We start from the raw sequence: 144,179 nt of genomic DNA, 5'->3' as shown, positions 1-144,179 counted from the left end.
ATTTTTATCTAAAATGTATCTGGTCGGACCTAATCTCTGTGAGTAACACCGCTGCTTATTTTGTGTGGGGTTTTTTTGTTGTTTTTTTAAGTCTGCCTATGACCCATCATGAGCAGTTGAGCACGCCCATGTTCCAGTGTATGGTGACACCCATGTGGACATGTCCTTATTGGAGACTGTCCTCAGAAGTGCTCACAATCTATTCCCTAGCATAATCATGCAAAATTTCCAGAGTACATGTGTATGTGAGCCCAAAATGGGAGGGGGGGGGGAATTGGGATTGGGGGGGGACTGAAACTTTCTTGATGGGCCCTTGGTGTCCCAGTCCGACCCTGCATAGGCATCCCTTACTTTAGGCAAGTATTTACTTTTTCTCATATTTGACGTCTCAGGTTCTCTTTGAGTATACACGTCCTCTGCACGTTCTCTCGCAGGCTATCCAGGAATCTGCATTCTTTATAATGGAAGTCGGAGTCACACAGGCCACAGTGCAGCCACCGGGGACATTTTACGTCAACAGTTGGTGTCCATTATTATTGCAGGTGGTCCTTCATCGCTGTCCCTATTGCCAGGGTGCCGGAAATCCGCAGCTGTTGTCACGGCTCCTGCTAAACGGACGTCTATTTTTAGCGTTTTAAAGAGTTTTCGGTTCCCCCACAATTCATGTGGCTGGGCTCCCATTGGTCAGGACATGAACCAGCAGCCCCCCTGAGGCCGGCGCTGAGCGAGAGATCAGCAGAGAGCGTGGGGGATTGTTGATGGAGATATTGTTCCCACCTGCCTCGGATATGTCACTGGGAAGGATCTCCGGGGTCACCACCAGCTCACATGGGAATTACTGCTGCATCTCTCACAGTGTATGCAGTAATAGTCACATCACACAGAGGAGCCTCTCTTCTTATTCCAATCTTCACTCCAGGATTAAACGCATTCTTAAAGAGGAACTGTAACCCAGGACTGAACTTCATCCCAATCAGTAGCTGATACCCCCTTTCCCATGAGAAAGCTTTACCTTGCCTCAAATAGATCATCAAGGGGGTCTGTATGGCTGATATTGTGGTGAACCCCCCCCCCCCCCCCCCCACAGTGTGATGTCATGACCATGGTCCTGACAGTTTGCTGTCTGTGAACCTCGTTGCATTGTGGGAAATAACAGATTTTTCCAAAGGCCAAGCAACCAGTACCTCCCTCTGTGCATAGAACTCTCAGTAACGAACATTCCGTACAGGTCACCTGGCAGAACTAAAGATGTCACCACCAGTTCTAAATACCAGAATGTAAAACAGGCAGAGGAAGGATTTTTACAATTGGCAAACACTAAATAAGTTATACATGAATATTGTAAACAATAAGCAATTTTCTTCATTATGTTATTTTCCCTATGACCTATCAGATGTCACTGCTACTGATGGAGAGCAGTGATTGGCCCAATGAAAGTGCTGTGGTCCCGCCCACAAGACCATTGGCACTAGTTGGCAAAAGGAGCAGTGGGTGGCTGTAATTGGCTGGTCTGGTGCCAGCATCCCCACCTGATTGGTTGCGGCAGGTACCACCGTTTGAATGAGGATGGGGATGTGTGGATGAGGAGGGTAGAGTGTGTGACTGAACGATCGATTTCCAACCGAAATCAATCGATCCTGTCGATTCCTGTCCGTGCGGAAGTTTTCGCTTGGTCACCGGCGAGCTGGGAGTGCATCGATAGCGGCGTTCGAATGCCCGAAGCCCGCCGCAATACAGCGGCAATACATTACCTGTTCCGCCAGCGTGAGTCCCCCTGGTCTCCGCTGTCTTCTTCTCCGTGGGCTCAGAGTCCGGCAGGCTTCACTGTACTTCCTGTCCCGGCAGGAAGTTTAAACAGTAAAGCGCCCTCTACTGTTTAAACTTCCCTGGACATGAAGTGAAGCCAGCCGGTCCGGAACCCAGCATGGAGAAGAAGACAGCGGAGACCAGGGGGACCCGCACCGGCCGGAGCAGGTAATGTATGCAGGGGGGCAGGCGGGCGGTGGCAGCGGCAGCTTCAAAGATTGTGATCGGTTTCATGCTGAAATCGATTCACAATCTGTTTGCAGTAAAGGCAGCCATACGGTCCCTCTGTGATCAGATTCGATCAGAGAGGGATCTATCTGTTGGTCAATCTGATGGCAAATCGACCAGTGTATGGCCACCTTAAAACTGTAATGGAAATAACATAATGAATAACTGCTTTTTTTTTGTTGCAATATACAATATTATTTAGTCAGCATTTGCCTATTGTAAAATCTTTCCTCTCCCTGATTTACATTCTGAAATTTATCACAGGTGGTGACATCTTTAGTCCTGTCAGGTGCAGCTCTGTGGAATGTTTGTTTACAAGTTCTAAAGCCAGTACAAAATAAACCTGGTCTCCCAGAATGCTGTGGGAGGAGAATTCTGCAGGCGCAGGCTGTGACATCACTGGGAGGGCGGGATTACATACCAGTATACAGCAATATATAGCTATAGGAAGTGTTTGTGATGCTGAAACCGGAAAACTAACTGTAAAAATGGGAATACTGAATAGTGTACTGCATTCTACTATATATCACTACAGGGCCTCTTTAAGTTTCCGATCATGTGACCAGGCAGGGCAGTGTGCCATCGCTATGAGATGATGAAAGGAAGGTTTGCGTCGCTTCCCAGCATTCGCGGCGCACTTTATAAATCAGCTCCTATATAATGTAAAGACAAGCCGCTGGCAAAGGAGAATGCTGATGGGAACGGCGGAATCCTGGATGACCTCAGACGCGACCTTGGCTCAATAACAAAACTCTTCCCCCGCTGTACCTTCCAGGCAGCAATGTACACACGCTATACCATTATCCTTATTAGGGAAGGTCATGGAAGAAAGTGCACCAGTCCTACGCCAGCCCAGATCATCGTGTGTATATAAAATGCCAGAGAAATCTACTCCTATCCAGGATGTAACTCAGAACTCGCGCTGTACACCCGCAGGACCAGCTTACTGCAGATATCTCTGGAGGAAATACATTTTATGCAAAGTCAGATTTTTCCTAAAGAGGCCCTGTAGTGACATATAGCAGAATAGATCTCTGTTGTTTTCATTTCAGGTGCAGCCAAATTAGGACTGCTGCAAAGTTTTTGCTGTTCTTTAGAAAATGTGTAGACCATTTATGGCTAGCAACCCCAGGTTTACACTATGTTTTAATTGCTAGTTAGTGGTTAGGTCTTTTCCCTGAGGGAACATCAACGTGGTGGAAGGGTCTAGTACTGAACAATCTGCGCACAAACTGTTTTTGGAAGCTAACGCCCTCCATTTGCTGCATCTGTTTTGAATGCAAGCTGTGTAATCTGCTTGTGTTTTGGGCTCTGCACATCTATGCAGCTGGTCAAATTGGATGCAGCCTTCATTTGGAAGCGCTGCCAATATCTCCTGCTGTATAAAAGTGTAACGGCCCGTTTCCACTGGTGCGGTTTCCGCCCCGAATCCACAGAATTTCCCCATAGGCAAATCATGCGGGGAAATTCTGCCATAGGGTACAATGGTGCCGCCGGGCGAATAGCTTGCGCTAGCGATTTGGCTGACATTGCCATCCGAAGTGGTGCGGGAGGCTGGGAATCCCATAGCATGGCATGGCACGGCTGATGGGATTCCTCTGTGTAGCCGCAGACCCGGAAGTGCCGCAGCGCGTCTTGCAGACGTGTGCGGCTCAAGTGAAAATGGGCCTTAAAGAGAATCTCCGACCAAGAATTGAACTTTGTCCCAATCAGTAGCTGATACCCCCTTGTACGTGAAAAATCTATTCCTTTTCACAAACAGACCATCAGGGGGCGCTGTAAGGCGGATATTATGGTGAAACCCCTCCCACAAAGAAATTCTGAGTATGTACTCTTGGCAGTTTCCTGTCTGTGAACCTTGTTGCATTGTGGGAAATAGCAGCAGCTACATCACCTTCCAACAGTAAAAATGTCACCAGTGATAAATGACAGAATGTAAATCAGGGAGAGGAGAGATTTTACATTGGGCAAACACTGACTAAATCATTTATACATAATTATTGTAAAAATGAAGCATTTTTTTATTACATTCTTTTCACTGGAGTTCTTCTTTAAGTCTTCTTGTGGCTAGCTGCATTCATATGTATCAGTTTGCATTCAATTTATCTAGATTAGGGTTTAGTGCAGAGTTTGCATCTGATTTGTATTCAAGGTGTGTATTTCAGCCCCTAGGGGGCGCTGCACACCTCTGTTGGTTTCATTTCAGTAGCAGCCTGATCAGGAGCGCTGCCAGTTTTTTGCTGACATAAAGTAGAAGACAGTAAATTATTCAGGATATGCACTTTTACAGTAACTTTCCTGGTTTCAGTATCAGAAACCCTTCCTACAGCCATGTATTGTAAATTGGTATGTATCCCCGCCCTCCTACTAAGGCCTAAGGTGCGTACACACATGCGACTATAGTCGTTTGTAACGATCGTTCCCCGATCTTTACTAACGACGATCGTTACAAAAAACGAACCACCGACTATTAAGGCAAACGACGAACGAGCCAAATCGCTACAAAAGAAAGTTCTGTCTCGGCGGATTTTAACCAACGACGATCGTTTGCAAAAGTAGTACATCGTTGGAAACGGTGGTTCGTACTAGGCTTGACATGCGCATTTCACTATTTCTCTGTGAAACTTCTCATTTTTATGCGCAGGCGCAATAGTTGCTTTACGTGATGTAACGTTCGTTCTGACGATCAGATCGTTACACACCTTTTAAAACTAACTTTACTTAGGTCGTTTTTTCATCAATTAAAAGTTCGTTCGTCGTTCTCAACGAACGATCGTTGTCGCATGTGTGTACGTAGCACTAGCCTACGCTGATTAGCTATGCGGAATTCTCCGCAGAGCATTATGGGAGACCACCTACGGTTTTGTACTGGCTTTAGAGCTCTCAGTAAACAAACATTCTGCAGAGACCACCTACCAGTACCAAAGAAGATGTCACCACCTGTGATGGATTTCAGAAAGTAAAACAGGGAGAGGAGAGATTTCACAATGGGCAAACACTGACTAAATCATTTATAGCTGAATATTGTACTGCTCTGGGGGTGGGGGGGGGGGGGGGGGATTCCACATAGCTAAACAACCTAGGCCAGTGATGGCTAACTTTGGCACTCCAGCTGTGGTGGAACTACAAGTCCCATGAGGCATTGCAATACTTTGACAGCTCCAAGCATAACTTAGGGAGGCAGAGGCATGATGGGATTTGTAGTTTTGACACAGCTGGAGTGCCAAGGTTAGCCATCACTGGCCTACGCTGTTTAGCTATGTGGAGTTCTCCGCCCCCAAACTAAATCCCCCCGAGCAGTACAGTATTCAGCTATAAATTATTTAGTTACGAGCTGCACTGGGGGAGAGTACCATGACGGGATTCACCGCAGTAAGTGTAAAAGGGGCCTTTAAGGCTCCCTGAGCAGACCCTGAAAAAACAAATGTAAACTTACTTGGGCTTCCTTCAGCCCCCCGTCCCCCTCCCCCCTAAGTCCACAAGTTTCCTCTGCGTCCTCTGGTCCCGCTGGTGGCCCAGCGACTTCAGGCAAAGTCGTGCGCAACTGTGCATGCGTGGACCAGGCTCAGTTATGTGCCTGTCACTGTAAGTGTCATGCGAAAGAAATGTTCTCAAAAGGCCGCTAACAATGACGGGCACGTGATCGAGTCAGGTGTGCGAACAGGCTGGGCCTGCGCAGTTGTGCACGACTTCGACCGGGGCCACCATCGGGACCTCGGAGGGGACAAAACGGGCGTCAAGGGACCTTGCAGGCTACGGTATGCTGGAGGAAGCCCCAGGTAAGTACAGATTGCTTTTTAAAGTGGTCTGAAAGCCAGCATTTCTACTTTGCTCTAAGACACGTGACGAACTCCAAGCCTGGAGGGCCAGATCCATGCCAGTATTTAGGATGGACTGAGAAAGAAAGGAATGTGTTCTACCTGATGGACCAACCCTTTCCTGATTCAGACCCATCAATTCATTTGAGCTCTATCAAAAATGTGTGAGGATCTCGGCCCTCGTAGGACCGGTGTGACATCCCTGCTCTAAGAGATTCCTCACAGCTTGAAAGCTACTATCCCAGAATTTTTTTTAGCAGAACATCACTGAAATGGTTAAACAAAAGCCTTTTGTCCTGCTAGTCAGCTTGAAATCCGCATCCAAACTGGAGATAACAGTATCTTTGTTTACATTCCAATGTTGATAGTTTTGTCTGTAACAAGTAAAAAACACTCTCTGAGAAGCTGTCTCTGCTTCAGGCACACACAGTTCAGAACAACTCATTAGAAGATTTTAATATATAATAAAAAGCAGCTGGAATAAAATGCAATGGAAGCTTTTAGGGCAAGAAAAACTACACTTTGGAAATGTAGTAATTTGTAGACAGACAATATTACTTGTGCACAAAAGCAAATATGATAACTGTATGAATAATAAAAAATAGAAAAACACATTTTTATTGAATGTTTTGTCAGAGTTTCAGACCACTTTAAGGGTCTGCTCAGGGTCTCTTTAAGGTTACATGCATTGGCAAGTATATCAGAAACAGAAGCTTTGGACCTCAGTGGGGACAAAGTTCATGTAGCCGCCCAGCCATGGAAAGAAGAACCCTCCTCTCCCAGAAACAGATCTAGGAAGCCCTGCACACCTGTGCCACCCCACCAGGGCAGAGAGCGGCAATCTCCTGGCAGGTTCCCATCAGGGCTTCCCGGATCTTTAAGACGAGAATGTGCTCAGCATATTGTCTCTATATATAGCCCCATCCGAAAATACCGGGTGCTGAACGCGGCAAATTCCTGCCTCTCTGCTCTCCTCACTCACGGCTCTCTTCCAGCCGCCACCAGCCCAGGACAGCAGAGAAGCCACCCTCTATTCATCCTCCACCAGCTGCCACTGGCATCAAACCCAATGAGACCATCCCTGCAGTGTTCAACCAGAGCCCAAACCTGCGCCGACCTTCCGACCAATGTGACATTCTGCACCATCGCTGTCCAACTCCACGGGCATCGAGGGCCAAATTTCTTTCAGACTACATGGTGGAGGGCCGACTTACCCTCCCTCCAGACTTCCCCTCCCCCCAACTGGAAACTTTTGGTCCCAGAGCCTTCTGTCATGCTGCTCCTACGTGGCGCTATATAAATCCAATAAATAATAATAATGATGGGTACATGAGTGGCGCTACACTGGGGTACGCTGAGGCACTGCCCCCCTGGGAATCACTGTGCCCCTCTGAGTTCCCCTGAGTTAGGCATAATATATCTAAAGTGCGCCATGCAAACATCAATTTTGATCACCCAGATAAGCCCCATCAGCCACCATTGTGCCCCCCCCCCCCCCCCTAAATAATTCAAGCTGGAGGCTGGAGCTGCCACTTGCAAGGGAGGTTAAAAGGAAATAAATCTGTCGGCTTCCATATCCCTCTCCCTTCAGGTTCCCTTTATTTCTGTGTTCGGAGATGAGCTGGGATGATTTACGTTGTATATTTTCTGTTGGCGTTACTCCTCCAGAGTGGCTGAGTGTGATATTACCCAGAGCGGTGAGATGATCCTTCTCATATGGAAATTAAACAGAATGCAGAGAATGATATTTAGATGAACAGATAGCAGGCAGAACCATCTCTGAGGGAGGGGACGAGGACAGCAGAGAACGGAACTAATACCCTTCAGGCCTGGAATCCACTACAAAGCGCAAATCGCAATCAATAGCGTTTTTAATGAGCATTTTGTAAGCGACTTCATGAGTGTTTTTTGGCGATTTAGGTAGCGATTTTAAAAAATGTAATCTTTTTCCCAGCGATTGCGTAGTGATTTGCGATTAGTGTTTTAAATTCTAAATGGACCTTTCAATTAGTTTTAATTTTTTTTACAGTGTGCAGTAATTTAAAAACGCTAGCGTAATCGCTCTGTATAGCGATTCATGAGCGAATACGCTAGCGTTTTTATATGCTTTACATTGCAGAAAATCTAATGCAAACGCTAAATCTCAAAAAATGCTGCATGTCCTGTGTGCCGCATGCGCAGTACTGTCACGCCGCCCACCGTGATGACACGCAGTGGCCGATGTCATCACAAAGAGCGTCCCAGTTCAGGAAGTGGGAGCCGGACACCCGTCCCGGGTGTCAGCGGAGCGCTATGCGGCGGAGGGACCGGGAGAGGAGCCAGGACCACGCCAGGAGCCTCCCGACCTACGATGGGCTGCAGAAAGCCCCAGGTAAGTACCAATTGCCTTTATTTTTTTAGGTCAGGGTCCCTTTAAATACCATGAATGCATGTATGCATGTTGGATTATTGTGGCTCTGTAAAATGAATAAGTTGACACATCATTGCATTCCAGTGGTTCGGGGTGGTTAGCTATCAGGGATAACAAAGAGATGATTTGCATATTCAGCAGTGATGCTTTGTGGGAAACCTCATATACTCACTCCAACCTGAATCATTGCAAATACCTTCTGGTTTAAGAAGGCAAACCTCTGTTTTTGCATAACAGTTTAGTAAGGAAGCTTTTTGGCCCCTTTAACCCCCTTACTGTACACAGTCCTATGAGTTCTGGTTCACCATAAGCTTGCTGGGCCAAACACAGTGAATCCAGCGCAGGAGACTTGGGGGTAACTTCGGCGCTGTCAGAAGACTTTTAAAACACAATAATGTTTTGTTTTTTTTAAATAATTATTTAAAGGATACCCGAAGTGACATGTGACATGATGAGATAAACATGGGTATGTAGGGTATGTACAGTGCCAAGCACACAAATAACTATGCTGTGTTCCTTTTTTTCTTTCTTTGCCTGAAAGAGTTAAATATCAGGTATGTAGGTGGCTGACTCAGTCCTGACTCAGACAGGAAGTGACTACAGTGTGACCCTCACTGATAAGAAATTGCCCTTTTTATCTCTTTCCTGCTCTCAGAAGCCATTTTCTGCTAGGAAAGTGTTTTATAGTTGGAATTTCTTATCAGTTAGGGTCACACTGTAGTCACTTCCTGTCTGAGTCAGGACTGAGTCAGCCACTTACATACCTAATATTTAACTCTTTCAGAAAGAATAAAAAGAACACAGCCTAGTTATTTGTGTGCTAGGCACTGTACATACACATGTCTATCTCATCATGTCACATGTCACTTCGGGTATCCTTTAAAGGGAAGGTTCAGGGACTATTAAAAAAAAAAAAATCCACATCCACTTACCTGGGGCTTCCTCCAGCTCATGGCAGGCAGGAGGTGCCCTCGGCGCTGCTCCGCAGGCTCCCGGTGGCGCGCCCGACCTGGCCAAGCCGGCGGCCAGGTCGGGCTTCTTCTGCATTCCAAAATGCGCCTCATGGCGGCGCGCTGACGTCATCGGACGTCCTCTGGGCTGTACTGCGCAGGCTCAGTAGTTTTGAGCCTGCGCAGTAAAGCCCGGAGGACGTCCGATGACGTCAGTGCACGCAGTGAGGCACATTTTGGAACGCAGAAGAAGCCCGACCTGGCCGCCGGCCTGGCCAGGTCGGGCGCGCCACCGGAGACCACCGGGAGCCTGCGGAGTGGCGCCGAGGGCACCTCCTGCCTGCCACGGGCTGGATGAAGCCCCGGGTAAGTGAATGCGGATTTTTATTTATTTTTAATAGTCCCTGAACCTTCCCTTTAATTCCCTACTATCCATGGTGGCCTGGAGGGGGAATAGTATTTAACACGGCCGGGAACTTGTGCAGCAGCAGGATAGGCCATATACCGGCTGTATCCTACGCCCAAGTCTCCTGCGTTGATTCCTTTCATACGCTGCTGGGCAATCTGTAACTTCAAAATACCAGTAAGTCTTTCACTACCTGCATTAGGCAAGTTAGCATGTTAAAGTGCCACCACCTAGTGGCCAAAGAGCATAACAGGATTGCCTTGATTTGTTGTACATACGGTATTCAGGCTTCCTGTTAATTATACCATTTCTGCAGGGGCATAGCAATAGGGGTTGCAGAGGTTGCGACCGCATCGGGCCCTTTGGCCAGAGGGGCCCTCCCTGAACTGCAGTATTAGCTCTCCATTGTTCCTGTGCTCATCATAATAATCACTTCTATAGATGCTTTGAATAGTGGTAATCATTAACAAACTGCTCCCCATTCCCTTTTTGCACCTCTGACACTGTAGTTGCCATTGACAGGTTTGCGCCGTATAAATTATGCATATAGTATAGGGTACTGGGAAAAAACACAAAGACAACGGGAGCCCAAATTGTGCAGTATATCACAGGTAGATGGATAAATAAAGTGTTTGAAAAGGGATTACTCACAAAGGTGGGTTGCACACGGGGGGAACTGACCACTTCAAGCAAGTGGAGTGTCTTATACCTGACTCCACTAAGGTAAGCCAGTGATCCTGGAGGTGGTCGCTCTCTTGGTAAAGAACCTCATGCACTCTAAAACCGTGAGTTGGTGTGGATTCCACCTCAAGTTTGGTGCATGGGACTCCCCTCACTGTAACGTGGAGGGGGAGTATGACGCAGAAGGGAGCAGGCATGGTCGGAAGAGCCCATTTCCGTTTCCGGGACAATTCCGCATACCGTCATACCGAAATTCCGCTACCGTTTCATTCCGACGGTATTCCGGAACTTTTCCGCAGAATTCCGACCTATACGGAATTCCGTCTGAAAAATTTTAAAATCAATCTCCTCCCCCCATCCATCCTCTTATATCATCAAGTAGGGAATTGCAGATTTTCAAAACAGCTTATATACCATAGCTGGGATTTGAACCCAGGACACAGTGTGTAGTAGGTATCTGTCTTACCCTCTAGACCATGAACCACACTACATGCTAAAGGTGGCCTAGCATAAACGAGGAGGAGGAGGAGGAGGAGGAGGAGGAGGAGGAGGAGGAGGAGGAGGAGGAGGAGGAGGAGGAGGAGGAGGAGGAGGAGGAGGAGGAGGAGGAGGAGGAGGAGGAGGAGGAGGAGGAGGAGGAGATTTTTTGGGTGTTATTCCGGAAAATTCCGTCGGAATTATACAATTTCCGCGGAATTCCGTTTAAGAGGTATAGGAATTCCGTTCCGACCACCGGAATCGGAATTAGCTAATTCCGGCCGGAATCACGGAATTAATAATTCCGCGGAATTTTCCGACCATCCCTAGAAGGGAGTAAAGAGGCGCCCAATGGAGTATAAAAGAGTTAAAAACACTAAAAACTAAAAGGTTGAGGTGGCTTACCCCATAGAGGACAACTCACTTAGAGTAGAAATGTTTATTAATCAGCACAGGCAACGCGTTTCGTGGGATCTAGCCCACTTCCTCAGGCCAAATAAAGTGCCACTGCAGTCTAATAGCCGCATTTGGGCGCCTCAAATGCGGCTATTAGGCTGCAGTGGCACTTTATTTGGCCTGATGAAGTGGGCTAGATCCCACGAAACGCGTTGCCTGTGCTTATTAATAAACATTTCTACTCTAAGTGAGTTGTCCTCTATGAGGTAAGCCACCTCAACCTTTTAGTTTTTAGTGTTTTTAACTCTTTTATACTCCATTGGGCGCCTCTTTACTCCCCTTTTATGCATAGAGTGTTTAGGGGGCCCCGTTGTAAAACTTGCATCGGGGTCCACAGCTCCTTACCTACGCCACTGCATTTCTGTGTCCTGGGATACAATAGTGCTGCCTAGGCATTCAGGCTTAGAAGCCACTGTAGTACCTAAAAAATATCCCTAGATAGAACTAAATAGATCATGCAATTGCTGAGTAACCATCGATGTTCCAAAACGATCAATTCCTTCTTGAAAAAGAATCGATTCAGAAGGGACCAATTCCTAGCACACACTGCACATCAATATCCAATAGATTACAGTAGGGAATCTATTGAACAAAAATCTACAGAGTTGCACTGTTCCATTCAGTGCAAAGCTGGGCCCTCAATCTGCCAATGCTCTTGCCCCCACCACCAATTATTTTTAATTTTTTGTCCTGTCCGATTGATACTTTTGATTTTTAGTCAAAAGCGATCAAAAATCGATCTGACATTTTGCGGAACTGAGCAAATAAATCAAATTTGCAAGGAATTGAATGAGAAAATTGATGAGTGTATGGCCATCTTAAGCTATGTTTTTTGGTGGTTTTCTTTGTGCTTTTAAAGTATTTTAAGATACTAAAAACAGTTTATACAGAACTGTAGTATAATAAAATGATGTAATAATAATAATAATATATTGTATATTTTGCACATGGAGACAACTTTGTATCTCGGGCAGCACAGTGGCATAGTGGTTAGCACTCTTGCCTTGCAGCACGGTGGTGTAGTGGGTAGCGCTCTCACCTTGCAGTGCTGGGTACCTGGTTTGAATCCCAGGCAAGGCACTATCTGCACAGAGGTAGAGATGGCCCGACGGTTCGCCGGCGAACTTTCTCGGAAGTTCGATATGCACCATGGGGGTGAACTTTGACCCTCTACATCACAGTCAGCAGGCACATTGTAGCCAATCCGGCTACACTCAGCCCTGGAGCCCTACCCCCCTTATATAAGGCAGGCTCGCCGGCCATTACACTCACTCGTGTGCCTGCTAGTAGACAGACTAGGGTGAGCGGCTGCAGATTTTTGCTCCTAGGGAAAGATTAGTTAGGCTCTTGCCTTGTTAGCTTGCTCCTGGCTGAATCTTATTGCTTTAATGGCACCCCTCAACAGCTCTTTTCAGAGCTAATCCTGTTCTTGTGATCATTTTTTTTTTCTGTGTGTCAAACTGACACTTTTGTTGCATGCACAGCCTTGCAATTGATATTGTGTGTGTGCCACTGCCAGCAGCCCAGCACATTCAGTGACTACCTGTGTGTGTGACAGGGAGCTGCACATTGTACTACCCAGTACTGCATATACCCAGTACCTGTTGTGTTTAGTTAACCCACCTCATCACTGCATATACCTAGCTTTGTGTTGAGTGAACCCACCTCACTGCATCTACCTAGCTGTTGTGTTGAGTGAACCCACCTCACTGCATATACCTAGCTGATGTGTTGAGTGAACCCACCTCACTGCATATACCTAGCTGTTGTGTTGTGTGAACCCACCTCACTGCATCTAACTACCTTTGTGTTGAGTGAACTCACCTCACTGCATCTAACTACCTTTTGTGTTCAGTGAACCCACCTCACTGCATCTACCTACCTTTGTGTTCAGTGAACCCAGCTCACTGCATATACCTAGCTGTTGTGTTCAGTGAACCCACCTCACTGCATCTACCTACCTTTGTGTTCAGTGAACCCATCTCACTGAGTATAACTGCCTTTGTGTTGAGTGAACTCACCTCACTGCATATAACTACCTTTGTGTTCAGTGAATCCACCTCACTGCGTATACCTAGCTGTTGTGTTGAGTGAACCCACCTCACTGCATCTACCTACCTGTTGTGTTGAGTGAACCCACCTCACTGCATATAACTACCTTTGTGTTCAGTGAACCCACCTTACTGCATCTAACTACCTTTTGTGTTCAGTGAACCCACCTCACTGCATCTACCTACCTTTGTGTTCAGTGAACCCACCTAACTGCATATACCTAGCTGTTGTGTTGAGTGAACCCACCTCACTGCATCTACCTACCTTTGTATTCAGTGAACCCACCTCACTGCATATACCTAGCATCCCCCCAAGATGGACAAAATGGACAAACCAGGTAGAGGAAGAGGTAAAGGCAGACCCAGAGGAAGGCCACCTGGCACCGGCAGGTCTGTGCGAGGTCGTGTGATTTCGTGCGGACCTGGCCCAAAGTACAGTGCTCAGAAGAAGGCACGTGCCATCACTTCGCAAAATTGTCAGGACGTGGTTGACTATTTAACACAGAACACCTCATCTCCCGCAGCCACCAGCGCTACTACAAGTACCACATCCACCGCATTTGACACTTCGCAGGAGTTATTTGGTGTGGAAATCACTGATTCACAGCCAATACTGCTACAACAAGATGAGGGCGCTAAGCAAGTTACACCACCTCATACATCTGAGTTAGGTGGCGATAGTATGGACGTAACGTGTGAGGAGGGGCAGGGCCGGTTTAAGCAACAATGGGGCCCCAGGGCAAAATAAACCTGGGGGCCCCCCAACATATACCCCGGAACAAAAATCGGCATTAGGGGACCTTTTTTTGCAGCTGGTATAGTCAGGGTGTGAAGTCCCAATCGGTCAGAGCTCCACATTCTGGCTATCCCAGCCTGCATGGGGGACAAGGGGTTAAAAAGTTTCAGGAGGGGGGACCCCACATAATTAAAAAAAAAAAAAAATTCCCACACTCTAAATATAAAAAAAAATTGGGAAGATAGGAAAAAATGCCAGGGATCTTCATGCAACCATATTGCGGCTGTATAGCGATCCCTGGCTGGCCAAAGCGCTGCGGCTGCGTATAGACCCCTCTGGAAACCCCGTCAGGAAATTTATTGCGCTTTCGTTTGATGCATGTAAAATTACACTACCGTTAGGTTTGCTACTAAAAGTGACATTTACCGCATTTAAAACTATACTTTTTTCCTTCTAAACTTTAAAATCGATTTTCTCAAAAACTATAAGGACTTTTTGAAAAATTGTTTTTTTCCTCTTATTCCTAATGATCTCCTTAACATATCCTGAAAATTTAGGGTTTCTAGCATTTAAGGTGGATTTGCTATTAACCATTAAAGTCGACAGGTTTTTAAATGTGTTTTTTTTTTCTTTGAAACTTTAAAATCGATTTTCTCAAAAACTATAAGGCCGATTTGAATTTTTTTTCCTCTTGTAGCCACTGGGGGCCCCTACAAGCTATGGGGCCCTGGGGCAGCTGCCTCCTTTGCCTTAATGGTAGCGCCGACCATGAGGAGGGGGATGATGAAGTACCTGGTGTTGGTGCAGTTGTGGAGGTGTCTGAGGAAAGCGAAGCTGGGCAGGAGGATTATGATGACGATTATACGGATGCGACGTATGTTCCCAATAGAGGAGATGACCAGGGGGACATTTCAGAGGGGGAGTCAGAGAGGAGTAGGAGGAGACGAGTTCATGAAAGAAACAGAGGGAGCTCGTCCTCAGAAACAGCTGGGGGCAGTGTCTGGCGCCATATTTCGCCAGCTATGGACAGCCAGCCAACATGCCCTTCAAGGTCAGCTGCTGATGCCACCATAGCGCCATCACCCCAGGGGGGCTCAGCAGTTTGGAAATTTTTTAACGTGTGTGTCTCAGATCGGAGCAAAGCCATCTGTTGTCTCTGCCAGCAAAAATTGAGCCATGGAAAGGCCAACTGTCACGTAGGGACAAGTGCCTTACGAAGGCACCTGGAGAAAAGGCACAAACAGCTATGGCAAGAACATCTGAGGAAAAGCAGCACCCAAAAGACAAGCCTTCTCCTCTTCCTCCTTCAGGTCCATCATCTTCAGCCGCTTTCTCCCTTGCACCTTCACAGCCACCCTCCTCCACACCGCCTCTGCCCTTGAGCGGTTCCTGCTCCTCTGCCCACAGCAGCCAGGTGTCCATGAAGGAAGTCTTTGAGCGGAAGAAGCCAATTTCTGCCAGTCACCCTCTTGCCCAGCGTCTGACAGCTGGCGTGGCGGAACTATTAGCTTGCTAGCTATTACCATACAAGCTGGTGGAGTCAGAGGCTTTCCGTAAATTTATGGCCATTGGGACACCGCAGTGGAAGATACCAGTGTCACGGAACAGCCGTGAGAAACGCAGGTGAATCTAGAGAATTCACAGTCGATTTCCTGATCGCTCCCTGTCGGATCTGTGCAGTCATGCAAGCCATCAGAAAACAACACTTTTGTGTGTTTTTTTTAATCCAGAGATCTGTTCCCCTGTGAGCAAAGCATTCCCCTCACCCCTCAGGAATGCCTCACCCCTCAGGAATGTCGCACGTGGCCAGATTCCCTGCAGGGACCAGCTCCTTTCCCCCCACAGCCAGATGGCCCCATGAAAAGAACCAGGAAACTGGCTCTCCAGGGGGCCATGACAAAGCAGCCGGAGCGGCACCGACAAGGCAGATATAAAAACCTGTGGGATAGGGTTTCTTACCTATTAAATGGAGACCGTATATCGCACAGCTATAAAATTCATATAGTCTTATTTGTTAAAGTCTGCCCAACGTGCTGATATGAAATTCATCACCATAGCCCGTCCAATTATTGCGGTATGAATCTTCTCAGGAACCTGACCCGCTGCCCTAGCCATGTCTGATGTCATATTAATCGGTATTTTCCGACAAGTATGAATCTGCTATCCACCTAAATATGACATGTATCGTTCATGAGTTACGGCATTTTATAAGTTTAGCCCTAAAATCTCTCAGAGGGAATGAACTGTCATTGGTTGGTAACTCAGAGGGGGCCGGCGTTGCCACACCCCCAAACCAGCTTCATCAAAAGCACATGACCGGCAGGCGGGCCTTCAGTCCTCCACATTCCATCTGTATGAGATCTGTCTGGTGCTAGCCCGAGGACACATGGCTAGCGGCCATCTTGATCGGCCATCTTGTCTGAACTGAAACAAAGGACATTTCCATTTTGCTTGGATTTTAAATTGAGTTGAAACAAAGGACTTTACCAAGGAACTTTGATGCTTCCCACTAAAGGACATCTTTCCAGGAGCGAAGTATTTTTTCTCCCTTTCTTTTATTTTTCATACTGGCTATTAATGTTTCAATAATTGTTGATTTTAATAATTGTCTGTATATATTAATTATTTATATTGCCCGTGAATAAAAGACCTCATCAAAGTCATTCACTGTTCCGCTACCCTGCTTTTCAGCCATACACAGAAACTGATCCCAGGTCTCTGGAGAGACGCTGAATGTGCAGCAGCAGCACATTCAGTGACTACCTGTGTAGGGAGCTGCACATTGTACTACCCAGTACTGCATTTACCTACTACTAGTACCTGTTGTGTTTAGTTAACCCACCTCATCACTGCATACACCTACGTTTGTGTTGAGTGAACCCACCTTGCTGCACATAACTACCTTTTGTGTTGCGTGAACTCGCCTCACTGCATATAACTACCTTTGGGTTGAGTGAACTCACCTCACTGCATATCTACCTTTTGTGTTGAATGAACTCAACCTCACTGCATATAACTACATTTTGGGTTGAGTGAACTCACCTCACTGCATATAACTACATTTTGGGTTGAGTAAACTCACCTCTCTGCATATAACTACCTTTTGGGTTGAGTGAACTCACCTCTCTGCATATAACTACCTTTTGTGTTCAGTTAACTCAACTCACTGCATATCTACCTTTTGTGTAGAGTGAACTCACCTCTCTGCATATAACTACATTTTGTGTTCAGTGAACTCACCTCACTGCATATCTACCTTTTGTGTTGAGTGAACTCACCTCACTGCATATAGCTACCTTTTGGGTTGAGTGAACTCACCTCACTGCATATCTACATTTTATGTGGTGAGTGAACTCACCTCTTTGCATATAACTACCTTTTGTGTTGAGTGAACTCACCTCACTGCATATACCTAGTTTCCCCCCGAGATGGACAAAATGGACAAACCAGGTAGAGGAAGAGGTAGAGGCAGACCCAGAGGAAGGCCACCTGGCACTGGCAGGTCTGTGCGAGGTGGTGTTGCTGTGATTTCGTGCGGACCTGGCCCAAAGTACAGTGCTCAGAAGAAGGCACGTGCCATCACTTCCCAAAATTGTGAGGACGTGCTTGAGTATTTAACACAGAACACCTCATCTCCCGCAGCCACCAGCGCTACAACAAGCACCACATCCGCTGCATTTGACACTTCGCAGCAGTTATTTGGTGGTGGTGGTGGTGAAATCACTGATTCACAGCCACTACTGCAACAACAAGAAGAAGGCACAGGTACCCCACCTCATACGTCTGAGTTAGGTGGCGATAGTATGGACGTAACGTGTGAGGAGGGGGATGATAAACCACCTGAAGTTGGTGCAGTTGAGGAGGTGTCCGAGGAAAGCGAAGCTGGCCAGGAAGATTATGATGACGATTATACGGATGCCACGTATGTTCCCAATAGAGGAGATGACCAGGGGGACAGTTCAGAGGGGGAGCCAGAGAGGAGTAGGAGGAGACGACTCCATGATAGAAGCAGAGGGAGCTCGTCCTCAGAAACAGCTGGGGGCAGTGTCCGGCACCATGTATCGCCAGCTATGGCCATCCAGCCAACATGCCCTTCAAGGTCAGCTGTTGATGCCACCGTAGTGCCATCACCCCAGGGGGGCTCAGCGGTTTGTAAATATTTTAACGTGTGTGCCTCAGATAGGAGCAAAGCCATCTGTTCTCTCTGCCTCCAAAAATTGAGCCGTGGAAAGGCCAACACTCACGTAGGGACAAGTGCCTTACGAAGGCACCTGGAGAAAAGGCACAAACAGCTATGGGAACACCTGAGGAAAAGCAGCACCCCTCAAAAGACAAGCCACCCTCCTTCTCCTCTTCCTCCTTCAGGTGCATCGTCTTCATCCGCTTTCTCCCTTGAACCTTCACAGCCACCCTCCTTTACACCGCCTCTGCCCTTGAGCGGTTCCTGCTCCTCTGCCCACAGCAGTAGCCAGGTGTCCGTGAAGGAAGTCTTTGAGCGGAAGAAGCCAATTTCGGCCAGTCACCCTCTTGCCCGGCGTCTGACAGCTGGTGTGGCGGAATTATTAGCTCGCCAGCTATTACCATACAAGCTGGTGGAGTCAGAGGCTTTCCGTAAATTTGTGGCCATTGGGACACCGCAGTGGAAGATACCAGGCCGCACTTATTTTTCACGAAAGGCCATACCCAAACTGTACCGTGCAGTTCAGAGGCAAGTGGTGTCATCTATTGCGAAGAGCGTTGGGTCAAGGGTCCACCTGACCACGGATGCCTGGTCTGCCAAGCACGGGCAGGGCCGCTACATTACCTACACAGCCCATTGGGTCAACCTGGTAACCGACGACAGCAAGCAGGGAGTACGTGGCTGCTGGTGCGTCGCGCTGAAGGCACCATCAGCGACTTCATCCCCTACGCTTACTTCCTGGAGCATGCCATGCGTAGAGTGGTGGATGAAGCTGTGGAGGAGCGGGAACAGGAACAGATACGGCAGGAGGAGTCGTGGGAGCGATTTCCATCTGAACCACTTGTTTCCTCGACACCTGCGGCACCACAGAGGGGGGAGGAGGAGGAAGAAGAGGAGTCGTGTGGGGAAGGAGAGGAGTCAGACTCGGATGACGATTATGAGGAAGGTGTTTCTGTGGAGGAGGAAGAGGCGGCGGCGGCAGAAGAACAACCACAGCAGACGTCACAGGGGGCTTCTGCTGCTCCACGTTCCTGTGGTATTGTTCGTGGCTGGGGGGAGGAAGAGTAGTTGCGTGATGTCACTGTGGAAGAGCAAGAGGAGATGGAGAGTACGTCTGGATCCGACTTTGTGCAGATGGCCTCTTTCATGTTGTCCAGCCTGTTGAGGGACCCCCGTATCACAAAACTCAAGGGGAATGACCTGTACTGGGTGGCCACGCTACTAGACCCTCGGTACAGGCACAAAGTGGCAGACCTGTTACCAACTCAACACAAGGCGGAAAGGATGCAGCACTTGCAGAACAAGCTGTCAATGATGCTTTACATTGCATTTAAGGGTGATGTGACCGCACAACGCAATAAAGGTACCACTGGCAGTAATCCTCCTCCTCCTCCCTAGTCCACGCAGGCAAGGACAGGACGCTCCAGCGATCTCGGGGTGATGTCGGACATGCAGACATTCTTTAGTCCAACGCCTTGCAGTAGCCCTTCGGGATCCACCCTCCACCAACGCCTGGACCGGCAGGTAGCCGCCTACCTGGCCTTAAGGGCCCTTTTCCACTAGCGCGATTGTGATTGCTGAATCGCAAAATCGCAAATCGCTAGTGATTTTTAAATCGCTAGAGTTGTTACTTTATCATAGAAATCACGAGAAGTATTTTCCACTACAGTGATTCGATTTGGAAATCGCTAATCGCAAATCGCAATCGCTTGCTGGAGCGATTTTTACAATGATAATGCATTGCAAATGAAAATCACAAATCGCAATCGCATAACAGAATTAATGAAAAATCGCAATTGCTGGCGTTTGTGATTGCGATTGCTAGTGGAAAAGGGCCCTTAGTGTGGATGTACACACTGCGACTGCGAGCAGCCAGCGACGAAGAACCCTTGCTCTACTGGTTGCGCATGCTTGACCTGTGGCCAGAGCTGTACCAATTTGCCATCCAACTTCTCTCTTGCCCTGCCACAAGCGTCCTGTCAGAAAGGACCTTCAGTGCAGCTGGAGGCATTGTCACTGAGAAGAGAAGTCGCCTAAGTCATGACAGTGTTCAGTACCTGACCTTTATCAAAATGAATGAGGCATGGATCCCTGAAGGCTACTGCACGACCGAAGACTAAGTCAGTCCCCACACACAGCATCTTTGCCTGCAGGCCACCACCACCAACAGGGTCCATGATTCTAGGCAGATTCCTACATTTTTAAGGCCGCTACTAGCAGCGGCCGCTATACTAATTTTTTTGGGGCGTGCACATGCCTGCCTAATTTTTCTGGCTGCACTGCAGGCGGCTGCAACAAAAAACAAAAGGCATGTACATGTGCCCATCCCCCTTCGTGATCATTACCTTGCCGCGGTGAAGGGGCTTGCGTATCACAATGAAGCAATGACCGCCGGCTATATGAGTGTCTCGGGTGGGGGTGGCACACCAAAGATAATAAGGTCGTTGTTTCATTGTGGTCAGACCAAATTTGATCAGCTGGACAGTCACTGTTCTGTCATTCAGCTACATCAGCTGGGCGACCATATGGGCTGAAAAGCCACAATCACCTGCACTCTCGTCACGGTGCGCACCAGTCCAGCACGGCCGTCACTACACAAACGGCTGTTTGCAGTCACTGCATACCTTTCACTGCATCTGTGACTGCACATTGTATTATACCTGGCTGGCAGTCAGTGCATAACTTGCACTTGAATGGATGGCAGACTTGCCCTCCATAACGGATTCCCGTTAAAGGATTTAAAGTTGATTCATTACAATTAGGGCCTCAAAAAGTCCTCCTGAATCCTGTATTGTTATTTTTGGTCACTACCTCTGGGCGGGCATGCCTGCCTGCTGCCCTCCTTGCCTGGATGTGTGGTGGGAGCCGTTTGTTAGGCTACAACTCCGAACCGGAATCATACCAGGAAGGGTTCCCCTGCCATTAGCCATGGTCAGTGGTCATGATGGCAGACTTGACCTCCATAACAGATTCTCGCCGGAGACCAACCTGGTGAATCGCAGTGAAGGCACCATCAGACTTGCCCTCCATAACGGATTCACGTTAAAGGATTTAAAGTTGATTCATTACAATTAGGGCCTCAAAAGTCCTCCTGAGTCCTGAATTGTTGTTTTTGGTCACTACCTCGGGGCGGCCATGCCTGCCTGCTGCCCTCCTTGGATGTGTAGTGGTAACCGTTTCTCAGGCTCCACACCGGATTCAAACCCTCATTCCCTGGCCATTATCCGGGGTCACAATGGCAAACTTGCCCGCCTCCATAGGATTCTCATTGTAGCGGTACTGAACAAGTACACAGCAAGTAGAAAATGTAATTTAAAAACAAAACGTAAGCTTTTTAACAATGCCATGGAAAGTTGATAAGGCAGTCACACATTACCTGACATCACTGAGTGAGGATGAGCAATCTCGCCATGTTGCGCAGTAGTCCAGCATGGCCGTCACTACACAACCAGCTGGTAACTTGCGGTGCGTTACACAGTGAGTTTGGTGTGTCAGTGTGAAGCAGTACTAGGTAGAGAGATGAAGCCGGCACCATCAATAGTATTAATGCTCTTTTAATGGATGAAAAACATGCTGACAGTCAATATGCGACGTTTCAAGGCCCGCAGCCTCTTTCTCAAGCTAGACTGTGCATGACACAATGTACAATGTACAATCAGCTTTATATACTCACAACATGTATTCAAGGCAGCCAATCTGGTTTGCGCACACAAACAACAACCAATAGGAACAGGTCCTACCTAGTGGACCTGATAGAGAACTCTGTTGCTGCCTACCTGATAGGGACGTTTGAAGTGGTGTCCCTCCCCTCCAACATAACGCCTATCTCCGCAAGAGCAGGATCGCTTCGCATTGCCGGGCTGTTGCGCAGAAGTCCGTTCCCATAGGCCACGCCCCCGGCGGACCACATGGGGAACCTGCCGCACTACGTAGAGGAGAAGGCGGCGGCATGCCGCCCACTCCCCTTCTGCCCGGCAACTTGTGACGCGAGCGGGAAAACCCGCTCATTCGTCACAGGAATGTAAATAAGGAAGCGCGCTGTCTGCTCCTGACAGAGAGCAAAGCGTGGGTCCGTGACCTAGCAACGGACCTCTTGCGTGCTGTGCCATATATTACAATACATATAAATGGTGCTATCTATCCATCGAGGCAAACAACAGACCCATTAGTATATATAGTGACCCACATTAAGGGCAACTTCCTACTTATAGATTATGGTGTCAGTAATTGAATGTCAGGACTATAGAAAGGGGATACGGTAAACGCAGGAGACCAGGAGGAAAAAAGGGAGGAAAAAACGGGAGGAAAAAGGAAGACAAACAGACACTAAAAGTCATCATGAGGAGGAAAGAGAGAGAGAGGAGGACATACGCCGGGCAGGACGCCGGGCAGGATACCCACCGCTTCTATACAACTAAAAATAGATACAATAATAATAATGATAATAATAATTAATAGAGGAGGCTGGACAGCATGGAACGGGGGAACCATCAAATAAAGGGTACAAGATCTAATTCTCTATTTAAACCCCTCGGTTCCATGGTGTCCAGTCTCTTGATCCAATGGGCCTCCCTCCATAGCAGCCTCCTCTCCCTATCTCCCCCCCCTCCTCAACGGCAGAACCTGCTCTATAATTTGGAATTTAAGTTGGCTAACGTGATGATTTGCTGCCACAAAGTGGTAGGGGACAGCCTGATCAACCAGTTTTTCTCTTATAGCATACTTATGTGAAGATAACCTTTTCTTCAATTTTTGCGTGGTCTGCCCAACGTATAATAGTCCACAAGGACACTTCAGAATATAGACCACATATGCGGTATCACAAGTAAAGTAGCCATTGATCCTAAATTGTCTTCCCGTATGTGGGTGGCTAATAAATTCTCCCCTAGTCACCGAGCTACAGTGCACACAGTTGAGGCATGGGAAAGTTCCCTTTCTAATTGAATCAGATCTGCCCCCTTCAGCGTGTCCCATGTCTGCATGGACCAAACGGTCTCTTAAATTTGGTGCTCTTTTGTAAGACACCAATGGAGGACGCTGAAAAAAGGGTATTTCTGGGAAACTATCGGTCAAAAGATACCAATGTCTCCTAATAATTTTGGAGATATCCTCACTCTGTGTACTGTATCTCGTGACAAAGGGGACGCGGTCCCCTGTATTTCTGTTTCGTCTACGTCTCCCCTCCAAACCTTGATATAGTCTGTCATGTGCTGTTTGTAAAACCTCAGTGGGATAACCGCGATTAAGAAATCTACCAGTCATCTGTGATATCCTCTGCTGTCTGGTCATCTCGTCGTCAACTATCATCTGTACCCGTCGTAGTTGTCCAATGGGTATGGCTTTCCTGGTCATATCGGGGTGGAAACTCCCGTAATGTAGGAGTGAGTTAACGTCAGTAGGTTTGATATAAATGTCCGTCACTAGTCTGTCTCCCTGTCGCTGTACTAGTGTGTCCAAAAAATTAATTTCTTGTTCAGAACAATGGATTGTTAGACGTATGTCAATACATCTCACCATTAGCTCAGCTATAAAGGCTTCAAGGGTCGAGTGTGGCCCCGCCCACACGCAAAAAACATCATCGATATAGCGATACCACATTTTAGCATGTGTCTGAAAGAGAATGTTAGTGTATACATACATATCTTCGTATACTCCCATGAAGATGTTAGCGTAGGGCGGGGCCACACTCGACCCCATCGCCGTGCCTTTCCTCTGTAAATAGTACCTGTGTTCAAAACGAAAATAGTTAAAGGTTAAGACAATTTCTAATAGTCTACAAACAAAATCAACTTGCTGTTTAGAAAAATCAGAGGAAGTCTCCAACACATAACGAACAGCCTCTATACCCCCATCGTGTGGGATGGAGGTATAGAGGCTCTCCACATCAAGTGTGACAAGCAGAAATGGACCCTCCAATGGGGGGGTGTTACGTAGAATGTTAAGAAACATCTGAGTGTCTCTCAAATAGGATTTTAAGGCTACTACAAAAGGACTCAGTATTTTCTCCAGATATTTTGCTATAGGTGCAAAGACAGAGTCTATTCCAGCCACTGGAAAAGGTTATCTTCACATAAGTATGCTATAAGAGAAAAACTGGTTGATCAGGCTGTCCCCTACCACTTTGTGGCAGCAAATCATCACGTTAGCCAACTTAAATTCCAAATTATAGAGCAGGTTCTGCCGTTGAGGAGGGGGGGAGATAGGGAGAGGAGGCTGCTATGGAGGGAGGCCCATTGGATCAAGAGACTGGACACCATGGAACCGAGGGGTTTAAATAGAGAATTAGTGTAATGATCGCTGCTGCAGCAGCTATTGCTGGAAGTAGTGCTGCAGCTCAGGCAGTTCTGATCTATTTCCATGCAAGTTGCATAGCTTTGTCTGTCTTTCCCTGCTGTCAGCTTGTGACTGATTATCATTCACCTGTGTGGGAATCTGCATGTCTGCTCCCATTGGATGACCTCAGTATAAAGATCTGCTTCCTGCAGGGTTTCCTTGGGTTTTCATAGCTTCAGCCTAAGCCTGTCTTGCTGTCGCTTTAGCCCCCGATCGTGTTTCTTGTTATAAAGATACTTTGCTGGTCTTTGCATCATATATTGGTTCATTGCCAATATATATGCATACCAGCACGTTTATTATTTTCCTTGTATTTGTGTTACGTGATACATCAGTGTCGCTGATGTATACGTACACGAACTGTTTATATCCTGTGTGCAGTTAGTCAGCTTTCCAGCACGTTTTGGTAGGTTGCGCGTACCGTGACCACCCGTGCTGAGGTAGTTACCCTGCTCCTGGTTCTGTTTGTGGATTGCGTTCATCTCTGCGAAGAGATAACGAATCCTTCTGAATCCTGTCCTGTTACCGTTTGTGGATTGCGTTCATCTCTGCGAAGAGATAACGAATCCTTCTGAATCCTGTTCTGTTACTGTTTGTGGATTGCGTTCATCTCTGCGAAGAGATAGCGAATCCTTCTGAGTCCTGTTCCCTGTGTTACTCCATTCCTAGTCAGCGTTCCTGCTTATGTCATATATCGGTTCATTGCCGATATATACATATGTTAGTCAGACGTAACAAATAGTTTCATTGATAGCTGTAATTGTAATACGCTAGGAAAACATACTTATTGTATATTTATCTGTGTTACGTTCTTCTATCTCAATCCTGCTATTTTCTGACTATCCTGTCCTGTCTTTGTGAGGCACGCCATCGCCGCATCGCATTGGCTGCCTCATTCCAGTCTGTCTGGTTTTGGACGCTTGCTGTCGCTAAGTAGCCGCTAGCTAGCAAGCGTTCATTCTGACTACCTGTCCTGATCTCCTCAGTTCTGGTTTATGCGCTCAGCGCTACTTTGCGCTGAGACGTTATAACGAAAGCATTGTTTGTGGCTGTCAGATCTGCACTGGCTCTGTGCGCCACAATCTCCTATTGGAGTCAGTCCTCCCCTCCACTATACTAGGGATAGCCTGTTTCCTGGTGCTAGTGTGTGTACCTCCTCCACGCCAGCTCATGCGTTGCATGCTGACTGTGGAGAATACACCACCAAGCCTTACATTATGAAAACCCCATTACCAATCCCCATTGTGGGGGGGATTCCCAGAAAGTATGACACTGTTAATTATGGTTCCTGTTCCTTTAAGAAATTTGAAGAACTTAGCTCTGAAACAGAAAATGAGTTTTTCTCTGAATGTGCCAGGTTCCTGACCAATCCTGATCTCCAAGCGACTCCTGTTTCAACCTGGGCACTCCAACTAAGTTATATTTTGTTTAAAGGGGAATTATTCCAGTGGGCATTTGATGTTCTCAATCATTCCGATTTGAAAGATAGACCGCTGGAATTTCTAGCGTTTGTGATCCATAACTGGTTGCGCATAGATCCATTGCCTTTTCCTCTTAATGAACTCCTGGCAGCAGGCCAATCAGCTGCTCCTTCAATTGCTTGCAAGAATGAGCAGCAAGCAGAAAGTGTTACTGATAATTTTCCTGCAGCTTTGAATAAATCACCAAAAACCGCAAGGTCAAAGGCAAAACGCAAACGTTCTAAGAAACGTGTCCAATCTGCATAATCGTTATCCTTAGCGACTGAAGGTGCGTACACACATGCGACTATAGTCGTTTGTAACGATCGTTCCCCGATCTTTACCAACGACGATCGTTACAAAAAACGAACCACCGACTATTAAGTCTAACGACGAACGAGGCAAATCGCTACAAAAGAAAGTTCTGTCTCGGCGGATTTTTCCCAACGACGATCGTTTGCAAAAGTAGTACATCGTTGGAAACGATCGTTCGTACCAGGCTGGACATGCGCATTTCACTTTTTCTCCATGGAATTTTACAATTTTATGCGCAGGCGCATTAAGTGCTTTTACGTGGTGTAACGTTCGTTCTAACGATGTGATCGTTACACACTTTTTAGAACTAACTTTACTTCGGTCGTTCTTTCATCAATTAAAAGATCGTTCGTCGTTAACAACGAACGATCGTTGTCGCATGTGTGTACGTAGCATAAGACCTATAATGAGATTCTGCCATTAACAGATAATGAAATGCAATTGTCTTTCAGGGGAGTTAAATGGACTTATGAAACTACTAATGAACTTTCCTCCCTGGCTAGGGAAAATAAAGATTTGTGTTTAAAAGAATTATCTGAGTATGATTATGAGGAGATATTACAGAGTATTGAACAAATCAACTTATTTGTAAAGCAAGGAAAGTTTGCATACACTACAGTTCAACACTTGCTACAGGTATTGGAGCTTCTTAGGAATAAGGAATCTGCCAATCACCTGCTAATTAACCCTATACATGTGCCTGCCACAATCATATCTGCAGACTGTGATCAGCCGGAATGTTTCGCTGTTAAGTATGCATGGGATCCTCCATTCGAGAGGGGAGAGATGGAAGCCCTGGTCTGTGAATGGAAGAATGATTCAAGTTCATTTTGTCAATTTTACAGTGCAAAAAGTGAAATGGTATTGAACGCATGCATTAAGTCAGCCTATAACCTAATAGAGGCTGGTGTGTGTAGGTATGACTGTGTGGCTCCCTTGATTGATGTGTGGGAACTGATTTTGGATGATTTTTATGTGACTCCGAATTCGCAAATTTGGCGTTCTGACCCGCCTGCTTCAGCACCTTTGGCTGATTCAGCAGGTGATTCGGAGCTCTTTTTGTGTGAAATTGAAGTTCCTGCAATTCCACCCTGTACCATGGATAACTCAGTGTTACTTCCCAGTAAAACAGAAGCCACTGATACATTCTTAACCTTGCCCTGCGCAAATTTCTCAGCAGAGAAGCCAGAGGTCCTGCTGACTTCCGAGTCCAGCCTAGCCAGTACTCATGACTCTTTGTTTAGTGAAACAGACACCAGAAAAATCTTGCCTGTCTCTGCAAACACTTCTGCAGAAATTACCTGTGTTAATAAAGTTCAACTCCTGTCTGATCCAGCAGATGCGCAAACATTGTGTCTTGATCTTCCTGTTTCTACACCTCGCTCTAGTTTCGTGAATAGCTCAGAGCATCTGCTATGTGAACCTGAAATCGCAGAATTATTACCTTGTTCAGAAAATTTTCCAATAAATTTGCCCTGTACCATGAATTGTGCAGTAGATCTCTCCAATGAAACTCAGGTCACAGAATCATTATGCTGTCCAGCAGGTGCTTCCATGGTTTTGCCCTGCAATATGGACTGTTCAGTGATCCTGTCCAGTGAAGCTGTGGTCGCAGAGTCTTATGCTTCACCCAGTACTTTGGATACTTTAAACCCTCTAGCAGAGGAGGCTGAAGCACTGCTTACCTCAGTTGGTGTTGCAGTAATATTCACTTGTCTAGCAGCTGTTTTGGAATTACAGTCTGCTCTAATAAAACTTGATGAATTTCTGCCCAGCAAAGCAGAAGCCATTGAAATATTGTCCTTGTCAGCAAGTGTGTCAGATACCTTGTCCTGTACACAGTCTGATTTAACCAATGTTGTTGAGTCCCTCTCCAGTGTTGTAACAGCCGAGGAACTCCAGCCCTGTCCTCTGAATGTTTCAGAAGTCTTGCCCTGTAACATGGATAATTCTGATTCTCTGGTCAAAATAATGGAAATCTCAGAATTTCAGTCCGGTCTGATGTGTGTTCCTGAAACCCAGCCCTGTATCCTGAAAGATTCTGGTTCTCTGGCCGCTGTGGCAGAGGTTCCAGAGTCCCCTTCCTGTCCAGGGAATTCCTCAGTTTTGCCTAGTCCAGTGGGGGCTGCTGCAATGCTGACTTGTTCTGCAGCGCCTCATGAGCTCCAATCCAGTGTATTAGATGAGTCTCTGTCCAGTCCAGAGGTAGTTGTGGAGTCCCTATCTGGTTCAGTGCATACATCAGAAGATTTGTCCTGTCTTGTTAGTGCCCCTGAATCTGATTTGTTTCTGACTTTGCTGGAATCAGCGACATCTAAGTCTGATCCTGCATTCTCGTGTAAAAATCCAGTAGTTGCGAAGTCTAGTCATGATGATTTTTTTTTGGCCAGTCCTGGTTTTGGTCCTGTCTTGGCTGACCCTGAGGCTCACAGTTCCTTGACATGCCCAGAGGTTTCTCTTGTGCCAGTGTGCCCAGATGTTCTTTGTGTGCCAGAATGCCAAAGTGTGTTTAAGGTGTTAGCGTGCTCTGATGCTTCCTTAGTGGGAACATGTTCTGATGTTGCCAGTCTGCCTGCATGCCCAGAGATGGTTCTGGTCCCTGAAAGCCCTGATATTGATGTTTGTCCTTGTGGCCCTGACTCGGGAATTGCCCTAGGTTCCATAGGGGTTCTTGATAGTTCTCCATGTGAGCCTAAAGGGCATTCTGACCTATGGGGATCTCTTTGGAGCTTCAAGGTGTTCTGGGAGGTCTCTGAGAAAACTTGTCCTGGTGCCTTGGACTGGTTCAACAGTGGGTTTTGTGTTGGTAAAGACAGTACCGGTGGGCATTGCAAAGGCTTTGGCGTTTCTGAACGGTTCCTGGAAGGCGGTGGGTATCGCTCAGGGAGTTTCGGAGGGCTTTCTTCTGGAAATCATGGTTCTGATGGGTGTCACACTGGGGCTTGTAGTACTGATGGGCATGGTTCTGTAGGTTCTGGTTCTGATGGGTCCAGTCTTGTGGGGACTGATTCTGGAATTCGGTCTTGCCGGGCTGTCCCGGTCATCATGAATTATCAGTCAGACTGTTTTGTTGGAAATTTCAGTTTTGAAAAGCGTCTGGAATCCACTTTTAAAGGCGGGGGTACTGTAATGATCGCTGCTGCAGCAGCTATTGCTGGAAGTAGTGCTGCAGCTCAGGCAGTTCTGATCTATTTCCATGCAAGTTGCATAGCTTTGTCTGTCTTTCCCTGCTGTCAGCTTGTGACTGATTATCATTCACCTGTGTGGGAATCTGCATGTCTGCTCCCATTGGATGACCTCAGTATAAAGATCTGCTTCCTGCAGGGTTTCCTTGGGTTTTCATAGCTTCAGCCTAAGCCTGTCTTGCTGTCGCTTTAGCCCCCGATCGTGTTTCTTGTTATAAAGATACTTTGCTGGTCTTTGCATCATATATTGGTTCATTGCCAATATATATGCATACCAGCACGTTTATTATTTTCCTTGTATTTGTGTTACGTGATACATCAGTGTCGCTGATGTATACGTACACGAACTGTTTATATCCTGTGTGCAGTTAGTCAGCTTTCCAGCACGTTTTGGTAGGTTGCGCGTACCGTGACCACCCGTGCTGAGGTAGTTACCCTGCTCCTGGTTCTGTTTGTGGATTGCGTTCATCTCTGCGAAGAGATAACGAATCCTTCTGAATCCTGTCCTGTTACCGTTTGTGGATTGCGTTCATCTCTGCGAAGAGATAGCGAATCCTTCTGAGTCCTGTTCCCTGTGTTACTCCATTCCTAGTCAGCGTTCCTGCTTATGTCATATATCGGTTCATTGCCGATATATACATATGTTAGTCAGACGTAACAAATAGTTTCATTGATAGCTGTAATTGTAATACGCTAGGAAAACATACTTATTGTATATTTATCTGTGTTACGTTCTTCTATCTCAATCCTGCTATTTTCTGACTATCCTGTCCTGTCTTTGTGAGGCACGCCATCGCCGCATCGCATTGGCTGCCTCATTCCAGTCTGTCTGGTTTTGGACGCTTGCTGTCGCTAAGTAGCCGCTAGCTAGCAAGCGTTCATTCTGACTACCTGTCCTGATCTCCTCAGTTCTGGTTTATGCGCTCAGCGCTACTTTGCGCTGAGACGTTATAGCGAAAGCATTGTTTGTGGCTGTCGGATCTGCACCGGCTCTGTGCGCCACAATCTCCTATTGGAGTCAGTCCTCCCCTCCACTATACTAGGGATAGCCTGTTTCCTGGTGCTAGTGTGTGTACCTCCTCCACGCCAGCTCATGCGTTGCATGCTGACTGTGGAGAATACACCACCAAGCCTTACAATTAGATCTTGTACCCTTTATTTGATGGTTCCCCCGTTCCATGCTGTCCAGCCTCCTCTATTAATTATTATTATCATTATTATTATTGTATCTATTTTTAGTTGTATAGAAGCGGTGGGTATCCTGCCCGGCGTATGTCCTCCTCTCTCTCTCTTTCCTCCTCATGATGACTTTTAGTGTCTGTTTGTCTTCCTTTTTCCTCCCGTTTTTTCCTCCCTTTTTTCCTCCTGGTCTCCTGCGTTTACCGTATCCCCTTTCTATAGTCCTGACATTCAATTACTGACACCATAATCTATAAGTAGGAAGTTGCCCTTAATGTGGGTCACTATATATACTAATGGGTCTGTTGTTTGCCTCGAAGGATAGATAGCACCATTTATATGTATTGTAATATATGGCACAGCACGCAAGAGGTCCGTTGCTAGGTCACGGACCCACGCTTTGCTCTCTGTCAGGAGCAGACAGCGCGCTTCCTTATTTACATTCCTGTGACGAATGAGCGGGTTTTCCCGCTCGCGTCACAAGTTGCCGGGCAGAAGGGGAGTGGGCGGCATGCCGCCGCCTTCTCCTCTACGTAGTGCGGCAGGTTCCCCATGTGGTCCGCCGGGGGCGTGGCCTATGGGAACGGACTTCCGCGCAACAGCCCGGCAATGCGAAGCGATCCTGCTCTTGCGGAGATAGGCGTTATGTTGGAGGGGAGGGACACCACTTCAAACGTCCCTATCAGGTAGGCAGCAACAGAGTTCTCTATCAGGTCCACTAGGTAGGACCTGTTCCTATTGGTTGTTGTTTGTGTGCGCAAACCAGATTGGCTGCCTTGAATACATGTTGTGAGTATATAAAGCTGATTATACATTGTACATTGTGTCATGCACAGTCTAGCTTGAGAAAGAGGCTGCGGGCCTTGAAACGTCGCATATTGACTGTCAGCATGTTTTTCATCCATTAAAAGAGCATTAATACTATTGATGGTGCCGGCTTCATCTCTCTACCTACTGCTCAAGATTCTGGAGTGTTGCCAGAAACGCCGTGGCACATCAAGCTTGATCTTCTAGAGGAGTGCTCCACCACCCACAAATACAAGTGTGAAGCAGTACTCTAATTACACTCCCTGATTGATGTATACACATGCAAGATGTTTGAAAGCACGTTAGGCCTGCAATTTAGCATTCAATGTGATTTCTGCCCTTAAAACGCTGTTTTGCTTCACATCCAGATTTTTCCCCGGGACTTTGGGCATGTATCGCACTCCGCCATGCCCCCCTCCAGGTGTTAGACCCCTTGAAACATCTTTTCCATCACTTTTGTGGCCAGCATAATTTTTTCTAGTTTTCAAAGTTCGCCTCCCCATTGAAGTCTATGGCGGTTCGTGAACTTTTTCGCGAACCGAACCTTCTGCGGAAGTTCGCGAACCTAAAATCGGAGGTTCGGCCCATCACTATCATTGCGTTGTATAAAAATGGCTTCACAGGCATGGATATTGTGGCTACTAAGATTGCACCTAAATCAACAATTTATAGGATCATCAAGAACTTCAAGGAAAGAGGTTCAATTCTTGTTAAGAAGGCTTCAGGGCGTCCAAAAAAGCCCAGAAAGCGCCAGGATTATCTCCTAAAGAGGGTTCAGCTGCGGGATCGGAGTGCAACCAGTGCAGAGGTTGCTCAGGAATGGCAGCAGGCAGGTGTGAGCGCATCTGCACACACAGTGAGGCAAAGACTTTTGGAAGATGGCCTGGTGTCAAGAAAGGAAGCCGCGTCTCTCCCAAAAAAACATCAGGGACAGATTGATCTTCTGCAGAAAGTATGGTGAATGGACTGCTGAGGAATGGGGCAAAGTCATATTGTCATGATCGCTGCTGCAACAGGTATTGCTGGAAGTAGTAGTGCTGCAGCTCAGGCAGTTCTGATCTCTTTCCATGCAAGCTGCATAGCTTTGTCTGCCTTTCCCTGCTGTCAGCTTGTGACTGATTATCATTCACCTGTGTGGGAATCTGCATGTCTGCTCCCATTGGATGACCTCAGTATAAAGATCTGCTTCCTGCAGGACTCCTCGGGTTTTCATAGCTTCAGTTTAAGCCTGTCTTGCTGTTGCTTCAGCCCCCGATCGTGTTTCTTGTTCTAAAGATACTTTGCTGGTCTTTGCATCATATATTGGTTCATTGCCAATATATATGCATACCAGCACGTTTATTATTTTCCTTGTATTCGTGTTACGTTGATACATCAGTGTCGCTGATGTATACGTACACGAACTGTTTATATCCTGTGTGCAGTTAGTCAGCTTTCCAGCACGTTTTGGTAGGTTGCGCGTATCGTGATCACCCGTGCTGAGTTAGTTACCCTGCTCCTGGTTCTGTTTGTGGATTGCGTTCATCTCTGCGAAGAGATAACGAATCCTTCTGAATCCTGTTCTGTTACTGTTTGTGGATTGCGTTCATCTCTGCGAAGAGATAACGAATCCTTCTGAATCCTGTTCTGTTACCGTTTGTGGATTGCGTTCATCTCTACGAAGAGATAGCGAATCCTTCTGAGTCCTGTTCCCTGTATTACTCCAGTCCTAGTCAGCATCCCTGCTTATGTCATATATCGGTTCATTGCCGATATATACATATGTTAGTCAGACGTTACAAATAGTAATGTATACATGCAACAGCATGTTTGTTGTTTATGCCTTGAAATGCCCTTGTGGGATGTTCTATGTGGGTAAAACCACCAGAATAGTAAAATCTAGGATTCAGGAGCATAAGGGTGACATTTGTGGTTATAAGCCAGGAGAAAAAAGCTGTGACACCCCAGTAGCCCGACATTTTTTTGAATGCGGACATAGGGTGTCACAGTTAAGATGGCTAGTTTTGGACCACGTACCACCACTGCAGAGAGGTGGGAACAGAGACCGGATTCTCCTACAGAAGGAGGCCCGGTGGATGAGAAAGTTGGAGTCCATCAACCCCAAGGGGATGAATGAAATGTTCAGCTTGAAATGTTTTTTATGATGCTGTATTATGTGTTACTGACTTAATTTCTCTCTCTCTCTCCAATCCCCAGGTATTAATGGGACACACACCATCGTGATTGGTTGTGGGTGTCGGTTGGAGGGTGGTAAGATGGATCTGTGGTCCAAATATTTGCAACAGAAGTTTTTCGCAGTATTGTCTGTATTAGGTTTACCTAAGATGCAGTAATTTGATTTGTTAATCAGGTTTACCGAGGTAGACGGATATAGTAATGCCTCTGATCAGTGCCCTAAGGGGTTAACAAGACTTTGGACTGTGTGATGTCAGTGATCAGCTGACTTGTCAGCTGACAAGATGGAGGTGGTCCAATTTAGGGTGTGGTGGTTAGAAGTATGTATTTATTCACTGTGTGCCATTCAATGTATGTACACCTGATGAAGGGGATATGCCCCAAAACATGTCTTGTATTACTGGGATTTGATAAAACGCAAGTTTGAAGCCAATTGAGTGCCTCCTTCGTATTTACTACATTGAACCGTGTGTGGAGTGGTGACCCACAGAGGGATTGTGCACCGGCAACATAGACCTGACTAGGCCTATTCCACAGGGACTCGCTGCAGTTTGCTTGTTGTAGACGTTACAAATAGTTTCATTGATAGCTGTAATTGTAATACGCTAGGAAAACATACTTATTGTATATTTGTCTGTGTTACATTCATCTATCTTGATCCTGCTATTTCCTGACTATCCTGTCCTGTCTTTGTGAGGCACGCCATCGCTGTAAACGCATTGGCTGCTTCATTCCAGTCTGTCTTGTTGTGGACGCTTGCTGGCACTAAGTAGCGGCTAGCTAGCATGCGTTCATTCTGTCTACCTGTCCTGATCTCCTCAGTTCTGGTTTATGCGCTCAGCGCTACTTTGCGCTGAGACGTTATAGCGAAAGTATTGTTTGTGGCTGTCGGATCTGCACCGGCTCTGTGCGCCACAATCTCCTATTGGAGTCAGTCCTCCCCTCCACTATACTAGGGATAGCCTGTTTCCTTGTGCTAGTGTGTGTACCTCCTCCACGTCAGCTCATGCGTTGCATGCTGACTGTGGAAAATACACCACCAAGCCTTACACATATTCTCCGATGAAGCCCCTTTCTGATTGTTTGGGGCATCTGGAAAAAGGCTGGTCAGGAGAAGAAAAGTTGAGCGCTACCATCAGTCCTGTGTCATACCAACAGTAAAGCATCCTGAGACCATTCTGTCATATTTTGAGTTAAGGCCCCGATCCTCGGGGACTGAGACCCAACGGGTCATTTTCATTAAAACTTTGTTGACTGGAGACTCCCAGTCGTGGGCATACAACCTGCCCACTACCGATACTGCCTTGACCTCAGTGGAAGAATTCTTTAAGGCCATGGCCATAATCTACGACGACCCTGACCTTGCTGCATCCTCAGAGCGGAAGCTCATACTCTTACGGCAAGGCAGAGGGTCGGTCGAGGATTATGCGGCAGAGTTCCGTAGGTGGTCGGTCACCTCGAGATTTGATAATTTTGCCCTCATGGACTACTTCCTGTCTGGGTTGTCGGAAGAGGTTTCCGACCTAATGTTGACCGTGCCCGAGCCCAAGACAGTTGACGAGGCCATATCGTCAGCCATTCGAGTAGATCGCAGGCTACGCCATCAGAGGCAGGCTAGGAGTAGTCACCGGGTCAGGGTGACTTCGTACACAGTACCGGCTGTTGCATCCCCAGTAACAACAACTCCGCCTGTCTCGACCTCTCCGGCCTTGCCTCCACCAGAGCCAATGCAAATTGGTCGATCAAAACTGACCCAGGTGGAGCGGAGGAGGAGAATGACGGAACAACTGTGCCTATACTGTGCAGAGGCAGGGCATAGGGTGCGAAACTGTCCTAACAGGTCAGGAAACGGGTCTGCCTAGGAGTAGTGGGGGGTGACACCCTGGGCACACAATTTTCACCCCTTAAAGAGAAAAAACTGCTTCTCCCCTGTACGATTACATGGGAGAATAAGTCAGTAGCCACTGAAGCATTTATTGATTCCGGCTCAGCGGCTAATTTTATGAATCTTGCATTTGCTCAGAAGTTGGGTATTCCCCTCATTCCAGTGATTCCCCCCATTCAGGTCACGGCAGTGGACGATTCTCCGCTGCAACGGGAGCGCCCTCTGTCACAGACTCCGGAGGTGAAAGTCACCATAGGGGTACTGCATGGGGAACTATTACGTTTTTTTGTGTTACACATGTCCACCTCCACCATTATCCTAGGCATGCCGTGGTTGCAAACCCATTCGCCGCAAATAGACTGGGCCACGGGGCAGTTAACCTCCTGGTCACCGCATTGTTTCCAACAGTGTTTGGGAAAATTGACATTGGGGCAAACCAAAGTTCAGGTGGGAGGTGTGCCAGATCAGTACTCTAAATATGCCGACGTATTTTGTCCCAAGGCAGCTGACAAACTGCCCCCACATCGGCCATTCGACTGTCCCATCGATCTCCGTTCAGGTTGTGTACCTCCCCGGGGCCATCTGTATAATTTGTCGGGACCCGAGAAAGTGGCCATGAGAGAATATATTCGTGAGAACCTAGCCAAGGGCTTCATTCGGCCATCTCGGTCACCCGCCGGGGCAGGGTTCTTTTTTTGTTAAGAAAAAAGATGGGGACTCACGGCCATGTATCGACTACCGGGGGCTTAATAAGATCACAGTGAAGAATCGCTACCCGTTGCCCTTAATAGATGACCTTTTCACACAGGTCACGGAGGCTAGGATATTCTCGAAACTGGATTTAAGGGGGGCATACAATCTTGTGCGGATCAGAAAAGGTGACGAATGGAAAACGGCCTTCAATACTCCGGACGGGCATTACGAGTACCTGGTGATGCCCTTTGGGTTATGTAATGCCCCGGCCGTTTTTCAGGAACTTATTAATGAGGTCTTTAGAGAAGTGTTGGGGAAGTTCATTCTGGTTTACCTCGACGACATTCTTATATTTTCTAACAATCTTTCTGATCACAGAACTCATGTCAGATGGGTATTGAACAAGCTGAGGCAGAATTTATTATATGCTAAGTTGGAAAAATGCATTTTCGAGGTCACGTCGGTAGCTTTCCTGGGATACATAATCTCTACCTCGGGCCTGTCTATGGACCCTGCTAAGGTCTCCGCGGTCTTGGAGTGGCCGCAGCCGGTGGGGTTAAAGTCCTTACAACGCTTCTTGGGGTTTGCAAACTACTATAGAAGGTTTATTAAGGGGTACTCTACAGTAGTTGCACCCCTCACCAGTCTTACAAAGAAGGGGCAGACACCACTCACTGGTCTCCCGAGGCCGTACAGGCATTCGCCACTCTAAAGAGATTGTTCTGTTCGGCACCCATATTGAGGCATGTGAACACTTCTTTTCCATTTATAGTTGAGGTAGACGCCTCAGAAGTTGGAGTGGGGGCTGTGCTGTCTCAACGTTCAGGTCTTCAGGGGAGATTACACCCGTGTGCCTATTTCTCCCGGAGGTTCTCTCCGGCAGAGAAAAACTATGATATAGGCAATAGGGAGCTCCTTGCCATCAAATTAGCCTTCGAAGAGTGGCGTCATTGGCTGGAAGGAGCGGAGCACACGATCATGGTTTATACCGACCACAAGAATCTCGAGTACATCGAGGGGGCTAAAAGATTAAGCCCCCGACAGGCTCGGTGGTCGTTATTTTTTTCGAGGTTCACATTCTTGATTACATACACTCCTGGTAGTAAGAATACCAAGGCAGATGCACTCTCTAGGTGTTTTGAACCAGAAACAGCACAGCCCTCTGTTCCTGAGACCATTGTTCCACAGAAGTTGGTGCTAGCCGCTACCGAGACTTGGGAGAACTGGAAGGAAACTTTGGGTCCTTTCCAGCAGGATGTCTCAGAAGGAAAACCTGAGGGGGTTTTGTTTATCCCACTGCCCTTTCGGCTCCAGATCTTGGAGTTTGTTCACTCACACAAGAATGCGGGACATCCTGGGGCATCTAGGACGCAAGATCTCGTGGCAAGGTGTGCGTGGTGGCCCTCTCTGGCAGCCGACTGCAAGGAGTTTGTCAGGGAATGTGCGGTGTGCGCAAAAAGCAAGCCCTCCCGGCTGGCATCTGTTGGTACCCTACAGCCTTTGCCCACCCCGAGTGAGCCATGGACCCACTTGTCCATGGATTTTGTCTGGGAGCTTCCGAGGTCGGAGGGCATGTCGGTCATCTGGGTGGTAGTCGACCGCTTTAGTAAAATGGCCCATTTCGTGCCCTTGAAAGGACTCCCCTCGGCCCAGGAATTGGCCGACCTGTTCATCACTCATATTTTCCGGTTGCATGGCATTCCGGAGGACATAGTTTCCGATCGGGGAGTCTAGTTTGTCTCAAAATTTTGGAGGGCATTCTGTCACCAAATGGGCATGGGACTGTCATTTTCGTCGGGTTGTCACCCACAGACTAATGGCCAAACTGAGAGGGTCAACCAGTCTTTAGAGCAATTCTTACGATGTTACGTGGCTGAAGCGCAGAATGATTGGGTTAAATTCTTACCTTACGCAGAATTTGCGCACAATAACTTAAAGAGCTCTTCCTCGGGGTTCTGTCCGTTCCAGATAGTGACCGGGAAGTTACCTAAGTTTTCCCCGTTGCCGGTTGCGTCCAGTCCGTTCCCAGCCTTGGAGGCCTGGCAGAGGATATTTAGGGTCATGTGGAGGACCATAAAAGACAACCTTGTGAGAGCATTTCAGAGTCAGAAAAGTCAGGCTGACAAGAGACGCTCGTTAGAGTGGAAATTCCAACCAGGAGATTTGGTTTGGGTATCAACCCGTCACCTGACCCTGAAACAACCCTCTGACAAACTTGGTCCCAGGTTCGTGGGTCCATTCCCAGTTACCAGGAAGATCAACAATGTCACATACACCGTTGATCTCCCCACCAGCATGCGCGGAGTAAGGTCTTTCCACGTATCACTTCTCAAACCCGCAGTCCAGGTGGGTCCCACGTCTCCTCCTCCTGTCTTAGTCGATGCCCAACCCGAGTATGAGGTGGAAAAAATCATAGATTCACGTACTGTACAGAACTCGGTGCAGTATCTCGTACATTGGAAAGGTTACGGCATTGAAGAGAGGCAATGGGTACCTGGGAACCGCATGCATGCGGATGAGTTAGTGAGGGAATTTCATACTGTACATCCAGAAAAGCCTGGAAGGAGTTGTCCGGAGTCCACTGCTCGGGGGGGGGGTACTGTAAGGAAGCGTGGAAGAGCCGCCGCCATGAGCCAGCGGTCGGCGGCTCTTCCCGCATACAGTGGCCGCACATACGGGGAGGCAGCCGCCTCCTCCCAGCGTGAGGCGGCTGTCCCCGTGGAGAGGCAGGCGGAACGCGGAGAAGCCGCCGCGTTAGACGCGGCGGCTGGTGCACACTTCCCCGCTGCGGAGACTCCGCAGAGCGGGGCTGGGACTCGTAGTTCCCCAGAGTTCAGAGTGACGCGCGCGCGCGCACTCAAGGGAAACTTATGACACTCTGAGGGGAGTCAGCTGACCCGGCTGGTCAGCTGACCCGGACTCTGCACCTCATTGGCCCATCACTGAGGGAGGTGCTGGGGGAATACTTGAGTATATATACTGCCGGCTGGTCACTTCTCTGGCGTCTGGCGTTGCGATCACACACGTGGGAGCACCCAGATCTGTAGTTAGTTCCTGAAGTGTGCCGGGACCGGCTGGAGCTGTAATCCTACACTTAGCTAGATATTTGATAGCTAAAGTACTAGTTTGATTGTGATTATATGTTATGACCTATTGCCTGTTTCGACCATTCTCCTGAACCCTGATCTTGTACCTCGATATTTCTGATTCTCTGTTGCCGAACCCCGGCTCATACCTAGACTCTGTTTTCTGCCTCCTGATTCTGTACCCCGATTATATCTGATACCCAGTTGCCGAACCCTGCCTGTTTCTTGACTCCGCCTTTGCCTGCTGTACCTGTACTTTATCTGTCTGTGTGTTACGACCTGGCTTGTCCGACCTCGAGAACCGACCTCACGATTGGAGGCAGTTCCCTGTCCTGTTAGTGACACTTCTTCCTGAGTGTCACTCTTGGACTTTCCTTCCCATTGTCAGTCTGACTCCTCCCGTCTTGGAGAGCTCAGATCTGCGGAAGGTATTTGTGCAACACTCCTTGCTGCACTGAGGCTTGTCCTCCGTTACTGTTACACCAATCACTACACTCTACTCAGGTGAACAGAGGTTAGCCAGTATATTGGATTATCGGTGATACTGCAGATCACATATAATCTGGTATACGTCTGTATTTCCCGTGACGCTGCAGGTCACCGGTAATCAGATCTCTCTGTGCTTCACCGATCGTTACACATTCATTATGTGTGGAGTTGCTTCTCATCCCAGGGAGTGGGCTCACTCACAATTTTGCCCCCAAAAAAACCACAGCCATGAATAAAGAATGGTACCAAAACACCCTCCAACAGCAGCTTCTTTCAACAATCCAACAACAGTTTGGTGATGAACAATGCATTTTCCAGCACGATGGAGCACAGTGTCATAAGGCAGAAGTGATAACTAAGTGGCTCGAGGACCAAAACGTTGAAATTTTGGGTCCATGGCCTGGAAACTCCCCAGATCTTAATCCCATTGAGAACGTGTGGTCATTCCTCAAGAGGCGGGTGGACAAACAAAAGCCAACTAATTCTGAGAAACTCGAAGTGATTATGAAAGAATGGGTTGCCATCAGTCAGGATTTGGCCCAGAAGTTGATTGAGAGCATGCCCAGTCGAATTGCAGAGGTCCTGAAAAAGAAGGGCCAACATTGCAAATACTGACTCTTTGCATAAATCTCATGTAATTGTCAATAAAAGCCTTTGAAATGTATGAAGTGCTTATAATTATATTTCAGTACATCACAAAAACAAACAAAGATTTAAAAGCAGTTTAGCAGCAAATTTTGTGAAAACTAATATTTTTGACAGTCTCAAAACTTTAGGCCAGGACTGTAGTCCTCACAATGTATTGCTTCAGGCACCAAAAAGCCTAGAACTGTCCCTGAGCATAAGTAATGCGCACGTCCATTTCATATTCACAGCAAAAAATATTTATGAATTATCCCAATTTAGTAGTTTTATTTCCTTAACTGTAAATCTTAAAACAACAATCCACAAAACATAATTTAACAACAACAACAACAAATAACATTTGTAAAGCGCTTTTCTCCCGTGGGACTCAAAGCGCATAAGCATGGCTCCAGTGCAGTTTCTAGGCTAAAATGCACCCAGGGAGAGTGTGTAAAAATTGCGCCCCCCCCCCCCCAAGCAAGGTATGGGTGCCCGCAGTATAGGTTAGCCAGGTCTAGTTGCACTTAGTATAGGTCCCCCCAGTATAGGTAGCCAGGCATAGGTGAGCCAGTATAGTTGCCCTCGCTAAAGGTTAGCCAGGTAGGTGCCTCCAGTATAGGTAGCCAGTATAGTTGCCCCCAGTATAGGTTAGATAGGCAGGCGCCCCCGGTATAAGTTAGTTAGGTAGGTGCCCCAGTACAGGTTAGCTAGGTGGGTGCCTCTAATATAGGTAGCCAGAATAGTTGCCCCCAGCATAGGTTAGATAGGTAGGTTCCCCCCACTATAGGTTAGATGGGTAGCTGCCCCCCAGTATAGGTTAGATTAGGTAGGTGCCCCCCAGTATAGGTTAGATTAGGTAGCTGCTCCCCAGTATAGGTTAGATTAGGTAGCTGCCCCCCAGCGTAGGTTAGATTAAGTAGGTGCCCCCCAGTGTAGGTTAGATTAAGTAGGTGCCCCCCAGTGTAGGTTAGATTAGGTAGGTGCCCCCCAGTGTAGGTTAGATTAGGTAGGTTCCCCCCAGTCACACAAAAGGTATCCTGCGCTCCAGTCAAAAGATTGCACGATCAAAGGTGGTTCCCCCTTGGTTACAACACTGCAGCGCTCCGGGTAGGGTGGTTCACAAGACAACTGAAGAGAAAATGGAGCGCGCCATAGTGCACTATGGCACGCTCCATTTTCTCTTCAGGTTCCCCCCAGTGTAGGTTAGATAGGTAGGTGCCCCCCAGCGTAGGTGAGATTAGGTAGCTGCCCCCCAGTATAGGTTAGATTAGGTAGCTGCCCCCCAGCATACGTTAGATTAGGTAGCTGCCCCCCAGTATAGGTTAGATTAGGTAGCTGCCCCCCAGCGTAGGTTAGATTAAGTAGGTGCCCCCCAGTGTAGGTTAGATTAGGTAGGTGCCCCCCAGTGTAGGTTGGATTAGGTAGCTGCCCCCCAGTATAGGTTAGATTAGGTAGGTGCCCCCCAGTGTAGGTTAGATTAGGTAGGTGCCCCCCAGTGTAGGTTAGATTAGGTAGGTGCCCCCCAGTGTAGGTTAGATAGGTAGGTGCCCCCCAGCGTAGGTTAGATTAGGTAGCTGCCCCCCAGTATAGGTTAGATTAGGTTGGTGCCCCCCAGCGTAGGTTAGATTAAGTAGGTGCCCCCCAGTGTAGGTTAGATTAGGTAGGTGCCCCCCAGTGTAGGTTAGATTAGGTAGCTGCCCCCCAGTATAGGTTAGATTAGGTAGCTACCCCCCAGCGTAGGTTAGATTAAGTAGGTGCCACCCAGTGTAGGTTAGATTAGGTAGGTGCCCCCCAGCGTAGGTTAGATTAGGTAGGTGCCCCCCAGGGTAGGTTAGATAGGTAGCTGTACCCCATAATGGAGGGGGGAGCCGGAGCCGCTGGGAGGGCAGCCCGACCTCTCCCTCCCTCCCTCTCCCCGGGCCGCCCTCCGTGCTCCCCCTTCAGATGTAGAGCGCAGCAGCAGCAGCCAGGGAGGAAGTGCTGTAAACAACATACCTCCCTGCGTTCCAAGCGCTGCACTCTCGCCGCCGGTCTCTTCCTCTCTGCCTATACGATGATGCACACGCTGGTTCCTGTTTAGCCGGAACTAGTGTGTGCATCATCGTATAGGCGGCAGAGAGGAAGAGACCGGCGGCGAGAGAGCAGCGCTTGGAACGCAGGGAGGTATGTTGTTTACAGCGCTTTCTCCCTGGCTGCTGCTGCTGCGCTCTACATCTGAGGGGGGAGCACGGAGGGCGGCCCGGGGAGAGGGAGGGAGGGAGAGGTCGGGCTGCCCTCCCAGCGGCTCCGGCTCCCCCCTCCATTTCAGCGCCCACCTCCCAACAGCGCCCCGGGCGGCGGCACGGGCCGCACTGCGCTAAAAACGGGCCTGCATGGCTCCGACCATCGTGGTACAGAGGAAGAATTTTATAAGTCTGGAAATGCCAGGCTAAACAGGTGGCTTTTCAGTCTGGATTTGAATAGCTCCAGGGATGGTGCTGTCTTTACTGGGTGTGGCAGGGAGTTTCAAAGAGTAGGGGCAGCATGACAGAAGGCTCTGTCTCCAGATTTTTTGAGGTGTACTTTTAAGGCACCATAAAAACAAAAATCAGCAAACAAGAAAATATATTCATTTATATCAGAAAGATATCAACAGTACTAAAGTCCCCTCAACTCCGGGCGATTAACCTGCGTTTCTCCAGAATCCAAAAATAAAATTGTAATTCTCATCTAAACCCCGCAGCCATCAGAAGTTTGCTAGCCTCCTCTTTCCTGTTCCATCCTATGGATCTGCATGCTCTTCAGCTGTTAAAACTGGCTGTTGCGGAGTTTGCAGGAGGCCTTCCCATGGGAGGAGCCTATGTGATGTAATCCTCTTCGAAAGTGGACAAAAGCTTCTGCAGTCCAAATGATCACATGATGACACGCCCTCCTCTCGTGAGAGCAGCCTCCTCTGCTCCAGCAGTGGCTGCATAGTGTACTGGTTAAAGTGCACCAAGCAGTATTTTTAGGCCCCAGGACATCTTAATAGCAAATTCAAAATGCATGCTAATAATGTGGCTCATTAGTAAACAATATTCCAAGCTACCTCTTCTTTTTACATTTACATATTTGTTAGGGTTTTTTTTATGCCCTTCTTCCTGTCGCCCCCACAAAAAGCAGCCAGCTAAGGAAGAAGCAATGAGCAAACAAAAGCTTTCATCAGCTGGTGGGGGAGATAGGACACTGTTCTTTAAACAGTTTAGAGAAGACACACTATTACCTTCACCTGGATAAATGAGGGCAGAGGAAAGGCGAGGGGGGGGGGGGAATGGCAGCTATTAGGGCTTTTTCACACTATGAGCGGTTTTGTTTCGTTTAAGCGCTGGCAATTTTTTAAATCGCTCTAAAAGCGCTTGTGCAATGATTTCCTGCGAGAGTTTATACTTGAGCGCTCTGCTTTCTATTGAATCGCAAATGCGGCTCCTGTACCATTTTTTGAGCGTTTGTGTTCAATAGAAAGTATAACACATTTTGGTTGTGGAACCGAACTCAATAGGCCAAACCCTCTCCAAGGGCCAGACGTGCCGAACCTTCACCCTGGGTACCGCCAGGATCCACAGAACAGCAAAATAGATCAGTGTTGATAAATTTTAAGAAGACGGTGCAGACTTTGATCTGTTTTGCAATAGAAGGTATAGGGAAATTACAAAGTTCTTGAAAAAGCGCTTTAAAGCGATATAAAACCCTGACATAATATTCAATAAAAACATGTTTTCCTACTTTTTACATGTCATATGGTTATCATATTTGCTTTTGTGCATAAGTATTATTATTCATTTAGAAATGACAAGTTTCCAAAGTACACTTTTTTGCCCCGAGAGCTGACTTTACATTTTCTTCATAACTGTTTTTTTCATACTGAAATATAAGCAGAAATGCTTTCTGTCTGTCTGTGTTCAGGAGAGTCTGCAGTGTCAGAGAAGTGTTTGTTTACATTCCTCACTTGATACAATTAAACACAAGATAACATTATCTCTAGTTCGGATGCGTCCAGCTTTCCCGGCATTGAGCTTTTCTGTCCTGTGTTTAACCCTTTGAATGCTGTTCTAGTAAAAAAAAGTGCTGGTAGTATATAATATGCTGTAAATGATGTTTTAGAGCAAAGAAGAATTGCTGGGTTTCATTCCGCTTTAAATAGTGATTTCCCAAGCTCTTTTATGAAAAAATACATTGTATTTATTCATTTCCCGGGCTAAAGAGTTCACTTCCTGACTGACGTCAGGAAGTGTAAAAAAAAAAATCATCGCTCCACAAAAGCGCTTAGAAAAGTTATTTTCTAAGCGCAAAGAAAAGCACTTTTAAAATCACTAACCAAATCGCTTGGTGCTTGCGATAGTGCTAATGATAATGTGAACAAGGCCTAACAGAAAACAGGACAAACTGCAGGGAAAAAAAAAAAAAAAAAGCTGCTTGGACACCTTTAACCTCCCTGGCGGTAAGCCTGAGCTATGCATGGGCTAGCTGCCGGGACCTCTATGCAGAGTATAGTGGGCGTGTTTGCTCACCTCTCGGGGGATCCAGACGTCGGTAGCCGTTCTCCTTCCTGTCCTCCGAGGCTCTGAATCACTCTGGTGAGATCGCCGTCAGTGATCTCACTAGAGTTACAGCACCACCCGGAGGACAGAGGGAAAATTGCAGCACTGGAGGCCAGGGAGGTGAGTGAGAGCAGGGGCGGCTGCTGGCCTTCTGGCGGCATGATTTTTTTCCTGATTTTAGGGCCTGAAATATGCTGAAAAGACCCTAAAATCCAGAAATGATTATACCGGCGGGAAGGTTAAAGAGAATCTGTACTGTGAAAATCTTACATAAATAAACGTACCAGCCTGTTTGTAGTCTTCTCCTAGATCCCTCTGTGACATTTTTGGTGATAAAATCACTGTTTTATTCATTGTTTTTGTAAACAATGAAGATGGCCGCTAAACAGGAAATACATCATCAGAGCAGGTGCTCGTTTGCAGAGGCTCCTCTCAAACGTGACTTCACTGCTGTAATATTTCTACCACTTGTTGCCTTGGCTGCTTGTCTGGGCTTTGAACTGATCTTTCTGCACTCACAGCTGTTCACAAGGTCACAGACGGGCTGGCTGTGAGCAGAGACGCTGGCTGTGACTAATAAACAAAGCACACACACAGAGCCTGCAGGGAGCGTGGGAGAGGTGTGCATAACTTCTCCCTATCACAGCACATTCCTCTCTGAGCTGACAAGGCTCGGCAAAGGAAAGATTAGATATAATACAGAGACAGTGCAACTAGAAAAGGCTGCAGTATGCCAGAGCACATTAGAACAGGTATAGGAACTTATAGCATAGAAGAAATAAGGCTGAACATTTTGTTACAGAGTCTCTTTAACCTCCTGAGCGGTCTGGACGAGCTCAGCTCGTCCATCACCGCCGGAGGCTGCCGCTCAGGCCCTGCTGGGCCGATTTTTATCAAATAAAGTGCAGCACACGCAGCCGGCACTTTGCCAGCCGCGTGTGCTGCCTGATCGCCGCCGCTCTGCGGCGATTCGCCGCGAGCAGCGGCGAAAGAGGGCCCCCCTAGCCGCCTGAGCCCTGCGCAGCCGGAACAAAAAGTTCCGGCCAGCGCTAAGGGCTGGATCGGAGGCGGCTGACGTCAGGACGTCGATGACGTCACTCCGCTCGTCGCTATGGCGACGATATAAGCAAAACAAGGAAGGCCGCTCATTGCGGCCTTCCTTGTTTATTCTGGGCGCCGGAGGCGATCGGAAGATCGCCTCCGGAGCGCCCTCTAGTGGGCTTTCATGCAGCCAACTTTCAGTTGGCTGCATGAAATAGTTTTTTTTTTATTTAAAAAAAACCCTCCCGCAGCCACCCTGGCGATTTAATCAGAACGCCAGGGTGGTTAAGGGCTCTGACACAGAAGAGCAGGGTTCTCAGTTTGTTCAGTAAGCCAACACCTATTCAGTAAGGAGACCTTGGGTAAGACTCCCTAACACCGCTACGGCCTTTAGAGCGCACCGCAGCGGCTGCAGCTCTGGTGCTTTGAGTCCACCAGTAGAAAAGCGCAGTATAAATCTTCTGTATCAGTTCAGCAGGAAGCGATCCATTTATTGTGAAGTAATTGGAAGAGGCTTCTCTGCAGGCAGCACAGGGACATTTCTGGTGACTTTTTCTAGCTAAAATCATATATTATTAATTTATAAAGTGCCAACATTTATGATTTTTTTGTTCATCAGTTTGCGTATCTTTTTAAGCCCCGGGGATTTTAGAAATCGCCCTAAAAGCACTTGTGCAATGATCCCCGATGAGTGTTCACATATGAACGGTTCCATTATGATCCGCTTCCAAAAGCGCTGCCTGTACCACTTTGAGCGCTTTGGCTCATTGGAAGGTATAGGGTTGATAAAGCGCTTTGTATAGCAATTTCCCCAGCACTTTTAAGAATAAATCCATTGTATTTATTATTTTCCAGGTCAAAGAGTTCACTTCCTGACACCAGTCAGGAAGTGAACTCTTTGACCCAGAAAAGAATAAATACGATGGATTTATTCTTAAAAGCGCTCGGGAAATAGCTATACAAAGCGCTTTAAAATCTCATTCGCTCATCAGAGGCGCTTAGAAAAGCACTTACACAAAATCCCCCAACGCTCAGAAAACGCCGGGAATCACTTGAAAAAAACTGCGCAAAAAAAAAAGCTCAGCGCTTGCGATTTATAATGTGAGCATAGCCTTATGGGATTCTGAGATAACCTGAATTGTTCTTCTTTAACCATCTGTGTTCAACATAAAATATTTTTTATTTCTACCAACTCTGAAACAAGCTGACAAGTCTGGCTCTGCTATAGGAGGACAAGTCATGGAGAGACCATTCGCAGGTCTGTGAATAGCTGGCTGCAATCATGATCACATGTCCCTTCATTTCTGCAGGGGGAGCCCGATACACACCTTCAATATCCATTGGCCAATTTCACCACCTCCACGTAGCACGAGGGTTTACCACCTACACAATCTGCTCATGGTATTCAATATCTGTAGACCAGGGGTCTCAAACTCAATTTACCTGGGGGCCGCAGGAGGCAAAGTCAGGATGAGTCTGGGACGCATAAGGGATTTCACGTGTCCCCGCCGCAAAACGAGGGCTGCAGAGCCCCCAAATCGCCTGGCGGGCAATCCGCCAGCATTTCCTGGAAGGGGCAGAGCTTTCAGCTTCAGCTCTGCCCCTCCTGACGTCAATTGTGGCGGATCGCCGCCTCTGCCCGCCCCTCTCACTCTTCCTTTACAGAGAGGGGCGGGGAGAGGCGGCAATCCGTGCGGCGATTGACGTCAGGAGGGGCAGAGCTACATCTGGAAGCTCTGTCCCTCAGCGCAGTCGTGGATGTTTGCCCGAGGGATTTGGGGGCTCTGCAGCCCTCGTTTAGCGGCGGGGATGCGGTGGGATTACTTGGGAGCACTGAAGCGAACTATAAGGTAAAATAGGCAAAAATAGTTCGCTTCCGTGTCTCTTTTGCTTTTGCCGGCGGGGGCCACAAAATATTGTATTGAGGGCCGCAAATGGCCCGCGGGCCGCGAGTTTGAGACCCCTGCTGTAGACCCTCATACTACATGGGGGTGGTAAGAAGAAAAAGGAGCAAAGATGGATCTGCACCAGATGGAGGTGGTAAGATTGGCCAGTCAAAATTGAAGGTGTGTACTAAGCTTAATGCTGCAGCCTGAGTGTGCTGACCACTTAGCACCATGCTATACAGAACTTTGCCACTGGCAACTCCCATATTTGCCAATAGACTCTCTTGAAGAGGCCCTGTAGTGACATATAGTAGAATGCAGTAAATTATTCAGGATACCATATAAACCTTGATCCGTCTATAAGCCTAAGTACCTACTTTTCCCTCAGAAACCAGTAAAAAAATGATTGACTTGCATATAAGCCTCCTCCCCAGTACAGCCCTCTCTGCAGATTAAATAAAGAGACTTTTCAGCACATTCACCACTTCCTATATCAATAGATTGCTGAGTAGCCCCTCCCTCCCAGTGATGTATAGCCTAGCTTGATAAGCTATGCCGAATTCTTCTCCCAGAGCATTCTGGGAGACTAGGTAGATTTTGTACTGGCTTTGAAATTCTCAGAAACCTACATTCAGCAGAGATGCACCTGAAAGCACTAAAGATGTCGCCACGTGTGATACATTTCAGAATGTAAATCATGGAGAGGAAAGAGTTTACAATGGGGAAACACTGACTGAATAATTTATAAAATATTGTAAAAAAAATAATCAATTTTATTATTTTATTTTCATTACAGGCCCTCTTTAAATAGTACTTAGGGGACTGATATAATAAAGACCTACATCCAGAAGGGATAAACCATTCACAGCAGAGAAGAGGAGGTAGCCATATACAGACTGATGAAAAGTACAGGTACCAGGCAGGACCACATTTGGAAGAAGTTGGCTTGCTTGGTATTTTGGGTCACAGAGCCAAACTACAAACAGAACAAGTAGGAAGTCCAGCCCTGTAGGTTTCCGGCGCCCTCTATACGGATTTCCTGTATCGCTCGCTCTTGTAGTCCCCTTTGTTGGCATCGTTCATCCTCTGCAGAGCTTTCATCTGCTCCACCCGCCGGTCCTGCACTTTGCTCTTTGCATAAAAGAACAGCAAAATCCCACTCGGGAAACCGATGGCCCTGTGTAAGAAAAGAACAATATGAGAGGAGGACACAGTGTGATTGGAGGCACTGCACCTGCTTAGCAGTCTGTGCAAAGGTGAAAATCAAACAATTAGAATATCGTGCAAAAGTGCATTTATTTCACTAATTCAACTTAAAAGGTCAAACTAATACAGTATAATCTCATTATAATAAACTCGAATATAATAAACAATCTCTCCAGGTCCTGGCCAATCTCCATTATAAGTCTATGGGAACAAGGCCTGGTATAGTATACTCTCATATAAAAAATCTTCTGTTATAGTAAACATGTTTTGTGGCCTCTACGCGACACTGACTTTGGATATAGTAAAAAAAAAAAATGTATTAAAAAAAAATTGGGTGGTGCATGCATCATATGTCAGTGTAAAACCATTGGAGGTACAGTACAAGCACTTGTCCTAGAAATATCCCAGCATGCCCAGGTACATTCTCTGCTGCACAGGAGCAGCTCTGTCCTCCCATTGGAGGTACAGTACAAGCACTTGTCCTAGAAATATCCCAGCATGCCCAGGTACATTCTCTGCTGCACAGGAGCAGCTCTGTCCTCCCATTGGAGGTACGGTACAAGCACTTGTCCTAGAAATATCCCAGCATGCCCAGGTACATTCTCTGCTGCACAGGAGCAGCTCTGTCCTCCCATTGGAGGTACGGTACAAGCACTTGTCCTAGAAATATCCCAGCATGCCCAGGTACATTCTCTGCTGCACAGGAGCAGCTCTGTCCTCCCATTGGAGGTACGGTACAAGCACTTGTCCTAGAAATATCCCAGCATGCCCAGGTACATTCTCTGCTGCACAGGAGCAGCTCTGTCCTCCCATTGCAGGTACAGTACAAGCACTTGTCCTAGAAATATCCCAGCATGCCCTGGTACATTCTCTGCTGCACAGGAGCAGCTCTGTCCTACCATTGGAGGTACAGTACAAGCACTTGTCCTAGAAATATCCCAGCATGCCCTGGTACATTCTCGGCTGCACAGGAGCAGCTCTGTCCTCCCATTGGAGGTACAGTACAAGCACTTGTCCTAGAAATATCCCAGCATGCCCAGGTACATTCTCTACTGCACAGGAGCAGCTCTGTCCTCCCATTGGAGGTACAGTACAAGCACTTGTCCTAGAAATATCCCAGCATGCCCTGGTACATTCTCTGCTGCACAGGAGCAGCTCTGTCCTCCCATTGGAGGTACAGTACAAGCACTTGTCCTAGAAATGGCCCAGCATGCCCTGGTACATTTTCTCTTGCACAGGATCAGCTCTGTCCTCCCATTGGAGGAACAGTACAAGCACTTGTCCTAGAAATATCCCAGCATGCCCTGGTACACTCTCTGCTGCACAGGAGCAGCTCTGCCCTCCCATTGGAGGTACAGTACAAGCACTTGTCCTAGAAATATCCCAGCATGCCCTGGTACAATCTCTGCTGCACAGGAGCAGCTCTGTCCTCCCATTCAGGGGCGTAACTAGGCCCCACCTGCAGATTTTCAGAGCGGGCCCCCCCTCCCCCCCCCCCCCCCCGGGGCCCGCTCGCGGCCGTTTTGTGGGTGCTGGAGGGGTGGCAGCATGAGGGGAAAGCCTTGCCCACAGTCGGCGGGGAGAGGGGTAGTTCCCCCCTCTCCCTCACCTCGGGGCTCTCCCCTCTGCGCTCCCCTCCAGCTCGTAAGTGTGTGGGGCTGTGGTGGGCAGTGGGCAGCGGGCAGCGGCGGGCAGATACATACCTGCTTCCGTGCGTTCCATCGGAGAGTTCTCCCTCTAGCGGCTGACGTCACTTCCGGAAGTGACGTCAGCCGCTAGAGGGAGAAGTCTCCGATGGAACGCACGGAAGCAGGTATGTATCTGCCCGCCGCTGCCCGCTGCCCACTGCCCACCACAGCCCCACACACTTACGAGCTGGAGGGGAGCGCAGAGGGGAGAGCCCCGAGGTGAGGGAGAGGGGGGGAACTACCCCTCTCCCCGCCGACTGTGGGCAAGGCTTTCCCCTCATGCTGCCACCCCTTCAGCACCCACAAAACGGCCCCGAGCGGGCCCCAGGGGGGGGCCGGGCCCCCCCGCGGGCGCAGGGGCTGCAGGGCCTATTCCTACGCCCCTGCTCCCATTGGAGGTACAGTACAAGCACTTGTCCTAGAAATGGCCCAGCATGCCCTGGTACATTCTCTGCTGCACAGGAGCAGCTCTGTCCTCCCATTGGAAGTACAGTACAAGCACTTGTCCTAGAAATATCCCAGCATGCCCAGGTACATTCTCTGCTGCACAGGAGCAGCTCTGTCCTCCCATTGGAAGTACAGTACAAGCACTTGTCCTAGAAATATCCCAGCATGCCCTGGTACATTCACTGCTGCACAGGATCAGCTCTGTCCTCCCATTGGAGGAACAGTACAAGCACTTGTCCTAGAAATATCCCAGCATGCCCAGGTACATTCTCTGCTGCACAGGAGCAGCTCTGTCCTCCCATTGGAGGTACAGTACAAGCACCTGTCCTAGAAATATCCCAGCATGCCCTGGTACACTCTCTGCTGCACAGGAGCAGCTCTGTCCTCCCATTGGAGGTACAGTACAAGCACTTGTCCTACTAATGGCCCAGCATGCCCTGGTACATTCTCTGCTGCACACGAGCAACTCTGTCCCCCCATTGGAGGTACAGTACAAGCACTTGTCCTAGAAATATCCCAGCATGCCCTGGTACATTCTCTGCTGCACAGGAGCAGCTCTGTCCTCCCATTGGAGGTACAGTACAAGCACTTGTCCTAGAAATATCCCAGCATGCCCAGGTACATTCTCTGCTGCACAGGAGCAGCTCTGTCCTCCCATTGGAGGTACAGTACAAGCACCTGTCCTAGAAATATCCCAGCATGCCCTGGTACATTCTCTGCTGCACAGGATCAGCTCTGTCCTCCCATTGGAGGTACAGTACAAGCACTTGTCCTAGAAATATCCCAGCATGCCCTGGTACATTCTCTGCTGCACAGGAGCAGCTCTGTCCTCCCATTTGAGGTACAGTACAAGCACTTGTCCTAGAAATATCCCAGCATGCCCAGGTACATTCTCTGCTGCACAGGAGCAGCTCTATCCTCCCATTGGAGGTACAGTACAAGCACCTGTCCTAGAAATATCCCAGCATGCCCTGGTACATTCTCTGCTGCACAGGAGCAGCTCTGTCCTCCCATTGGAGGTACAGTACAAGCACTTGTCCTAGAAATGGTCCAGGATGTCCTGGTACATTCTCTGCTGCACAGGACCAGCTCTGTCCTCCCATTGGAGGTACAGTACAAGCGCTTGTCCTAGAAATGGCCCAGCATGCCCTGGTACATTCTCTGCTGCACAGGAGCAGCTCTGTCCTCCCATTGGAGGTACAGTACAAGCACTTGTCCTAGAAATGGCCCAGCATGCCCTGGTGCATTCTCTGCTGCACAGGATCAGCTCTGTCCTACCATTGGAGGTACAGTACAAGCACTTGTCCTAGAAATATCCCAGCATGCCCAGGTACATTCTCTGCTGCACAGGAGCAGCTCTGTCCTCCCATTGGAGGTACAGTACAAGCGCTTGTCCTAGAAATGGCCCAGCATGCCCTGGTACATTCTCTGCAGCACAGGAGCAGCTCTGTCCTCCCATTGGAGGTACAGTACAAGCACTTGTCCTAGAAATATCCCAGCATGCCCTGGTACATTCTTTGCTGCACAGGAGCAGCCCTGTCCTCCCATTGGAGGTACAGTACAAGCACTTGTCCTAGAACTATCCCAGCATGCCCTGGTACAGGACCAGCTCTGTCCTACCATTGGAGGTACAGTACAAGCACTTGTCCTAGAAATGGCCCAGCATGCCCTGGTACATTCTCTGCTGCACAGGAGCAGCTCTGTCCTCCCATTGGAGGTACAATACAAACACTTGTTCTAGAAATGACCCAGCATGCCCTGGTACATTCTCTGCTGCACTGGAGCAGCTCTGTCCTCCCATTGGAGGTACAGTACAAGCACTTGTCCTAGAAATGGCCCAGCATGCCCTGGAGCATTCTCTGCTGCACAGGGGCAGCTCTACCCTCTAATTGGAGGTACAGTACAAGCACTTGTCCTAGAAATATCCCAGCATGCCCTGGTACAATCTCTGCTGCACAGGAGCAGCTCTGTCCTCCCATTGGAGGTACAGTACAAGCACTTGTACATTTGGTGGACTACAAGGTTAAGTATACTTTAGAGCAGCATAGCCAGACTGGACAAATTGGCAGTACAGTAATCAGGCCTCCTAAAACATTGCAGTTATCACTGAATACAGGCAGCCACTCACTTCCTGTGAGTGGCTGCAGTACCTCCGCAGGCGGGACTTGCAGCAAGCGTCCTGCACAACTTTCTGCTCCCTAGGGATGCTCTTCCGAGTAGCTATAAGTCTCGTAGCTACTGGGATTCGAAATGTGAATTTAACAGATCTGACCGTGGGAGATGGGGAGGTAACTTACCTATCCGTCCTACTTGCCTCACAAGTCACGGTCCATGACACGCCAACGCTTCCTCCTTCAAGCTGGAAGCATGGGAGTAATGTGGAACGCAACACGTGATGCAAATGGAATGCACAGGACACATGGGTAAGTAACCCCCCGTATCATGTGGTCACAGCTGTTTGTCAAACATTTTGAATCAAAGCAGCTACGAGACTCGTAGCTACTCGGAAGAACATCCCAACTGCTCACACTTGGGCCAATCATGAAGCCTCTCTTCAAAATGCAGCCAATCATAATAAGCCACTTGCATCTGTAATGCAAGTGGCTCCGATACCTCCGCGGGCGGGACCTAGCACTATTCTCTCCACTCATCTTAGTTTTGCAGCGAGTAGGCCTGCTGTGTTCTGCACTAAAAGTGAAAGTAGCCTGTACTGCGCTCCACGTGCTACAAGGAGCGGCATCACTAACAAGGGCAGAGATACCCGGGAGTGCATACAATCCTGTGGGAGGACTGTGGCGATACTTTTATCAGTAATTTCAACTTGGAAGTGGTAGCACTGCATCCTCTTGTTTATATTGACATTATTTCTCATTTTCTCCAGGCTGCTTATTTGCACAGTACAGAGGTAGTTTACTATACCCAAATAAGGTTAGAGAAACCAAGAGCCCAATATAGTGTAGTAAGTGCAGCATAAAATTAGTAAATATAATTAGTGAGAAGAGTATACTCACAAACGTGGGTTACCACAAGGGCAACCACTGTATCAGCAGGTGAGGAGATTAGATCTGTCCTCACTCGGGATTAAAAAGTCCCTCTCTGTAGATCAGAAAAAGGGGGTAGATCACCCCTCCACCAGGGGTGGACACGGTATAGCAGTAGGAGATCAGAGGCGCCAGCAGGATAAAAGTGGATAAATCCTTTAAAATTTGCTTGGAGGAAGCGGTGGACTTACCTCCATAAAGCAGACACGACAGACTGTATAATAGTAATCACATTTATTATATAGCACCCCAGAAGTGCAACGCGTTTCGCTGAGGCGCTACTCCTGCTACTGCTGAAATTCTGTTTGTCCCCACGTTTATTGCCTGATAAAGCAGGCGTGGCCTGCGAAACGCGTTGCACTTTTGGGGTGCTATATAATAAATGTGATTACTATTATACAAACACACAGGAGAAACTCACTTCCCAAACAGTTCTCTGCTGCTTATATAAAGCCTGCAGGCTGCTTGTAAGCCAATCAAGAAGTGCACATACACATGACACCTAGTCTGCAGTGATTGATTCAAACAGAAGCTGAGCTACTCAGCTAGTAATTGGAGAGGGTTTCAGTTGCATATAGACAATGGCTATATGGCCAGCAGGGGGCACCAGCGTGCAGGATATACCCTCTCATCTGCCCCCCTCCTAACTAAACTGCATGGGAATCTACATTAAAATTTAAAAACCCTTGCACCATTAGGGTTTTTAAATTTTAATGTAGATTCCCATGCAGTTTAGTTAGGAGGGGGGCAGATGAGAGGGTATATCCTGCACGCTGGTGCCCCCTGCTGGCCATATAGCCATTGTCTATATGCAACTGAAACCCTCTCCTATGACTAGCTGAGTAGCTCAGCTTCTGTTTGAATCAATCACTGCAGACTAGGTGTCATGTGTATGTGCACTTCTTGATTGGCTTACAAGCAGCCTGCAGGCTCTATATAAGCAGCAGAGAACTGTTTGGGAAGTGAGTTTCTCCTGTGTGTTTGGTAAGTTTCAGAGCAGTTGGGGACAAGCTCCTGGGTGTGGCAGATCCAGGGCTTGGCTGCGCTCACATATGGTGTTGCATGCTGGTTCTGGGGCCCCGGGCAGTGAGAGTTCCTGGGGCCCCAGGCTGGCTTGTGCACCATTATTGTTTTTAAATTTTAATGTAGATTCCCATGCAGTTTAGTTAGGAGGGGGGCAGATGAGAGGGTATATCCTGCACGCTGGTGCCCCCTGCTGGCCATATAGCCATTGTCTATATGCAACTGAAACCCTCTCCTATGACTAGCTGAGTAGCTCAGCTTCTGTTTGAATCAATCACTGCAGACTAGGTGTCATGTGTATGTGCACTTCTTGATTGGCTTACAAGCAGCCTGCAGGCTCTATATAAGCAGCAGAGAACTGTTTGGGAAGTGAGTTTCTCCTGTGTGTTTGGTAAGTTTCAGAGCAGTTGGGGACAAGCTCCTGGGTGTGGCAGATCCAGGGCTTGGCTGCGCTCACATATGGTGTTGCATGCTGGTTCTGGGGCCCCGGGCAGTGAGAGTTCCTGGGGCCCCAGGCTGGCTTGTGCACCATTATTGTTTTTAAATTACTATTATACAGTCTGTCGTGTCTGCTTTATGGAGGTAAGTCCACCGCTTCCTCCAAGCAAATTTTAAAAGGTTTTATCCACCTTTACCCTGCTGGCGCCTCTGTTCCCCAGTTACTATACCCAAATGTTTTCTATACCCGATTTTTATACCTATAACCTTTTTGGCTGAGAGAGCCATCAACGCCACATATTTTAAAATGTAATTCCATGAGAGCCATACAATATGTTTCAAACTGGGACAGTAGGGCTCATGTCCCTGTTGCCATGGTGATGTGTATACAGTTGATCCGTCAGGCAGAGGAAGTGTCAGACACGTCTTCAGCTTCTCTTGGGTTTCAGCGACTTCCGCAATTTTTTAGAGCCAGACAGGAGAAATACCGACTAACAGCTTGTACAATTAGCTAGCTTACTCGGGGGTTGATTCACTTTTGAAGGACGAGATCCCTGCACTTTGGCCCAATAGGCTGCTTGTCAAGTGACAGGCAGCCTATTGGGCCAATAAAAGTGTGGGGATCCCGTCCTACAGAGTCACTGGACCTGACAGGATCCAGGGTGGGACAATTGGAGCAGCCGTTTGTTTTGGGGGAGCGTGATTAAGTTAGTAGTGCATGCTACAGCAGTAGTGTGCCTACTTTGAAAATGTTACTTGCGCTGCCACACTAAGCTGCGCTGCTTGAGCAGTGTAGCTTTGTGAATCAACCCCTACTGATTTGTATGTGAGCCAGCGTAGCCATCAAAAGATCCATATATGGCTCCCGAGCCATAGGTTCCCTACCACTGCTCTAGATTATACTGTACTTTAATATTAGCAGAGGATGTACACCACACCTGTGCGCCTCCACCACAACTGTGAAAAATTCAGACAAGGGAATAGCTTCAGTCTCTGCAGGGTCGGGGGACTTACCATGCAATGCCAACTTTCTTCATGGGGTTTTGTGCTTCGGCACCACCGATGTAAAAGCTGTGCTTGAGCTGTCGATCATCTTTTTGCTGTAGACACGATTTGGTATGCAGGGTTCTGCCATTCTGAGCCCTTATTGGTGTCCGGATGGCACCCCTCCTAATCGCACGAAGTAGACTTCCTACAAACATTTCAAAAATAAACAAACAAGAGATGCCCGTCACTCTGCAATAAATTGGAAAATATGTAAAAAGACAAAGCATCTGTAGTATAAAGACACTGTCTGTATAGTTTCCACATGAAAACTAAAAAAAAAAAAAATCGGAACATTCTCAGTAGTGTGGGAAACGGATGACACGTGACTCGTATTAGGAGCCATACAAATCGGAAAATCAGCGCACATCTCAGATCTCATCCAGAGATAGTCCCCAACCTGCTCTCTCCGCTTCTCCAACACTCGACAGATGTTCACCGCTCACATCAGTTGCTCACTCATGAGGCTCCAGGACTTCTCCAGAGCTGCCCCTACTCTATGGAAACCCCCACCCCATCAGTGTCAACCTTACCTTCCACTCATTCAAGCAGTCCTTAAAGGCCCACCTGTTCACCACTGCTTACCTGCCATCTTCATAGCTCCAACCCACTCCCTTGGACATACACCCCCCATGTGTCCCTCTCCCTCACCCCTTTGATTGTAAGCCTATTTGGCAGGGCTCCACCACCATATCAACTCAGTGACTCATCTGCCATATTTATCCTTACATTGTTACATCACTATTTTGTGTACCATTACTGAACGCTATAATGTCCCTATGTAACATTGTTAAATGCTGTAATGTCTCCCCTATCCATTGTACAGCACTGCGTAATAGGTTAGCACTATGTAAATAAAGTTTAATAATAAAGCCGGTGTCTGTACAGAGAGGACAGTGCCTGGTGCCGTGGTATGTTTGCTGATGCGTACTACTGGGTGTGACAGACCCAACTCCAACTATAAACGCCTGCTTAGGCGAATTACAGCAATGGATGAGTGTCAACTGGCTGAAACGAAATGCAGACAAAACTGAAGTCCTTCTGATCGGAGGGTAGCGCATGTCAACAAAACACCTTAAAGAGGAGCTGTTAGGTATAAGGTCTCAGAGAAAAAAAACACATATATCAGTAGCTAAATATTGGCTGTACTTACATTACATATGCATTTCACTGTCCACGTTTGGATTTCACAGAATTTTTATTTAGTATTTGCAGAGAATGATGCTCCTGACAGCTCATGGCAGGTTCCATGTTTGTCTGTCTCCTATGAAGCCAAATGTGTCGTCATGTCCTCCCTTACCCTGCTTCCTGATGATTCCACTCACACAAAAGATCCGTAATGGACAACACTACTGTGCAGTGAATATTGATTAGCCATGTGGCTAGGAACAATAGCGGACTTATGCAGTATACTCTGCCCGGAGATTTTTCAGTGCTACGCTGTTGTAACATGAGCCTGTACTTTCTCACTAGCAGCCGAGGGGAGGACCCAAGCAGCCCCAGAATGCTTTGCAGTATGGTATGCGGCCTTTCGTCCTTTTGAGAGCTTGGGTCTAACAGCCTTGCAGTTCAGCACACATCAAAAGTAAGAGAGAGATTTTTAACTTCAGTATTGCCTTTTTGGCTTCCTTCTAAACTGTTTAACATAGGAGAATAGAGGTTTAAATTAGCTTTTGCAGCCTGACAGTTACTCTTTAACTTGCAGTCTTCACCACTGGGAATAGGAGGCACGGATCTACGCAGCTCTGATCATGTGCGTAGCCTGGGAGTTCTAATTGATTGGGATTTAAACTTCAGAACTCAAATCTCTGCTGTGGTGAAATCATCCTATTTTCACCTGAAGAACATCGCAAAAATCAAGCACCTCATCCCCCCAGATCTGCCAACCTTGGTCCATGCCTTCATCACATCCCGACTGGACTACTGCAATGCTCTCTACACTGGCCTTCCAAAAAAGGACTTGTACCGCCTACCACTGATACAGAACACTGCAGCCAGACTGTTAACCAACCAACCCCGTCACTGCAACATAACGCCAGTCCTGCACTCCCTTCACTGGCTACCTATAGAATGGAGGATCCTATTCAAGATCGGCCTACTGACGTTTAAATCCCTGAATAATCTGGGCCCTGGATCCATGAAAGAAATGTTGCAGCTGCGTAGCAATCCCTGCAATCTCAGATCCACAGGTTCTAATAATCTAGTCATACCCAGAGTCCACTTGGAAACTTTTGGTCCCAGAGCCTTCTGTCATGCTGCTCCTACGTTTTGGAACTCCTTACCTCAGCAGATCAGGACAGCTCCATCCCTGTACATGTTTAAATCCAGACTGAAAACGCACCTGTTCAGTTTGGCATTTGCAGAAATATAACTTTTGTTGTGTGAATACTTCATCCTACTACCAATTACTGAATCTGAGAGAGCCTAAGCGCTAGGGCTGAACGATCGTCAGAGCTTCGGTTTTGCTGCGGTTTTCTCTGCCGCTCTACATGTGTAAATAAAACAGAGACATTCCTCTGTAGCTGCTGGAGAAGAGGCCAGTGAGGGGTTAACAAATCGGACCATGCCCCCTCCCTCTCCTGGTGAGAGCCAATGGTGAAGAATGGGGCAGACAGGGAAGGAGGGCTGGTCCCGCCCCCTACTTGGAAGATGAAAAGTGCCGGAGACACGCTGCCCGGGAGACCATTAAAGAGGAACTGTAACGACAAAACGGCCCCTGGGGGGTACTCACCTCGGGTGGGGGAAGCCTCCGGATCCTAATGAGGCTTCCCACGCCGTCCTCCATCCGTCAGGGGTCTTGCTGCAGCCCTCCGTGCAGCGGTGACGTAATATTTACCTTCCTGGCTCCTGCGCAGGCGCTCTGACGGCTGTCGGCGCCGAAGTAGGCGGAAATACCCGATCGCCGTCGGGTCTGCTCTACTGCGCAGGCGCAAGTTTCCGGCGCCTGCGCAGTAGAGCGGACCCGACGGAGATCGGGTATTTCCGTCTATTTCCGTGCCGAAAGTCGCCACAGCGCCCCAGCTGGAGCCAGCAAAGGTAAATATTGAACTGACAGTCGGCACAGTCGCCGGCTGTTCGGAGGGCTGCGGCGAGACCCCCGTGGGACAGAGGACGGCGTGGGAAGCCTCATTAGGATCCGGAGGCTTCCCCCACCCGAGGTGAGTACCCCCCAGGGGATCTTTTTGATGTTACAGTGTCTCTTTAACACAGCAATTAACTTCTGTCCGCTCTCTCTACCTGACAGGGGACAGTCTGCGCTCTCTCTACCTGACAGGGGACAGTCTGCGACAACTATTACTGGCTGCAGTCCACTCTCTGCCTGTCTCGTGTGAGCTGCCTGGCTGTGGGGTGACAGTGACCGACACTGAAAATATCACGCTGCTGCTGCTGCTGGCTGGACAGCTTCTAGCACTGGCACAACTATTTCACTCATCTCCCCTGAGCACTGATAGGTTACATAGGGAGTCACTGCTGTCATGTCACACAGTACAGAGCAGTGCATAAATAGGAAGTCAGCTAGATATATGAAGAGGTAGGGCAATATGATTATATATTCCTCTGCATATATCTAGCTGACTTCCTATTTATACACTGCTCACTGTGTGACATGACAGCAGTGACTCCCCATGTAACCTATCAGTGCTCAGGGGAGACAAGTGTAATAGCTGTGTGATTGCTAGAAGCTATCCAGCCAGCAGCAGCAGGGAGGTGACGTTTTCAGTGTCAGTCACTGTCACCCCCCAGCCAGAAGCACAAGGGACAGACAGAGAGGGGACCGCAGTTCTAGTAGTTGTCGCAGACTGTCCCACGTCAGGTAGAGAGCGACTGGATGGTCAGAGCGAACTGATCCATCGCTGTATAGCAAAAATCGTCTACAGAATCGAAATCGCAATTTCTGACAAAAATCGTGCAATTCAATCTTTTCCAAAAATCGTTCAGGCCTACTAAGCGCTTTGAGTCCTATGGGAGAGAAGCGCTATAGAAATGTTATTGTATTGTATTACTCTGTATGGCTGACATGGGGAGGGAGGTCAGGCCCACGACTGTCAAATGACAGCTTACAGACCGATCTATGCTACTGTCGGTTATCTGTAACCCATTGTTTTGTACCTGTCTACGGCTTCTATCTTCTATTGTATAGTGCCACGGAAGATGCTGCCACAATATAAATCTAAAATAGTAATACTAAAGGTCCCATATCTACCTTTACTGTGAATGAAAGATCTGTGAAAATAATCTATTTTTGATGTACTGTCAGAATACAGGACTTTTAAGGGAACCAGAGGCTATAGAAAAAGATTTTATACATACGTGGGGCTTCCTCCAGCCTCATATGCACGGATCGCTCCCACACCGCCGTCCTCTGCTGCCTGGATCCGCCGTTACCGGGTCCCGTCATGGCTGCCAGTCGGCCGGCTAACGCGGCCTATAGTCTGCATCACACGGAGCTCCCTCCATGTATGTACGCATGAGGCTGCCTACTGCGCAGCCTCATGCGTACGAGTATGGAGGGAGCCCCTGTGATACGGAAAATTGGCTGCGTCCGCTGGAAGTGAAGGGACCCGGTACCGCCGATCCAGGAAGCGGAGGATGTTGGCGTGGGAGCAATCCAGGCTTTTTTTATTACGTTCCTCTCTGGTTCCCTTTAAAGCTCAGGAACAGTGCAATGCACTGACACAAGACATTCCCTGGATTCTCAGCTTTCCGACATACATACATACATATATACATACATATATACAATTTTTGGAAAGCTGAAGTCCCGGCTTTCTGTTGCACTGGGTCCCAAGTTGGTATGATGCTCAGTTCCCAAGTTATGGGGTATTGAAGGAGGGGTGTCCCCTGAACTTGGCTGCAGAAAGTGCAATTACAGAAGTACGTGAGGAACCCAACATGAGGATAAGCAGCACACCCGGTAGGTCTTATTCTTCCTTTGCAGCATAAATCTGTGTCTTCAAGACTTATGTCAAGTACCAAGGGTCTGTCATTACAGAACAAGGAGCAGCGCAGCTATGCACCCTCCTCTCCTCTCTGTCTTACTGGCATAGGCAGGAGACTCAATTCCACTCTGCTCTCTGCAGCAAAGTGCAGGGGACACCAGTACCCCAAACCACCCCTAACTTTGGAATGGGGTACAGCATTGTCCCAGTGCAAAGGAAAGCCAGGACTTTAAAGGGAAGGTCCAAGCTACAAAAAAAAAAAAAAAATGAAATCTACTTACCAGGGGCTTCCTCCAGCCCCTAGCAGCTGATCTGTCCCACGCCGCAGCTCCACTCTCAGCCATTGTCCTCTACTGCACCTGCGCGAGCGCTTCTGTCAATCAAATCTAAGTAGTCGGAGTGAACTGCGCAGGCGCGGTAGTTCTGCACCTGCACAGTACACTCCGGACAACGTGGATTTGATTGACAGTGGCACCCGCGCAGGCGCAGCAGAGGACGGCCTGGCGAGGCACCGAGAGCCAGCGGTTGAGAGTGAAGCTGCAACGTGGGACAGATCAGATGCTAGGGGCTGGAGGAAGCCCGGGTTAGTAGATCTCATTCCTTTTAATAGCTCGGATGTTCCTAAATTGGATAGAATCTGGCTAGGGGGTCAAACAGAACTTTAACAAAAAGCTGCCAAACTTTCCAGATGGGATAATACGCATATATATATATATATATATATATATATATATATACACACATATAACATATACACATTTTATTTTTTGTTTAAGGGAGAAAAATATACACATACATATTATGCATAAGTTAAATAGAACAATAATAAAGAAATCCTTCCCCTGACATTACAGGTCGCAGCATCATAGCACACACTAAATAGCATAGAACAAATAAATATAAGGTGCGTGTTCCTGGCTCACCGCAGCTGCCCCCCACCTTCCCTGACACCAGCATCCTCCAGCCACTGGGCGCCGCCATCTTGGCTCCAGCTCCTCCTACCGCGCACAGAACGCGTCACCAGCTCTGCGCGGACACGCCCTCAGGCGCTTGGACTTTTTTCACTGGAAGCTCGACGGTGACCACCAATCACAGGAGGAGCAGCGATGCGGTGGGCGGGACCGCCTTTCCCTACCATGGTCACGTGACGTTCCCCCCTGGTCTTCCTGTTTATGCCCCCAGAGGGCTGGGCACGTGACGCGAGCAGAACGCCTCCTACGGGTTCGCGGGGACACGTGACTCCGTGACGTCACCCTCCAGGAGTGCCCACGTGTGTGTCTGTGCGGAGAGAGAGGAGAGCGCCCAGGAGGGCCCACAGGCGCAGCTGCAGAGTCTGGTGAGCGGAGGGAGGAGAAGGGGGGGACACGGGGCGCCACCGGCCATCACTGTGTCCACTGACAGCTGCCCTGTATCTGCCCACCTACACCAGCCACACCCCCAGCAGTGCTGCATGCATTACTACCAGTGTGCAGCTCCCCCTGCATGTCTGTGTCTGCCTACCTACCCCAGCCATGCTCCAGTCACACCCCCAGCAGGAGGAGGGGTGCTGCATGCATTACTACCAGTGTGCAGCTCCCCCTGCATGCCTGTGTCTGCCTACCTACCCCAGCCATGCTCCAGTCACACCCCCAGCAGGAGGAGGGGTGCTGCATGCATTACTACCAGTGTGCAGCTCCCCCTGCATGCCTGTGTCTGCCTACCTACCCCAGCCATGCTCCAGTCACACCCCCAGCAGGAGGAGGGGTGCTGCATGCATTACTACCAGTGTGCAGCTCCCCCTGCATGCCTGTGTCTGCCTACCTACCCCAGCCATGCTCCAGTCACACCCCCAGCAGGAGGAGGGGTGCTGCATGCATTACTACCAGTGTGCAGCTCCCCCTGCATGCCTGTGTCTGCCTACCTACCCCAGCCATGCTCCAGTCACACCCCCAGCAGGAGGAGGGGTGCTGCATGCATTACTACCAGTGTGCAGCTCCCCCTGCATGCCTGTGTCTGCCTACCTACCCCAGCCATGCTCCAGTCACACCCCCAGCAGGAGGAGGGGTGCTGCATGCATTACTACCAGTGTGCAGCTCCCCCTGCATGCCTGTGTCTGCCTACCTACCCCAGCCATGCTCCAGTCACACCCCCAGCAGTGGCAGGAGGAGGAGCTGCATGCATTACTACCAGTGTGCAGCTCCCCCTGCATGCCTGTGTCTGCCTACCTACCCCAGCCATGCTCCAGTCACACCCCCAGCAGTGGCAGGAGGAGGGGGTGCTGCATGCATTACTACCAGTGTGCAGCTCCCCCTGCATGTCTGTGTCTGCCTACCTACCCCAGCCATGCTCCAGTCACACCCCCAGCAGGAGGAGGGGTGCTGCATGCATTACTACCAGTGTGCAGCTCCCCCTGCATGCCTGTGTCTGCCTACCTACCCCAGCCATGCTCCAGTCACACCCCCAGCAGGAGGAGGGGTGCTGCGTGCATTACTACCAGTGTGCAGCTCCCCCTGCATGCCTGTGTCTGCCTACCTACCCCAGCCATGCTCCAGTCACACCCCCAGCAGTGGCAGGAGGAGGAGCTGCATGCATTACTACCAGTGTGTAGCTCCCCCTGCATGCCTGTGTCTGCCTACCTACCCCAGCCATGCTCCAGTCACACCCCCAGCAGTGGCAGGAGGAGGAGCTGCATGCATTACTACCAGTGTGCAGCTCCCCCTGCATGTCTGTGTCTGCCTACCTACCCCAGCCATGCTCCAGTCACACCCCCAGCAGTGGCAGGAGGAGGGGGTGCTGCATGCATTACTGCCAGTGTGCAGCTCCCCCTGCATGCCTGTATCTGGCCACCTACCCCAGCCATGCTCCAGTCAGACCCTCAGCAGTGGCAGGAGGAGAAGGGGGTGCTGCATGCATTATTACCAGTGTGCAGCTCCCCCTGCATGCCTGTGCCTGCCTACCTACCCCAGCCATGCTCCAGTCACACCCCCAGCAGTGACAGGAGGAGGAGGGGGTGCTGCATGCATTATTACCAGTGGGCAGCTCCCCCTGCATGCCTGTGTCTGCCTACCTACCCCAGCCATGCTCCAGTCACACCCCCAGCAGTGGCAGGAGGAGGGGGGTGCTGCATGCATTACTACCAGTGTACAGCTCCCCCCTGCATGCATGTGTCTGCCTACCTACCCCAGTTATGCTCCAGTCACACCCCTAGCAGTGGCAGGAGGAGGAGCTGCATGCATTACTACCAGTGTGCAGCTCCCCCTGCATGCCTGTGTTTGCCTACCTACCCCAGCCATGCTCCAGTCACACCCCCAGCAGTGGCAGGAGGAGGGGGGTGCTGCATGCATTACTGCCAGTGTACAGCTCCCCCCTGCATGCCTGTGTCTGCCTACCTACCCCAGCCATGCTCCAGTCACACCCCCAGCAGTGGCAGGAGGAGGAGCTGCATGCATTATTACCAGTGTGCAGCACCTCCTGCATGCCTGTTTCTGCCCACCTACCCCAGCCATGTTCCAGTCACACCCCCAGCAGTGGCAGGAGGAAGAGGTGCTGCATGCATTACTACCAGTGTACAGCTCCCCCTGCATGCCTGTGTCTGCCTACCTACCCCAGCCATGCTCCAGTCACACCCCCAGCAGTGGCAGGAGGAGGAGCTGCATGCATTACTACCAGTGTGCAGCTCCCCCTGCATGCCTGTTTCTGCCCACCTACCCCAGCCATGCTCCAGTCACACCCCCAGCAGTGGGAGGAGGAGGAGGTGCTGCATGCATTACTACCAGTGTGCAGCTCCCCCTGCATGCCTGTGTCTGCCTACCTACCCCAGCCATGCTCCAGTCACACCCCCAGCAGGAGGAGGGGTGCTGCATGCATTACTACCAGTGTGCAGCTCCCCCTGCATGCCTGTGTCTGCCTACCTACCCCAGCCATGCTCCAGTCACACCCCCAGCAGGAGGAGGGGTGCTGCATGCATTACTACCAGTGTGCAGCTCCCCCTGCATGCCTGTGTCTGCCTACCTACCCCAGCCATGCTCCAGTCACACCCCCAGCAGGAGGAGGGGTGCTGCATGCATTACTACCAGTGTGCAGCTCCCCCTGCATGCCTGTGTCTGCCTACCTACCCCAGCCATGCTCCAGTCACACCCCCAGCAGTGGCAGGAGGAGGAGCTGCATGCATTACTACCAGTGTGCAGCTCCCCCTGCATGCCTGTGTCTGCCTACCTACCCCAGCCATGCTCCAGTCACACCCCCAGCAGTGGCAGGAGGAGGGGGTGCTGCATGCATTACTACCAGTGTGCAGCTCCCCCTGCATGTCTGTGTCTGCCTACCTACCCCAGCCATGCTCCAGTCACACCCCCAGCAGGAGGAGGGGTGCTGCATGCATTACTACCAGTGTGCAGCTCCCCCTGCATGCCTGTGTCTGCCTACCTACCCCAGCCATGCTCCAGTCACACCCCCAGCAGGAGGAGGGGTGCTGCATGCATTACTACCAGTGTGCAGCTCCCCCTGCATGCCTGTGTCTGCCTACCTACCCCAGCCATGCTCCAGTCACACCCCCAGCAGGAGGAGGGGTGCTGCATGCATTACTACCAGTGTGCAGCTCCCCCTGCATGCCTGTGTCTGCCTACCTACCCCAGCCATGCTCCAGTCACACCCCCAGCAGGAGGAGGGGTGCTGCATGCATTACTACCAGTGTGCAGCTCCCCCTGCATGCCTGTGTCTGCCTACCTACCCCAGCCATGCTCCAGTCACACCCCCAGCAGGAGGAGGGGTGCTGCATGCATTACTACCAGTGTGCAGCTCCCCCTGCATGCCTGTGTCTGCCTACCTACCCCAGCCATGCTCCAGTCACACCCCCAGCAGGAGGAGGGGTGCTGCATGCATTACTACCAGTGTGCAGCTCCCCCTGCATGCCTGTGTCTGCCTACCTACCCCAGCCATGCTCCAGTCACACCCCCAGCAGGAGGAGGGGTGCTGCATGCATTACTACCAGTGTGCAGCTCCCCCTGCATGCCTGTGTCTGCCTACCTACCCCAGCCATGCTCCAGTCACACCCCCAGCAGTGGCAGGAGGAGGAGCTGCATGCATTACTACCAGTGTGCAGCTCCCCCTGCATGCCTGTGTCTGCCTACCTACCCCAGCCATGCTCCAGTCACACCCCCAGCAGTGGCAGGAGGAGGGGGTGCTGCATGCATTACTACCAGTGTGCAGCTCCCCCTGCATGTCTGTGTCTGCCTACCTACCCCAGCCATGCTCCAGTCACACCCCCAGCAGGAGGAGGGGTGCTGCATGCATTACTACCAGTGTGCAGCTCCCCCTGCATGCCTGTGTCTGCCTACCTACCCCAGCCATGCTCCAGTCACACCCCCAGCAGGAGGAGGGGTGCTGCGTGCATTACTACCAGTGTGCAGCTCCCCCTGCATGCCTGTGTCTGCCTACCTACCCCAGCCATGCTCCAGTCACACCCCCAGCAGTGGCAGGAGGAGGAGCTGCATGCATTACTACCAGTGTGTAGCTCCCCCTGCATGCCTGTGTCTGCCTACCTACCCCAGCCATGCTCCAGTCACACCCCCAGCAGTGGCAGGAGGAGGAGCTGCATGCATTACTACCAGTGTGCAGCTCCCCCTGCATGTCTGTGTCTGCCTACCTACCCCAGCCATGCTCCAGTCACACCCCCAGCAGTGGCAGGAGGAGGGGGTGCTGCATGCATTACTGCCAGTGTGCAGCTCCCCCTGCATGCCTGTATCTGGCCACCTACCCCAGCCATGCTCCAGTCAGACCCTCAGCAGTGGCAGGAGGAGAAGGGGGTGCTGCATGCATTATTACCAGTGTGCAGCTCCCCCTGCATGCCTGTGCCTGCCTACCTACCCCAGCCATGCTCCAGTCACACCCCCAGCAGTGACAGGAGGAGGAGGGGGTGCTGCATGCATTATTACCAGTGGGCAGCTCCCCCTGCATGCCTGTGTCTGCCTACCTACCCCAGCCATGCTCCAGTCACACCCCCAGCAGTGGCAGGAGGAGGGGGGTGCTGCATGCATTACTACCAGTGTACAGCTCCCCCCTGCATGCATGTGTCTGCCTACCTACCCCAGTTATGCTCCAGTCACACCCCTAGCAGTGGCAGGAGGAGGAGCTGCATGCATTACTACCAGTGTGCAGCTCCCCCTGCATGCCTGTGTTTGCCTACCTACCCCAGCCATGCTCCAGTCACACCCCCAGCAGTGGCAGGAGGAGGGGGGTGCTGCATGCATTACTGCCAGTGTACAGCTCCCCCCTGCATGCCTGTGTCTGCCTACCTACCCCAGCCATGCTCCAGTCACACCCCCAGCAGTGGCAGGAGGAGGAGCTGCATGCATTATTACCAGTGTGCAGCACCTCCTGCATGCCTGTTTCTGCCCACCTACCCCAGCCATGTTCCAGTCACACCCCCAGCAGTGGCAGGAGGAAGAGGTGCTGCATGCATTACTACCAGTGTACAGCTCCCCCTGCATGCCTGTGTCTGCCTACCTACCCCAGCCATGCTCCAGTCACACCCCCAGCAGTGGCAGGAGGAGGAGCTGCATGCATTACTACCAGTGTGCAGCTCCCCCTGCATGCCTGTTTCTGCCCACCTACCCCAGCCATGCTCCAGTCACACCCCCAGCAGTGGGAGGAGGAGGAGGTGCTGCATGCATTACTACCAGTGTGCAGCTCCCCCCTGCATGCCTGTGTCTGCTCACCTACCCCAGCCATGCTCCAGTCACACCCCCAGCAGTGCTGCATGCATTACTACCAGTGTACAGCTCCCCCTGCATGCCTGGGTTACAAGTGGCTGCCAGACCGCCCACCAACCACAGCTCATGGGTCTCTGACTGACGTACATAATAGATCTTTATCAACCGTCACAGCTGAGGTGGGGATGCGGCCATTATATCAGGGACCCCAAGGTCTAACATTGACAAGTAATAACTATACAGGTGTCAGCTTTAAGCTCACTTCTGTGTGCGACGATTACTATATGTCAGTCCTGTCCCCCCTCCCAGTTGTAGCAGAGGATGGGACCCTTGTGTTATGGGTACCAGGAGCAACAAGTAGCACTAAGGCCTTGTTCACATCTAAAATCGATATCGACGACGGCCACATTTTGTGATTTTTTTTTTTCCCCCTCCCGTCGCTTACCTGCGCACTACGATTTTGTATAAAGCGCTTTTGCAGGGCAATGTCTTTTTTCACTTCCCGACACAAGTCAGGAAGTGAACTCTTTGACCCGGAAAGGTATAAATACAATGTATTCTTAAAAGCACAAATGCAATTGCTGCAGAAATCGATTTTGAGTCATTGCACAAGCGCTTTTAGGGTGATTTTAAAAATCGCAGCCGCGTAAAAATAACCACAAAACGCGCTAGTTGTGAACACGCCCTAACAGCTCTGCTTTCAGCTGTCCTCCCCATAATCTAAGGCCAGTTTTGTGGGGGTAACAATCAGCTTGCCCGTATGGTTTAGGATGCAGGGGGAGTCCAGAGGTAACCCGAACACACACAGGGAGAACATACAAACTCCATGCAGATAGTGTCCTAACTGATCTCACACCAAGGACTCTAGCCCTGCAAGCTGTCGTATCAAGATAGACATTTATATTTTATATGTATTGTTTTAATTTGCGTGATGCGTTTTGTTATGTTTTGATGCTGAAACCTTCCCGCCATTTGCAGTGTTCACTCCCGTCACCCTGTGTCCCCGCCCTCACAAGGCCATGGAGGGAGCCGGTGCGGGCGGCGGTGGAGGGTCTGCGCCACCAAGCCCAGAGCCGGAGGAGGGCCCGGCCGCAGCCCAGGTGGAGTTCCACGACGATGAGGAGATCATTGAGGTGCTGGAGCTGAATGATGCGGAACCCAATGCAGGTAACTTTATTACTTAAAGGATACCCGAACTGACATGTGACATGATGAGATAGACGTGTATGTACAGTGCCTAGCACACAAATATCTATGCTGTGTTCCTTTTTTTCTTTCTCTGCCTGAAAGAGTTAAATATCAGGTATGTAAGTGGCTGACTCAGTCCTGACTCAGACAGGAAGTGACTACACTGTGACCCTCACTGATTAGAAATTCCCCTTTTTTTACCTCTTTCTTGCTCTCAGAAGCCATTTTCTGCTAGGAACGTGTTTTATTGTTGGAATTTCTTATCCGTGAGGGCTACACTGTAGTCACTTGCATGCCTGATATTTAACTCTTTCAGGCAGAGAAAGGAAAAAAAGGAAAAGGAACACAGCCTAGTTATGTGTGCTAGGCACTGTACATACACATGTCTGTCTCATGATGTCACTTTGGGCATCCTTTAACTTGCCTGTTGGCCAAAGCGAGAGAGACGCGACTGCAGTGTGCTGGAAACTGCCGAACCCGGACGGGAGAACACCGGGGAAACGCACCCCGCTCTGATTACCGCTCATGCGTTGCGTTTTTCCAGTTGACAAATGCACACACCTTAGTGTTCCCATTATAGTCAACAGGTGTGGGTGTAACTCCCTACCGATCTTACCCATTCCTGTTTCTGGATATTCATGTTGGTATTTATAATTGTTCATATCGAGTTTCAATAAATGTGACTGAAGTGTGTTAGACTGCTTGCGCCTCAGCGCCAAGATTTATATGTACTGTAAATTGTTGTGCTCATTTTCCATTAGCGCGTCTCGATTTTTGATGAGTTGCAATTGTCAGCTGCACGATTTTTGGTTCGATTGTGCTTCATTGTGCACAGCGCAGTCGTGGCAAGTGGAAAACGTAGGTTCTGCGATCGCACTTCCTAGTGGAAAAGCAGCCTTAGTGCCTTTTTCCACTACCCTGCGATTTGATTCCAACCGCAAAACGCAAGGTACATTAAACTAATGCAAACAACAGCGGCAATTTCCATTAGTGCGATCCGATTGCGATGTGATTTTGGTCCTAGCGCAATCATCGTCCTGACGCGTTTTGGATGCGATTGACCCCTACTATACTGAGTATAGTAGCTCAATCGCATGGTGGAAATTGAAACGCGATTACGATCGCATTTCATAGTAGAAAAGAGCCCTTAGACTTCTTGCACGCTGCATGCGATTCCAATTTGCAATTTTATTTTTCAATCTGTACTATGCTGTGTTTTTCTGCGTTTTTCTTCTTGCGTTGATCGCATCCAGGGAATATCAGAATCGCAAATCTGAATCTGAAATCGGATTTGCAATTTGCAGTGTGTAAGAGGACTAATGCTGGGAATACATGGTTAGTTTTTGAGGTGATTAGATGGCTCGATATATAATTTCCGACATGTCTGATCTCCCTTTCTATTTCTTTTGCCGCTCGATTTCTGATAGAAGTGAATAGAAAAAGATAAGAAAAATGAGCGGAAGACAAGAGAATTGAGCGGCAAAAACGATCGAGGAGAAACGCACGGCAGAAACGAACCGTGTATTCCCAGCTTAAGGCCTGGGACCCACTAGCAGCCTTTTCTAATTGCTTGTGATTTGTAAAGCTCTTGCTAATCTGATGTTATGGAGGATTTAAAAAAAAACAACATTGCTCAAGTGGGATCACACCCATAGCATTACATTAGCAACGGCTTTTCAAATGACAAGCACTTAAAAAAGCACTGCTAATTGGTCCCAGGCCTTACACCATTTTATGTGGTTTATATTTCTTTAATTATATTTTATCTATCCTCCCCTGGGAGTTCCTTTGAAGTTATTTCCCCAGTAACTGGTGGGGAAAAGAAAGTTAAACAAAGTAGTGTTTGCATATAAAACACAAACCTGCAGACATTTTTTTTCTATAATGTAAACAGACAGATTTGAAGGACAGCTATTGTAAAAATTTGTAAAATTGAAAATGCATAAAGGTACTTGCGTATTATCCCATCTAGCAGGACACATGTAAACAGATTGGCCTCAATTCACTAAGCTTAACGCCTGTCTTTAATAACTCTTCTAAACTGTTTTACAGTTATCACCATGGTGATATAATTGTGATAACTGTATAACAGCTCAGAAGAGTTATTAAAGACAGGAGTTAAACTTAGTGAATTGAGGCCAAATTGTCAGTTACACAGGCTGGGAAAGTGTACGCAACGTTTCTCCAACAGCTGATTCGTTACTACACAAATAAATGTGTTTAATCTTCATGTATTTAAAGAGACACTGAAGCGAGAATAAAACTCGCTTCAGAGCTTATATTCAGCAGGGGCATGTGTGCCTCTGCTAAAACGCCACTATCCCGCGGCTAAATGGGGGTCCCTTACCTCCCAAATCCCCTCCGTGGTGCCCGGGGATCTCTTCCTGGTGAGGCAGGGCTAATGGCTGCAGCCCTGCCCCATGCGCGTCTATCAGCATGTATCTCCGCCTCTCCCCTGCCCCTCTCAGTGTTCCTTCGCTGAGAGGGGCGGGGGAGAGGCGGCGATGCGCTGCTGATAGACGGCGCTGAGAGGCAGGGCTGCAGCCGTTAGCCCTGCCTCAACAGCAGTAAAATCTACGACCAAGTTGGTCGTGGTTTTTGCAGGGGGGGGGGGGATTTGGGAGGTAAGGGACCCCCGTTTAGCCGCGGGATAGCGGCGTTTTAGCAGGGGCACACATGCCCCTGCTGAATATAAGCTCTGAAGCAAGATTTATTCTCGCTTCAGTGTCTCTTTAATATACAGTACATTGCATTCATAGGAACTTTTCACTTCTGTCCACTAAGGGGTTCCACAGCACCTCTATTGAACGAGAATACAGGCTGCTTAGTAACAGCACTTCACATGGAACAGAGCAGCTGCTGTGTAGTAACGAATCAGCTGTTGGAGAAATGTTGTGTACACTTTCCCAGCCTGTGTAAGGGCTGGTTCACATGGGTGTCTGCTGAGCTTTCGCTTGTCGCCGCGTTAAAACGCTAGCGTTTAAAAGCTAGCTTCTGAAGGCTTTTGGGAAGCGTTCAAGGCTAGCAGTTCTGATCTCTGCTATTGTTTCCTGCCGTTTACCGCCTCTGAAAGCAACATGTTGCTTTTGAGACTAGACGCAACGCTGGGATCTACCGCCAGGCTTTCATGAAAGCCTGCAAAAGCCAGCCATAAACGCTCCCATTCACTTAAATGGGACGGCGGTAGATTCCAAATAACGCCGCATCTGAAACGCCGCATTAAAATCACGCTAAAAATCACAGCAATCGCGCAAATTGCATATGCAGTGATTTTTACCACAATTTTAATGAAAGTGAATGGGAGTGATTTTTAAAAAGCGCTCAGCAATCACAAGTGCTCAGAAAAGCGCTTATAGTCGGGATCCAGCCTTACTGTTGACTTCTGCATATACAGCCTTACAGCGCTGCGTAATATGTTGGCGCTTTATAAATACAATTAATAAATAAAAAAAATAAATACAGCCTGAACTCTTACATTCATTTTGTTTCTCTGGAGTAAAGCTCACTTTACCTGAGCCTGGTTTGCTGCATTTGTGGTTAGCTGACGAGAATGATTTTATAATAGAACTGTGTTAGCGGCTGCCATGTCTCTTCTCAGATGACCTTGCTGATGAGATGGAAGACGTGGATTTTGGTGATGAAGCTGAGGATGGGGAGATGAGGGATGAGGAGTGGGAGACGGAGGATGAGGGTGTGGAGGAAGGAGCTGAGCCTCATGATGACAGCGAACTGACCTTCTCCAAACACACAGGTGAGACGCGAATGCTATACCTACCCAATCCCTACCGAATCCCTACCGCCTTCTGCTCACCCTTCTGTAACATTCCACTTTACTAGATCAATCTAGCTTAAAGGGAACCAGAGATGAACAATTCACACAAAATAAACATATCAGTTGATAGCTTGTAAAGAATAAATGCTCTACCTGATAATTTTGCCGCTCTGGTGTGCCTTTTTGAGTGTTTTTTTAATCCATTATTGCTCTAGGAAAAATCCAATATGGCCGCTGGCTCATATCCCTTCTGCTTCCAGGTTATAAGCTGTTCTGGATGTGCTATCTAGCCTCTATTAGACTATAGACAAGCAGGGCTGCTGCAGCCTTTCATCTGTGTGCTTTCATTATTCTGCATTGCTGTGCAGCTGCCTGTAGGAAGTGTCTCTCATAGAAATTAAACTGCATACAGTAGATAATGACTGGCTGCACAGTGCACACAGATACACTTGTCTGTTTCAGAGCTTTCTCGGCAGCAGCAGCCCCTCCCATGTCATCAGAGCTCTAAGTATGCAAAGCAGGAAAGCTGAGCCATAAGGGGGCAGGCTTGGGCTTGAAAAGACTCCACAGAAGACTGACTCAGCTGTAATGATTCCAGGTCAAACCTAGACTGAATGCTCAGTCGGGGATTCTGATCACAGCTGATAACAGACAGATTAGGCAGAGAAGAATAAAACTAAAAGCATGGTAGGTGTTTACTGTCATGTTCCCACTAATAAATGTAATAAAATACGTGAGGGTGCTTCGTCTCTGGTTCTCTTTAAAGAGAAACCGTAACCAAGAATTGAACTTCATCCCAATCAGTAGCTGATACCCCCTTTCCCATGATAAATCTATTCCTTTTCACAAACGGATCATCGGAGGGGGGTCTGTATGGCTGATATTGTGGTGCAACCCCTCCCTTGGTGTGATGTCAGCGCCTCACAACTCTGAGGTCCTGATATCACACTGTGGGAGCCTTGTTGCATTGTGGGAAATAACAGCTGTTACCAACTGCCCAAAAAAAAAAAAAAAAAAAAAAAAAAAAAAAAAAAAAAGCAGCATCTCCTTCCAGTGACATCATCTACCAGCAGTAAAAATGTCACCATGTAATAAATGTCAGAATGTAAATCAGGGAGAGGAAAGATTTTACAATGGGCAAACACTGACTAAATCATTTATAAATAATTATTGTAACAAAATTTTGCCCTTTTTTTTATTACATTATTTTTACTGGAGTTCCTCTTTAACAAAGAACTTTACTACAAAAATTGTAGTGGGGTAAAAAGAAATCAATACATTGCAAAGCGAGAAGCTAAAAAATAGGAGAGATCAAGAAATGACTGATAATCGCCATGTAATTCATGTTTTGATTCATAATGAGCCTGCAGGTCATCATTTTTACTACTGGCAGGCGAGAAAACAACTAGACAGCGCCAACTGCTATTATCTATAACCACACCCACTAACAATGCGATTGGTTAAACGGTTGTTTATTTATAGACCTACATACGTGCATAGGGAGTGTGAGAAAACGCGGAAAAGCCGCCGCGTGTACTCAGAACAAGGCGGCTGATTCCGCGTCCTACGCGGCGGTCTGCACGCGTAGGCCTACATCCAGTAGTATGGCCGAACGCGGAGAAACCACCGCATGCCTTGATAGTGGTGCGGCGGATTCCACGTTCAGCGCGGCGAGTGCTTTTCAACACATGTCTGGTGTGGCTGGGACTGATAGTCCACACAGGTTCAGAAGGACGCGCGCGCTGAGAGGCAGAGCTTTTATGACAGCCAGAAGGGAGTCAGCTGACCAAGCCGGTCAGCTGACAATTCCACCACTTCCCATTGGTCCAGCACTTAGGGGAGGCCCTAGAGAGCGCCTTGCTATATATACTGGGTGCTGGTCATTCTCTGGTTGTCTGCCGTTGCGATCACTACGTGGTAGCACTCAGACCTGTTTGTCAGAATCTGTGTTATTCTCTAGACTAGTTCCAGGGTGTTGATGACTACGGAGCTCACACCCAAGACTAGGAATTAGCTTTACCATCCTGTTATACTTCAGACTAGTTCCAGGGTGTTGATGATCAAGGAGCTCACACCTATAGACTGGACATTGTTGATTATTTGTTATGACCTTCTGCTTTCCTGACCACTCTCCTGATCTCTGATTTGGTACTTCGCTATATCTGATACTCCGTTGCCAAACCTTGCTTGCCTTAGGATTCCGAGTCTGTCTCCTTCCTCTGTACCTAATCTGTCTGTCTGTTGCCGACCTGGCTTGTCTGACCTCGAGAACTATCTCCTCTGTTTAGAGATAGTTCACAGATCTGTCAGTGACACTTCACCATTGGTGTCACTCACACTCTGGTCCTTCCCATTCTCATCCTGACTCCTCCCCTTGGGGAGCCTCAGGCTTTTTGAAGGAGCCTGTTCTTTGGGCAGTATCTCTTACTGCCTTGCACCCTCTATACTGGTGCTCTCCTCAAAGTATTACTGTTGCACCAAACACTCATATTACTCAGGTGTCCAGAGGTTAGAGATATATCTGATTATCGGTGATACTGCAGATCATCAATAATCGGGTATATATCTGTATTCTCGGTGATACTGCAGATCACCGATAATCAGATCCTCTCTGTGTTACACCGATCGTTACAGGGAGATGCTGTTTGCTTGGCAGTTGGAAACAGACATTATTTCCCACAATGCAATAAGTTTCACAGAAAGAAAACTGAGGACCTAGGTCATGATCTCGCACTGTGGGAGGGGTTTCACCACTATCTACCATACAGAGGTATGGGGGGCAGGGTTTGGGCTATATTTGAGCTCCGGTCTCTCTGGAGGGGTATGGGGGGGGGGGGGCTGGGCTGCATTTTGAGCTCTGGCCTTTCTGGAGAGGGATGGGGGGCGGGGTATGGGCTATGTTTGAGCACCAGCCTCTCTGGACGGATATGGGGGGGTGGGGTTTAAGCTATATTTGAGCTTCGGCCTCTCTGGATGGGTATGGGGGGCAGGGTTTGGGCTATATTTGAGCTCTGGCCTCTCGGAGGGGGAGCCGCACCTGCCCTGACTGCTCTCACAGATGGAGTGTTCGTGTCTTTTCAGCCTCTGTCTTCTGTGTCAGCCTGGATCCGAAGGAGAGCTGCCTCGCTGTGACTGGAGGAGAGGACGACAAAGCCTATATCTGGAGAATAAGCGATGGAGAGACGCTGTTTGAGTGTCCGGGTAAATAGTAACTCCCCCATGATGTAATATAGATGGACCGCCTCTTTTGTGGGTGGGACACAAGCCGGGTATTCTTGAGCACATGTTCTGTATACATGAAATCATTAGATAACTTTGACCCAGCCTCTCTTGAAAGGGGACCTGAAGTGAGAGTCATATGGAGGCTGCCATATTTATTTCCTTTTAAGGAGGGATTGTCAGCCACAATTAAATTGTGTGTAGGTGTAATTTTACTATTTGGCACAAGATGTCCTCGCGCATTATTTCCTATAAGCGAACAATAAGTAAGCTAAATATGAAGTAATGCATGGCTGTGTTGCTTCGGAAGTGACACGGGCATCTCATTGATGCTGGCGATCACTGGGCACTAGAGGGGAGATGAATGGGAATGAAGTTAATCTAACGATCGGTGGCAGTAACTGCGGAAATGAGCAGGAGAGAATGTGGTAGCACCAGTTGAGAATCATCACTGTTTTTGACTGCAGACACAGAGATCAGCAGGACTGCCAGGCAACTGGTATTGTTTAAAAGGAATTAAATATGGCAGCCTCCATATCACTCTCACTTCTGGTGTCTTTTAAAGTTGCATTAAGTCTACAATCAATTTTATAACCTAACCTCTTCTCTTTAGGCCACAAAGACTCTGTGACATGTGCAGCATTCAGCCATGATTCCACCCTGGTGGCCACTGGAGATATGAGTGGACTACTTAAGGCTTGGAAGGTGGAGGGCGGACAGGAAGTCTGGTCATTTGAAGTCGGGGACTTAGAGGTGAGGAGTGGAAGTATAGCCGTCACGGAGGTCTGCATACACCACTTATCTTTATGATTTATTATTTTCTTAGATACTCGCGTATAAAGCTAATTATTCAGCGCAAAAAAATATGCAGAAGAGTTGCCCCCTCGGCTTATATGTGAATCAGTGGAACAGAACGGATGGTGGAGCAGGTTTTGTTACTGACAGAGGAGTGTAAGGATTGTGCACTAGTAATCCTGCTCTTACCAGCTGGCTCCCTGCTGTGTCCATTCCCCCATCCCCTGCAACATGGTGTGCAGAGTGTGCTGCTCAAGACTACCTGTGTTCCCTGGCTTGTGGGGCGGAGCATGCAGCAATGTGTCAGCAGTGCAATAATCGGGGATTCTTCCTGTGTGGCAATCGCTGTGTCTCAGATCTATGATGCCATCTAGTGGTGTCTTGACACACAGCTCTATCATCCTTGGGGTACATCTGGCTATGGAAAGGGGGACTGACTTGTACTAGGGGGAACATCTGACTACTTTGGAGAGGGCTATACTGAGGAGGGGCTTATTCATGAGTCAATCAATTTTTCCTGGTTTGTGATGGAAAATGTGAATGATCCATTTTCTGTAGTACTTCATAAGGAGTCTCATCCCTATGTGTTTCTCAGAGAGGCCCACAATCTATTGTCGATACCACACGGGCGTAACTATAAATCGCTGTCTTCAATCCAGTGACGCGTCAGATCTCCTCCTCCTCCATATAACATTTCTGTGCTCCATGTCTGTGTGCCCACACCCTACATTAATTTAATGTCCCACCAAGCAACACAATATCCTGGTCCAATGTCTCTTTTTTTTTTTCTTCCAGTGGCTGCAGTGGCACCCCTGTGCCCACGTCCTGCTAGCTGGCACCGCAGATGGCAACACCTGGATGTGGAAGATTCCCAGCGGAGAGTGCAAAACTTTCCAAGGACCCAACTGCCCTGCAACTTGTGGCCAGTTCCTGCCTGATGGTAAAGATGGGTTTTATTACAGCTCCTAGGAGTGGTAAAGACTCCACCCAATCAGAACTAGTATCCTGCAGGTCCCACCTAATCAGAACTAATATTCTGGAGATCCCACCCAATCAGAACAAATATTCTGCAGGTTCCACCCAATCGGATCTAGTATCCTGCAGGTTCCACCCAATCAGAACAAATATTCTGGAGGCCCCACCCAATTAGAACAAATATTCTGCAGGTTCCACCCAATTGGAACAAATATTCTGCAGGTTCCACCCAATCAGAACAAATATTCTGGAGGTCTCACCCAATCAGAACAAATACTCTGCAGGTTCCACCCAATCAGAACAAATATTCTGGAGGTCCCACCCAGTCAGAACAAATATTCTGGAGGTCCCACCCAATCAGAACAAATATTCTGCAGGTTTCACCCAATCAGAACAAATATTCTGCAGGTTTCACCCAATCAGAACAAATATTCTGCAGGTTCCACCCAATCAGAACAAATATTCTGGAGGTCCCACGCAATTAGAACAAATATTCTGGAGGTCCCACGCAATTAGAACAAATATTCTGGAGGTCCCACGCAATTAGAACAAATATTCTGGAGGTCCCACCCAATTAGAACAAATATTCTGGAGGTCCCACCCAATTAGAACAAATATTCTGGAGGTCCCACCCAATTAGAACAAATATTCTGGAGGTCCCACCCAATTAGAACAAATATTCTGGAGGTCCCACCCAATTAGAACAAATATTCTGCAGGTTCCATCCAATATTCCACCTAATATTCAACAGTTATACCTAATCAGTATGAACTTTCTGGAGGCTCCATCCAACCAGAGCTTATATTCTGCTCTGAGATGGGCTGTGGGTGCTTCCAATGTTACATTCTGTTGAGCTTTTTCTGTTTTATGCTATCCCAGGCAAGAAAGCAGTGGTGGGCTATGAAGACGGCAGCGTGAGGATTTGGGATTTGAAGCAAGGAAACGCAGTTCATGTTTTGAAAGGTAAAACTGAGCAATTGTGTCCTAGAGATTTTTTTTTTTTTACATTTTACAGTTTTTCGCTATACCGTGTTTCCCCGAAAATAAGACAGTGTCTTATATATATTTTTGCACCAAATGTTGTACTCTGGCTTATTTTCGGGGATGTCTTATATTTCTATGAACTCACTAGTTCCTGTGCTGTGTGTCCTCCTGCCTTCCCTACTGTGCCGCCTCTTCCTCTGCTGGGACCACCTCCTGTATGCCCCTGTGCCCCCCTTGTAGCTTTAGTGTCCTCATGGTGTACCCCTCAGTGTTCTCCCCAGAAATATTTTCCAGCCGGGTGGCATGAAAAAGTAGCCGGGTGGGGAAGTAAGGTTACGCAGGGTGCTGCTGGGTCAGAAAGTAAGGAAACGCTGAAAGGAGAGTGAGGGTCATACTGGCTGGGAAATCGCACTGGCTGGGGAGAGGTCAGCATCACACTGAGTGCTACTGGGTGGGACGATAACTTGTTCAAGAAACAAAAATAGCATTGCGAATACTCACAAAATGCTGTATGCAGTGCATTTCTGATTTTCATACAAATCGCAACTGCAGTGTGAATGCCACCATAGGGCAGCTTTGTCATAGCGATTCTCTGTTCGCTGGCGTACAGCAAAGCTCAAAAGGATTCCCTGAAAAGCACCTGTGTGAATGGGGCCTTAGTGCCATAGCCCCATCATCACATATATGACCTGACACCATTCACCATCCCTGCATGCCATGTATGTTACTCCTGCTGCTGCACACACTAGTTGCAGAGGAGTGCTGACTTAAAGCTGATCACACGGGCAGGCGACATGAGTGGTGAGAACTCCAGCGAAGACTTTGCAAAAGCCATGCTAGTTTAAAGGGGAACTGAAGTGAGAAGAATATGGAGGCTGCTATATTTATTTCCTTTTAAACAATACACATTGCATGGCAGCCCTGCTGATCTACTTGGCTGCAGTAGTGTCTCAATCAGACAAGAAACAGGCATGCAGCTAATCTTGTCAGCTCTGACAACAATGTCAGAAACACCTGATCTGCTGCATGCTTGTTCAGGGGCTATGGCTAAAAGTATTATAGGCAAAGGCTCAGCGAGGCTGTCGGGTAAATAAAGATGGCAGCCTCCTTATACCTCTCACTACAGTTGTTCTGTACAGCACAGTGATTTGTGAACATACAAGTATTTTGTCTGAACTCAATGGATGTATGTCTTTCTCAACCTAAATAACTAACTGCTGAGACAAAAAAAAGGCTAAACTTGATGTAAAATGCTGAACTAAACTTTTTGCCATTGCCCATACTGAAAGCTAGATAATACAGTGATGGAACTGAACTGAACAATTTGGGGTTAATGGCTAGCAAACCAAGTGTCAGCTTGTGATAAAGTGCAGAGACACAGGAGGCAGAATGAAAGCTGCCTTTTACAGCCTCTGTAAACCACTTATCTCTCTCACTGAATGCTCCAGAATAAAGAAACATGTTGATATGTTAATGTGCCACACTTCTTTGAGGTCTCCGACATTCTTGTGACCTGAAGGACCTGGGGAAGGGGGCATTGTACCTGCTGCTCTGACGGAGAGGAAGAGAAGAGCGTCTGTCCACTGTAGTAGCCAGCGGGAGTGACTCACCAAAAGATAACAAATCAAACCGCACATTATTTTCAGTGCGGACTCCAGCTGAAAGTTCCCTCGGTCTGCCTGTTCCTCTCTCTGCTATGAGATTTCCCCGCCCTTCCACGCTGCTGATAGGAAGGAAGGAGCTGAGGAGGAGGGCGGAGATGGTGTCTCTGCTTGCGTTCCAAGCTGTCATGTCTATCGTGCGGAGGAAAGAATTAATGATGCAGAAAGCGGCCAATCACAGCAGCCGGGCGGGGACAGAGATCTGGTGGGCGCTCCGCCCGGGTAATAGGCTCTGGGGAGAACACTGCCCCTCTGTATCTGGGTCCTCCTATCCCCTGTCATCCTGTGTTCCCTCATATCCTATGCCGTCTTCCACTGTCCCTTCTGGTATCTCTCTTTGTCCTCTTCTTTCCCCCAGCTCCATGCCACTGTGACTTTAGCTTCAACCTAGGGGGAAGAAGTACAACCACTTGTGTCTCTACTGGAGCCGATAGTCTTGCAGGTGGGACCATGGCTCTGTTATTAGGCCGATCACTGCACTTGCTGAGTAGCAGTGAGTGCAGTGATTGGCCCAATTACGGGGCTATGGTCCCACCCACGAGACCATGGTCTCTGGTAATAACACGTTCCCATACTTGTTTCTCTTACTGCCGCTAGGCCTTACTTTCGGGTAGGGCTTATATTTTGAGCATTCTTGAAAATTCCTGCTAGGGCTTATTTTGGAGGGATGTCTTAAATTCACTGCTCAAGTGTTTAGTTTTTTGTTTTGTTTTTATTAAGTATTTTGTTTAGCAGTAAAGAAATGTAAGGCCTGGTTCTCACACTACAATGCTTTTTAGTTCCTTTTCAGTGCATTGCTGGCGATCACTTAGGTGCTCTGACAATGAAACGTGACAGGTTCTCAGTAGAGCAAGTTTAATATTCCTAAAAGCGCAAATCTGGTACATGCAGCATTTTTATTTTTTTGTTTTAGATCGATTGCACTTGTGTCAAAATTATAGGAATGCCGCAAAATCGATTGTAAATCTCTGGACGGCGATTGACCAGAGCTTGTCTACCCATAACCATTTTCTGCTTTTCCCCTTGACCCGATCGGGTAAAAAAAAAAATTGTAAAAACTCAATATTTTTTTTAAAAAAATGTGCCGATTTACAAAATAGCTGTAAAGAAATAACTCCACCGGAATCACTTGATGAAGAAAATTGCTTATCGCGGGAGCAATAGAATCCTTTAACAAATGTTTTTCAGTGTGGACCAGCCCTCATTTAGGCCTCGTTCACAGCGATTTTTGATTTTTATTTATTTTTTTCCCTTTCCGGCGCTCGGGTGGGCGCTGCAGTTTTTGTAAAGTGCTTTAAAGGAGTTATCAGGCATCAGGAGTAAAATAAGGGATACTTACCCGGGACTTCGTCCAGCCCCAAGCTCCCAGCATGTCCCTCGATGCAGCTCTCCCCGCCTCCTCTTCTTCCCGGTCCGAGGTGATGACGTCAGGCCGACCTGGAGGTCGGCCTGTACTGTGCCTGCGCGAGCAGCGCTGGCAATCACAGCCACACGGATCGGAGCGTACTGCTCAGGTGCAGAACTACTGCACAGTACAGGCCGACCTCCTTTAACCACTTCACGCCCACAGTGCTAACCCCCCCCCCCCCCCCCAAAGACCAGGCTGTTCTCTGCAGTGCTGGGCTGTGCAGGCTTTTCAGCCACAACACAGCCCAGCTTAGGAGCCCAGCGATCGGACTCTCCTCCTTTTTTTTGTCCCTAAGGGAAGATGCCGCCGGAGGGGTCCGATCGCTGCGGCAGTTCGTATTTTTTTTTTCTTTAGCCTCTACGAGGCTCTCCTTCCCTCCTCCCCTCCGGCATCTGATTTGGAACAGGACGGCGATCTGTCCTGTTCCGCCTCTCATAGGCATCAGCCTATGAAAGGACGGCGCTCCCCGGCCAATCAGGGGAACGCAACGCTGTACACTGGTAAACGAAGGGGATTTCTTTCCCCTTACGTTTACAAGCAGCCTGCTAGCTGCGATCGGCAGGAAGCAGGCTATTCACGGAACTCCGTTCTGTGAAGCGGCAGGGAACGATCGCGCATGCGCGGACGTTTCCTGGGAAACTGCAGCCCCAGGACTTGACGCCAATTGACGTTAGGAGGTCCTGGGGCTTCCGCCGCGGTCACGCCCATTGGTGTGAGGCGATCTTTAAGTAGTTAAATAAGCGCATTTTCAGAACTATTGCGGTTTTTCACTCCATGACGCAAGTCAGGAAGTGAACTCTTTGACCCGGAAAAGAATAAATACAATGTATTTATTCTTAAAAGCGCGAAAGCAATCGCTGCACAAAGCGGTTTTCCTATACCTTCCATTGAGGCAAAATCGCCTCAAAAATGGCCCATGCAGCGGAAACAAACATCTCAGATGTGAACTCTGTCATAGGGAATTATTGCACAAGCGCTTTGAGGGTGATTTTGAAAATCGCCGGCGCTTGAAAAAAGGACAAAAACGCCCCTAGTGTGAACAAGCTCTGATTTGGTGCAACGCACACACCACTTTCTGAAGAATGGGATACCCTGAGATATTACTTGAGCTACTTGCCTGTCCGTTTTCTGCTAGTGGACAGGCAGGAAGGGGAGCATATACTCCGCAGCTATAGCAGGTTACCAGAGAGGGTAGCAGGCATTAATAAAACAGTGTGTTCAAATACGTTGGAAGAGAGTTTGGTGGCTGTTTGCTTTCATCACTTCCTGTTTCCTGTTGTAGGGGCGGATGGCCACACTGGGCCGCTGACTTGTGTCGCCTCTAATGCTGATGGGAGTTTAGTGCTCACAGGCTCTGTGGATTGTGATACGAAGATGGTGAACACGGCCAATGGAAAGGTGAGGGGTCCTTGTGGTGGCAGCCAATTCTGTAGTCTATAGAGACTGCGAGGGGATATCAGAGCTTCCTGTCATGTTTACAGATGTGTTGTTGTCTAAAGGTGCCCATACGTGACTCGATTTTCCACCGATAGATTAAGCAATTTACTTTATTGGGCAATCAACAATAGTGTGGTCAATTGACCGTTTGATTGACTAGTGGCCCACACACACTACAAGCGAGATCCAATGCAATTCTCCTTCACTAATCGAGCTGAACGATGTTGTGCTTCCATGCTCCGACACCAAAAATTGATATTTATCGATCAAAATCATGTGAACAGAAGCTGATTCCTTCACAGTTGACCAATATTTTCCATCCTGCCTGGTCGAGTAAATTGGTCACATTCGACCAGATATCTGCTAATTTCCATGCATCAAGCACAATGGAACGTAATCTAGATGCTGGATGACAATCAGGCATGTGTAAGGGTGGCGAACGACTAGATAAGCGACTGATAAGAGACCCACGTGACTGTTGGGCTGATATCGTGCATTTAGCTATGCGTGTACAACATCATTTAACCTCCTTGGCGGTATGGACGAGCTTAGCGCCGCTCAGGCCCCGCTGGGCCGATTTTTTTTTTCACAATTTTTTTACAAAAACACGCAGCAAGCACTTTGCTTGCTGCATGTTGATGACGACCGCCGCCGATGCGCCGCTACCCGCCGCGTTCAGAACGGGATTTCCTTACGTGGGTACGCGCCGGCGGCGATCGAGCGGTAAGGTCGGACGCCGCAGGGAGGCTAGCTACATGTTTTTAAAAAAAAAAATATAAAAAAAACTGCTGCGCCGCCACCCTGGCGCAGTTGATAGAACACCAGGGTGGTTAAATGACGCGCTTGTTTTGAATGCGGCCATGTCGTACAGTCCGTCAATTCTCTTGCGCATGTGGTATGTAAATGAGTTTGTTGATCAGTTGGTTGGTGCATAGAAATTACATGTAGTGTAAACTGTTTGCTGTGGGGTCAGTCATGTAGTGGTGAGGGTGGTGCACTTTGTTGGATGTGTTTATGTACCTTAACCACTTTGTCCTCCTTGACGTATCAAAACGTCAAGGAGGACAGGCGCGCTCCCGCGGCCGATCGCTCGAGTGCACGCGCACTCCCGGCCGCGGATTCGGTAGCCCAGGAATCAATGTATCGGGGTATGGTGCCCGATCACGGATTCCTCTCCCCCGCTGAAAAAGCGACAGCTTCTCTCGGAAGCTACGCTTTTTCTGAGACTATGTCCCTCTAAGCGTACATTGTACGCTTAGAGTGACGTCACGTAAACAAACTCGAGGTTGCCATCTTGTGGCCAAAGAGTAAAACTACATCTAAAAGTAAAAAAAAATTACACTACACAAATTTTTCCCTAAATAAAACACTATTTACTCCCCCCCCCCCCCCCCCCTCCCAAAAATACCCACATAAAATGTTTAATAAAAAAAAAAAAAACATTACAATTTAAAGACAAGACAAGACAAATAACATTTATATCGCGCTTTTCTCCTGGCGGACTGAAAGCGCGAGAGCTGCAGCCACTAGGACGTGCTCTATAGGCAGTAGCCGTGTTAGGGAGACTTGCCTAAGGTCTCCTACTGAATAGGTGCTGGCTTACTGAACAGGCAGAGCCGAGATTCGAACCCAGGTCCATTACACCATCCAGCCACCAAGCTGGAAAAAAAAAAACACATAAATATTTACCTAAGGGTTTAAACTATTTAAATATCTATGTAAAGATGAAATATTTCTATATATATATATTTTTTTTTTATAAGCTTGTAAATAGTGATGGATGCAAAACGGGAAAAATGCTCTTTTATTTCCAAATAAAATGTTGTCGCCATACATTGTGATAGGGACATAATTTAAACGGTGAAATAACCATGACAAATGGGCAATTACAATACGTGGGTTTTAATTATGGAGGCATGTATTATTTTAAAACTATAATGGCCGAATACTGAAAAATAATGAATTGTTTCAGTTTTTTTTCTTATTCTTACTGTCAAAATGCATTTACAGTAAGGTAGCTCTTAGCAAAATGTACCCCCCAAAGAAAGCCTAATTGGTGGTGGAAAAAACAAGATATAGATCAGTTCATTGTGATAAGTAGTGATAAAGTTATAGGCGAATGAATGGAAGGTGAACATTGCTCGGATGCATAAAGTGAAAACGACTGAGAGCTTAAGCGGTTAATACTTTGTGTGCATTCAATATCCATTTTCTTGGGCAGGTGGTCGGTCTGTTCAAGACGGAAAGCAACGTGTCCAAAGCCTCCAGACGGGAAGACGGGGAGGCCGAGTCCAACTCTGTGGAGTCTCTGGGGTTCTGCAGTGTGTAAGTGTCATTATTAGGAAGACGGAACCAATTGCTTTCGAGATTTAGGGTATCTATACATTACTTGATTTTGGGAACCGATCAACCTTTTCATTCCAATAGTTTTACCGTATCGGAGGAGAAAGGATGCCGCAAAGTGGCCATGCAATTGAACTTACAATCAATTTCCAGCCAAAAGTGTCATTGAGGCCTCTTGCACACTACATGCGATTACAATTTTTATATATATATATATATATATATATATATATATACATACATACATACATACATACATACATACATACATACATACATACATACATACATACATACATACATACATACATACATACAATTTTTGATTCCGATTAAAAAACGTAGCAGCATGCAGTTACGTTTTTAAATCTGATCAGTTAAAAAATTGGAATCACACGTAATGTGCAAGAAGCCTTAGCCTTGCTGAAAAATCCCATTTGCTAGGGCTCAGTCGGGTGTGCATCAATGGTGTTTGCTTTCCCAACGACCGACAGACCCCCGGCCATTGTCCCTCCATGTGATTATTTCCCAGGGGATTGTAAGGTTTCATTTTACTCTGCACCAGCTAAGATTTTTATTTCCTAAATTGTCAATTTAAAGAGGAACTCTAACCCAGGATTGACCTTTATCCCAATCAATAGCTGATTCCCCCTTTCCCATGAGAAATCTTCACCTTTTCTCTGAGGGCTTATTTCCACTATAGCGAATCCGCATGCGGATTCGCACAGCCAATACAAGTGGATGGGCCTGTTTCCACTTGTGCGTTGTGCAGAGCGTTTTTGTGTGCGGGGAAAATCTGCACGGCAGAGCCGTCAGAATTCACACACCGCTAAGCGAATCGCATACAATGTATCTAATAGGGAAATCGCATGCGGTTTTGGCATGCGTTTTTCCCCGCGATTTCGCATAGGAGGTAATGTTAATTTACAAAGGCAGTGACATGGTTAAAATCGCCCACCTACTACCCTGTGCGAAATCGCGGGAAAAAACGCATGCAAAATCGCACCCGCAAGCGATTTTGTCTGCGGTGATTTCCCGGCGATTCCGCTATGCACAAGTGGAATTGCAGCCTAATAGATCATCAGGGGGGGTCTGTATGGCTGATATTGTAGTGAAACCCCTCCCACAGTGTGATGTCATGACCATGGTCCTGACAGTTTCCTGTCTGTGATCCTCATTGCATTGTGGGAAATAACCGCTTTTTCCAACTGCCAAGCAAGCAACATCTCCCTCTGTGCATAGTACTTTGAAGTGGACCTGAACTCTTGCACAAGGCAGAAAGAAAACCTAGAGAAATGCACCCTGTATGTATTTAGAGAGTTTAGCCTGTCTAATTCCCCCTCATCTGTGACTAATCACCACTGTAATTTGATCTCTCAGCTGTGTGAGCTCAGGAACTGATGGCCACGGCAGAGAAGCTAATTTGTAAATTTAGGATGTTAAAGAGAAACCGTAACCAAGAATTGAACTTCATCCCAATCAGTAGCTGATACCCCCTTTCCCATGAGAAATCGTTTCCTTTTCACAAACTAATCATCATCAGGGGGCTCTGTATGGCTGATATTGTGGTGAAACCCCTCCCACAGTGTGATGTCAGGACCATGAAGCACTTTTTTTATTACATTATTTAACTGGAGTTCCTCTTTAACAGTATGTCTGCTTCCATGAAAGCAGGATGTAGATACAATGCAGATTTATTGCAGGATCAGCTGTTATCATTTTGTATCAGCTGTAACAAAGAAAGATTTATGCTTTTTCTCATCTTTTAGAGCAAAGAGGAAGTTCTGAGTTCAGGTCCAATGTAAGGCCTCCTAGGGATCCCCCGATAATACATAATCCAAGCAGGGATATCCCTTCCTGTGTTTCCCTCCATTTCTCTGCATTTAGTAGCCAGCTGTGCTATGTCAGTCACATTAGTCCGGCCCCTCCCCCCTGCAGAATGTGTCGTATGCATAATTTGTGGTCTAATTCTCTCTTTGCTCTAGGCTGCCTCTGGCTGCAGTCGGCTACTTGGACGGAACTTTAGCCATTTACGACATTTCTACTCAGACCTTAAGGCACAGATGTCAGCATGAGGTGAGCTCTGCTTTCCTGTTACTGTTATGCCTGATAGTTGGGGATGGTCAGTGATAGGCCAGTGCAGTCCTTCCAAGCCTGATGCCAATTTTATGCCGCTGGGGAATGGAAGGCTACAGCAGCTGCTGCATTCCATTGGTCCATTTCCAACCTGCATCAAATTTTCATAAGCTCAGAATTATCGGCATTTCATTGAACGTGCCCATCAATGACTTTAAAAATCATTTGTTTAGGGCTCTTTCCCACTAAGACGCTGCGTTGTGAGCTTTGAAGTTGCACGTTATATAGAGCCGCGTTATGAGTCTCTTGATGCGTACTTTTTGACGCATGCTATCGGACAAAAACAGCGCATGCGACAAAAGACTGGAGACAACGTGATCGGAACACTCCGCATCACGTGGTCCCGCCAGTGACGTCTGCACAGAGCAGTGAATATTAATTAGCCATGTGGCTACTCACAATACACATTACTGAGCATGTGCAAACAGTCTAAAACCGCCTATAACGCACAGCATGCTGTGCTCTTATTGAATGTACAGCGTTACACTGTAACGCAACGTGGGCACTGTGAACAGCCCATTGATTTTTCATTACTGTGAGTTGGGCTGCATTACAGGCTGCTCTAACCTGCGCCTGTAACGTCCCACTCTGAAAGCAGCCTTACTGAATGCATAAAAAAGGCTGAATTTGTGCTTTAAACACCCCCCTTCCTCCCCCAGCAGTTAATTAGCAGTGCCAGAAGCAGTGACCTCTGGCCACACTCTGGGGGGGAGCGGGGGGGATTTCTGACTACCTATACTTGAGGGGGCACCCTCTTGCTACCTATGCAGGGGGATCTCTAGCCACCTATACTGTGGAAACTCTCACTACCTATACAGGGGGATCTCTAGCCACCTATACTGGTGGAACTCTGGTTACCTTGACTGAGGGGGAGCTGCTTTCTGGCTGCCTATACTGGGAGGTGTGCACTCTGTGGCAACCTATACGTGGGGGGAACACTCTGGCTACCACTATTGGATAGCAATGAGAGATTAACAAATGCTAGCTTTAAGGATACCCAAAGTGACATGATGAGATAGACATGTGTATGTACAGTGCCCAGCACACAAATAACTATGCTGTGTTCCTTTTTTTCTTTCTCTGCCTGAAAGAGTTAAATATCAGGTATGTAAATGGTTGACTCAGTCCTGACTCAGACAGGAAGTGACTACAGTGTGACCCTCACTGATAAGAAATCCCCCCTTTTATCTCTTTCTTGCTCTCAGAAGCCATTTTCTGCTAGGAAAGTGTTTTATAGTTGGAATTTCTTATCAGTGAGGGTCACACTGTAGTCACTTCCTATTTGAGTCAGGACTGAGTCAGCCTCTTGCATACCTGATATTTAACTCTTTCAGGCAGAGAAAGAAAAAAAGGAATGCAGCATAGTTATTTGTGTGCTAGGCACTGTACATACACATGTCTATCTCATCATGTCACATGTCACCTCCGGGTATCCTTTAATCAGACCATCAGGGAGGCGGGGTAAATGCTGCCTTATATCGTTAATGGCTTGCCGTCCAGAACGTCCTTCGGTGCAAATCTGGACGCCATACTGCAGATTTCCATAGCAGAGCTCAGCGTTTCAGGCTGCGGCAGCGCATCCGAGTGCTAGCCGCGGCCAAATCGGGAACTGACACCGCTCTGTGTGGAAACCGGCCCTAAAGCGCTCTTTGAAGTCAGATATGATAGTGCAGTCATGTGATAGAAGTTGAAAAACAACTTCTGTCGTATCTCATCGTTTACATTCCTCGCATCATTCATTTAGAAGCACAGAAGGAATGTCTGTCTTCCCTGCCGGTTGTGTGTTTGATCATATCTGCGTATACCAGGCCTCCCCTCCGCACTTTCATGTTCTGTATATCAATGTCCGATAAAATGCCGCGGTGTAAATATGTGCGTCATTTAACAGATCTGCAGCATCTCTTGTCTGCGTATTTCTTTTACTCGATTTTGGTGGCCTGAAACAATCAGGGCGGATTTAGGTTTAAAACGATCATGAGTGAGATAATAATCGAAAGATGTCCTCAAAGTCGAGGAAGAAACAAAAAACTTAAATATAAATTGTTTTAATTGTCAGCTCTGTTGTAGTTAAACTGGAGAGGGACATAGGCCTGAGTCATGTGTTGTGCCCATCATCACTTCCTGCCTAACTAAGCTGCTCTTATTGACCAGTAAGGATGGCAGTGCTTCGGAGAACTCGTGGATCAGCTGATAGATTTGTAAGGTTCCGATTTGCTGTGATGACTTCCTGGTTTTAGCACATGATCATGACCAGCAAATCAGAGCCTTAAAATCTATCAGCTGATCAAGCTGACCACATGCTTCTCCAGGAGTTCTCCTAACCAGGCATGTCCGGGGGCCAAATGTGGCCTGCCGAGCAATTTCTGGTGGCCCCCAAAGTTCTCTACAGTTGTTACTTCCATGCGGTCCGCAGGCCGTAGTTGCGGCGCCACATGCAGGAATTAGCAGCAGTACACTGATTAGCAGCCCCCACTGTGCCAGCAGCAGTAACAGCCACTGGTTAGAAGCTGCCACTCTGCTAGCAGCAGTAACAACTACTGATAAGCAGCTCCCACTGTGCCAGTAGCAGTAACAGCCACTGGTTAGAAGCTGCCACTATGCCAGCAGCAGTAACAGTCACTGATTAGCAGCAGCCACTGTGCCAGAAGCAGTAACAGCCACTGATTAGCAGCTGCCACTGTGCCAGCAGCAGTAACAGCCACTGATTAGCAGCTGCCACTGTGCCAGTAACAGCCAGCGATAAGCAGCACCCACTGTGCCAGCAGCAGTAACAGCCACTAGTTAGCAGCAGCCACTGTGCCAGCAACAGCCACTGATTAGCAGCAGCCACTGTGCCAGCAGCAGCAGCCACTGTGCCAGCAGCAGTAACAGCCACTGATTAGAAGCTGCCACTGTGCCAGCAGCAGTAACAGCCGCTAATTAGCATCTGCCACTATGCCAGTAGCAGTAACAGCCACTGATAAGCAGCCGCCACTGTGCAGCAGCAGTAACAACCACTGATTAGCAGCAGCCACTGTGCCAGCAGCAGTAACAGCCACTGATAAGCAGCTGCCACTGTGCCAGCAGCAGTAACAACCACTGATTAGAAGCTGCCACTGTGCCAGCAGCAGTAACAACCACTGATTAGCAGCAGCCACTGTGCCAGCAGCAGTAACAGCCACTGATTAGCAGCCGCCACTGTGCCAGCAGCAGTAACAGCCACTAATTAGCAGCTGCCACTATGCCAGTAGCAGTAACAGCCACTGATTAGCAGCTGCCACTGTGCCAGCAGCAGTAACAGCCACTGATTAGCAGCTGCCACTATGCCAGTAGCAGTAACAGCCACTGAATAGCAGCCGCCACTGTGCCAGCAGCAGTAACAGCCACTGATTAGCAGCCGCCACTGTGCCAGCAGCAGTAACAGCCACTAATTAGCAGCAGCCACTGTGCCAGTAGCAGTAACAGCCACTGATTAGCAGCTGCCACTATGCCAGTAGCAGTAACAGCCACTGATAAGCAGCTGTCACTATGCCAGCAGCAGTAACAGCCGCTGATTAGCAGCCGCCACTATGCAAGAAACAGTAACAGCCACAGAGTAGTAGCTGCCGCTGTGCAAGCAATAGTAACAGCCACATGCCAGCAGCAACAGTCACCAGTTAGCAGCTGCCACTGTGCCAGTAGCACTATACCTGCATACTGAAAGAGCCTTGCTAACTGCATACAGTATATGGGTTATTTCCCATGAAAATGTTTTGTTTTGACAAAATGTCACATGCACAGTGTGCCTAACAGTAATCAGCAAAAAAAATTGTGTTTAAAGGATACCCGAAGTGACATGATGAGATAGACATGTGTAGGTACAGTGGCTAGCACACAAATAACTATGCTGTGCTCCTTTTTTTTCTTTCTCTGCCTGAAAGAGTTAAATACCAGATATGTAAGTGGCTGACTGAGCCCTGACTCAGACAGGAAGTGACTACAGTGTGACCCTCACTGATAAGAAATTCCCCTTTTTTTATCTCTCTTTCCTGCTTTCAGAGGTCATTTTCTGCTAGGAAAGTGTTTTATAGTTGGAATTTCTTATCAGTGAGGGTCACACTGTAGTCACTTCCTGTCTGAGTCGGGGCTCAGTCAGCCACTTACATACCTGATATTTAAGTCTTTCAGACAGAGAAAGAAAAAAAGGAACACAGCCTAGTTATTTGTGTGCTAGGCACTGTACATGCACGTCTATCTCATCATGTCACATGTCACTTCGGGTATCCTTTAATATAATTTCACTAGTACGGCCCCCTAGCCCTCTCGAGAAAGTGGATGTGGCCCTTGGCCTATAAAGTTTAGACCCCCCTATGCTAAGCATTGCCATCCCTATTTGCCAGCTGGCCAATAGACCAGTGTCACATGACTATAGCTGGTGACAGCTGGCCAGTGGGCACAGCTTAATGAGGGAGGAAAGGTCGGGCAATATTAGTGCTGCAGAATATGTCAGTATAATAATATGGTAGGGCATAGGACTATGGTAGAGAATAGACTGTGAGCTCGTCTAAGGACAATCATGACTATGTACTCTGTAATGTGCTGCAGAAGATGTGAATACATAATAATATGGTAGGACATTAGACTAGGACTATGGTAGGATTAGATTGTGAGCTCCTCTGAGGACAGTCAGTGACATGACTATGTACTCTGTAATGTGCTCCAGAAGATATCAGTGCTATATAAATACATAATAATAATAATAATAATATAGTAGGACATTAGACTATGACTATGGTAGGATTAGACTGTTAGCTCCTCTGAGGACAGTCAGTGACATGACTATGTACTCTGTAATGTGCTGCAGAAGATGTCAGTGCTATATAAATACATAATAATAATATGGTGGGACATTAGACTATGACTATGGTAGGATTAGAGTGTGAGCTCCTCTGAGGACAGTCAGTGACATGACTATATACTCTGCAATGGGCTGCACGAGATGTCAGTGCTATGTAGATACATAGTAATAATATGGTATACATTGGACATGCCCTGTAAGTCCACATAAGTTGCTGTGTGCTGTAACCTGCTGTACCTCTCTCTCCCCCCTCCTATGTGTTTGTAGTCCGGCATTGTGCAGCTCCTCTGGGAGGACAGCTCTCCGGTGGTGTACACCTGCAGCCTGGATGGAGCAGTCCGCCTCTGGGATTCCCGCTCAGGGAAGATGATCAGCGAATACTGCGGGCACACCGCTGAAATCCTCGACTTTGCGCTTAACAAGTGAGTGCTTTACCTGTCCTACTCGACCTGTTTTTGTTCTCCAAAAATGATTGCTTGACATGCCAGGCTACTAAAGGTAGACAGATAGGTAAACTTAATCAACCACCGTGCTGGAATGAGAATGGGGGAGCAAGCTGGATAAAATTAGTCAGATGTGTTGGATGGTGGAAGTCGGTGCTGCTCTGTGTGGTCCACTTATAGTGGCAGAGAAATCTATAAAGGACATGGGGTAGGGGGAACACAAAACGAGCGCGCTCAGAAGACTGATGATAAAAGGGAAACCAGTCGGACGTAGACAGATCTCATCTGATGTGGTGGCTGATATGCCCACACGGGTATTATCAGCATGCAGGCTACCAGGGAACTAGTATTGTTTAAAATTAAATAAATATGGCCGCCTCTACATCACTTTCACCTTGGATTCACTTTAAAGGATACCCAAAGTGACATGATGAGATAGACATGTGTATGTACTGTGCCTAGCACACAAATAACTAGGCTGTGTTCCTTTCTTTCTTTCTCTGCCTGAAAGAGTTAAATATCAGGTATGTAAGTGGCTGACTCAGTCCTGACTCAGACAGGAAGTGACTGCAGTGTGACCCTCACTGATAAGAAATTCCAACTATAAAACACTTTCCTAGCAGAAAATGGCTTCTGAGAGCAGGAAAGAGATGAAAAGGGGAATTTCTTATCAGTGAGGGTCACACTGTAGTCACTTCCTGTCTGAGTCGGGACTGAGTCAGCCATTTACATACCTGATATTTAACTCTTTCAGGCAGAGAAAGGGAAAAAAAGGAACACAGCATAGTTATTTGTGTGCTAGGCACTGTACATACCCATGTCTATCTCATCATGTCACATGTCACTTCGGGTATCCTTTAACGCCTTCCCGACCGCCTAACCCTGATAGGCGTCGGGAAGATGGTAGCCCCAGGGCCTCCTAACGCCGAAAGGAGTCAAGTCCTGGGGACGGATTTTACAGGGGATCGCACGCGCCGATCCCCGCTTGAGTGACGGAGACCAGCAGACTGTTAGACTGAGAAAACGGGATCTTTTTTACATTGTACAGCACTGCGATCTACTGTAGCGATGTACTGGGTAAAGCTGTGTCACTCGGCTGTCCGCTACACAGCTGATGCCTAAGAGAGGATCGCCCTGATTGGCTGGCTGGCGGGGGGGAGGGGACAAATAAAAAATAGAGAATTTTATTTAAAAAAAAAAAAATACCCATTGCAGCAGCGATCAGAGCCCACCAACAGAAATCTCTGTTGGTGGGCAGAAAAGTGGGTGGGGGTAATTCATTTGTGTGCTCAGTTGTATGGCTCTGCATCGAACAGTTAAAGCTGCAGAGCACTGAATTGTAAAAAAAAAAAAAAAAAAAAAGCCTGGTCGCTAGGAGGATGTAAGCCTAAGGTTATATTAAAGAGGAGCTGTCAGCCATACTATCGCAGGAAAAAAAACCACAGATATAAGTAGATAAATGCTTGCTCTACTTACATAACAGATGTATTGCAGTGTCCACGTTTTGATTTTATTGATTTTTCTACAGTAAAAAGAAAAGAGAAAATCCTTCTTAGCATTTCCCATTTTAGCTGTGGCTATTTTGAAGCCAATCCTGATGTCATTTTCTCCCTTGCCCTCCTCTGCCTGATTGTGTATGCATTGCCTGCCCTCAGAGCCGGCCTTTGGGGGTGGCAAGTGGGGCAATCGCCCCAGGCCCCGCGTCTGAGGAGGCCCCACACTCTCTGCAGAGAGCGGGCATAGTTGTGGGGCACAATTGTTAAAACTCTCGTGTCTCCGATGCTCTCACAGCTTCCATCTATTTCCTCTCCCAGCATCTGTGTATTGGTAACAGCGCCCCCTATGATGACGTGACCGCATGTCACCACAGGGGGGCACTGTTACCAATACACAGATGCTGGGAGAGGAAATAGATGGTAGCTGTGACTGTGAGAGCATCGGAGACACGTGAGTTTTAACAACTATGCCCGCTTTCCCCAGCACTGCAGGCACCTTGCTATCTAACCTGTACTGCGGGGCACCTACCTATATAATCTATACTGCAGGCTGGCACCTATCTAATCTATACTGCAGGCACCTATCTAATCTATACTGCAGGCACCTTCCTATCTAATCTATACTGCAGGCACCTATCTAACCTATACTGCAGGCACCTATCTAACCTATACTGTAGGCTGGCACCTATCTAATTATACTGCAGGGCACCTACCTATCTAATCTATACTGCAGGCACCTATCTAATCTATACTGCAGGCACCTATCTAATCTATACTGCAGGCACCTATCTAATTATACTGCAGGCTGGCACCTATCTAACCTATACTGCAGGCACCTATCTAACCTATACTGCAGACTGGCACCTATCTTACCTATACTGCAGACTGGCACCTATCTAACCTATACTGCAGACTGGCACCTATCTAACCTATACTGCAGGCACCTATCTAATCTATACTGCAGACTGGCACCTATCTAATCTATACTGCAGACTGGCACCTATCTAATCTATACTGCAGACTGGCACCTATCTAACCTATACTGCAGGCACCTACCTATCTAATCTATACTGCAGGCACCTACCTATCTAATCTATACTGCAGGCACCTACCTATCTAATCTATACTGCAGGCACCTACCTATCTAATCTATACTGCAGGCACCTACCTATCTAATCTATACTGCAGCCACCTACCTATCTAATCTATACTGCAGGCTGGCACCTATCTAATCTATACTGCAGGCACCTATCTAATCTATACTGCAGGGCACCTACCTATATAATCTACTGCAGGCTGGCACCTATCTAATCTATACTGCAGGCACCTTCCTATCTAATCTATACTGCAGGCTGGCACCTATCTAACCTATACTGCAGGCTGGCACCTATCTAATTATACTGTAGGATGGCACCTATCTAACCTATACTGCAGGCACCTATCTAACCTATACTGCAGGCTGGCACCTATCTAATTATACTGTAGGATGGCACCTATCTAACCTATACTGCAGGCACCTATCTAACCTATACTGCAGGCACCTACCTATCTAACCTATACTGCAGGCACCTATCTAACCTATACTGCAGGCTGGCACCTATCTAACCTATACTGCAGACTGGCACCTATCTAACCTATACTGCAGACTGGCACCTATCTAATCTATACTGCAGACACCTATCTAATCTGTACTGCAGACTGGCACCTATATAATCTATACTGCAGGCTGGCACCTATCTAATCTATACTGCAGACTGGCACCTATCTAACCTATACTGCAGACTGGCACCTATCTAATCTATACTGCAGACACCTATCTAACCTATACTGCAGACTGGCACCTATATAATCTATACTGCAGGCTGGCACCTATCTAATCTATACTGCAGACTGGCACCTATCTAATCTATACTGCAGACTGGCACCTATCTAACCTATACTGCAGACTGGCACCTATCTAACCTATACTGCAGGCACCTATCTAATCTATACTGCAGGCACCTATCTAACCTATACTGCAGGCTGGCACCTATCTAATCTATACTGCAGGCACCTATCTAATCTATACTGCAGGCACCTATCTAACCTATACTGCAGGCTGGGACCTATCTAACCTATACTGCAGACTGGCACCTATCTAACCTATACTGCAGGCACCTATCTAATCTATACTGCAGGCACCTATCTAACCTATACTGCAGACTGGCACCTATCTAACCTATACTGCAGGCTGGGACCTATCTAACCTATACTGCAGACTGGCACCTATCTAATCTATACTGCAGACTGGCACCTATCTAACCTATACTGCAGGCACCTATCTAATCTATACTGCAGGCACCTATCTAACCTATACTGCAGGCTGGCACCTATCTAATCTATACTGCAGGCACCTATCTAACCTATACTGCAGGCTGGCACCTATCTAATCTATACTGCAGGCACCTATCTAACCTATACTGCAGGCTGGCACCTATCTAACCTATACTGCAGGCTGGCACCTATCTAACCTATACTGCAGGCTGGCACCTATCTAATCTATACTGCAGGCTGGCACCTATCTAACCTATACTGCAGGCACCTTCCTATCTAATCTATACTGCAGGCACCTACCTATTTAATCTATACTGCAGGCACCTACCTATCTAATCTATACTGCAGGCACCTACCTATCTAATCTATACTGCAGCCACCTACCTATCTAATCTATACTGCAGCCACCTACCTATCTAATCTATACTGCAGGCTGGCACCTATCTAATCTATACTGCAGGCACCTATCTAATCTATACTGCAGGGCACCTACCTATATAATCTACTGCAGGCTGGCACCTATCTAATCTATACTGCAGGCACCTTCCTATCTAATCTATACTGCAGGCACCTACCTATCTAATCTATACTGCAGCCACCTTCCTATCTAATCTATACTGCAGGCTGGCACCTATCTAATCTGTACTGCAGGCACCTATCTAATCTGTACTGCAGGGCACCACCCTACCTAATCTATACTGCAGGCACTTATCTAATATATACTGTGGGGTACCTACCTAACTAATCTATACTGCAGGCACCTTCCTATCTAATCTGTATTGCATGGTTCCTACCTACCTATCTAATCTGTAATGCAGGGCACCTACCTATCTAATCTATACTGCGGGGCACCTACCTATCTAACCTATACTGGAGGCACCTACCTATCTAACCTATACAGTGTGTGTGCTTCCACAACGTGTGTATCCACAGCATATATCTCTAGGCCCCGCATATGACACTCACCTCAGGCCCCGCGTACTCTAAGGCTACCTCTGCCCGCCCTCCACTATAGAAAGTGCATTGTCTCAGCATGAGAAATATTTTCCAATCACAGAGGAACAGAGGTGTGGGAGGGGAAAACAGGAGGGAAAGAGGCTTCAGCCAATCAGGCTGCATTAGTTAAGTCTGAGGGGGGAAGTAGAGAAGCAAACAAGGACAACCCAGCATGCCCTGCAACTTCCTTTGTGTGTACCAAATAAGAGTCAGGGAAACTGGGGGATGATCATTTATCAACAAGAAAAGTAATAGTGATTTTAACTTTTGAATTGCCTGGTTAGCATCCTTATTACATGTTTACCAGATAAAAATAAAGAATTGATTTTATGCCCGACAGTTACACTTTAAATGAAACCTACTTTTCCTTCTTCTAAGATAAGAATGTGTTTCTTTTCCTCCAGGGATGCCTCCATTGTGGTGACCGCATCAGGAGACCACAAAGCGAAAGTATTCTGCGTGCAGAGACCCGACCGCTAGCCGCGTCCGATCTTCAACGACCGCCCACTGTACAGAGCCATGGCTGTGTCTCTCGGAAGGCGGAGCTGTTAGATGTACTCTTTACTTTTATGTGTGGATGCCTTTTACTCTATACAGACTTAAGACTTGCGTCTATGACTGCACATATACCTTCACACTGTCCCAGGAAATAGAGAGAGAGATGGAGGCGGGCTCAGAGAAGGGCCCCTCCTACTACTCAAATCATATCCTTTTCACAAATGTTCAAAGGAGCTTTACGCAGCATTTAAGACGATAAAATATATTTTCAGGAATTGATTAAAAGTTGCTAAAAAGCGGGGAGCGATATTCTTGGACGCACGCCTGACTTCCTGTTTGGTAACTAGTAAAGATGAGGCAAAAAGTTACACATTCAAATCACTAGATGCCCGTTTCCGTACAGATGTGGGGAATATTACATACCTGCGTTCTCTACGTAAAGCAGAGCTGTATTCTCAAACAACTAAACACTTGCTGCACAACTTGTACATACGTAACACGCTGCTTTCTGTATATGAAACAAGTACATTTTAGGCTTTGGAGTTACAGGGATGAGCAATGCGTTCTCTGCTGCGACACTTATCTCAGCGAAGTAGAGGGAGGAGCCAAGAATAAAGAGTGGTGGCGCTGTGCTGTCATGTGATCTGTTAGGCGGGGGAGATGTAGGTGTCATCCCTGCCTCTAAAGGCTTGTACACACATGCAACTTTTCCATCCAACGATTGTCCAGACTATATAAGCGACTAATAAGACGTTTTGCCCAATGCAGCCGGCAGATCAACTCACATGACTGTTGGAGTGATATCATGCAGTTGGACGCGTGTGTTCAAGTCGTTTGAACGATTTGTGTTCAATGTGGCCATGTTGCGCAGCCCGTCATTTCGCTTGTGTGCGCAATATGCAAATGAGTTGGTCATCCCGTTGGTGCGTGAAAGATACAAGCTGTGCAATAGCTTGGTTGTGTGGCCGGTCATGTCGATGGGTTGGTCGTGCGCTTTTGTTGGACGTGTGTTTGAACCCTAACAGACTGTTGTAACAGCTGGGGAAATTCCCAGTACCTTGGAAATGTTTTTATTTGTATTGCAACTTTTCAAGAAAGGCCGTATCAGCTGTGTTACTTTGACCAAATGAGAAGAAATCCGAATGCAGCATGTTATTGAGACGCTAACGTTTGCATAGCACTTGAGAACGGCGGCTACTTAGGGTGCGCAAAATAGGCCAGCCTGAAGCGTTAGGGCGTCTTGTCCGAGGACTTCTCACTGGTTAGTTATGGGCTTTTGCCTGGTCATGTCAGGAAACATAAGGCAATTGTGCTGCCCTGTGATATACTTACCTGGGGCTTCCTCCAGCCCCTTGCAGCCGACGTGTCCTACGCAGCATCTCCGCTCGCAGCTGCCGACCCGGGGTTGCCTGCCAGTGCAGAGGCTGATCTCAAGGTGGCCTTACTGCGCTGTCAATCAAGTCCACGTTGTCCGCAGTGTACGGCGCAGGTGCAGTAGTTTTGCGCAGTATGCTGCAGACAACGTGGACTTGATGGACAGCGGCGCTCACGCAGGCGCAGTAGAAGAGGTCGGCATCTGCAGCTGCGGGACCCCGGGCCGGCGACTGCGAGCGGAAATGCTGTGCGGGTCGGCTGCAAGGGGCAGGAGGAAGCCCCGGGTAAGTATACCATGGGGCAGCACAATTTGCTTTGTTTCTTTTAATGCTATTCTATACAGAAGAGTGAACAATTTACCTTTTGCTATCAGCAGCACCATTGATAAGTATTAACTGAACAAAAGGAGGCAGCAGCAGACCTGTGTGCTCTAATTCTTCCTTATCTCAAATCTCCCACACAGTCGCTATGCCCACAGACAAAGGAATAATCCAAACAACTGCAAAAAAAAAAAAAAAAAGTGGCAGAAATCTCATTGTTTACGCCTTTAAAAAAAAAAAAAAAGACCACGGTTTGCATTGATTTGTCAGCACACATCAGTGGGAGGAGCGAAAGTGGGCGTGTCATGGACTAAGATCCTGCAAGCTGTCAGCTTATAGCAAGAAATGGTCTCTGCTTGGTTATATGTGCTGTGCCAGAGACCAGTACAGGACACTTCTTAAAGTGGACTTGAACTCTTGCACGAGGCAGAAAGAAAACCTAGAGAAGTGCACCTTGTATGTATTTAGAGAGTTTAGCCTGTCTAATTTCCCCTCATCTGTGACCAATCACAAGTGTAATTTGAGCTCTCAGCTCAGCTAATTTGTAAACACAGGATGTTAACCCTCTGTCTGCTTCCATGAAAGCAGGAAGTAGACTCACTGTAGATGTATAGCAGGATTTCTGTCAGCTGTAACAAAGAAATGTTTTTCTTTAAAGGTTATTATGCTGTTTCTTATCTTTTAGAGCAGAGAGGAAATTCTGAGTACAGGTCTGCTTTAACCACCCTGGCGTTCTATTAAGATCGCCAGGGCGGCTGCGGGAGGGTTTTTTTTAAATAAAAAAAAAACTATTTCATGCAGCCAACTGAAAGTTGGCTGCATGAAAGCCCACTAGAGGGCGCTCCGGAGGCGTTCTTCTGATCGCCTCCGGCGCCCAGAATAAACAAGGAAGGCCGCAATGAGCGGCCTTCCTTGTTTTGCTTACATCGTCGCCATAGCGACGAGCGGAGTGACGTCATGGACGTCAGCCGACGTCCTGACGTCAGCCGCCTCCGATCCAGCCCTTAGCGCTGGCCGGAACTATTTGTTCCGGCTACGCTGGGCTCAGGCGGCTGGGGGGACCCTCTTTCGCCGCTGCTCGCGGCGGATCGGCGATCAGGTAGCACACGCGGCTGGCAAAGTGTCGGCTGCGTGTGCTGCTCTTTATTTGAAGAAAATCGGCCCAGCAGGGCCTGAGCGGCAGCCTCCGGCGGTGATGGTTAAAGTGTAACTGTCGGGCATAAATTCAATTCTTTATTTTTATCTGGTAAACAAGTAATACGGATGCTAACCAGGCAATCCAAAAGTTAAAATCTCTATTACTTTTCTTGTTTATGAATGATCATTCCCCAGTTTACCTGACTCTTATTTGGTACGTTGCCGCACAAAGGAAGTTGCAGGGCATGCTGGGTTGCCCTTTTTTGCTTCTGTACATTAGTTAAGTCTCAGGGGAAATAAAGAAGTAAAAAAAAGACAACCCAGCATTCCCTGCAATTTCCTTTGTGCGGCAACGTACCAAATAAGAGTCAGGTAAACTGGGGAATTATTGAGTCCTATGGGAGAAAAGCGCTTTACAAATGTTATTGTATTGTATTGTATTGTATTGTATTATTTATAAACAAGAAAAGTAATAGAAATTTTAACTTTTGGATTGCCTGGTTAGCATCCGTATTACTGGTTTACCAGATAAAAATAAAGAATTGATTTTATGCCGGACGGTTACACTTTAAGAAGGCATAAGTACGTAAACCTATTAATGCTAATGTATTTCTGTTCTGGTCAATGACCGCCCACGTGAGCAGAGATGACTTTGTGTGATTGTCAAAGTCACCCTGTCCCCAGACATTGTCCCAGGATCTGGTGAGGTCATCTATTCCTTGGGACGTGATAGGCTGTTACAATATACAGTATTTGCTTCCCCACATCTTGGCATACAGCACGGCCGCAGCAAATCTACAGACCAGGTCAGAAAACGCTATTGAGAATTTGTTTTTTCTTTGAATATATATAAAGGGCTGTCTGATATCGCTTTGTGGCAGTGAGGACTCAGGACCTTGGATCACCCAAGAATACTATTAATATTTGTTTCCTTGTAAATGAATTCATAGAATAAAAACGGGTGTGCACTCAATGGCATGGTTTTGATAATGCATCTCCTGCTGATGGCTCCCTCTACAGGACAATCAAGGCAATCGGCAGAGAGAGGGGGCCACATTGCATGGAGAATCTCACCTTATTCTGGAAACTGACAAATAATTGTGGCATTGGCGCAGTTGTTTACATGCGAGGTTAGAAGATTAGAAATACTGGCAACTTTGCTAAATTTTGCTTTTTAAAGTTAATATCCAGGATCTTTTTTGTTTATTTTTGTACCCTCCCACCTAACGAAAATCATACTTACCTATGGGGGTACTCCGGAGGTGATGTCACCTCACCCTCGCATCAGCCTGGAGGCCACGTCTGACACTCGCCTCCCTGTAATGAACATTGGGACTTAACGTATCCTTAAATGGTACAATCTCCTAAACGATCAGACTTGTATAATTGATCCAGAATTCAGATCCACAGAACGATTGTCTGTCGCCGAACGGCATAATTTAACAGTCCAATTGATCCAATCAATCGGTCAGAAAATTTGTACTAATAATGGGCAACTTAAAGGGGAACTGAAGAGAGAGGTATATGGAGGCTGTCATGTTTATTTCCTTTTAGACAATACCAGTTGCCTGGCAGCCCTGCTGATCCTCTGCCTCTAATACTATTAACCATAGCCCCTGAACAAGCATGCAGCAGATCAGGTGTTTCAGTGGTTCAGACTTATAAGTCTGATCTGACAAGACTAGCTGCATGCTTGTTTCTGGTTTTAATCAGATACTACTGCAGAGAAATAGACCAGCAGGGCTGCCAGGCAACTGGTATTGATTAAAAGGAAATAAACATGACAGCCTCCATCTACCTCTCTCTTCAGTTCCCCTTTAATATTGACAGACAGGCTGGCTCCACCCCCTACCACAGACTGGCTCCACCCGTAGACCCTAACAGGGAAAAGTGTATTGTACTTTCAAATAGCCACACCCCTTCCCAAAGACAACAGGAAGGGGAGTGATTACTAGCATGAGCCACGCCCCTTTCCTCCTAGGATTGTTTACTATAGCAGATGCTATTTTGCTTACAATATTTACTACTCAATCCAGTGGGTGGGACTAAAAAAAAATACAAATTTATTTTATTTTATGCTACACAGAGTATAAGTCGAGACCGCTTCTTAGACTGTGATCTGAGCCAAAAGCAACAACCAGATCCATCAGCGCTAATCAGTACAGCTACAAAGTCTGGGGCTTTTAAACTTTAATTTAGCCACCTCTGGCAGTCACATTTCAAACTAAAGTGATACCAAGTGGGTCTAGCCTGGTATTAAATAAGCGTGCTGACTTTTTTTTCCCCCATTCCTTTACTGATATTCTTTAAGTAAACCTGTAATGAAAATAATGTACGAAATGAATTTATTGCTCAAATAAATGTCACTTTTTTGTGGCAATGAATTAATTTAATAAAACTTGCTTCATTTCCAATAAATGTTTGCTTTTTAAAGGTGTTGAGAGCTTCTCCCTTAGTGTCAATGAATTTATACCGGAGGGGGCATCAGAAAGGACAAAGATGTAGGGAATATATGGTGGCCGTACATTGGCACATAGCAGCACAGTCTGTCAAATGATTCATCACTTTTTCTTTTTTTTTTAAGCCTGGTACACACTTTCAATTACAATTGGCCAATCACTGGCCAATTTTACCAACTCTGTGTAGTAGGAGGGTCTACGTACATAATTTACTCATAGTATTCGCTATCTGATGGTCCTCATGCTACATGGAGTTGGTAAAATTGGTCAGTGATTGGCCAATCATAATTGAACGTTTGAGGTATCACATGTGGAAAGGTATGGAAACCACTGCACTCACTCCAACCAACCTGAGGTGCTGGATCCCCGTAAGGGTCTTTTTCCACTACACTGCTGAATCGCAAAATCACAAATCGCTAGTGATTTTTAAACCGCTAGGGTTCTTTATCATAGAAATCAAGAGAAGTATTTTCCACTATAGTGATTCGATTTGCAAATTGCAATCGCTTTCTGGAGCGATTTTATCGACTTAATGACAACCAGACTTATAAAAACGTCCTGCTAGAGACTCTTAATGGCTCCAGGACGTTTGTATAAGTCAATCAGTGCTGCTGCCACGTGTGTGCGTCCACCATCGTGCGCGTTCCCGCGTGCGTGCGATTAGTGAGGAAGAAAAAACTGAAAAAATACACCTTTATTTCCAAATAATATATTGTCACCATACTTTGTACTAGGGACCTACTTAAAATGTGATAACCAGGACAAATGGGCAGATAAAATGTGTGGGTTTTATGTACAGTAGCAGTGTTTATATTAAATCTATAGGGGATGAAATTGGAGAAATAGTGTATTTTTTTTCCTTGTTTTTCCCTTTAAAATGCATAGAAAATAAAGTAATTACTGAAAACAAATATCAACCCCAAAAAGCCTAATCGGTGGTGAAAAAAAAACAAGATATAGATCATTTCATTATGATTAGTAGTGATTAAAGGACCAGTGCCACTAATCGTTATTTTTTCAAATGGCTACCTTAAAGAAAACCTGAACTGTAAATTAAAAGTCAAAATAAGCATACACAAGTCATACTTACCTTCCATGTAGTCTACTCCTCAGTGTCTTTTTCCTCTCCTGCGTCCTGTTTGTTCACTGTGATCAAGGGAATTTTCTGTCCTCCATTTTGAAAATGGCTATTACCCCATAACAGCTTTCTGGTCAGCACAGTGTTAAACTGTAACATTCCCCAACTTCAGCCATAGGGAAACATGGACATTACCTGGTACATCAGTTTTCCTCTACTCTACAAATGACAGCAACTGATATTTTACTGGCAGCAACTGATATATTGTATCAAAACTTGGTAGAAAAACTTTAACATGTACAGACAAAAGATTAAAAGAGGGTTTTTTCAGTTCCATATAATAAATCTTCATATAATCAATGGTACATCCAAAAGGAGAAAATGAAGCTGATGGAACTGACAAACACTATGTTCTGGCTTTGTTTGATTGTGATTTTTAAATAGACGTTATGTCTTAAAGGCAACGACATGTTCGTTTCGGGCTCTTTATACAATAAATGTGCCCTTCATCAGGCCGTAACACAAGATTCTGTATGGCTCAATCAAGAGGAAAAAAGGCCAGAAGTATATAGAACAAATGAAACTGGCATCCGAGCCCACCAGATCGGATGCCAGTTTCATTTGTTCTATATACTTCTGGCCTTTTTTCCTCTTGATTGAGCCATACAGAATCTTGTGTTGCGGCCTGATGAAGGGCACATTTATTGTATAAAGAGCCGAAACGAACATGTCGTTGCCTTTAAGACATAACGTCTATTTAAAAATCACAATCAAACAAAGCCAGAACATAGTGTTTGTCAGTTCCATCAGCTTCATTTTCTCCTTTTGGATGTACCATTGATTATATGAAGATTTATTACAGTATATGGAATTAAAAAACCCTTTTTTAATCTTTTGTCTGTACATGTTAATAAAGTTTTTCTACAAAGTTTCGATACAACAAGACTGCACTCCGGTTCCTCAATTTTTTGAATCTATGTCCTTTTCTGTAAAGTAACTAAGGTTTATACGGGCAAGGTGGATTGCCCTTAAAAGGACTGTGTTTTTAATCCTTCACTCTATAAAGGACTATACCCAATTATACATATATAGCAACTGATATATTTCAGATCTGACAAAATGTTGTCATAACTGGAAGGGATCATTGTCAGAAGTAAATGGTGCGCTTCTGAGAGGAACTGATGGCAAGGTAACTATGTAATGTTCATTTGAAGTTACCTCGTGTTCATTTTAAATATTTTGACTCAGTACGGGTTCTCTTTAAGTGCTGGTGTAATAAGATTAGAGGTAACCAGCAGTTATTTTTTTTTATAATGTGCAGTATGAGTAATAAAAACTTACATTATTTATTCAGTCCCCCCCCCCCTACTGTATTGGCGACGTGGGAGAAACTAACCTGAATAGGGGTGTACAAATGGCAGTTTCAAAGTATGTAAACTGCTCTGACCCCTGCCTTGGTCGGCCGCTCTGACACAGCCGCTCATACACTCAGCGGGAGCGCCTGTCATATTGACAGGTGACGTCACCGCATTACACACTGGAAGCCTGCGGAGGGGACCTTCAGAGTCCCGTCTGTGCAGGCACTGCTGGGGTCACCTATTGAGGCAGAGACTCGCGCACATCCGCAGTCTAAGCCGATTACTGCGCTGACGTGTTGTAACGATTGCGAACTTATTTCCGTGGTCAGCGCACAGAACGCACGCCGACACTACGAAGGAATTACTTTAAGGTAAACTTTAGCAAACAAACGGCTGATACTCTAGGAGAGTTCATCAGTAACAAACCATGAAGATGACCAACAAAGGATTCTGGGAGAACATGGTATTTATACTGCCAGGCTTCAAAGGAGGCAGCTAGGCAATTTGCATAACAAATGTATGCAAATTCCTCAGCGGCAGAGCAGGTCTGAAACTTGCAAAGAAAAGACAGGTCTCTATTCCAGAAACCTGCAGCCCTCAGACTTAAGGAATGGTCAAACAGCTGTCGGTCTGTGCAGACAGCTGAGCGGATCATTACACGTGTGCAGTAACATTGCTGAATAAGACTGCGCATGTGCGTGAGTCTCTGCCTCAATAGATTACAGGCAGAGCTGATAACATGCAGATTTAGCAGAGAAGAATGAAACGGAGAGTAGGGTAGGTGTTTACTGTCATGTTCCCATTGATATATATATGGTTAAATACATGCTTCATCTCTGGTTCACTTTAAACAGTTTTACTGTACATTTTATATGTCTTATCTCTCCTGTTTATTTAAACAGTTCATTTGTTTTCATAATGTATTAGTAACAGATTGTATACATTACTCAATTTGTTATTCTGGGACAACACAATTAGATTTTTCAGCAGATTTACTGTCCGATCGATTTTCTGATCGTTTTTATAATCGATTTACATTCACTTCTATGAGAAATTGATCAGAAAAACAATCGAAAATAAGATCAGACCTGTCGGAAATTATCTATTGAACCATCTTTCTGTGAAAAAAATCTTGTGGTGTATTCCCAGCATTACATCTGTCTTCTCCTGGAATGTTCATTTTACACTTGTTTACTCAATAGCCCTGCCATTGAATTTCCTGGGAGGAGGAGAGCTATTTGCTGTCATCCCATTTGAACTCTATCGGTTTTATCAGTTTAGAGATAAACAATTTTATCTAGGATGTTGTAGGGAGGAGAGTGCAGTGGCTTATGTTTACGTCATGGGGCTGAAAGCAGTTAAACTCTGATATAGTGAACATCTGGCTATGATTAACTCAGTCCCAGCCACATGTGTATGACCAATCCTTATATAGTAAACTACTTGGCCAGGTCCCTTGGAGTTTACTTTAAAGGGATGTCTACTGTACTATGAAATAGTTTGGAATGTTCTCTTGATATTTCATTCTTTCATCACTGCACTAGCTAATGCTGCCTCCTACCGTGTTTCCCCGAATTTAAGACCTACTCTGAAAAAAAGACCTAGCTTATATTTCGAGTATGCTCGAAATATAAGCCATCCTCCTTTTATAAGACCTAGTGCCAGGGACACAGCTGGCGCTGGGGACCTGCTTCCTGACCGCCCCTCCCACCCCCCGTCTGCCCGCTTGCCCACTTTACCTCTCAGGTTCTCGGCTCCCAGTCCCCTCCATTAAGAAAGTCTGGATCCCCTGCTGCTTATCCTCCGCATAATTCACACCGCAGATCAGCGATCACGTCAACCATGTAGTCCGGTAACAGCGCCGCCCCCTACACAGGAAGTAAACAAAGATAACTTCCTGTACAGGGCAGCGCTTACCAGACTACATGAGCTGCCTTTACCGCTAATCCGCGGTGTGAATTATGCGGAGGAAACAGAGCCAGGACAAGGTCCTATAGCACACAAGGCTGAGACACCAAAGTGCACCCCTCCATCCCCCCACCCCCAGCCATCACACACTGATTGCTATTAGACTATTAGGTGCCCCAGGGCCCCCAACACCTTAATATCTAGTTATCTGGCTTGCAGTCACTGTCATGTATCCCCTTTCTTTCTGCTTCAAACACTATTGGGAATGACAGCTGAATGAATTGTGCACCCCCTCCTACACTGCGCCCTGAGGCTGGAACCTCTTCAGCCTCGGCCCGGCCCTGGGAGGAAAAGCAGCAGGGGATCCGGACTTTCTTAATGGAGGGGACCGGGAGCCGAGAACTTTAGAGGTAAAGTGAGCGGGCGGGAACTAAGGAGGTGAAGCGGCGGGCAGGCAGGCAGATCAGTTTGTATACAATGGGGATATAGCTATAGCCAGGAGGAATCTGGCTATATACTACTGGCTACCCCCCCCCCCCCCCCCAGAATGTAAGACCTCCCTGAAAATAAGCCCTAGCACATCTTCTGAAGGACAAATTAATATGACGGTCTTATTTTTGGGGAAACACGGTAGTGAGTGAAGACAAGAATTCAAGTGCAGGCGATTTGGGCGCAGCCGGCGCCACCATAGGCTGTAATAGGAATTACGGCTATAGCGGCGCACAGTGAGTAACTTTGGCGCCGTGAGAAGACGGAGCTGAACTTAGTTTTAAAACACTGTAATTCGGCCGCCAGCAATAGCTGGAAGCTGAATTACATCATTCTCCACCATCCACATGGACCTGGAGGGGGATAGTATTTACCGCCGCCGGGACTTGTGCAGCAGCAGGATAAAGCCGTATATTGGCTGTATCCTGCACCTAAGTCTCCCTGCAGCAATTTCATCTGAATGCCTAGTGAGAGGTATATGGACCCATATTTTATTTTTAAACAGCAGAGGCTTCAGCTTTGATTTTTATATGTTATGTGAAGATTTGGAAAGCAATTATTCACATTGTGCTGCCCTTTTCCCACTGGTGTGAGTCTATCTTCACACAACACCGTGCAGGCAGCATTTTCCCTGCATTGCACTGTAGTGACTTCTAGTAGATGCAGTAAATTATTCAGGACACTCCCACTTTTATGTTCATTTTCCTGGTTTCAGCATCAGAAACACTTCCTATATATACATGCTCTATATTAGTATGTAGCTCCGCCCTCCCAGTACTGTTTAGCCTAGGCTGATTAGCTATGCAGAATTTCTTCTCTGAGCATTCTGGGAGACTAAGCATTTTTTTTCCACTGACTTCAGTATTCTAGTGAACGAACATTCTGCGGAGCTGCACCTGACAGGACTAAAGACTTTGCCACCCCTGACAACGTTCAGAATGTAAATAGGGGAGAGAAAAGATTTTACAATGGGCAAACACGGACTAGGTCATTTATAAATAAATATTGTAAAAAAAAACAACATTTATTACATTATTTTCCCTACAGTTCATCTTTTAAGTAAAGTCTCCCAATTATAATGGGCGTAACAATCACCCCTGCCATCACAGGGGCGGCGGAAGCTTTTGGTGCCCCTCCTCTCCCCAACCGCAAGTGCAGCCAATTAGCAAAAACCCTCCCTGTTCACCACAGCCGTCTCAACCACCAGGCGGGTACAAATACTTGCCTAGAGCGGCAGGAGGAGAGAAGGGCACTACTGCACTGAGTAGTGAGAGAAGAAATGCCTCTCAGCTCAGCTTACAGCAGCAGCAGCTAATGGCATCGACTGACTGGACTCATAACTGATTCACTGATTCATTCAGTTCCTTCAGCTCAATGATTCAAAGAACCACAGTAAAGAATGAGTCAGTGAGAGAAGGCACTCATCCTAGCTCACTCTGTTCCAGCTCACTCAGGGATCCATCTGAGTACAGCATCAGCTCCTGAGTCCTGACTCTTCACTCTTAAAGAACAAGCGACACCCATGCTAACCTAGAAATAAAAAACACATATATAAGTAGATAAATACTACTTCTACTTACATAACAGATGTATTGTGCTATCCACATAATGATTCCTGTGAATTTTACAAACGAAAAGCGGAAAATCCTATTCTAGGCAGTGGCCATCTTGCCAAGCTAATGCTGACATCATATCCTCCCTAACTCTTGTTTCCCCCTCCTTCCCTTCTCTTGCTCATTGTGTATTCATTAGCTGCCCTCCTCCCAGTGTCTTTTTTTCATTTACACATCCAATCACTGAGTCATCTCAGCCTTGCTTGTAAACACAAGTGATCAGCTAGGATGGAAATACATGGAAGAGGAGGAATATATTATAGATAAAAAGAACTCCCAGCATTCAAAAGAACTCCCAGCATTCAACTCTTTGGCACTAGGGCCAGTGCTCCTTAAGTATGTGATAACTCCAAACCATAACGGCAGAAAAAGTTTTGCAAGTTTTGAATGCAGGATTAGCATCTTTATCACTTAATCCACTCAGACCAGTTGCTGTTGAAATTAGATTTTTATGGTGATGATACCGCTTTAACTGATTCACTGATTCATTCAGTCCCTCTCTCTCTGCTACTGGTAACTGCGTGGATGCAGAGACTGAGTGTGTTCACTCAAAAAACGTTCCTGCCCCCTCCTCCCGCCATGCAGACTAGCGAGTAGCGGGAGCGCCTGTAATTTTTTCCCTGCTTCCAGACACTGCATCACAGCAGCACACTCTCTGCTGCCATTCGCCGTTTCCGATCACGTGACTCTTATTGGGTTCGGGGACGAAGGGGGCCCCATGCTATCATTTTTTGCAGAAGGGACCTATTAAGTCTAGTTACACCACAGCCCCCAATTTACCTCTCTTCCTGCTTTTTCCTTTTTACCATTGGAAATCGTGCAGGGAAAACCCACCTGATTGCACCACAATTGCGTCACAATGTGCGTGGTGTGAACAGAGATTGCAGTGCTTATGCGTTGCTGATTGCGATTCAGCGTGAAATGGCCTTTGCGTACGCCGACAAATCACTGGCGCCAGTGTGCAAATGAACTGTTTGTCTGTATACGCTGTCAGAGTGCTGTTACGATACGTAAGCAGTGACAGGGAGCCAAAGGGTTACATGCGTATAAAACATTGCCTGATCTAGGGCTATAACCTCATGTGTGATGCGATAACCTGGATTGTATATCAGATGAGATAAGATAAGCTGTGACAGTAGTGCCAGATTCTGCACAGGATGCAGGATCGTTGTTTTTGCAGCCTTGTTTCCAGGGACAGACCTGCCACAGCCAAGTATGCAATTAGCGAGGTGTAAAAGACGGTCGTTCTTTCTCTTCCCAGCCGCGCCGCGATCTCCCAGAAACTCTAATCGCCGGGCAGAGTGCCAGCGACAGCATTAATATCGCCAAGTGCCTCAGGAGGGAGATTAGTGGCCACTGTGCGAAAACCGCAATGTTTTCTTCAAAAGACTGGAAACGGAGACCGTTCAAGATTACAGCACCAGCCGTTTAGATAATAATTCTCATTAACGATAAAGATCTCGGAGTGGTGTGAGAAAGTGCCAGCTCTCTCGTGGAGCAGGTGCTGTTTAGGAAAGTGAGCGGTTGAGAAAATAAAAATATGGCAGTTTCGGCCGGGCAAACTTCTGAAATTCAAGAACAGAATCATCCATGAGGCAACTTAGGCAGGTGCCTGGGGCCTAGTGGATGTCAAGTGACCCAGTTACCACCACTTTTGACCTCCACACTCACCTCAAATGAACAAAAAGACTATCATTGGGTGCCTTCACTACTACCTTGCCTTGGGCTCCATTCAGAGCCAGATCACCCACAAGGCAACATAGGGCCTGTAGATAGTTTAGGGTTTCGCAATATGCTAGCCCGCAACAAGACAGGTGGCCATAGAGGGTGGGCCCAAAGTAGTTGCTTGCCTAGGGCCCCATTTCACCTCATTCCATCTCTGGCCCCATTTCATCTTAATCCTCCTGTGTTTGAAGATTAGTATCACTGAACAACACAGATGGCCAGATGCTGATAGTTCTGGCAGAGCCGGGACAAGGTCCTTCGGCACCCAAGGCTGAGACTGCAAAGTGCGCCCCTCCATCCCTCCCACCCCAGCCTTCACACACTAATTGCTATTAGACTAAGAGGCGCCCCAGGGCCCCCAACATCCCCAACACCTTAATCTCTAGTTATCTGGCTTGCAGTCACTACTATGTATGTCCTTTTCTTATTTCTTTGTGCTTCAAACACAATTGGGAATGACAGCTGAATGAATTGTGCGCCCCCTCCTACACTGCGCCCTAAGGCTGGAGCCTCTTCAGCCTCTGCCTCGGCCCGGCCCTGAGTTCTGGCTTGTAAATGGGCCAACCAAAATGGCAGGAAGTGCATTTGATTGGCCAAGTTCCAAGCTGTATAAAATATGCATGCAAGCCAGAATCATTAGCCACACCTCCAAGCTTTTAGAACCAGTAAAGAGTAGGGTGATAAATAAGATGCACATTTTTCTGAGTTGATGAGAATCAATGTAAATTTGAATGCAAATATATGCAGCTGGCAAATGGATTAATCAATTTAAACCTGGGTTTAAATTGATTGGCCCATTTTCAAACTGAATATATTTGCATAAAAATTTGCATAAACTTGGAAGTATTTGCATCCCTTTGATCATCCCTAGTAAAGAGGGAACCAAAACCCACCCTGCCACGCCCCAAATTTACATGTGGTATGCCTTACTGTGGGTGGAGCTAAATGTGCCCTCTCCTTGAAGAAGATGCTAATACCAGCAGATATTTCCCAGTAACCATTTTTAGATTATATTTAAAGGAAACATAAGGGAAATCGAATAAATTCAGATTTGCTTACCTGGGGCTTCCTCCATCCCCTGGAAGCCAGTGTGTCTCTTAAAGAAAACCTGAACTGAAAATTAAAAGTCAAAATAAGCATACACAAGTCATACACAAGTCATACTTACCTCCTGTGTAGTCTACTCCTCAATCTTTCTCCTCTCCGGCGTCCTGTTTGTCCACTGTGAACAAGGGAATTCTTTGTCCTCCATTTTGAAAATGGCCATTACCCCCTAACAGCTTTCTGGTCAGCACACTGTTAAACTGTAACATCGTCCACTTGAGCTATAGGGAAACATGGACATTACCGGGCACATCAGATCAGTTGTCCACTCAGCTATAACTGACAGCAACTGATGTATAACTGACAGCAACTGATATATTTCAGTTCTGACAAAATGTTGTCAAAACTGGAAGGGATAATTGTCAGAAGAAAATGGCGAGCTTCTGAGAGGAACTGATGGCAAGGTAACTATTTAATGTTCGTTTGAAGTTACCTCATGTGTTTATTTTAAATAATTTTACTCAGTATAGGTTCCCTTTAAAGGGAACCAGAGAGGAACTAAACAAAAAAAATAAAAACCTTTTATACATACCTGGGGCTTCTTCCAGCCCCATAAGCCTCGATCGCTCCCACGCCGCCATCCTCCGCTTCCTGGATCGGCGGTACTGGGTCCCGTCACTTCCGGCGGACGCGGCCAATTGTCCGCATCACAGGGGCTCCCTCCATACCCGTACGCATGCGGCTGCGCAGTAAGCAGCCTCACGCGTACGTATATTTAGGGAGCCCCGTGTAATGCGGACAATTGGCCGTGTCTGGTGGCCATGACGGGACCCGGTACCGGCGGATCCAGGCAGCAAAGGACGGCGGCGTGGGAGCGATCCGTGCGTATGGGACTGGAGGAAGCCCCAGGTATGTATAGAATCTTTTTCCTGGGGCCTCTGGTTCCCTTTAAGGTGGCCACTAACTAACTGTCCGATTTCTAGCAAAAAATTGTTAGAGTGATCAGAAATTCTGATTGGATTGGTTGAAAATAATGTCAGTTGATGGGCACAATCAATTATGAACGATTATGAAAAAAAATCGACTGACTGGATTTTTGTCAAACCAAAATTTGGATTTTCTTGATTGGCTGTGATAGATAGGAAGCAAAGATTGGTTCGTTGGTTTCTGATCGCTCGAACGATTTTTCGCTAGAAATTGGACCATTAGTGGCCACCTTTAGAGATGCTCATTCCGATTCTGCGGAAATAACTGCGGATGTGTCCCTATATATGCATACATCAGATACGGACGCCAGGAGAAAAGGGTGTTGGGTACAGCTGAAATTTTAAAATATTGTCTAGAATTGTCGATAATATTTTAATCCTTTCTTCTTTCCTTTATCTGAGATAGAATAATAAATATGTTAAAACAACAGTATTAAAAAGGGCAAAATATTGTCTATAACAATGAAAACGAAAATATATTTACAGTTGTAATGAGTATAGTAAAACGTTGGTAAATATTACCAATATTTTTCTACAACTAAACCTAACCCTAAAACCAGTGGTGCCTAACCCTACAAACCTCCTGGTGGTGCCTAACCCTAAAGGTGGCCATACACTGGTCGATTTGCCATCAGATCGACCAACAGATAGATCCCTCTCTGATTGAATCTGATCAGAGAGGGATCGTATGGCTGCCTTTACTGCAAACAGATTGTGAATCGATTTCAGCATGAAACTGATCACAACAATCTGTGGAGCTACTGCCGCCGGGAACGATCAATTTAGGTCGGAAATCGATCGTTCGGTCAATGTTTGCGCAACGTTTTCACAGCAGATTCGATCACAGTGATCGAATCTGCTGTATATCGGCGGGAAAAACATTGGGTGTATGGGCCTCTTAAGACCCCCTGGTGGTGCCTAACCCTAAATCCCTCTGGTGGTGCCTAACCCTACAAACCTCCTGGTGGGGCCTAACCCTACAAACCTCCTGGTGGTGCCTAACCCTAAATCCCCACTGGTGGTGCCTAACCCTAAATCCCCCTGGTGGTGCCTAACCCTAAATCCCCCTGGTGGTGCCTAACCCTAAGACCCCCCTGATGGTGCCTAACCCTAACCACCCCCCTGGTGGTGCCTAACCCTAAGACCCCCCTGATGGTGCCTAACCCTAAATCCCCTCTGGAGGTGCCTAACCCTAAGACCCCCCCTGGTGGTGCCTAACCCTAAATCCCCCCCTGGACGTGCCTAACCCTAAGACCCCCCCTTATGGTGCCTAACCCTAAGACCCCCCTGATGGTGCCTAACCCTAAATCCCCCCCTGGAGGTGCCTAACCCTAAGACCCCCCCTTATGGTGCCTAACCCTAAGACCCCCCTGATGGTGCCTAACCCTAAATCCCCCCCTGGAGGTGCCTAACCCTAAGACCCCCCCTGGTGGTGCCTAACCCTAAATCCCCCCCTGGAGGTGCCTAACCCTAAGACCCCCCTGATGGTGCCTAACCCTAAATCCCCCTGGTGGTGCCTAACCCTAAATCCCCCTGGTGGTGCCTAACCCTAAGACATCCCCCCCCCCCGGTGGTGCCTAACCCTAAATCCCCCTGGTGGTGCCTAACCCTAACACCCCCCCCCCCCTGATGGTGCCTAACCCTAAGACCCCCCTGGTGGTGCCTAACCCTAAGACCCTTCCTAGCTACGAACCCTTAAACCCCCTTTCTCCACTGCAAATAGTGGAAATACAAAAAGCGATACATTTCTCAGACAATACATTTAAAAATGATAATTTACGAACTGATAAATCTCAAAACTATCTTCAAAGTGATTAAAAAATGTGCATAATAAAACATTGGTAAATATTACTGATATTTTACTGCAACTAAACCTAACCCACTACACTTGTTATAAGTGTGAAGATCCTGATGGCCACACTTGTTTTATGACCCTTGTGAGATGGGCCCCCAGGGGCTGAAGGGACCCCAGGGGAGGATAGGGGAGACAAGACATTGCACATTTATATTGCGCTTTTCTCCTGGCGGACTCAAAGCACCAGAGTGGCAGCCACTAGGGGGCGCTCTATAGGCAGTAGCAGTGTAAGGGAGACTAGCCCAAGGTCTCCTTGCCGAATAGGTGCTGGTTTACTGAACAGGCAGAGCCGGGATTCAAACCCAGGTATCCTGTGTCAGATTGCTCAACTGTTACAAAGGGTGTGAACATTGGGGGGGGGGCCATTCAAAATTTTGCTGGGGGGGGGCCTCATGATTTATAGTTACGCCCTGCTAAGACCCCTCCCCTGGTGGTGCCTAACCCTAAGACCCCTCCCCTGGTGGTGCCTAGCCAGAAGACCCCTCCCCTGGTGGTGCCTAACCCTAACACCCCTCCCCTGGTGGTGCCTAACCCTAAGACCCCTCCCCTGGTGGTGCCTAACCCTAAGACCCCTCCCCTGGTGGTGCCTAACCCTAAGACCCCTCCCCTGGTGGTGCCTAACCCTAAGACCCCTCCCCTGGTGGTGCCTAACCCTAACACCCCTCCCCTGGTGGTGCCTAACCCTAAGACCCCTCCCCTGGTGGTGCCTAACCCTAAGACCCCTCCCCTGGTGGTGCCTAACCCTAAGACCCCTCCCCTGGTGGTGCCTAACCCTAAAATCCCTTTTCTCCGCTGCAGATAACATAAATACAAAAAGCGATACGTCTCTCAGATAATACATTTCAAAACTATAATTTATGAACTGATAATTCTCAGAACGAATTTCAAAGTGTTAAAAAAAAATGTAAATGAGAATTGTCAAAACGAATTTTAAAACCATTTTTTTTTTCAAAACACTAATTCTCAAACAAAAAATATCGGTTGAACGGGCCCGGCGCCCACAATTTATTAGGTGCTCAAATTAAGTAATTAATTATTTTGGCACCCAGTAGCCGATATTTTGCATTAGCTCCTGTGGGGGCCCAAATAGTCCATTAGCCCCAGGAGCCCAAATTTCCTGATTCCCCCTATATAGCCTATGGAGGTAACCATGGCCTAGGGCACCAGGAAAGCAAGGGGGCGGGCTGTGGGTAGTAGCAGTTAGCCTGCTGAACATTTGTCCTGCTACACAGAGTTTGCACATAGCGGTGGGTGGCTACCAGCAGTCAGATCTGGCACCCGGAGAATGAAGGGGCAGCGAACGGACACTAATGTGCTGCCTGTCACTACCTGGATGTGCCAAGGAGTTTACAATCTAATCCCTGCCATCATATCACTGACTGTCCTCAGAGGGGTTTATAATGTATCCTTGCCATCATATCACTGACTGTCCTCAGAGGAGGAGTTTATAATGTAATCCCTGCCATCATGTTACTAACTGTCCTCAGAGGAGTTTATAATGTAATCCTTGTCATCATATCACTGACTGTCCTCAGAGGAGTTTACAATCTAATCCCTGCCATCATATCACTGACTGTCCTCAGAGGAGTTTATAATGTAATCCCTGCCATCATGTCACTAACTGTCCTCAGAGGAGTTTATAATGTAATCCTTGTCATCATATCACTAACTGTCCTCAGAAGAGTTACAATCCAATCCCTGCCATCATATCACTGACTGTCCTCAAAGGAGTTTACAATCTAATCCCTTCCATCATATCACTGACTGTCCTCAGAGGAGTTTACAATCTAATCCCTGCCATCATATCACTGACTGTCCTCAAAGGAGATTACAATCTAATCACTCCCATCATATCACTGACTGTCCTCAGAGGAGTTTACAATCTAATCCCTGCCATCATATCACTGACTGTCCTCAGAGGAGTTTACAATCTAATCCCTGCCATCATATCACTGACTGTCCTCAGAGGAGTTTATAATGTAATCCCTGCCATCATGTCACTAACTGTCCTCAGAGGAGTTTATAATGTAATCCTTGTCATCATATCACTGACTGTCCTCAGAGGGGTTTATAATGTAATCCCTGCCATCATGTCACTAACTGTCCTCAGAGGAGTTTATAATGTAATCCCTGCCATCATGTCACTAACTGTCCTCAGAGGAGTTTATAATGTAATCCCTGCCATCATATCACTGACTGTCCTCAGAGGAGTTTATAATGTAATCCCTGCCACCATGTCACTAACTGTCCTCAGAGGAGTTTATAATGTAATCCCTGCCATCATATCACTGACTGTCCTCAGAGGAGTTTATAATGTAATCCCTGCCTCCATGTCACTAACTGTCCTCAGAGGAGTTTATAATGTAATCCTTGCCATCATATCACTAACTGTCCTCAGAGGGGTTTATAATGTAATCCTTGCCATCATATCACGAACTGTCCTCAGAGGGGTTTTTAATGTAATCCTTGCCATCATATCACTGACTGTCCTCAGAGGAGTTTACAATGTAATCCCTGCCATCATTTCACTAACTGTCCGCAGAGGAGCCTACTGTCTAATACCTGCAGTGTTGGGGGGGGGGGGGGGGGGGTTTAGAATGCTGTCAGACTAAGGGCAACTGGTGATAGTGGGCCTTGGGCATTTAAAAGTACAAATCCGGCCCTGTAGGTAACGCATCTGCCCTGGGCTCCAGCCAGACCACAGCGGACACTACACTGTCCACTCCCCACGGTATCTGGCTACAGATGGGAGCCGAGCCTAAATCAGGGTATCTGCTCATCTGTTGCCTCACTGGAGACCATTTCTCCTCTCCCTGGTTTTTTTTATGAGCGTGCCGTGCTGTGTGTGAGTGATGAGGGGAGTTCTGACGTGACGGGATATGGTTGCCGTGCTGTGTGTGAGTGATGAGGGGAGTTCTGACGTGACAAGATCTGGTTGCCGTGCTGTGTACGAGTGATGAGTGGAGTTACGGAGTGATGGGATCTGGTTGCCGTGCTGTGTGTGAGTGATGAGCGGAGTTCTGACGTGGCGGGATCTGGTTGCCGTGCTGTGTACGAGTGATGAGTGGAGTTCCGGAGTGATGGGATCTGGTTGCCGTGCTGTGTACGAGTGATGAGGGGAGTTCTGGAGTGATGGGATCTGGTTGCTGTGCTGTGTACGAGTGATGAGTGGAGTTCCGAAGTGATGGGATCTGGATGCCGTGCTGTGTGCGAGTGATGAGGGGAGTTCTGGAGTGATGGGATCTGGTTGCCGTGCTGTGTGCGAGTGATGAGGGGAGTTCTGGAGTGATGGGATCTGGTTGCCGTGTTGTGTGAGAGTGATGAGCGGAGTTCCGGAGTGATGGGATCTGGTTGCCGAGCTGTGTGCGAGTGATGAGGGGAGTTCTGGAGTGATGGGATCTGGTTGCCGTGCTGTGTGTGATGAGCGGAGTTCTGACGTGACGGGATCTGGTTGCCGTGCTGTGTACGAGTGATGAGGGGAGTTCTGGAGTGATGGGATCTGGTTGCTGTGCTGTGTACGAGTGATGAGTGGAGTTCCGGAGTGATGGGATCTGGTTGCCGTGCTGTGTACGAGTGATGAGGGGAGTTCTGGAGTGATGGGATCTGGTTGCTGTGCTATGTACGAGTGATGAGTGGAGTTCCGGAGTGATGGGATCTGGTTGCCGTGCTGTGTGCGAGTGATGAGGGGAGTTCTGGAGTGATGGGATCTGGTTGCCGTGTTGTGTGCGAGTGATGAGGGGAGTTCTGGAGTGACGGGATCTGGTTGCAGTGCTGTGTGTGAGTGATGAGGGGAGTTCTGACGTGACGGGATCTAGTTGCCGTGCTGTGTACGAGTGATGAGTGGAGTTCCGGAGTGATGGGATCTAGTTGCCGTGCTGTGTGTGAGTGATGAGCGGAGTTCTGACGTGACGGGATATGGTTGCCGTGCTGTGTACGAGTGATGAGGGGAGTTCTGGAGTGACGGGATATGGTTGCTGTGCTGTGTACGATTGATGAGTGGAGTTCTGGAGTGATGGGATCTAGTTGCCGTGCTGTGTGTGAGTGATGATGAGCGGAGTTCTGGAGTGATGGGATCTGGTTGCCGTGCTGTGTACGAGTGATGAGGGGAGTTCTGGAGTGATGGGATCTGGTTGCTGTGCTGTGTACGAGTGATGAGTGGAGTTCCGGAGTGATGGGATCTGGTTGCCGTGCTGTGTACGAGTGATGAGGGGAGTTCCGGAGTGATGGGATCTGGTTGCCGTGCTGTGTGCATGTGATGAGGAGAGTTGTGGAGTGATGGGATCTGGTTGCTGTGCTGTGTACGACAGTACGAGTGATGAGTGGAGTTCCGAAGTGATGGGATCTGGTTGCCGTGCTGAGTCCCAGTGATAAGCGGAGTTCTGGAGTGATGGGATCTGGTTGCTGTGCTGTGTACGAGTGATGAGGGGAGTTCCGGAGTGATGGGATCTGGTTGCCGTGCTGTGTACGAGTGATGAGGGGAGTTCTGGAGTGATGGGATCTGGTTGCTGTGCTGTGTACGAGTGATGAGTGGAGTTCCAGAGTGATGGGATCTGGTTGCCGTGCTGTGTGCGAGTGATGAGGGGAGTTCTGGAGTGATGGGATCTGGTTGCCGTGTTGTGTGCGAGTGATGAGCGGAGTTCCGGAGTGATGGGATCTGGTTGCCGTGCTGTGTGCGAGTGATGAGCGGAGTTCTGGAATCTGGTTGCCGTGCTGTGTGCGAGTGATGAGCGAAGTTCTGGAATCTGGTTGCCATGCTGTGTGCGAGTGATGAGCGGAGTTCTGGAGTGATGGGATCTGGTTGCCGTGCTGTGTGCGAGTGATGAGGGGAGTTGTGGAGTGATGGGATCTGGTTGCTGTGCTGTGTACGAGTGATGACTGGAGTTCCGAAGTGATGGGATCTGGTTGCCGTGCTGAGTCCCAGTGATAAGCGGAGTTCTGGAGTGATGGGATCTGGTTGCCGTGCTGTGTGCGAGTGATGAGGGGAGTTCCAGAGTGATGGGATCTGGTTGCCGTGCTGTGTACGAGTGATGAGGGGAGTTCTGGAGTGATGGGATCTGGTTGCTGTGCTGTGTGCGAGTGATGAGGGGAGTTCCAGAGTGATGGGATCTGGTTGCCGTGCTGTGTACGAGTAATGAGTGGAGTTCCGGAGTGAGGGGATCTGGTTGCCGTGTTGTGTGCGAGTGATGAGCGGAGTTACGGAGTGATGGGATCTGGTTGCCGTGCTGTGTGCGAGTTATGAGCGGAGTTCTGGAATCTGGTTGCCGTGCTGTGTGCGAGTGATGAGCGAAGTTCTGGAATCTGGTTGCCATGCTGTGTGCGAGTGATGAGCGGAGTTCTGGAGTGACGGGATCTGGTTGCCGTGCTGTCTCCCAGTGATGAGGGGAGTTCTGTAATCTGGTTGCCGTGCTGTGTGCGAGTGATGAGCGGAGTTCTGGAGTCTGGTTGCCATGCTGTGTGTGAGTGATAAGCGGAGTTCTGGAGTGATGGGATCTGGTTGCCGTGCTGTGTGCGAGTGATGAGGGGAGTTCTGGAGTGATGGGATCTGGTTGCCGTGCTGTGTGCGAGTGATGAGCGGAGTTCTGGAGTGATGGGATCTGGTTGCCGTGCTGTCTCCCAGTGATGAGCAGAGTTCTGGAGTGATGGGATCTGGTTGCCGTGCTGTCTCCCAGTGATGAGGGGAGTTCTGGAGTGATGGGATCTGGTTGCCTTGCTGTCTCCTAGTGTTGGGCGAACATCTAGATGTTCGGGTTCGGGCCGAACAGGCCGAACATGGCCGCGATGTTCGGGTGTTCGACCCGAACTCCGAACATAATGGAAGTCAATGGGGACCCGAACTTTTGTGGTTTGTAAAGCCTCCTTGCATGCTACATACCCCAAATTTACAGGGTATGTGCACCTTGGGAGTGGGTACAAGAGGAAAAAAAAATTAGCAAAAAGAGCTTATAGTTTTTGAGAAAATCGATTTTAAAGTTTCAAAGGGAAAACTGTCTTTTAAATGCGGGAAATGTCTGTTTTCTTTGCACAGGTAACATGTTTTTTGTCGGCATGCAGTCATAAATGTAATACATATAAGAGGTTCCAGGAAAAGGGACCGGTAACGCTAACCCAGCAGCAGCACACGTGATGGAACAGGAGGAGGGTGGCGCAGGAGGAGAAGAAGGCCACGCTTTGTGAGACACAACAACCCCGGCCTTGCATGAGGGCAAGAAGCGTGCGGATAGCAGGCTTTGTACCGCCATGCAGTCATAAATGTAATAAAGATAAGTGGTTCAATAAACAGGGACCACGCGGCAACGCTAACCCAGCAGCAGCAGACGTGATGGAACAGGAGCAGGCGCAGGAGGAGAAGGCCACGCTTTGTGAGACACAACAACCCAGGCCTTGCATGAGGGCAAGAAGCGTGCGGATAGCATGCTTTGTACCGCCATGCAGTCATAAATGTAATAAAGATAAGTGGTTCAATAAACAGGGACCACGCGGCAACGCTAACCCAGCAGCAGCAGACGTGATGGAACAGGAGGAGGCGCAGGAGGAGAAGGCCACGCTTTGTGAGACACAACAACCCAGGCCTTGCATGAGGGCAAGAAGCGTGCGGATAGCATGCTTTGTACCGCCATGCAGTCATAAATGTAATAAAGATAAGTGGTTCAATAAACAGGGACCACGCGGCAACGCTAACCCAGCAGCAGCAGACGTGATGGAACAGGAGCAGGCGCAGGAGGAGAAGGCCACGCTTTGTGAGACACAACAACCCAGGCCTTGCATGAGGGCAAGAAGCGTGCGGATAGCATGCTTTGTACCGCCATGCAGTCATAAATGTAATAAAGATAAGTGGTTCAATAAACAGGGACCACGCGGCAACGCTAACCCAGCAGCAGCAGACGTGATGGAACAGGAGGAGGCGCAGGAGGAGAAGGCCACGCTTTGTGAGACACAACAACCCAGGCCTTGCATGAGGGCAAGAAGCGTGCGGATAGCATGCTTTGTACCGCCATGCAGTCATAAATGTAATAAAGATAAGTGGTTCAATAAACAGGGACCACGCGGCAACGCTAACCCAGCAGCAGCAGACGTGATGGAACAGGAGCAGGCGCAGGAGGAGAAGGCCACGCTTTGTGAGACACAACAACCCAGGCCTTGCATGTGGACAAAAAGCGTGCGGATATAGCAGCAATGCTTTTTGCCGCCATGCAGTCATAAATGTAATACAGATGAGAGGTTCAATAAACAGGGCCCGGAAACGCAACACCATCCCAGATGTTCATTGGTCATGTTACTTGGTTGGGGTCCTGGAGTGTTGCGTAGTCATTTCCAATCCAGGATTGATTCATTTTAATTTGAGTCAGACGGTCTGCATTTTCTGTAGAGAGGCGGATACGCCGATCTGTGACGATGCCTCCGGCAGCACTGAAACAGCGTTCCGACATAACGCTGGCTGCCGGGCAAGCCAGCACCTCTATTGCGTACATTGCCAGTTCGTGCCAGGTGTCTAGCTTCGATACCCAATAGTTGAAGGGTGCAGATGGATGGTTCGACACAGCTACGCCATCTGACATGTAGTCCTTGACCATCTTCTCCAGGCGATCGGTGTTGGAGGTGGATCTGCACGCTTGCTGTTCAGTGGGCTGCGGCTGCATGGGTGTCAGAAAATTTTCCCACTCCAAGGACACTGCCGATACCATTCCCTTTTGGGTACTAGCTGCGGCTTGCGTTGTTTGCTGCCCTCCTGGTCGTCCTGGGTTTGAGGAAGTCAGTCTGTCTGCGTACAACTGGCTAGAGGAGGGGGAGGATGTCAATCTCCTCTCTAAAGTCTCCACAAGGGCCTGCTGGTATTCTTCCATTTTGACCTGTCTGACTCTTTCTTCAAGCAGTTTTGGAACATTGTGTTTGTACCGTGGATCCAGAAGGGTATAAACCCAGTAATTGGTGTTGTCCAGAATGCGCACAATGCGTGGGTCACGTTCAATGCAGTCTAGCATGAATTGAGCCATGTGTGCCAGAGTCCTACCAGAATCCTCATCATCCTCTTGTGAGCGTTGTGATAGTTGTTGTGATGCATCATAGTCGTCACCTTCCTCCTGGTCTGCTTCTGCTGACCATTCGCGTTGAATTGTGGAAGTCCAACGTGCACCGCTCTGGCCCTCGTCAGTGGTGGCATGAAATTCCTGCTCCAACTCCAGCTGTTCCTCCTCCTCTTCTTCGTCATAGCTGCTGGGGCCAGCGTTCCCTGAGGCGGATGGCCTGATGTTGGTACCATCACGCTGATCGTTTTCTCCTTCAGATTCCCCCAGTTGCATCATGACAGCTGTTTCCTTGATTTTTAACATCGACCTCTTCAGTAAACACAGCAGTGGTATGGTAATGCTGACTGAAGAGTTGTCACTGCTCACAAGCAACGTGGATTGCTCAAAATTTTGGAGGACTTGGCAGAGGTCCAACATGTTGGCCCAATCGGATCCACAGAAGCTTGGCAGCTGGCCGGATGCGCCTCGGTACTGCGCCGTCATGTACTGGACCACTGCACTCTTCTGCTCGCAAAAGCGGGCTAGCATGTGCAGCGTAGAATTCCAGCGCGTAGGGACATCACACAGCAAGCGATGGTGGGGGAGATTGAAGCGCTCCTGCATCTTGGCGAGTGCCCCCGAAGCAGTACTGGAATTTCTACAATGTTTGGACACTCGACGCACCTTCAACAGCAGATCGGGCACGCCTGGGTATGTCCTCAGGAACCGCTGAACTACTAGGTTCATCACGTGCGCCAGGCAAGGGATGTGTGTCAGCTTAGCCAACCTTAAAGCGCGAATGAGATTACTCCCATTATCACACACAACCATGCCCGGTTTCAGGTCCAGCGGTGCCAGCCACAAATCCGTCTGTTCCTTTATTCCCCTCCAAATTTCCTCCCCTGTGTGCTGCTTATCCCCAAGGCAGATTAGCTTCAGCAACGCTTGCTGACGCATGCCAACAGCTGTGCTGCACTGCTTCCACGATCCTACTGCTGCTGGGTTAGCGTTTCCGGATGAGGTACAGCTTTGAGATGCGTTGGAGGAGAAGGAGTCAGAGAGGTAGGTGCTGCTGTTATCCAGTGGGAGGGACGGCGGTGCAGCTGTTTGTGGCGTGGGCAACACCCGTGCCGTAGCAGGTGAGGAATCGCTGCCAGGCTCCACAAGGTTCACCCAGTGCGCGGTAAGGGAGATGTATCGACCCTGGCCGAACGCACTCGTCCAGGTGTCAGTGGTGAGGTGAACCTTGCAGGCAACGGCATTCTTCAAGCTTCGGGTTATTTTGCTGACCACGTGCTCATGCAACTCAGGCACTGCAGAGCGTGCAAAGTGGTAGCGGCTGGGAACCACGTAACGTGGGATGGCCACTGACATCATGCCCTTGAAGCTGTTTGTCTCCACCAATCGATATGGCAGCATTTCGCAGGCCAGAAGCTTGGCTATGCTGGCTGTTACTGCCACGGCCCGGGGGTCATTTGCTGGCAATTTCCTCTTGCGCTCAAACATCTCCGACACAGACAACTGAACCGTAGCGCTGCACACGGAAGGGCTGTTGGTTGTTGTGTTTGATGAACACTGGGAGACCTCAAGAGCACTACTCCGGAAAGTGACAGTGTCAGCGTCGTCTGATGTTTGTGAATGTTGTGAACCACGCAATGGCTGGGCTACTGCTGCTGCTGAGGCGGGTCTGGTGGTGAGTCTGGTGAACCCAAGGGAGGCAGTGTTGTTTCTGGTACCCTGTCCTGACGCGTTTGCCCAAAGAGTGGGATGTTTGGATAGCATGTGACGGCTCATGCTGGTGGTGGAGAGGTTGTTAATATTTTTCCCCCTGCTCAGGCGGGTCTTGCACACCTTGCAAATCGCCATGGTAACATCCTCAGTGCAGTCTTCAAAGAAAGCCCAGACTTTGGAGCACCTGCCTCCTTGCTGGCGATTTCTGTTTGCTCCTCTTTTGCCTCTCACTTGAACTTCCACGCTTGTGGTGCCTGAAATTGCGCGCCGCCTACCTTGTGGCACAAGGCGAACTCGTGCAGCAGTGTGTTCTTCAACAGACTCATCTGCGCTGCTGCTACGACGGCGATGTTCTCGTTCACAAACAAAATCTGGGTCTCTGTCCACATTGTCCATACCCTCCTCTTCCATCTCCTCAAACTCGTCATATGTCATTGTGGGCCACCGCCGTGGAGTAGAGCTCCCCACAACAACCTCTGCGCAGCACACTCCAACGTCGTCTTCCAGATCTTGTCGGCCGACCTCCTGCAATTGCAACCCCTCCTGCCCAAATTGCTCTGGGATTTGGGTTTCCGAGTCCTCTTCGGACTCGCCTTGTATTTCAGTGCGCGGTGCATTTCCCACAGTTAACGGTTGTGAATCCAGGCACAACATTTCTGGCTGTTCCTCCATTGACCTTTGAAAGGTGGAAGTTTGTTGGGCTGGGAATAGCTCCTGCGAATACCCCATTGTGTCCTGAGGTAATTCATCGGACTGGTTATCTGGCAGTTGTGTGCGTGGTGTCGCTGCCGGTTGTGTCAGCTTTGTGCCCACTGGCTCCTTGTAACTGGCTGAGGACTCGGACCTCGTGCGTGATGTGCTGGTGCTGCTTAACCCACTGCTGGACGCTTGAGAGGTCATCCAAGTAATTATCTGGTCCTGTTCTTTTGGATTTGTGAGGGTTGTTGTCCTGGACAACATGGGCGGTATTGAGTGGGTTTTCTTGGGTGCTCCCCTGTGGCCTGTACGTGAACCGTCAGGGGAAACACCTCTTCCCTTGCCCCTCCCTCTTTCACCGGATTTCTTCCTCATTTCACTTATCCTTACAGTACACGCTGACTGGCAGCAGTACAGTGGCAGTACAGAAATGCTATACAGTACCACTATTCCCAGCAGCGACACAGAGCACAATGCTATACAGTGACGGGTGAGCGGTGTACCACTATTCCCAGCAGCGACACAGAGCACAATGCTATACAGTGACGGGTGAGCGGTGTACCACTATTCCCAGCAGCGACACAGAGCACAATGCTATACAGTGGCGAACGAGCGGTGTACCACTATTCCCAGCAGACACAGAACAGTACACAGAATGCTATATAGTGTGGCTGAACGAGCGGTGTACCACTATTCCCAGCAGACACAGAACAGTACACAGAATGCTATATAGTGTGGCTGAACGAGCGGTGTACTACTGTTCCCAGCAGACACAGAACAGTACACAGAATGCTATATAGTGTGGCTGAACGAGCGGTGTACTACTGTTCCCAGCAGACACAGAACAGTACACAGAATGCTATATAGTGTGGCTGAACGAGCGGTGTACTACTGTTCCCAGCAGACACAGAACAGTACACAGAATGCTATATAGTGTGGCTGAACGAGCGGTGTACCACTGTTCCCAGCAGACACAGAACAGTACACAGAATGCTATATAGTGTGGCTGAACGAGCGGTGTACCACTGTTCCCAGCAGACACAGAACAGTACACAGAATGCTATATAGTGTGGCTGAACGAGCGGTGTACCACTATTCCCAGCAGACACAGAACAGTACACAGAATGCTATATAGTGTGGCTGAACGAGCGGTGTACTACTGTTCCCAGCAGACACAGAACAGTACACAGAATGCTATATAGTGTGGCTGAACGAGCGGTGTACTACTGTTCCCAGCAGACACAGAACAGTACACAGAATGCTATATAGTGTGGCTGAACGAGCGGTGTACCACTATTCCCAGCAGACACAGAACAGTACACAGAATGCTATATAGTGTGGCTGAACGAGCGGTGTACTACTGTTCCCAGCAGACACAGAACAGTACACAGAATGCTATATAGTGTGGCTGAACGAGCGGTGTACTACTGTTCCCAGCAGACACAGAACAGTACACAGAATGCTATATAGTGTGGCTGAACGAGCGGTGTACTACTGTTCCCAGCAGACACAGAACAGTACACAGAATGCTATATAGTGTGGCTGAACGAGCGGTGTACTACTGTTCCCAGCAGACACAGAACAGTACACAGAATGCTATATAGTGTGGCTGAACGAGCGGTGTACCACTATTCCCAGCAGACACAGAACAGTACACAGAATGCTATATAGTGTGGCTGAACGAGCGGTGTACTACTGTTCCCAGCAGACACAGAACAGTACACAGAATGCTATATAGTGTGGCTGAACGAGCGGTGTACTACTGTTCCCAGCAGACACAGAACAGTACACAGAATGCTATATAGTGTGGCTGAACGAGCGGTGTACTACTGTTCCCAGCAGACACAGAACAGTACACAGAATGCTATATAGTGTGGCTGAACGAGCGGTGTACCACTGTTCCCAGCAGACACAGAACAGTACACAGAATGCTATATAGTGTGGCTGAACGAGCGGTGTACCACTGTTCCCAGCAGACACAGAACAGTACACAGAATGCTATATAGTGTGGCTGAACGAGCGGTGTACTACTGTTCCCAGCAGTGACACACAATGACTGGGGGGGACCCTGGCTAGCGTGGCTGGAGCGCGAACTACCCTGCCTGCCTACCCAAAGCTAAACCCACAGACAAATGGCGGAGATATGACGTGGTTCGGGTATTTATTTACCCGAACCACGTGACAGTTCGGCCAATCAGAGCGCGTTCGGGTCCGAACCACGTGACCCGTTCGGCCAATCACAGCGCTAGCCGAACGTTCGGGGAACGTTCGGCCATGCGCTCTTAGTTCGGCCATATGGCCGAACGGTTTGGCCGAGCACCGTCAGGTGTTCGGCCGAACTCGAACATCACCCGAACAGGGTGATGTTCTGCAGAACCCGAACAGTGGCGAACACTGTTCGCCCAACACTACTGTCTCCCAGTGATGAGCGGAGTTCTGGAGTGATGGGATCTTGTTGCCGTGCTGTGTGCGAGTGATGAGAGGAGTTCTGGAGTGATGGGATCTGGTTGCTGTGCTGTGTCCCAGTGATGAGGGGAGTTCTGGAGTGATGGGATCTGGTTGCCGTGCTGTGTGCGAGTGATGAGGGGAGTTCTGGAGTGACGAGATCTGTTTGATGTGCTGTCTCCCAGTGATGAGGGGAGTTCTGGAGTGATGGGATCTAGTTGCTGTGCTGTCTCCCAGTGATGAGCGGAGTTCTGGAGTGGTGGGATCTGGTTGCCGTGCTGTGTGCGAGTGATGAGCGGAGTTCTGGAGTGACGGGATCTGTTTGCTGTGCTGTCTCCCAGTGATGAGGGGAGTTCTGGAGTGATGGGGTCTGGTTGCCGTGCTGTGTGTGAGTGATGAGGGGAGTTCAGGAGTGACGGGATCTGTTTGCTGTGCTGTTTCCCAGTGATGAGGGGAGTTCTAGAGTGATGGGATCGGGTTGCCGTGCTGTGTGTGAGTGATGAAGGGAGTTTTGGAGGGATGGGATCTGGTTGCTGTGCTGTGTGCGAGTGATGAGCGGAGTTCTGGAGTGACGAGATCTGTTTGCTGTGATGTCTCCCAGTGATGAGCGGAGTTCTGGAGTGATGGGATCTGGTTGCCGTGCTGTCCCCCAGTGATGAGCGGAGTTCTGGAGTGGTGGGATCTGGTTGCCGTGCTGTGTGTGAGTGATGAGCGGAGTTCTGGAGTGACGGGATCTGTTTGCTGTGCTGTCTCCCAGTGATGAGGGGAGTTCTGGAGTGATGGGATCTGGTTGCCGTGCTGTCTCCCAGTGATGAGCAGAGTTCTGGAGTGATGGGATCTGGTTGCCGTGCTGTCTCCCAGTGATGAGGGGAGTTCTGGAGTGATGGGATCTGGTTGCCGTGCTGTCTCCCAGTGATGAGCGGAGTTCTGGAGTGATGGGATCTTGTTGCCGTGCTGTGTGCGAGTGATGAGAGGAGTTCTGGAGTGATGGGATCTGGTTGCTGTGCTGTGTCCCAGTGATGAGGGGAGTTCTGGAGTGATGGGATCTGGTTGCCGTGCTGTGTGCGAGTGATGAGGGGAGTTCTGGAGTGACGAGATCTGTTTGATGTGCTGTCTCCCAGTGATGAGGGGAGTTCTGGAGTGATGGGATCTAGTTGCTGTGCTGTCTCCCAGTGATGAGCGGAGTTCTGGAGTGGTGGGATCTGGTTGCCGTGCTGTGTGCGAGTGATGAGCGGAGTTCTGGAGTGACGGGATCTGTTTGCTGTGCTGTCTCCCAGTGATGAGGGGAGTTCTGGAGTGATGGGATCTGGTTGCCGTGCTGTGTGTGAGTGATGAGGGGAGTTCAGGAGTGACGGGATCTGTTTGCTGTGCTGTTTCCCAGTGATGAGGGGAGTTCTAGAGTGATGGGATCGGGTTGCCGTGCTGTGTGTGAGTGATGAGGGGAGTTCTGGAGGGATGGGATCTGGTTGCTGTGCTGTGTGCGAGTGATGAGCGGAGTTCTGGAGTGACGAGATCTGTTTGCTGTGATGTCTCCCAGTGATGAGCGGAGTTCTGGAGTGATGGGATCTGGTTGCCGTGCTGTCCCCCAGTGATGAGCGGAGTTCTGGAGTGGTGGGATCTGGTTGCCGTGCTGTGTGTGAGTGATGAGCGGAGTTCTGGAGTGACGGGATCTGTTTGCTGTGCTGTCTCCCAGTGATGAGGGGAGTTCTGGAGTGATGGGATCTGGTTGCCGTGCTGTGTGTGAGTGATGAGGGGAGTTCTGGAGTGACGGGATCTGTTTGCTGTGCTGTCTCCCAGTGATGAGGGGAGATCTAGAGTGATGGGATCGGGTTGCCGTGCTGGGTGTGAGTGATGAGCGGAGTTCTGGAGGGATGGGATCTGGTTGCCGTGCTGTGTGCGAGTGATGAGGGGAGTTCTGGCGTGATGGGATCTGGTTGCCGTGCTGTGTGCGAGTGATGAGCGGAGTTCTGGAGTGACAGGATCTGGCTGCCGTGCTGTGTGCGAGTGATGAGCGGAGTTCTGGAGTTACGGGATCTGGTTGCCGTGCTGTCTCCCAGTGATGAGGAGAGTTCTGGAGTGATGGGATCTGGTTGCCGTGCTGTGTGCGAGTGATGAGGGGAGTTCTGGAGTGATGGAATCTGGTTGCCGTGCTGTGTGTGAGTGATGAGCGGAGTTCTGGAGTGACGGGATCTGGTTGCCGTGCTGTCTCCCAGTGATGAGGGGAGTTCCGGAGAGATGGGATCTGGTTGCTGTGCTGAGTCCCAGTGATGAGCGGAGATCCGGAGTGATGGGATCTGGTTGCCGTGCTGTCTCCCAGTGATGAGGGGAGTTCTGGAGTGATGGGATCTGGTTGCCGTGCTGTCTCCCAGTGATGAGCGGAGTTCTGGAGTGATGGAATCTGGTTGCCGTGCTGTCTCCCAGTGATGAGCGGAGTTCTGGAGTGACGGGATCTGGTTGCCATGCTGTGTGCGAGTGATGAGCGGAGTTCCGGAGTGATGGGATCTGGTTGCCGTGCTGTGTCCCAGTGATGAGCAGAGTTCCGGAGTGATGGATCTGGTTGCTGTGCTGAGTCCCAGTGATGAGTGGAGTTCAGGAGTGATGGGATGTGGTTGCTGTGCTGTGTGCGAGTGATGAGTGGAGTTCCAGAGTGATGGGATCTGGTTGCCGTGCTGTGTGTGAGTGATGAGGGGAGTTCTGGAGTGACGGGATCTGTTTGCTGTGCTGTCTCCCAGTGATGAGGGGAGATCTAGAGTGATGGGATCGGGTTGCCGTGCTGTGTGTGAGTGATAAGCGGAGTTCTGGAGGGATGGGATCTGGTTGCCGTGCTGTGTGCGAGTGATGAGGGGAGTTCTGGCGTGATGGGATCTGGTTGCCGTGCTGTGTGCGAGTGATGAGCGGAGTTCTGGAGTGACAGGATCTGGCTGCCGTGCTGTGTGCGAGTGATGAGCGGAGTTCTGGAGTTACGGGATCTGGTTGCCGTGCTGTCTCCCAGTGATGAGGGGAGTTCTGGAGTGATGGGATCTGGTTGCCGTGCTGTGTGCGAGTGATGAGGGGAGTTCTGGAGTGATGGAATCTGGTTGCCGTGCTGTGTGTGAGTGATGAGCGGAGTTCTGGAGTGACGGGATCTGGTTGCCGTGCTGTCTCCCAGTGATGAGGGGAGTTCCGGAGAGATGGGATCTGGTTGCTGTGCTGAGTCCCAGTGATGAGCGGAGATCCGGAGTGATGGGATCTGGTTGCCATGCTGTCTCCCAGTGATGAGGGGAGTTCTGGAGTGATGGGATCTGGTTGCCGTGCTGTCTCCCAGTGATGAGCGGAGTTCTGGAGTGATGGAATCTGGTTGCCGTGCTGTCTCCCAGTGATGAGCGGAGTTCTGGAGTGACGGGATCTGGTTGCCATGCTGTGTGCGAGTGATGAGCGGAGTTCCGGAGTGATGGGATCTGGTTGCCGTGCTGTGTCCCAGTGATGAGCAGAGTTCCGGAGTGATGGATCTGGTTGCTGTGCTGAGTCCCAGTGATGAGTGGAGTTCAGGAGTGATGGGATGTGGTTGCTGTGCTGTGTGCGAGTGATGAGTGGAGTTCCGGAGTGATGGGATCTGGTTTCCGTGCTGTCTCCCAGTGATGAGCGGAGTTCCGGAGTGATGGGATTCTGGTTGTTGTGCTGTGTGCGAGTGATGAGGGGAGTTCCAGAGTGATGGGATCTGGTTGCCGTGCTGTGTACGAGTGATGAGGGGAGTTCTGGAGTGATGGGATCTGGTTGCCGTGCTGTCTCCCAGTGATGAGCGGAGTTCCGGAGTGACGGGATCTGGTTGCCGTGCTGAGTCCCAGTGATGAGGGGAGTTCCGGAGTGATGGGATCTGGTTGCTGTGCTGCCTCTCGCTCCAGATGCTGTTGTGGTGACATTTGCAGCCGGCAGTGTGTGTGTCACAGGAGGAGGGACAGTATCAGAGCTCTCAGGGTGGAGGGAGTTACAGCCCAACTTCCCCTGCTGTGAAGAGACAGAAGTGATCTGTGACAGCACTATTCCCAAGGAGGCAGCTGCGCCAGAGAGACAGCCGGGCGAGAGAACGGATGCCACCGCCATGCCGTAACCACAGCACCGTAACAAGGTAATGCCAGGGCGCCCAAACTACCATCATCACCCATCTGACAGCACAACCCATCTGCTGAGCTGCAGTCCTCAGAGCTACGAGTCTGCTGGTGCCTTCATACAGGGCGTTCAGCGATGGGGCTTATTCACAAGGAATTTTACACTACAAGCGATTTTGCATGCAAATCACAAAAATGCAGGGACATCAGCAAAATAATGAATAATTACAGGTACCCTTTTATACTAGTGTGATGCTATTGCAATGCAATGATTCTAATACGTCCATTATGCTGCATTTTTTTTCTGCGTTTTATCCTTGCGTTCCTAGCATGTAGTGAAAATCGCAGCAAAATTGCGTTTGCAATCGAGTTTTGAGATTTGCCGTGTAAAGGTGTCTGTTAACTACCGTTTTTTTCTTCAGATGCAATCTTTCAATCAGATTTTTCCGATCCCATTGTACAGAAATCTACGCAGTATGTGGATAAACTGGATGTAAAATGATTCTGTGGTCGATTGGAATAGAAGATGTTGTCCTTTGGAATGTTGGAGTTTATGATCGTATCTGAAGAGAGAGAGAGAGTTTATGCAAACAATCGAAAATTACCTTCTGATTACTTCCGATCTTATGATTGCATCTGATAAAAATATTGTAACATTAATGGGCACCTTAAAGGATAACTGAAGTGAGAGGGATATGAAGGCTGTCATATTTATTTCCTTTTAAGCCGCATCTACACGAGTAGATGCGGCCGCGATGCTCCTTATCAATCGAGCCGCTGATGCGGCTCGATTGATAAGATCCGACAGGACGGATCTCCGCACCGCCGATTCCCTGCTCGATTCCCGCGAGGGGACAATGGCAGGGAATCGTCCGGGAGATAAGCGGCGCCGGCGGGGACGAGTGGGCACGAGCGGGTAATCGAATGCGGCGCACGCGCGGCGAGCGGAGACGCGGCGGGCACGCGGAAGAGGCGATCCGGCAGCTAATCGAGCCGCCGGATCGCTGCAATGTCCCATGGTGTAGATGGGGCTTTAAGCAATACCAGTTGCCTGACTGTCCTGCTGATCCTCTGCCTCTAATACTATTATCCTTAGACCCTGAACAAGCATGCAGCAGATCAGGGGTTCCTGACATTATTGCCAGATCTGACAAGATTAGCTGCATGCTTGTTTCTGGTGTTATTCAGACACTACTACAGCCAAATAGATCAGCAGGACTGCCAGGCAACTGGTATTGTTAAAAAGGAAATAAATATATCAGCATCCATATTCGTCTCACTTCAGTTGTTCTTTAAAAGAGCTCTAAGGGCTGTTGCACACAGTAGTGATTGCACTGCGCTTGCCAGGAATCTGCAAAGCGCAAAGCAGTGTCTACCAATTGGAGCTTTCACACTGCAGCTTTCCAGGAACGATTGCCCCCTGATGGGAAACAGCCTTTACAGATGCTTTTTAACCAAGGGAGTAACTAGAAATCAATGCCCCCCTTTACTTTCTGCATAGGTAAAAGTGTTATTCAGTTGGCTAGTGAACACTTGAATGTGTTGAATGTTTTCCCCATGCAGATAAAAACTGACAGCAGTGAAGCACTGCTATCAATTACATTAGCTTCTGTGATAAAACGTGCATGTCTTCACACATGGTATGCAGAAAACGCATACAGAAAACCGGCAGATGAGTGTCTCCCAGCCTCAGCTTATTACCCTCACTCTGTCCATCACTGATGGAGCAGAACTGGCTCTGCAGACTCCTCTGGCATCATCACTACAGTATACAGCACTTGGGGAGGGGTGGAGAGATGGGGGGCCAGGTACTGTACACAAGAGCCTGCTGCATACTGAATAGGGACTGTCTACAAATCTTTGTCTACAAAACTTCTGGCTGAGCAGATGAAGTCATTAGAACAATTGTGCAGAGAGCATAAAGGTTTTTTTTTTTCTTTCCGTGCCTTTAGTTGTCACTCAGTATCTCAGCTCAGGGAAAAGAAACTTCTGCCCCATGAGGCCCCCTATGACTCCTGGGCCCCCCTTGGTGGGTCCATTGTTACGCCCCTGATTTTAACCACTGCTGCTTACTGCTCATGTATTCATGCATTTGTCTCAAGGTTATGAACACACAGCAGAAAGCGCTACCGCAATACTAAATGCTAGACAAACAAGCACACTTTGGAGGCATCCACTGCCCCAACACACCCTGTTCACCTTTTTTCTGCGTTTACCTTTGTTTCACCACCCTTCTGATGTGATGTAATAACGACCACCTGTGTGGATTATCAGCAGGGTTCAGATATCTGCTATCTTTCGTGGTGGCAAGTCATTTTTTTTTCTCAGCAAAGAATTGGCAGCCAATTACACATCTAAACTGTCTGTGCAAATTAGTCCTTATCAAGGTTCCTCTGAGCTTTACATGCGTACATTTGAATACGGCGCTGGTAGACTTGGGCGCAGGATCCAGCTGTTAAATGGCTGGTCCTGCTTCTGCACAAGTCCGGGGCGTTTTAATTACTATTCCCCCTCCAGGCCGACATGGATAGTGGGGGAATGAAATAATTCGGCTTCCAGCGATTGCTGGAGGCCGAATTATTGTGTTTTTTAAGCAACTTCGGCTCCGTCTTCTGACGGAGCCGACCTTCCTCACTGAGCGCCGCTATAGACTGATTCCCATTACAGTCTATGGCGACGCTGGCTGCGCCCAAATCTAGCAGCGCTGAAAAGCACTGCTCCGCTTTACATGCTTAACACACTCACCTTGCTGCGCTGGAGTGCTAGGATCAAATCTAGACCAGGAGACTGCCTTCTGTGGTAGGATTAGATTGTGAGCTCCTCCAAGGACAGTCAGTGACCTGACTATGTACTCTATAAAGTGCTGCAGAAGATGTCAGTGCTATATAAATACATAATAATAATATGGTAGGACATTAGACTATGACTATGGTGGGTTTAGATTGTGAGCTCCTCTGAGGACAGTCAGTGGCATGACTATGTACCCTGTAAAGTGCTGCAGAAGATATCAGTGCTATATAAAAACATAATCATAATAATATGGTAGGACATTAGACTAGGACTATGGTAGGATTAGATTGTGTGCTCCTCTGAGGAAAGTCAGTGACATGACCATGTACTCTGTAAAGTGCTGCAGAAGATGTCAGTGCTATATAAATACATAATACTATGGTAGGATTAGATTGTGAGCTCCTCTGAGGACAGTCAGTGACATGACTATGTACTCTGTACTGTGCTACAGAAGATGTCAGTGCTATATAAATCTATATATATAATTCAGTAAGTGCCTCAACCTTCCAGCAAGAAGAAGAAGTACTTTGCATGAGAAAATGTATGCGTGCTCAAAGACCAAGTTTGAGGCCTCCTTTCCACGGACTGTTGAGCTGTGTGCTCAGCAAGCAGTTACCAGGCACAGGTAAGAAGTTATCAGGCAGCAACAAGCAGTTATCAGGCAGCAACAAGCAGTTATCAGGCAGCAACAAGCAGTTACTAGGCAGCAGTGAGCAGTTACCAGGCAGCAGTGAGCAGTTACTAGGCAGCAGTGAGCAGTTGAGAGAGTTTGAGAGGCATTTCACTGCCTATTAACAGTCCGTGGAAAGGAGGCCTAACCCTAGCAAGTCTGGGTTTGCAAATCTGGCCTAATTGGCTATTCATAATTGAATAAGGGCCTCAACCTTCCAGCAAGAAGAAGTAGTACTTTGCATGAGAAAATGTATGCGTGCTCAAAGACCAAGTTTGATGCCTCCTTTCCACGGACTGTTGAGCTGTGTGCTCAGCAAGCAGTTACCAGGCACAAGTAAGAAGTTATCAGGCAGCAACAAGCAGTTATCAGGCAGCAACAAGCAGTTATCTGGCAGCAACAAGCAGTTACTAGGCAGCAGTGAGCAGTTGAGAGAGTTTGAGAGGCATTTCACTGCCTATCAACAGTCTGTGGAAAGCAGGCTTAACCCTAGCAAGTCTGGCTTTGCAAATCTGGCCTAATTGACTATTCATGAGGCAATGCTCATGCAAATATGCATTTGCTTTCGCATGTCAAACTATGCAGGGTCAAAAAACCAATACTGCAAAGCGGTCGTGGAGCAGTGCTTTTCAGCACTGCTAGATTTGGGCGCAGCGAGTGCCGCCATAGACTGTAATGGGAATCAGTCTATAGCGGCGCTCAGTGAGTAACGTCGGCGCCGTCAGAAGACAAAGCCGAAGTTGCTTAAAAAACACAATAATTCGACCTCCAGCAATCGCTGGAAGCCGAATTATATCATTCCCCCACTATCCATGGCGGCCTGGAGGGGGAATAGTAATTATATAATAGAGTAAGTGCCTCAACCTTCAAACAAGAAGAAGAAGTAGCGCCCTGCCCCCAGTGCTGGTCCAAGCAAGAAGAAGGGGCTGGTCCAAGCAAGAAGTAGTGTCATATTAAACCAAGGGCAAAGAGGGATAATTTGCATATTCAGTAGCAGTGCATTGTGGGTAACCACAAATGTTCACTTATAGCTGAATTATTGCAGATTTGCTTCTGTTTTAAGAAGGAAAATTACACCAAGCTTTGCTTTTTTTAGTAGGAGGGCTTTTTGGTCTCTTTTATCATCCTATACATTCTTAGTAGTTTGGGTCACCCTGAGCTGCTTGGTCACTCTGTTGTACTGGTCCAAGCCCTATCTCATACAGCCGTATCAATCCCTGCCATGTACTGATGAGGACCAAAAGTCTGAAACAGGGTGTCTACATGTGGGTTTGATATGACTGTGTAAAATTTAAAGCTATATGCTTGCTATACACCAGTGGCTCTGGATGCTTGCTTGGCTTACTAAGCAATGTACTGATGAGGACCAAAAGTCTGAAACAGGCTGTCACATGTGGGTTTGATATGACTGTGTAAAACTTAAAGCTATAGGCTTGCTTGACTTATCAAGGGTGAAAAGGAATTATTTGCATATTTAGTAGCAGTGCATTGTGGGTATCCACAAATGTTCACTTATAGCTGAATTATTGCACATTTCCTTCTGTTTTAGGAAGGAAAATTACATCAAGCTTTGCTTTTTTTAGTAGGAGGTCTTTTTGGTCCCTTTTATCCCCCTATACATTCCGAGTGGTTTGGGTCACCCTGAGCTGCTTGGTTACTCTGTTGTACTGGTCCAAGCCCTATCTCATACAGCTGTATCAATCCCTGCCATCTACTGATGAGGACCAAAAATCTGAAACAGGCTGTCTACTTGTGGGTTTGATATGACTGTGTAAAATTTAAAGCTATATGCTTGCTATACACCAGCGGCTCTGGATGCTTGCTTGGCTTACCAAGGGGGAAAAGGGGTAATTTGCATATTTAGTAGCAGTGCATTGTGGGTAACCACAAATGTTCACTTAAAGCTGAATTATTGCAGATTTCCTTCTGTTTTAAAAAGGCAAATTACACCAATACAGTGTGCGGCATTGCAGGAAGTGACGACAGTGGAACGCACGATGGAACACGGAAGAGGTGAGTCATCCCCGCCCACTGCCTCTTACTAATAGTGGCGGCTGCTACTGTGCTTAAGCAGGAGGGGGAGTGCACATGGGGGACCCAGGTGAGGGGGGGGGGGGGGGTTTCCTGCTGAGCTTAGGCTGGAGGTAGAGCACACATGGGGGACCCAGTTGAGGGGGGGTCCGACCCCCCTCCCTGCCGCTGTGCCCAATACCCCCTTCCTGCCCTCTACCCTCTTATGCGGCGTATGGTACGCCGCGGGTCGGCTAGTACATAATAATATGGTAGGGCATTAGACTATGACTATGGTAGGATTAGATTGTGAGCTCTTCTGAGAACAGTCAGTGACCTGACTATGTACTCTATAAAGTGCTGCAGAAGATGTCAGTGCTATATAAATACATAATAATAATATGGTAGGACATTAGACTATGACTATGGTAGGATTAGATTGTGAGCTCCTCTGAGGACAGTCAGTGAAATGACTATGTACTCAGTAGAGTGCTGCAGAAGATGTCAGTGCTATAAAAAAACATAATAATAATAATAATATGGTAGGACATTAGACTATGGCTATGGTAGGATTAGATTGTGAGCTCCTCTGAGGACAGTCAGTGACATGACTATGTACTCTGTAAAGTGCTGCAGAAGATGTCAGTGCTATATAAATACATATTAGTAATATGGTAGGATATTAGACTGTCTACTGCAGGGATTAGATTATGAGGTTCTCTGAGGACAGTCAGTGATACTTATCTACAGTAATTGACGGTGACATAGGAAAAAAGTAATTTACAGTTAATGTTATGCTTGGAGATATGTACGGCTTCGGAAAGCCATGCAACCACCTGGAGAACATACAGTATACTAAAAACTGATGTACTCTGTAAAATGCTGAAGACGATGGCACTGTTATATTATTAATGATAATAATAATACTACGATAGAGTCATTAGATTACGCTTATGGTATTGAGGAGCTCAGCACGCTTGCATCTAAGGATGTAAAGCACAGGGAACCCGAGGTGAAAGGTATATGGAGGCTGCCATATTTATTTCCTTTTAAACAATACCAGTTCCCTGGCTGTCCTGCTGATCTTCTGCCTCTAAAGGGGCCCATACACCTAACATTTTTCCAGCCGATATACAGCAGATTCGATCACTGTGATCGAATCTGCTGTGAAATTGTTGCGCAAACGCTGACAGAACGATCGATTTCCGTCCGAAATCAATCATTCCCATCGATCCGTCCGTGCGGAAGATTTTGCTCGATCGCCGGCTGGTCGGGAGTGCGTCGATAGCGGCGTTTCGATTGGCCAACGACCGACGCCAGCTGCAATACATTACCTGCTCCGGCCGGCGCGTGTCCCCTGGTCTCCGCTGTCCCTTCTCCATGCTCGGCTCTTCCAGCTTTACTGAACTTCCTGTCCCGGCAGGAAGTTTAAACAGTAGAGCGCCCTCTACTGTTTAATCTTCCCCGGCAGGAAGTTCAGTGAAGCTGGAGGAGCCGAGCACGGAGAAGGGACAGCGGAGACCGAGGGACACGCGCCGGCCGGAGCAGGTAATGTATGTGGGGAAGAGGCGGCGGCAGGTTCAGAGATTGTGATCAGTTTCAGGCTGAAATCGATTCACAATCTGTTTGCAGTAAAGGCAGCCATACGATCCCTCTCTGATCAGATTCGATCAGAGAGGGATCTATCTGTTGGTCGGATCTGATGGCAAATTGACCAGTGTATGGCTATCTTCAGGGGCGTAGCAATAGGGGTTGCAGAGGTTGCGACCGCATCGGGGCCCTTGGGCCAGAGGGGCCCCAAAGGGCCCTTACTTAACTGCAGTATTAGCGCTCCTGTGCTCATAATAATCACTTCTATAGATACTTTGAATAGTGGTAATCATTAACAAACTGCTCCCCATCCCCTTCTTGCACCCCTGACACTGTAGTTGCCATTGGCAGGTTTTGGTGTGCCGTATCAATTGTTATGTATAGAGTGCTTGGGGGCCCCATTGTAAAACTTGCATCGGGGCCCACAGATCCTTAGCTACGCCACTGGCTATCTTAATACATTTAGCCATAGCCCCTAAACAAGCATGGAGCAGATCAGGTGTTTCTGACATTGTCAGATCTGACAAGATCAGCTGCATGCTTGTTTGCAGCCAAATAGAATGCCAGGCAAGTGTCAAGGTGTCCGTCCAGGTGCCCGTGCTCTATAAAATCCACCATGTAGCACGTGGCACCGGGCGTGTGTTTTGACGTCACGCGCGCCGGGTGCCACGTGGTACACGGGGTGATGGCGAAGGAGGCCAAGAGTCGTGGCAGCTGAGAGGTGAGATTACAAAACACTGCACACGGGCACAGAGGGGGCACCAGACGAGGGTCCTTCAGGTACATCGGCCATCATGATATCACACACTGTTACCGCCACGCACCTGATTGAGCACTTGCAACCAAGATTTCCCAGCATGTCCGATCGATCCTTTCAATTCTAAATCGATTAAAAATATTGATTGGGTGGACATGTTGCTGCACTCCTCCAATTTGATAAAATATTGAATCGAAAGGTTGATCGGCCCGCAAAATCGCCTAATGTTTGGCCACCATTATACTATACGGTTCCACACATACATGTAATTGAGGTGTTGGGAAATTTGGGAGCAGGGCAAAGTGGAAAAACCGCTCACCTTGCTCATGCAAAATTCCTGGCAGCGTTAACCTCCCTGACGGTCTATTAAAACCGCCAGGGGGCAGCGCAGCACTTTACATTTTTTGGGGTTTTTTTGTTAATCATGTAGCTAGCCTAGCGCTAGCTACATGATAGCCGCTGTGCAGCGGCATCCCCTCACCCCCTCCGATCGAATCCGGCGATCAGTGCAAACAGGAAATCTCGTTCGGGATTTCCTGTTTGGCTTCCCCCGTCGTCATGGGGATCGACGTCATCGGGAGTCCCGATCCACCCCTCAGCGCTGCCTGGCACTGATAGGCCAGGCTGCGCAAGGGGTCAGTGGGGGGACGGTGTGGCGGGTAGCGGCAAATCGGCGCGGAGCAGCGGCGATCGAGAAGTACACGCAGCTAGCAAAGTGCTAGCTGCGTGTACCAAAAAAAAATGATGCAAATCGGCCCAGCAGGGCCTGAGAAATCCTCCTGCGCGGCATAGCCCGACCTGAGGTTGGGCTTACCGCCAGGGAGGTTAAATACCATTCCCCCTCCTTGCCTCCATAGATTTAGGGATTGGTGGCAGCCATACTACGCTGTTTTTATATTAATTTGGGCTCCGTCTTTTGATGTCGCCCAAATTACTATCTGAGTGCCACTATCATACCTCCCAACTTTTTGAGATGAGAAAGAGGGACACTTAAGCCGTGCCACACCCCTGATCACACCCCTAGTCACGCATACCATAAAGATTTCATAAGAAAAATATGTTGTTTTATAAGTCAGACAGAGGGACAGAGGGACAGGGCTCACAAACAGGGACAGTTGGGAGCTATGCCACTATAGTTGAAATTCACATTATGGCCTATGGCCCCAACTTTCCCGGTGCCATTTTTGGCTGTCTTGTTCTTCCACAGCCTGTCTGTGACATAGGAGTGACCAAGTTTGGTAACATTACATAATATAGTCATGTGGAGCATGGATGTGTACTTGTAGCAGTTCCCAATGAAAGTGTTGTGTTCTAGTGTTGGGCGAACAGTGTTCGCCACTGTTCGGGTTCTGCAGAACATCACCCTGTTCGGGTGATGTTCGAGTTCGGCCGAACACCTGACGGTGCTCGGCCAAACCGTTCGGCCATATGGCCGAACTAAGAGCGCATGGCCGAACGTTCCCCGAACGTTCGGCTAGCGCTGTGATTGGCCGAACGGGTCACGTGGTTCGGACCCGAACGCGCTCTGATTGGCCGAACGGTCACGTGGTTCGGGTAAATAAATACCCGAACCACGTCATATCTCCGCCATTTGTCTGTGGGTTTAGCTTTGGGTAGGCAGGCAGGGTAGTTCGCGCTCCAGCCACGCTAGCCAGGGTCCCCCTGTCATTGTGTCACTGCTGGGAACAGTAGTACACCGCTTGCTCAGCCACACTATATAGCATTCTGTTTACTGCCACTCTGTGTACCTCGCTCAGCCACACTATATAGCATTCTGTTTACTGCCACTCTGTGTCTGCTGGGAATAGTAGTACACCGCTTGCTCAGCCACACTATATAGCATTCTGTTTACTGCCACTCTGTGTACCTCGCTCAGCCACACTATATAGCATTCTGTTTACTGCCACTCTGTGTCTGCTGGGAATAGTGGTACACCGCTCGCTCAGCCACACTATATAGCATTCTGTTCACTGTTCTGTGTCTGCTTGGAATAGTGGTACACCGCTCGCTCAGCCACACTATATAGCATTCTGTTTACTGTTCTGTGTCTGCTGGGAATAGTGGTACACCGCTCGCTCAGCCACACTATATAGAATTCTGTTTACTGTTCTGTGTCTGCTGGGAATAGTGGTACACCGCTCGCTCAGCCACACTATATAGCATTCTGTTCACTGTTCTGTGTCTGTTGGGAATAGTGGTACACCGCTCGCTCAGCCACACTATATAGCATTCTGTTCACTGTTCTGTGTCTGCTGGGAATAGTGGTACACCGCTCGCTCAGCCACACTATATAGCATTCTGTTTACTGTTCTGTGTCTGCTGGGAATAGTGGTACACCGCTCGCTCATCCACACTATATAGCATTCTGTTCACTGTTCTGTGTCTGCTGGGAATAGTGGTACACCGCTCGCTCAGCCACACTATATAGCATTCTGTTCACTGTTCTGTGTCTGCTGGGAATAGTGGTACACCGCTCGCTCAGCCACACTATATAGCATTCTGTTCACTGTTCTGTGTCTGCTGGGAATAGTGGTACACCGCTCGCTCAGCCACACTATATAGCATTCTGTTTACTGTTCTGTGTCTGCTGGGAATAGTGGTACACCGCTCGCTCAGCCACACTATATAGCATTCTGTTTACTGTTCTGTGTCTGCTGGGAATAGTGGTACACCGCTCGCTCAGCCACACTATATAGCATTCTGTTTACTGTTCTGTGTCTGCTGGGAATAGTGGTACACCGCTCGCTCAGCCACACTATATAGCATTCTGTTTACTGTTCTGTGTCTGCTGGGAACAGTAGTACACCGCTCGCTCAGCCAGAGTATATAGCATTGTGTTTACTGCCACTCTGTGTACACCGCTCAGCCAGACTATATACCATTGTTTACTGACACTCTGTGTACACCGCTCAGCCAGACTATATACCATTGTTTACTGACACTCTGTGTACACCGCTCAGCCAGACTATATACCATTGTTTACTGCCACTCTGATTCTGCTGGGAACAGTAGTACACCGCTCGCTCAGCCAGACTATATAGCATTGTGTTTACTGCCACTCTGTGTACACCGCTCAGCCAGACTATATACCATTGTTTACTGACACTCTGTGTACACCGCTCAGCCAGACTATATACCATTGTTTACTGA

The 144,179-nt window shown here is 48.1% G+C and overlaps 2 protein-coding genes across 2 annotated transcripts in view; both read left to right on the top strand.

Moving 5' to 3' along the window:
• Positions 1-62,857: 62,857 nt before the first annotated feature.
• On the top strand, positions 62,858-99,206 carry AAMP (angio associated migratory cell protein). Its single transcript, XM_068246115.1, has 12 exons — positions 62,858-63,076; positions 69,405-69,593; positions 73,213-73,365; positions 76,468-76,587; positions 77,219-77,358; positions 78,196-78,340; positions 79,255-79,338; positions 83,711-83,826; positions 86,087-86,190; positions 88,194-88,284; positions 93,428-93,582; positions 98,813-99,206. Exons 2-12 carry the CDS (start codon positions 69,446-69,448, stop codon positions 98,886-98,888), a joined length of 1,332 nt encoding a protein of 443 aa, XP_068102216.1. The 5' UTR covers positions 62,858-63,076; positions 69,405-69,445; the 3' UTR covers positions 98,889-99,206.
• A 33,922-nt stretch (positions 99,207-133,128) lies between these two features.
• GPBAR1 (G protein-coupled bile acid receptor 1) overlaps positions 133,129-144,179 on the top strand; it is a 32,931-nt gene continuing 21,880 nt past the window's right edge. Inside the window, exon 1 of the mRNA XM_068247118.1 lies at positions 133,129-133,232. The gene's annotated coding sequence lies outside the window, so the exon portion shown is untranslated. The remainder of the gene's footprint in view (positions 133,233-144,179) is intronic.

Source organism: Hyperolius riggenbachi, chromosome 7 (assembly GCF_040937935.1).
Source record: "Hyperolius riggenbachi isolate aHypRig1 chromosome 7, aHypRig1.pri, whole genome shotgun sequence".
Taxonomy (NCBI): domain Eukaryota; kingdom Metazoa; phylum Chordata; class Amphibia; order Anura; family Hyperoliidae; genus Hyperolius; species Hyperolius riggenbachi.
Note: the sequence above shows the minus strand (reverse complement) of the source record. Positions and strands in the feature narration are given on the sequence as shown.

Bases quoted from the DNA above. Each gene is read 5' to 3' on its own strand.
- AAMP (XM_068246115.1), top strand. From the start codon at position 69,446: ATGGAGGGAGCCGGTGCGGGCGGCGGTGGAGGGTCTGCGCCACCAAGC. The intron at 73,366-76,467 runs GTGAGACGCGAA...GTGTCTTTTCAG, and splicing joins GACCTTCTCCAAACACACAG to CCTCTGTCTTCTGTGTCAGC. The intron at 86,191-88,193 runs GTAAGTGTCATT...TCTTTGCTCTAG, and splicing joins TCTCTGGGGTTCTGCAGTGT to GCTGCCTCTGGCTGCAGTCG.